This window comes from Mus musculus, chromosome 13 (assembly GCF_000001635.26).
Source record: "Mus musculus strain C57BL/6J chromosome 13, GRCm38.p6 C57BL/6J".
In the NCBI taxonomy this organism is placed as follows: domain Eukaryota; kingdom Metazoa; phylum Chordata; class Mammalia; order Rodentia; family Muridae; genus Mus; species Mus musculus.
In genome coordinates, this window is record NC_000079.6 from 19621506 (window position 1) to 19749251 (window position 127746).

At 39.9% G+C, this 127746-nt stretch overlaps 3 protein-coding genes across 9 annotated transcripts; 1 reads left to right on the plus strand and 2 right to left on the minus strand.

The window, feature by feature from the left end:
• Nucleotides 1-1669: 1669 nt before the first annotated feature.
• Nucleotides 1670-11320, plus strand: Sfrp4 (secreted frizzled-related protein 4). Its single transcript, NM_016687.3, has 6 exons — nt 1670-2372; nt 3523-3603; nt 3689-3754; nt 5601-5799; nt 8561-8624; nt 10674-11320. The coding sequence occupies exons 1-6, from the start codon at nt 1928-1930 to the stop codon at nt 10872-10874; spliced, it is 1056 nt and encodes a 351-aa protein (NP_057896.1). The 5' UTR covers nt 1670-1927; the 3' UTR covers nt 10875-11320.
• A 12252-nt stretch (nt 11321-23572) lies between these two features.
• Nme8 (NME/NM23 family member 8) lies at nt 23573-76321 on the minus strand. Of its 6 annotated transcripts, XR_001780821.2 has the most exons (18): nt 76117-76320; nt 75499-75541; nt 75364-75421; nt 75082-75188; nt 72813-72884; nt 69344-69460; nt 68670-68736; nt 67440-67513; nt 56332-56424; nt 54135-54322; nt 52894-53069; nt 39000-39144; nt 37261-37368; nt 36407-36558; nt 30682-30826; nt 29236-29474; nt 24685-24922; nt 23701-23737 (listed from the first exon to the last, which is right to left on the minus strand). XR_001780821.2 is itself a non-coding variant. In NM_181591.3 (17 exons), the coding sequence occupies exons 2-16, from the start codon at nt 75529-75531 to the stop codon at nt 29249-29251; spliced, it is 1761 nt and encodes a 586-aa protein (NP_853622.2). In that variant the 5' UTR covers nt 75532-75541; nt 76117-76255; the 3' UTR covers nt 23573-23737; nt 29236-29248. The 6 variants fall into 6 exon arrangements, 5 of the variants coding, with proteins under 5 accessions (NP_853622.2, NP_001161381.1, XP_011242655.1 ...); NM_181591.3 differs by lacking the exon at nt 24685-24922 and having other exon boundaries at nt 23573-23737; nt 76117-76255; NM_001167909.1 differs by lacking the exons at nt 24685-24922; nt 29236-29474; nt 30682-30826 and having other exon boundaries at nt 23573-23737; nt 76117-76255.
• Nucleotides 76322-105911: 29590 nt separating this feature from the next.
• On the minus strand, nt 105912-111450 carry Gpr141b (G protein-coupled receptor 141B). Of its 2 annotated transcripts, none has more exons than NM_175688.4 (2): nt 111167-111446; nt 105912-108404 (listed from the first exon to the last, which is right to left on the minus strand). In NM_175688.4, exon 2 carries the CDS (start codon nt 108373-108375, stop codon nt 107476-107478), a length of 900 nt encoding a protein of 299 aa, NP_783619.2. In that variant the 5' UTR covers nt 108376-108404; nt 111167-111446; the 3' UTR covers nt 105912-107475. The 2 variants fall into 2 exon arrangements, with proteins under 2 accessions (NP_783619.2, XP_006516755.1); XM_006516692.4 differs by having other exon boundaries at nt 105922-108404; nt 111213-111450.
• Nucleotides 111451-127746: the final 16296 nt, after the last annotated feature.

Here is a 127746-nt window from a genome sequence, read left to right on the forward strand (position 1 = left end):
TTCTTTTAGTTCTTTTCTTGTTTTCATTTAGTGTTGGGAGGAACCTAGGGTCTCATCTATACTGGGTTGGAGAAAGAGGTGGGAAGTTTTTATCCCTCTGTCTGTCTCTGTCTCTGTCCTTCTGTCTTTCTATACCCCCTCTCTTCTCATTAGAAAGTTAATCTAATGATCTTTTTTGCTCAGTGTGTGTGGTGCGGGGAGGGGGGCGGTAGACTAGGTTTGGGATTTCACTACCAGAAAAGGCATGAGGTGCCTTTTGGCCACCCCCTTCTGCTTGATATTTTCCTATGGCATTTGGCATCTTTGGGACTTGAGACCTATTCAGTAGGAAAGCAGAATGCCTTTATGGATTGCTCGGGATGAATAGGTACTTTACACAGATCTAAATAGTATCTGATCTCATAGGATCATTAATGTCTTCATAGTGTTTGTCTCTATACCTTACACAATAAGGATGACAAATGCAGTTGTGGTTTTTTTGTTTGTTTGTTTTTTGCTGTTTTTGTTTTGCACAGCTGTTTTAATCCTCAGTCAGATTCACACCTAAGCTAACTTGTGGGCCTCAGCGTTGGAGGGAGAGGCAAAAGAACTTCCTTTAACCCAGGTTTCAAGCTCAACCATACCTTTAAAGATTAACACTCAGAGAACATGTTTTCTTATTGTCAACGATGAGAGCAAGTTTACATCGGAAGTCTTGCTTTCTGATTGGCAGGCATTTGGTGTAAACTTGCAACAGTAACAGCTCTTTTCTGTGAACCAGCATTGATTTTCATGTCTCTTTCTAAAGCAAAGAAGAGGAAAGTAAACATGCACGCTCGCTTTCCAAAGCTAGTGAGTTCTTAGTCAAGTAAAATAACGGGCAATTTAGCAAAGATCACGCTGGTGGATTGGGAAAATCTTTCAGCATGCAGCATCTCAAGTTATCTTTGTTTTCTTCTGTTTTCCAGTCATGTTGGGCTCAGAAATTAGTATTTTAGAGAAAGTAGCGAATAGAGAAACTCCTCCAACACAGAGATGCTCTTGCACCCCTGGGCAGTTCCAAGTTCCTGGAGCAGTCACAAACCAAATGCCTGGTAAAAATCTGAGCCAGAACTAAGTCTAGTGGCCACAAAACAACATCAGTAGCAACAATAGCAAACTCCGCACAACTCAGGGTGGTCTAGGGAAGGCTTATATAAACTGCCAGTGCTAGTTCCAACACCTACTGTGCTAGGCTTTCCCTGATCCACACTGCCCTCATAGCTGAGGCACCTCTCTCGCCCCCTATGGGAAAGGAAAAACAAGTGTTTCGAAATGAAAGGGCAACAACAGGGTCACGTTGCTCCAGTTGCTCCAACTCTGAACTTAGGGAAACTTTAAGGCCGACTTAGCAAAGTCTCCCCTGCACAGGCTTTTATCCAGAGTCCCAAATGGCTGAAAGCAAGATGCTCCTTTTCTTGATCTGAAGAAAAAAGACTAGCTGACGAAAAAAAGGATGGACTTTGGGGGGAAATGCAGAACTATGGCCCTTGGCTGTGGAGCGGCCGAGATGATGTCATCGCTTCTGCAGGAGAGGCTGGGGGTGGAGCAGCGGAGTGGGAGCCGGCTTTGCTCTCGCCGCTGCCAAGGCTGCTGAGCCCACGTCAGGGGACGCGTCTGGATAAATAGGGTTCCACAATGGCCGTGGCCCGCTGCGCTCCGAGCTGCGGGACTCGAGACTGGAGCTTCCCGCGGGGGTCGTTGCTCTGGAGGCTGAGTGCTGGCGCTGCCAGTGCCGGTGCGCCCAGGGGTGATCGACGGCCAACCCCCCAGAACTCCTCATCAGTGCAGACTGGAGCTCCAGCAGGAAAGCTCACTCCACTGCCCCTAGGTAAAGAGATAAGGAGGTCAACGGGGCTGGAAGAAAAGGGTCCTCCCAGCAGAGACTGCAGCCCAGGAGGACAGTGCCATGCTCCGCTCCATCCTGGTGGCGTTATGCCTGTGGCTGCGCCTGGCGCTGGGAGTTCGCGGAGCGCCCTGCGAAGCTGTGCGCATCCCCATGTGCAGGCACATGCCCTGGAACATCACCCGGATGCCCAACCACCTGCACCACAGCACTCAGGAGAACGCCATCCTGGCCATCGAACAGTATGAAGAGCTAGTGGACGTGAACTGCAGCTCTGTGCTGCGCTTCTTCCTTTGTGCCATGTACGCACCCATCTGTACCCTGGAGTTCCTGCACGATCCCATCAAGCCCTGCAAGTCTGTGTGCCAGCGCGCACGTGACGACTGCGAGCCCCTCATGAAGATGTATAACCACAGCTGGCCAGAGAGCCTGGCCTGCGATGAGCTGCCGGTCTATGACCGTGGAGTTTGTATCTCTCCAGAGGCAATAGTCACTGACCTTCCAGAAGGTAAGAGAAGAGGAGGTATCAAGGAGGCCAAGAGATTCTAGGGAACAAACACACTCGCATGAGAAGCAGATGGTGTCTGCTTAGAGCCCACCAGCTCCTGTCCCAGCCTTGGGGGAGGTGAAGGGCCCAGAAGTTTATCTCTCAGGGATTTCTCAGGGGAGAGAAACAGCTCCCTGAAGGACATGGAGAATAAGGTTGTTGGAGAATAACCCATTTAAGTGTCTAATATAAGGTAAATAAAGGAAACAATAGCTTAAGCAAAGAAAGCTGGTGCTTGAGACAGTCCCAGCACGTGGTGGCTAATATGTTCTCATTCCATGCTGACCGGGAGTTCTTTCTCGAAGAGCAATAATAGCTCCGGCTTCCCACCCGGCGGCGTAAAGTTTGTAAATGTAGTCGCCCTGGTTAAACTCCACTCTGTGCCTATGTTGTGGTCACTGAGCAGAGCCCTGTGGCATGTTGGTTAATCTGATCCTGTGTCACTTCCTCCGTTATTTTCTTTTATGCTGTTTTACTGTTACTGTTGGAAGGGACACTACGAATTCATTTCTTGAAATGAAACCTGAGAACATTATTGCATTATTTTATTGAGGCTTCCCCTAAGTCAGATCATCCTCTATTTAAAGAGGCTGCGCCTAGGATATGAGTTAAAGGGGGTGGGCGTGATTTATCAACCTTGCTTTAAACGGTTCTCTTATTTGGAATACTAGAAAAAAAGTTCACATTAGACAACTGCTTCAACTTTGTTAAGCCTGGAAGTTATGCTTAGTACTGTTGACAATGCAGCTGTGGGCTGTTCCTGCACTGCAGTGGGAGGTAGCAGCGTGGAAACAGGCTGGTGGTTCTAACAGAAGACTTGGAACAGCAGTGTCAGGGTGCTCAGGGAAGGGGCGAGGAGACTGCTCCAGGTTAGTGTCATGGATGTTCATTTGCATCAGATTCTGCTTGAGTCAGCAAATTCTTGACTCAAAGACTCTTTTCCTTAGGCCTGAGTTGTAGTGAGAAAGGTAGGTAACAATCACATTATTTTTACTACGGCAATACTGTGTTGGATGTTTGTATTGGCTCGTAGCCTCCAATGGTTCCTATTCCACGTGAATGAGGAGACCCAGGCATTGACTACATCCCTGAGGCCCTGTTTGTGTTTCAGATGTGAAGTGGATAGACATCACACCAGATATGATGGTGCAAGAAAGGTCCTTTGATGCTGACTGTAAACGTCTGAGCCCTGGTGAGTTCTGTCCTCGGGCTTCCTCTGCTCTGTGCGCAGAGTGATGTCCTTTCCCCACTGCCCATGGACTTTGTGTCTCTTTCAGATCGGTGCAAGTGCAAAAAGGTGAAGCCGACCCTGGCAACATACCTGAGCAAAAACTACAGCTATGGTGAGTTTTCTGATAACAGCATTTGCTTTGGGGACTTGGCACAGCAAGGCACTGAAATCGCACGAGACTGGATATAGTAGTCAAGAAGGGGTAATGGATGGGTAATTACATGGTTTCCGGACCACTCAACAACCATAAAGTGTCTTTGCTGGGTTAATGAAAGCAAGCACAAGATAAATAATTCACATAAAAAACTGACCTCAGTGAAAACTGCTATGCACAGAGTGGTCGAGACTGCCGCTCCGTTTCTCAGGTTGTTCCCTTACAGGAAGGACAGGGCTTTGGACCAGGATTTGTTTATCTGAAGACCAGAGGATGAAGATATGACCATGTGCCTTTTTCTTCACCAACAGCTACAGATGCTTAGGCATCCTCTCTTTTACTTGAACAAACCATTTAGTACTTCCTCCAGAGGGAAAAAACAAAGCCCATGCTATTTTAAAAGTTTTGAGTACTTTTAATTCTCTATCATCATTTGGAAATACAATTCTCTTATGTTCTTTAAAGATTTGTACTTGAGATCAGAAATGATTCAATTGCTTGCACTGGCACATATGTGCACACACCCACATGACACATACATACACTATACAAACATATACTTGAAAAGAAGAAAAAACAAATCAAGTGCCTCCTTGGGCTATTTAGTATTTTATTGAATTTCTAAACTTTTAAATTTCTCCTAAAATAACAAGGACAAAAAAGTAACAGGAAAGATATATAGTTTCTTCATCAACTTGGTTTTCATATTTTAACTGATACATGATTTCAGTAGAATATTTAGATTATTTAGAAAGTAGGAGAGATATGGAGCTCTTGGGAAATAACCTGTAGTTAGGTTGTCAAACTTTAGAGTCATGAATAACCAATGTGGATAATTCAATTACAGAAAAAATCTTTTTCTTCCAAATAGGTTATTTTCCTGAAACATGTTCTATGTGGATATTACCTTACTTTGTTCTGCTTAGTGCTTCATCTGCCAGGATCCCCGATAGGTCCAACCAGAGTTTCTCTGCTACTATTATCTCTGGGGTGCCATGCTGATAATGAATTGTTCATTTGGTATGCTTTTGGCTCCTCTTCAAGCAGCTTCTTATGGTGCAATTCAAAACAGTCTTGTTTTGGGGCTGATCTACAACTCCGCTAGAAGCACTAAGTAGTAGCAAGATCCAAATTTGAAACTTAAAACTTGATCAAAGCTGGTGACCTGAGCATCCCCCTGTAATAGTACCTCATCCCTACTCCTTGGAGCTTGTATTGTCGTGCTACCTTAGTGAACTGAGGACAGCAACTTTTAGAGTCCTTGTAGTTGGAATATGTTAATATTGGGTTTCAGGCTGTCCAAATATCTAGAAATGAGCTCAGCCTGAACTATGAGAGGATTTCTGGTGATTAGATAAAAGCCAGCATTCCCTAGGGACCTGGCAGTTATGACTAATGAATTCCTCTGTAAAAAGTAATTCAAACATAGCATGGATGACTGAATGAATAGAAGCTTCACCTTGGCCTCCAAAGCTGGTAATATGCCTACCCTCCAGCCCATCAGAGGGAAAGTAGAAACAGATAAAAATGTTCACAAAATATCTGGTTGATCTATAAGCCCAATTCCAGGCCAACATTGGCCTTCTAATTACCTTTTCATTTTGTGGTGTGATTCATTAATTTGCAGACAATGTTGACAATAAGATGTTTTGTGGGCTTTCTGCCTATACTGGGACTGCTTGAACATGATCTTAATTACAGAAATAACACTTTTTTAAAAAGCTCTGGATTTGGCCCCAAAACACTGTCTCTAGTTTCTTCCAAAGTCTTCCATAACAACACTTACTTGAGTTTTTGATTGCAGTTATTCATGCCAAAATAAAAGCCGTCCAGAGGAGTGGTTGCAATGAGGTCACAACTGTGGTAGATGTAAAAGAGATCTTCAAGTCTTTGTCACCTATCCCTCGAACACAAGTCCCTCTCATCACCAATTCCTCCTGCCAGTGTCCACATATCCTGCCCCATCAAGATGTCCTAATCATGTGTTATGAGTGGCGTTCAAGGTAGGTCACAGGGAGTAGAGGAATTGCATATGAAGTGTGAATTTCACTCAGTAATCATGGTTTTAAAGAACAAAGTAATACCAGTTGTCATTTTAAAATATTTTAGTAGACGTCTCTTTTGAGATGCTGTATTTCCTAAGTATCAGTTAGTCAAAGCATAAATAATATAACCAGTTAACAAGATGAAGGAAATTTAGAAAAATATTCTAAAAGAATCTTTAAAAACTTATTTCAGAATCCATTAACTGATTGAAAATTATATCCACAAGTAGATTATTTTGAGTAAGAGGAGTTATTTTAAGTCATTGTATTAGTCTCATGGAACATTGTACACACACACTAACTTACATAGAAACTTTAAACTGGTTTCTGGATCTGATATTCCATGACTATCAAATCAAATCATTGCAAAGCAAAGTACAATTAAATAATCACACATATACCTCTAGCTGGGAGTACTGTTATACCTATATTTTCTCTTTTTTTTTCCTTATATCTCAGTACATTTTTTAGAATGAAGACATGAACTCTGCAGTTCACATCCTAGGACAGACCCCATAACTTGCTGTAAATTTCATCTAGAAAAAAAATCATGTGTTTTTGTATAACAAGCTCTCTTTCATGCTATTGACATTCATGCTTGTATGTTACTTCTTTTTTTTTTTTTGATATTTTCTTCATTTACATTTCAAATGCTATCTCGAAAGTCCCTTATACCCTCCCCTCACCCTGCTCCCCGTATGTTACTTCTTGATAAAATCCAAGACTCCTCTGTTCCTCTATGGAGAAAAGCGAATGCCATTTTTGAAAATCCTAATTTCAGAGCCTAGTTGTGTGTTCCATCAGTTGTTGCCCTCTGTTGTAGCACTGCACTATCTGAACTTTCAAGCTATTCTACTTGCAACTGGCTCAAGAGTAGACAGTGCTCTGAACTCTTGCATTCTGTTGCTGTAGCAGACCAGGGTTCATTTAGGGACATACTAGGCTATTAGTCACTAGATTCTTTCTGGGCAACTGAGTGGGTTATAGACTCATCCAGTGCAAATATTTTTCTGTTTGTCTGGGATTTATGTAAAGATTATTTTGAAAGTAATTAGAGATCTATCTTATGAGAGGCACAAAACTGGCATGAAGCTACTCTTTTTGGATCCCAGTAGTTCAAGAATAGTCATAAAGATAACCCAAAAGAAATGTTTTCCTTTTTTTAAAAATCTGAGGATTGTACCTCGTGCCTCGAGTTCAACACTTAGTTAAACTTCAGCCCTCTGCTTACTTTTTATTTTTAAGAGAATGTCCTAAGACTAACCTTGAACGCATTCTGTAGCCCAGGTAGACCCCAATCTTGTGAGCTCCCTTCCTCAGTCTCTGTTTCAAATAGCTGGAGTCACAGGCCTGCTGAAAGCAGACCCAGGAAAGGGGAGTGTGCTTGAAAACAATGAGGGCAAACGCTAGAGCACTTTACTATGAAAGACATGTGGCAAAACAATAGAATATGCATGTGGGTGTGGCAAATATATTAATTTGCAAAAACAGTCTCTTTTCTCACTGCATTATGAAACAAATTTAAAATGGACTACATAGGTGACCGTTTTAGAACCGTGGCCAGAAAGGACAATGGATGATTAGAAATCTGACCCTTGAAAGACAAAATGCTCTGTAAGCACAAAGCCAATGCACGGACGTGCAAGGGAAAATATCAGTGCACGTTGTTGCTAGATGATACTATATTATGTGCACAACAGTCACAAAAGCAGATAGAAAAGGCCATACCTCTGTAATGGATATGGTGAAAATAGAGATATTGTTCTCTCAAATTAGCATTTAATGTGCTAGGAACACAATGCAAGATGTCTGCATGAATCCACTTAGAACTTATCTTTATGTAAATAGTAAATAAACAGTAAAATTCTCCTTTGTATTCCCAAAGCTCAAATGAGCAGGAGATCCTACTTTTAATTAATATTTTAATGGTAGTGAATTAGATGAAAATGAGGCTATTTTTAAAACAATTTGTACTCTATTGAAAAACCCTGGCTTAAACTGTTTATTTATGTTTACTTTATGTGTGGGGACTGTTTTGTTATATGTATATCTGTGCATCATATGTGAATGCAGTTACCATGGAAGCCAGAAGAGGCCATTATATCCTCTGAAATGGGAGGTAACAGCTGCTGGTTGGCCTCTGTGTTGATGTTGGGAACTGAACTCAGATCCTTTTCAAGGGCAATCAGTTCTCTCAACCGCTGCACTGTCTCTCTCTGTCTCTCTGTCTCTCTCTCTGTCTCTCTGTCTCTGTCTGTCTCTCTCTCTCTCTTTCTCTCTCTCACACACACACACACACACACACACACACACACACAGCCCCTTTTGGCCCAGCATTCTACTTTCAGAACCTGTCTAAAGGAAATAATAAGCCAGTGCATACTATTCTGTGCAAGGATATTAAACACAATAAGTAGAGAGTGGAAGAGAGTGGAGAACAGCTAAGTAGATATCTACAGTTGTACTATATACTTTATTGTTTGTGTTTTTCTAATCATCCCAGAAAACAAATATAGCAATGAAAAGTAATGTATAGTATAGACTACATATACAGTGCGCTCAGAAACACATATAGGAACAAGAAAAATCCATAGGTCTTTCACAGTGGATATAGAGGTTGTAGGAATAAGAATTATTTGAAAACAAGTATGATTTTTTTCTTTATGGATGTTTTACCTTTATAATAAAAGTTTAATTGCCAAAAATTTACTTTTTTTAGGATGATGCTTCTTGAAAATTGCTTAGTTGAAAAGTGGAGAGATCAACTCAGTAGAAGGTCCATAGTAAGTATAATCAGCAACATGGTGGGAACCTGTAGCCATGAAGGTAAGAAATCCCACAGATGGGGCTTCTCCACGCTGCCTTCTCTCCAAGCTCTCACAGGCGCCATGGAGAGCATGTGCTGTTTGAATCTGCAGTTAAGAATCACACCCAAGTTACTTGGAATTGTTATCAGAAACTGTTGTTCAACTTCACAGTTGACACAGTTGGACTCAATTATAAGGCATCAGTTATTCCCAGGTTAAATTGAGCCTTTTGTTTCTTAATTGTACTACAACTTAGTAATAAGAGTGAAGAGTATAAAAATTTGGTAGTCACTGGATTAGAATCAACATATATCTGTAGGCATGGAAATATTTCTAAAACACATACCACAATTAACCTAACTAACATACTATGTTGCATTTAAAATAATATAGGGCATGTCTCTATGCAAAAGTAATTCAGTTGTGGTCAAATGTATAATTTCAGTGGTACTATCTCTGCTATATTGATGATTACATTAGAGTTAGAACATTTTCCCCACCCCAGATGAAAATCATCTGCAACTTAAAATGGTAACAGGTTTGGAATTTTTAGAGGACATTAGCTCCTCAAAATAAATTTAGACCTATTGAGGAGAATTTATACATTAGTTACATGAAAGAAATCATTCCTCCTCAGTTTTTCAGTTCGCAGGAATAAAAATACTTAGGCAAGGCAGTAGAGTATGTGAAAAATTCACTTAGGAAGAAGACAGCTGAAGATAGAGCATGCCCACAAAATAGAACTGACTTCTATGTGTTAGACCTGTGCTAAACACTCCTATCAGAGACTTGGGAGCTACCTGGCAAGTGTGTTCACTGTTGCGTGCTGTATGCCGGCCCGTGGCCTACATGAACCGGGTACAGCTGGGAGGCAGGCTGGGGCTGAAAGAGACTTAGACTGCAAGAGAAGATAATGAAGCCAAGACAAAGGTTCTGATCAAGGCCCTTGATTTTACTCAGAAACTGTGCTTATAAAGGGGGAAGGCCCATCCCCCCCCCAGCAGGTGACAGAACAATAGAGCCATCATGGTCAGAAGGCTCCACCCTAGGTTATCTCCTTCTAAGAGGCAGCAAGGTCAAAGTCTGGATCAGCCTGCTTCAAGGCTGAGGGAGGCTACAGTTGTGAGATACAATATTCTAGCAGAATTGCATTTCTGGTTCCCATTATAAAAAATATAACTGAAAAATCAGTGGAGAAATGAATTTAGCCTCTGCTCTCCACACTCCACATGTGTGTGCACATACACACCAAATACATACATACATACATACATACATACATACATACATACATACATACATAAACAAACAAATGAATACCATAACCTTTGTTCTGAAGGAAAGTTGGTTATGTGTCAGGTGACTCATTCATCAGTGTTCTGGGCACTTTAGTGGGTCACAGCAACACACTATCTGCTTCTCTGTGTCTCACAGGTTTTTTGTTTTTTGGGTTTTTTTTTGGTTATTGTTTATTTGTTTGTTTTTCTGCATTGTATCATAGTTCAAAAATATAACATAATACTATAAGACATTTTGAGGGAGAGCACTTTTATTATTTTACACGACTGCAATAATTTTATTCTTGATATTATCTTTTACTATACCTGTTAGTTAAACCTTATGGTAGGTACATATAGGCACCAAAAGCCATAGTATCTATGGAGCACACAGGTAGGAATTGAGCTCTAGAAACAGTTGGAGAACGCTGAATTTTGGCAAGAATTTTTAATGGTTCTACAGTCCTGTGAGAATAAACTCTGCATGCTCATTTTACTGCTTGTGACAACAGTGCCCAGGGTATCTGTTGTGAACGTCAAAGAACTTACTTGTGAGTGTTGAGACTTTTTTGCACACAGAGCACTTTCCAATCACTGGATGCATGACAAATGCCCAGCATAGGGAATCTACAGTAATTGCCGTGACATTACAGAAGAACTGCACTAACATGAAAGCTCACGGGTCATTTCTGGTATTAACTGAACAGCATAAAAGGGTAACATGTAACATTTACAAATTGCCTCCCAGCAGTGGGAAGAGAGGCTTCAGGAACAGCAGAGAACAATTCAGGACAAGAAGCAGATAGCCAGCCGCACCAGTCGCACCAGTCGCAGTAACCCCCCAAAGTCAAAGGGAAGGCCACCTGCTCCCAAACCTGCCAGTCCTAAGAAGAACATCAAAGCTAGAAGTGCCCCCAAAAAGTCAAACCTGAAGAAAAGCGCAAGCTAATTACTTTCTGTGATGGAGCCACCCTTACAGGATAAGGTGGTGCTGCCTGGGACAGCCTACAGAAGGCCACATACCACTTGCCTTAAGGACCCACTGTGGTTCTCTTTATAGACACTTCTTGCAGCATGTCTCGTAATGATAGCTTCAGTGTTTTGCTTTAAGCCACAGAGCCCTGTTACTTGTTGGTTTTCTGGTATGGAAAGTACAAGAGGGAAGGCTTGTGGAAGGGTACCTGAATTCACAGTTGTCTGTGTGCATACTGTGTAAGACCTCCTGTTTTAAGAGTTTGACCTAAAATGTACATTATAAAGTTCACATACTATGTCAAGCAAAACTTTTTGACAAAAAATATTGGATATCCTTTGACTTGTGTTAAGAAGTTGGTGATATATTAAATGTTATTGAAAACATGTTTTTGATAAAGGCAGGGGAAATGATACTTAAAAGATCTTCATGTGTTTGTTGTCTGCAGAAATATTTTTCTAATGAGTGGGGTTTTGAAAAGCTTAGAGCTATGGCATGTGGGAAAGGGTAATGTGTGTTTGTCAGACTTTCAATTCTGACTTTATCTAGAAACTTTGAAAATGAAGCTAACAATGACAAGTAGAGAGAGGCAGACTGTCAATCTCTGTGTTCTTGTCATCTGGCTACCACACCAACCTGGAGATGCTCCTCACCAGTTACCCATGAGCTGCCCCACAAACAGTATTCTTCTTTTCCCCTGTATGACTCAAGTACCAAGGAGACATCTTGGATAAGCCATGAAGAGAGATGGACCATTTCACTCTAGGGCATCATAGTTCTTCCAGTCATGAATTGTACAGGAGATTCTCTGTGCAAGTGCAGGTACTCAAAGCCTCCACGAAGTGTCTGTGGAGCTATGGTGGCCGGGATCCCCAAGCTGGTTCGAAATGTGCTATACCATAGGCACCATACTCACTGTTTCCATGGTACAGGGAGCAGAGGCCACTTGGCTACCCACTACCTATGGAGTTAGCAGAACAATACAAAAGCTTAAGACTTAGATTTACCATTGTCCCTGATGGTCACAGAAAAGTTGGGTGACATATCATAGTCATAGTCATCGAGACACAAACTGAGATGAACAGGACAAGAGCAAGAGAAGAAACAGTTCTATGGGGAAGTATTGAGTGCACACTAGTTGCCTCCTGAAGACTTTAGTTTTGTTTGTAGTGCAACTTCAAGCTGCTGAAGAAACTCAACAACATCAATAGAATACAAAGCAGATCCACTGACTATTAAGGAAACCCAGTTAGGTATTTCACATAGCATCTAAACTCTAGAATCTCTGGACAAGTCATGAAGAACTACTAATAGCCTATGCAACCTGTTAGCAAAAGAGGATTGATTGACAGAAAAGAGTTAGAAAGAAAATCCATCACACTTTGCGGAAAAGGAGGAAAAATACTCCTGTAAAAATATTTTAAGTGTAAAATTGTAATAAATGTTGGGGAATGACTTTATAAATTTAAGTAATATTTATGTCAAAAATTTAACTAAAATTATGTAGTGAACATTACACAAAATACTAAATAGTGATCTGGGGAGACAGATTTAGTCAGCTGAGTGCTTGCTATGTAAGCATGAAGACCTGAATTTGACCCTAGGGTCCATGAAATTTGATCCTAAGATTCATGTATAATAGCCGAGCCTGATGAGCAGTGTTTGAAATTCTAGTGTTGAGGTGGAGACAGGCAGATCTCTGAGGGAAATGGAAGTTCAAGTTCAGGCAGATAATCTAGCACCTGCAGAGGGACAAGTGGGATCATCCCATCTCTCTGACCCAGCCAGCCCACTGTCAGCTGATGGACAGCTCAATTGTTCTCAGTGGCCAGGATGAATATTTAGTAGTGGAGAAGTGGCAGTGTCTCTGTCAAAGATTGCAGGCACAGCTGTGAGGAAGCTTCCTCCCCTACTGTAAATGTAATAGTTCCTTAAGCCAAGAGGAAGCCAAGTGGAAGCCAATGCCCCTGCAGCTCCAGCCCACCTCCTGAGGAGAATCAGTTATTTGTAGAAACCAGTTTATGCTTGTATTAGTTAGGGTTTCCATTGCTGTGTGCTAGGAAGACGGTCTCAATGCTCCCCACAAAGTGACGGGCTTCCTCCAACAAAGCCACATCTCCCAATAATGCCACTCTCTGAGCCAAGAATATTCAAACCACCACAATGCTAAAAGCCCACCTGACTCCCCAAAGCATGGTAACAATATTTTAAGGTTCAAGATGCAAATCCCCTTTCCCAGTCAAACCCCTTTAACCTTTCCAATTATCTCCCCAACTCAATCACCTTCTTATTGTAAATTATGCATAAGCCAGAGATCCCTGGAATCACATACATTGGGGAAAAGAAGAAAAGCTTCAGTTGGATTTCCTAGCCAATAGATTATGTTCATCAGCATGATCCCTAAGTGAAATCAACTGTCTATAGAAGAGAATGTGCAAATGATTCAGTGACTGGCCAATCTACCTAACCATTTAGCTATTAAGATACCTCAACTTTTCTCCCTTCTAATGAATAGCCATCCACTCATAAGATTTGCACTAATGCCTGTGTCTCTTATCTACACAGAAACCCTTAATGTCTAGGAGAGTCTTCTCACCAGACATAGCTGTTTGGGATTTGGGGATTAATATTAAATGAGGTCATGAAAAATATTCGAATCTATTGGCAATGCAACACACCAAACATCTGGTGCAGATAGCTCCTGAAAGTTTATTTGGAAGTATAGACAAAGACCCAGGTATAAACTCCTGGGCCCATGCTGATTGAGAGCCATAGGGAGCAGTGGTTATGAGCCACCCCCATGCAAACACCAAGCTGGCAAGAGTTATTAGAGTCCAACTACAACTTTGATTCTTGGTTCATTGATTTCTTGAAGAGGTTTTTAGTTCTGTTTATTGATCCAAGAAGAACTTGGTCACTGATTTCAGGTAAAATTCTTTTACCATCCAGCTATAGCTTGGTAACTTTAATCTATCAAAGAAATAGAAACTGAAGACAAAACCTCTAAGCATAAAGCCACGGTGTAGCTTCCAGGATGAAGGAATTCTCTACCATTCAAGAACAAAGAGTGGCAAGGTGAGCGGTCAGGCATCTTCTCCACCATCAACATCAGTGTCTCTACCATCAATACTAGTACCTGACACAAAGGAGGAAAGAGCACAGCCTGCCAGAGCAGCACAGGGGTATGAGGAGTGTCCTTCCCTCTCTGCTGTGGAGGAGCTAGTGATGGGATGGCATTTGAGGGCCAGTCTCCCAGGTTTCACCCCAGGAACATCACAAAAGTTAAAAAACATGGTCAAGAAATCTGCTTAGCACTCAGTGTCCAGGCCAGTTCTAGAAGCAGAGAAGCCCTGCCTTAAGGCAGATTTCTTCCAACAACCAATCTGGGCATGTTTACTAGGCTCTTCCCACAACCTATTCTCAGTGGCTACATCCCTCCCACACTGGCCAAGCCTGGCCCTCACTGCCCTCATTGTCAGTCACTACTTTCGTCAGGATGCCCCCAGTGTATATACACTGTACTGTCAGGGATATTACTGTGCTCCAAAGAGAACTTTCCGGCAATAAATAATTGCTCTAATCTAACCCGCTAAAATCTGATGGGGCATAGTTCCTGTTCAAGAAGAACCTCAGAAGACATCTCCTCTCAACATACACACATGCCTAGCCAGATTGTCAAGAATGGGCCTATACCCAACACTTAAGCACTTTGATCATCCTATTGAGTTTGTGCATGGAATCCCACCAATTTTCTTCACCGTCATTGAAGGAAGAGCTAAAGTTGTTACTAGCAGTGCGGGAAGGTGGTTGGCCTCGAGAAAAGCCACAAGGAGGAAGACCTCTTAGGAGAACAATCAGTGTAAGGCTACTTTGCAATAAATAGACACTGTGTCCTTTCGGAGACCTGAAGACATCATAGCACAGTTGCCACCTAGTGGTGGCCAAAGCTGCTTCCATCATCTGGTTAGACAGCATTAGGGCCAGAATTCCCATGAAGAGTCCTCAAAATACTTGGCCAACTTCATTACAAAGTGCACTAGCCCTGGCATCCTCCTTTTACAATCCATCCCAGAATTTGGTGTGCTAATCACTTGCTATGAGAGGGCAAGTGAAGGCCACATGCTAGGTCACTATGAGACTACAAATATTATCTCTGTATTTCAGGCAGATTTTTCCCGCAATAACCCCAGGAGTTGTTTGAACAAGCAATCCATTGTGACCTGATGGAAGAGCCAGTGGCCCACTTCTGAGAATCATGTGAATCTCCAAGCTCTACTCTTCCCTTTTCTCAGAGTTAAAGTCTAATCCCAGCACAAAAGAACTCTACCCCTAGAACTTTTAGAATCCATGTCCAGAAGGAAGCTGTGGCAGTGTCGCTCTTGAGGTGAAGATCCAAGTATGGAGTTTGTCCTTAGATCACTGGGAGAAGGGAAGCACTAAAACCTGGCTATGGAGGTGGAGTGGATGCCCTGACGGGGAGGCTCTGAAAGAGGACAGCTTCCCAGCACTCAGGAGAATGAGGCAGTGGGATTATGAGTTTGAGGCTAGACTGGGCTATATGGTGAAATTCTGTCTTTAAAAACAAGTAAATACATTTCACTAGAGTGAGAAAAATGACAAGTGTGGCAAGGAGTTTTACATCTATGTTTGTTGCAAGGGAATTTATAGAAAATGGGACGTGAGTGTGTGTGTGTCTGTATGTCTGTGTGTGAACACATGTGTGAAAAAGAGGATAGTAAAGCCTTGATAACTCTGGCTGTCCTAGCAAACTGTAGAATTAAGAGGAATAAAAGTTCAAAGCCAGATCAGCCTCATAGTCAGTTTCAGTCCAGCCTGAGCTGTACAACAAGATCTTATCTTAAAACACCAAAAAATTCTCTTTTCCTCTGCCTCAGTACTATTATTCACTAACTTGTAAGAAACAAGCTGTACCCAAAGGCTACATGATCACTGAGTGACCTCTGTCTCTCCGGGAATCAAGACCTCATCCCTACACAACACCACAGAAGCAGACAGAGGCAGTAAGAAGACAGTGGCAAGCATTTAACAGTCCAGTTAGGACAGGAAGGGACTGAAGTTTCCAAATTTCCAATAAAGACAACCAAAGGAGATTCTGATTCTGATTTAGAAACCTGATGCTGGGTTGGTTTTTTTTTTTTTTTTTTTTTCTTTTTTCTTTTTTCTCAAAGGCCCAGTCAACAGACCTTACCAAATGGAGCAGGTGTGAGCCATGACTCTTGAAACACGTCTGAAATGCTTAACTTGATGCAGATCTATTCAGATAGCTGGAAAGAAGTGAACATTTAAAATCATTTTAAAAGTTATAAAAATTTATGTCCAATTCCAATGGTGAACTGGAAACAGGCAACATGGGTTTTGTCCTTCCTGGGCTGAAGGCAGAAACCTGAGGGCCAGTGACACAGAGGAAGTACAAAAGAGGACATACACGTTATTTATTTATTTATTTATTTATTTATTTATTTATTTATTTATTTATTTATTATTATTGTTGTTATTATTATTATTATTATTATTATTATTATTATTATTTTGGTTTTTCGAGACAGGGTTTCTCTGTATAACCCTGGCTGTCCTAGAACTCACTTTGTAGACCAGGGTGGCCTTGAACTCAGAAATCTGCCTGCCCCTGCCTCCCGAGTACTGGGATTAAAGGAGTGCGTCACCATGCCCAGCTAGGACATACACTTTAAAATAACTAGGTTGGTTTTATTAATTTACAACCATTTACTACATAACACTATTTTAACCAAGGAAAAGTTATCTAGTGGAAGTTCTATAGGATTGTATTGTGTAGTGACCATCCTGGTTCACACAAGTACTCGTAAGAGATTCTCACAATACTTAAATCATCTAATCCCTGGTTTTCCATCTTTGCCAACTGAACTTCCTTCTTCCTAGCAGGGGTCCTTCCAAGGAAGCTCTTGCTAAAAAACATTACCCAAGGAAGCCAGTATAAATATCACAGGGATTCTAAACACAACATGACTCCAAAGACAAGGCCACATTTCCATTCTGCAACAACTATAAGGGGACTTCAGAACGCATGAAGCATGGAAGAATGATTGGTCTTCCCGATTAAAATGTGAGAAAGCTGGAAGCTGCCTGACACTGAGGACCCAAGTAGATGTGAAAGGGGGCCTCAAACATTACCATTCCAAGAAGGAAGAGAAAAATTCTCACAAAGAGCGAGGAGCTAGTAGTTCCAGGACAGATCTGAGTCTTAGGGCAGATGTTTGCAGAGCAGTAAATAGCCCAAGATGATAGTCGCTTTGTGCTAAGAGTTGGCTCCCCAAAAATGAGGCCTAGTACTGCATTGTTACACTGCTCTTCAGTAGATCCTTGTCTCACCCAGCCATAAATGTCAATGCCCTGGATCCACTTTGAAGGCAGGAGGGAGGTGAAAAGGAAAAGTGGGAGTGGGTGCTGGTGCTAGAAAGACCTGGGAAACCAGAAGGACTCTGCAAACAAACAGCAGCCCATGGATTCAAGTTACTGAAAAACTGACAGGCAGGCAAAAGGAAGCCATGCCTGCGCTGTGCCCCTTCAAATCCTTGACCCTGACTAAAACTGAGTTCTACCTTCACCAGGCCCTCTCTGCAGGGATTCCATTCACAACACACAGTGAGACCGAGACACTTCAGCATCTCCCCATGACTCCATCAATTCTGGAGTCACCACTGTTCTTGATGCTGCATGGTCAGTAATGGTCTCTCTTGTGGCCTCTCACAGTACTGCTCTGCATGACCCCTTCAGTTCTGCAGCTCTCACATCACCAAAACTTGTATGTGTCATCAAGTTTGACTGCTGGACAGAGATGCAGTATTGACCCCCCTCTAGACCTCAGCTATGCACTGACTGACCCTGAAGAAATTCTTCCAGAAGATTTCTGCCCAGCGATGCTGGTCTCTTATTAATCACCCTGGGTTTTTCATCCTGAGCTAACCATCACAAACTGAGGTTTCCCTCCAGTGGTACTGGTCTCTTGTTAAAAACTGTTTCTCCAGCATGAGCAGATCAGAAACTGTTGGACCCACTCGAGAAACAGGAGAATGCCCCTCAATGAAGGTCAGCTTAACAGTCCTTCACATGTCAGCAGGGAGAGCAGGCTCATGCCAAAAAGGACTCTCCCACCCAGGAAGAAGGCAGAGGAGGCTTTATAAAACCACAATTAAGTCACACCAGGGTCAGGCCAGGGGACAGAGGCTTCAAAAGTTTCTGTTAACAAAGATTTGAAAAGTTCTAGTGGGCTGAAACAATTTGCTATATGTTGTAAAATAATGGGCATTTCAAAATGGTAGGTAGGCTGCATGAGAGCACTGCTCAGCAGAATGTTACTGGGCTAGGGGCCTGGGATCTGGGGGAAGGAGAGAAGAAAAGGATACAGAGGCAAGAGGGGAATATATTTCTCTTCTCTGGGTTATTCAGTTTAATGTTTTTAAATTTTATTTTTTTACTTATTTACTCACTGCCCCCTTCCCAGTCATCCCTTCCCATAGTCGTTCCCTCTCCCCTTTCCCCTTCTCCTCTGAGTGGGTAGGGGCACACATGGATATCCCTCTAACCCTGACACTTCAAGTCTATGAGATGCTGGGTGCTTCCTCTCCTACTGAGGTCAGACAAGGCAGCCCAGCTAGAAGAACATATCCCATGTACAGGCAGCATCTTTTGTGATAGCCCCCACTTCAGTTGTTCAGAACTCACATGAAGATCAAGCTGAACATCTGCTACCTATGTACAGGGAGGCCTAGGTGCAGCCTGTCTATATTCTTTTGTTGGTGATTCAGACTCTGAGAGCCCCAAGGGTCCAGGTTAGTTGACTCTATTGTTCTTCCTGTGGAGTTCCTATTCCTTTTAGGCCTGCAATCCTTCCTCCTATCCTTCCATAAGAGTCTCCAAGCTCCATCCACTGCTTAGCTGTGGATGTCTCCATCTGTGTGAGTCAGCTGCTGGGTGGAGGCTCTCAAAGGACAACATCAACTTGAATTTTTATGCAACCTACCAGTGGTGACACTGTCCACAGTAGGCTAGTCCTTTCCCCATCAGTCATTAATTAAGACAAGCCCCATAGATTTGGCTACGAGCCAACATGACAGAGTTCCCTTTTCCATTAGGGATCTCCTATTTAGATAACTCTAGCTTACTTAAAGAAACAATCAAGAATAAAATATCCTACAGTAACAGCCCAAGATGAAACAGTCTTTTCCTGTATGTGTTGCATATGAAATCTCTACAGAGTTATTTATATATTCAACTGAGCGTAGCTTGCCATCTGCTGGCAAAATACAGTAATTTTGGGGGAGCACTCATATTTTCAAAGTTCTGGATCAGCTTTCAGATAATTACAGTATACTAATTATTTAATAAGCACCTGATCACAGCCACCTAAACAGAAGCCAAAGCAGAGGCCACTGGTGCCCAATTTGATGGAGTGGAAGTGGCGATGGTGAGGTTTTGACTATGCTTGTCTCCCAGCACAATCCACAGAAAGGCACTAGATGATTTACATTTCTAAAATGTACTTGGGAATCTAGAGAGGTGATTCAGCAGTTAAGAGCATTTGCTGCTTAATACAGAAGAAATGAGTTCTGGAAGACTCACAGTGACCTGTCACGCTAGCTTCAGGGCATCTGATACCCTCTGGGAACTCACCAGGGCCTCCCTGGGAACCCATGTACATTTACATCCACACTAATAAAAATAAATATTTTATTTATTTATTTATTTTCCAGGCAAGGTTTCTCTCTGTAGTCCTGGCTGTCCTGCAGGTTACTTTATAGATCAAACAGTCTTGAATACAGAGAACCACCTGTCTGTACTTTGCAAGTGCTAGGATTAAAGGCACATGCTACCATGCCACACTTAAAAGAATCTTTTAAAATGTAAGTGATGCCTTTGGATGCAAATGTATATGACATTGAATTTTAGTTCAGGGTAATCGATATTGGCTTAATTTCATCCTTCTACATGTGAATATCCAGTTCCCAGGGCCATTTGTTGAAGATGCTTTCTTCAGTATGCATTTTTTGGCATTTTTATCAACTATCATGTAGCTGTAGTGATGTGGACTCACATTTCAGTTAAATTGATCCGTATGTCTGGATTCCAGTTCTCTTCATCGTCTTGCTTAACGAGAAATTCTGTATCTTTAAACAGATTGATTAAAGTGTTGTGCTTACAAGTTCATATTTCAAATCCTGTTCCAAAAATTTATTAACTTGTTCCATTATAAATGTTTGTGGATTATTTATCTGTTGACTCTGTATCTTATGAGTGTGAAACATTCCCTGTCAACTATATGTCTGATAGAGGGTATCTTTAATGTACAAAGAAATTACAAGGACTCAGGAAAGCAAACAACTCAATTAAAAGACAAGCTATATTTAGCCACACACGGTAGTGCACACCTTTAATCTCAGCACTTGGGAGGCTGAGGCAGGCAGATTTCTGAGTTCAAGGCTAGCCTAGTCTACAGATTGAGTTCTAGGATAGCTACACAGAGAAACTATGTCTTAGAAAAAGAATGAAAAACAAGACAAAACAAACAAGCAAACAAAGCTATAGATCAGAATATAGAGTATTCACAAGAAAAAAAAAAAAGAAGTGGCTATAAAATATTTTTAAATGTGCTCAGAATTCTTAGCTATTAGGGAAGTGCAAACTAAAACTAATTTTAGATTTCATCTCATCCTAGTCAGAGTAGCTAAGATTTAAAAAGAAATGTTAGCAAGGATTTGGAGAAAGGGGAACGTTCACTGTTGGTGGGATTCCAAACTGGTATAGTCATTCTGGAAATCAGTACGGAGATTCTCACAAAGTCAAAAGTCAATCGACATATCACCTGCCAACACTGGCGGGTTCTTCTTTCTTGTCGGTTCTTCTTGAGGCAGAGGAGGGGGAAGAGTGTAGGCAGAGGGTAAGACTTTGTCTCATGAGATATTTAGGGTTGCTCTATAATAACAAAAAGTTTACTTAGCTAAGTCTAAGCTACTATGCTACTGTAGCTGACCTGCCTGCCCTGCTTCTCTGAGGCCAGAAGCTTCTTCTCTGGCACTTAACACCTCATCCTAAAACAGCAGGAAATAAAGTAAAGGATTAATTGCTAGAGTCTTTTCCCTTTTGTCCAGATGCCTCTTGCTTGTTGGGCTAGGGGATGTTTGGAGCAATAAATTTCTATTGAACCAGGAGAAGAATAACACTCACAGAAGGAAAAACTTTTACATAAGCAAATATGCATAAACTTACAAGTTCATACACAGATTCACGCATGTGCATTTATACATTTCCATTCATACTGATTGAGCTCAGCTTGCATGCATTCTCACAATTACATATGCATACATTCTCACAATTAGATACTCACACACACACACATCCATACTAACATATGCATATGGATCAAAAGACCAAGCACCGGTGCAGAAAGAACTCATTCTGGATTTAAAAAAAAATGAGCTCAATTTTTTATTGTACAAAGAAAAAGCTTCTACCCTATTAATGCTAAATGAATTAAACCCAAGTTTTTAAAGAAACAATCTTTGTTCCCTTTAATAAGACGAAGTCTGCTTTGTTATTAAGAAAGGACCTGTTCTGTCCCATGGTAAGGAGAAGTCTGCCTGTTCCTTCTCCTCTCTGCAGCTTCTTCTTTTTTCCTCTTTCCCTATGCATTCTGCACATTGCTTTCTTAGTTTCTAACGTTACCTATAGTTTCTAAGTTATTCTAGTCTGCATTCTCCTCCAATCTTACTCTATTCTCCTGCTCTGATGTCACAATAAAGCTCTTATTCTTGGCGCCATTTCTCCCAATGCTGTGGCTATACTTCTAAGTTCTTCTTGAGTTCAGTTCTGTCTAAAAAGTGTTCTGTCTAAAATATTCTCCTCAGCTCGGTTCCTCTCTCAGCTCAGTTCTTCTTTCTCTGCTCAGTTCTTCTCTGCTCAGTTCTGACTCTTATCTTTGTGCTCAGCACTTAAACCATTTTTCAGAATACGTAATTACAGGTTAAAAAGTTCATCACAAGTTCACACATAAAATAAAATAAAATCTTAAATTGAATTAGAAGTTTACAACAGAGAATGTTTATATGAATATTCATTAGGAGTAACTATCTGGCTAGCATCCATCACCTGTCACAGCTCCATAGGTTTATAGAAGGTAGAAAATCATAACTAAGTTATTAGTGAAGTTTTGTATAGATAAACCAAGTCAATATTTTATCTTCTGTCCTAGCACCTATGATAAATTGTTAGTTCCCTCTTATGACCTTTGGTTAATTGCTTTACAATCTCTTGGAATGTGCTCTGAGTAGGAGCGAGTCTGGTTATTATCTAAGAGTAATTAACTGGTGACACATGGGAAACTGACAGAGTTCTCATTGCAGTTTTTGACTATCAGAAAAGGACCTAATAACAGTCCCACTATAAAAGAGCTTAATAATCACTGATATGATTTTAGGAATTCTTACAGAATCATTATGAAGACTTAAGAAGTCATCTATTTTTCTATATAGCATCACTAAAGGACAATACATCTTTGTAGATCTGCAGAGATCTGCTCAAAATGGGCAGGCTAATATCTAGTGATTGTTATATATGCTTAATAACAACAAGAAAAGCATATTAATAGCAGGAATCTTTCATGAAATGCATTCTCTTAGGCCTTGTGTATAAGAGTAAATCTGTCGCAAATTTATCTGAAGTAGACCATCTGAGGAAGATTACCTGGTAGTTATTAGCTTGTCCTATTATGGCTCCTGACAATCACCCAGCTATACAAATTCTTGACATATGCCCAAAGGACTCAGCATCCTATTTTACAGACACTTGCTTAGTCATGTTCACATAATTAAGAACGACTCATAAGTATCACCCAAAAGTGTCAAGCAGTGTTGCAGCACTACAGGTTTCAAGTGTGCAATCTATTACTAAGATCTGATGGAACAAGTAGGAGACCTTCCTTGCACATTTGTCAGGCATGACAAACTCTTAAGTGGATTGAGGAGGTGACATCTAGTGGTTGGGAATTGCACATGAACCTGGCTATATACTTGGGAGTTCTTGACTACAAGAAAGTGTGCTGCAGTGTCACCTGAGAGAGAAAAGATAAAATCAATGAAAACTCCCACTCTGTTCCTTTCTCTGCAGAGAGGTTCAGCATTACATTGCAGGGGGCTAGAATCATTGCGCCATCCCATAGTGAGAGTACAAAGTTAACAAGTCTCTGGAACCGGGGAGATGGTTCAGGAGTTGAGAACACTTGTTCTTGCAGATGACCTGGGTTTGGATCCCAGCACCCACACACAAACACTTAAAACTCCAGTTCCAGGGGACCCAACACCCAGCCAGCCCCAGACATGTACATGGTGTACATGCAAGGCAAAATGGTTACACACATAAAATAAACAAACCTTTTAAGATCTGAAAAATAATCAGTGTTTCTATCTATATTCCAAATTCTTGGACTTTCTGGATGGAAACTTTAGCATCAAATACATGACCAACTTGTGTCCAGTCTAACACATTTTTTCTCAAGTCTACAAGCTGCATCTACTCTGACTTCTTCCTAGCTCATGTTTCTCCTCACCTTCTGTTGTATTGTGCAGTGCACCTTTCTAGAATTTCATCTTATGTCACTGATGAAAAATAAACACCCGACTCTGTTTGGGGGTCACAGTTTTTATTGTTACCATGCATAGCCAGGCAAGTTTTCATCTCCATGTGTGTTTTCCTTGGAGTCATTTTTCTTCTTACTGTTTATAGAAAGTTGTGTCTCGTGGTTTTACGTTGATGAAAACTTCTTCATTACCTCCTTGAGCTTCTGTGAACTGAACAAAATGCACTTTATAAGTTAAACAGCAATGACAGAATTTTAGAACAGTTTGTTTTTGTTATAAGATTATAGGTCTTTTGGGACTCTTCATTTTGGTTTTCTCCCTCCCTGCTCCATCTCCACTATTCTCCCACCCTCTCCCAATTTAAACATTTCCAATCCCAGTATTACCCTCTCTGCTTGCATATTACCTATGATCTGATCTCCCATCTCTTTTAAAGCATCTCTTTCCAGTGGCTCTTTTCAACTTCTGTCATCTACAAAAACTCTAAATCTACCACAAAAAATTAGTGTTATAAAGCTGAAATTCACATATAGGAGAGAACATGCATTTGTTTTTCTCTGTCAAAATTGCCTCACTCAGTTCATCTTTTCCAGTTTTATCCATTTGTCTGAAACATTCATATTTGCTTACACCTAAGTAAAATTTTTATTGTATATACAGTATCCTTTCTCCAGTTGATGGACATCTAAGCTGATTCCATTTTCTAGCTCCTATGCATAAAGCATCAATAAACATGGGTGAGCAAGTGTCTTGGCAGTAGGATACACAGTCCTTTGGTATCTATTCGGGACTGGAATAATTGCATCTTATAGTAGTTTTACTTCTATCTTTAAAGAAATCACACTGTCCCACAGTGGATGGACCAGTTTGCATTCCCCACATCCTTGGCAGCAATTGTTAATATTTACTTTATTGATAATGTTTCAGACTGGGATGAAATGAAATTTCAAAGTAGTTTTGATCTTAAAATCCTTGAGTGTTTTAAAAAAAAAACAATTAGTCAATCGTATTTATTCTTTTGAGAGTTGTGTGTTCAAATCTGTAGCTCATTTTTATTAAGTACTTTTTTAATTGGTGTTTTGGTTTTTGAGTTTTTCGTATGCTCGAGATAGTAATTCTGTCAGATACACAATTACTAACAGTTTCCTCTTATTTACCTCTCCACTGTGGTATTCTCTGTTGTGCTAAAAGCTGTTTTATTTCATGAGGTACCATGTGCCAGTTGTTGTCTTATTTCAGGAGCATCAAGAGTCCTACAGAGAAGGTCCTTAAATCTGCCTGTACTCTAATGTGCTCTATGCCTTTTCTGCTGGATGTTTCAGTTCTAGGCCTTTGATGCACTTGTGGAGTTGGCTTTTTGTTCAAGATGAGAGACAATAATCAAGTTTCATTCACCTGCATGTTGACATACAATTTACCAAACATCATTTGTTGAAAAAGACCTTATTCCTCCAAGTGTGTATTTTTGTCAAAAAAAAAAAAAAAAGACTGCTGTGATCACTTGGTCTTAGATCTGAATCTGCCATTCAAGATATATTATATATATATATATATATTATATATATATATATATATATATATATATATATATACACACACACACACACACACACACACATATATACCATATTGTATTTGTTTTTGCCATGGGATGTAGGCATTTGTAATTAGGTTGTTGGTTGTATCTTTTGGTGTAGTTGCATCCTGCTGGACCTGAGGTGGTATGGTGACTCATTAGTTGAGACAAAATCCCTACTCCTTCACTCTATAGATGACTTTGGTTAATAATTTCATTCTAATAATGGTGGTTTTTTTGAGTTTATGAACATAGGATAACTTTCCACTTAGCTATATACTTTTTTATTTGATTTGGTGAAAGTTTACTTAGTATCAGTTTGCCAGTATTCCCTAAATGGCAGCTTCATCAACAGCAGCACAATATCTACATATTACTCCACAGCTAAAGATTACTTTTGTACTTAAACTCAAATGTGTAGTCAAGATATTTAGACTTACTTTTACTTCTGTTGGTACTTCCTGCTTAAACTAAGTGTGCAGATCAGCCACTGGTAAAAATTTACTTGGATCTCTTTTATGAGCATATACACTGTTCTGGGTAACTGCAAATGTTTTTAAATTCCCTAATATACACTAGCACTTTTGCATGTTCTAATTTCTTAAAGATTCTTTCTGTTGCTGGACGTGGTGTCGCATGTCTTTAATCCCAGCACTCGGGAGGCAGAGGCAGGTGGATTTCTGAGTTCGAGACCAGCCTGGTCTACAAAGTGAGTTCCAGGACAGCCAGGGCTACACAGAGAAACCCTGTCTCAAAAAACCAAAAAACCAAAAACAAAAACAAAAAACAAAACAAACAAACAAAAAGGATTCTTTCTGTTAACCCTTTCCTGACGTCAGTTAGTTTATTATATGTATTTTAGCTCTAGACAATTGTGGATTTCTTAGTTATTAATCAATATTTCCATGCAATACTCTCACTTTCCAGTTGACTGGTTTTCAGATTAGGTAAAAAATATATATGCAGTTCTTATGCAGACACCATGTAGTAATGTGAAAACAAACAGAATAATTTGTAAAATCTGCCCTTCTCTAGACCCAGAGACTTGGGTCTGACCTTGGTAGTGCAGCCACAAGCCTTCCAGACCACCTTGTGATGCCCTTACATTGAATCATTATTTTTCAGGATCCTACAAATCTTTACTGTCAAGATCCCTGAAAAATCTCTTTCTGACAGTTTCTGGTTATGTTCTTCTTAGGTCCCATGAGGAGGACAGACACATGTTCACCATTTTGTTGATATCACCATACAGGAATCTTCTCAAACTCCCTTGCTCCCATAACATGACTTATCATCAACTCTGGATATCATCTACCCGATGTGACCACCATAGAATGTGTAGTGCTTTCTAAACTACTTCTCTCTTTTGAATCTTCTGTCTGCTTCCTTACTCTGTAAGTTAGCTGAAACCAGAAAAGTATCTTTCCTCAGCTCTTTGCTAGGAGAGTAGTCGATTACCAAATCCCACAGGTGCAATGCAGCCCCCTAGGAATCATCTTACCATCCACTGATCCTAACCTCAGTGTTCTCACATTACCTTCCACTGATCCTAACCTCAATGTTCTCACATTAGTTTTTACTTCTGGATTATTTCACATTGATGACTGCCAAAAGATCTGCCTGAATAACTTGTGTCTCATTTCTCCCCTGTTTACTTCCTGTAAGCATCTGCTGATAGCTCAATAGCCCTATGACACAGGGTACATTCTACCTCCTGTTCTTACAGTCATAAAACCAGCCAGCGTAAGGAATTGTGCACACAGAACTCTGCAGCACACAGCAAGAACTGAAAAAAAAATCTTAAATTTATGAAAGAGACTCATAATACTACCCTAAAGCAATAATTACATAGCACAGACGGCATAGAAATACAGCATGCAACAGATATTTACATGCAAGCATCAAGAGTTTGAATGTTTATGTATGTATGTATGTATGTATGTATGTATGTGTATATATAAATATATGTGTGACTTAGAAACTTAAAACTGAATTCTCTTTCTTGCCTCTATCTGTTCTTTGGAATTCTAGCCCATATTTCCAGATATATTTTAATACTTAACTTGCCTAGCTCCTACCCATGAAACACTGAATTATACACTAAATGGCACCCTCCAAATCAGCAGTAATGCTGCCCCTGGTACAAATCAGGACAATACAGATGTTGGGAGAGAGACTCTCACCCAACAGAAGCTACACACAGAATGTGGGTCTGCTGAGATACCCCCACTCCCACCACTCACTCACTTATCATCCCAATGGATTTGCATTTGTCTACAAGTAGCTCAAGCCATATACAATGTTCACATTTCTAAAATATGAACATCCATGGGGCATGAAATCATGCCTTGATTTGTAGAACTACTTTTATATATAATAGTTTCGTTCAGTGTTTTAATGGCCAAATAGAACATGGAACAGTGTGTTGGACAGTTTTTTCAACATGATACAGGACAATGTCGTCTGAAAGGACGGAACCTCAATTAAGAAATGCTTTCATAACATGGGGCTGTAGGCAAGCCTATAAGGTATTTTCTTCATTAGCAATTGATAGGGGAGGACCCAATCATTCTATTGGAGGTGGTGCCATCTCTGAGCTGATGATGGTCTGGGTTTGATAAGAAAGCAAGTTGAGAAAGCCATGTGGAGCAACCCAGTAAACGGCACCCTTCCATGGCCTCTGCATCAGATCCTGCTCCCAGGTCCTTGCCCTGTTTGAGTTCCTGTTTTGACATCCTTCTGTATGGACTAAGATCTGGAAGTGAAAATCTAATAAGCCCTTTCCTCCCCCAGGTTGCTTTGGCCATGGTGTTTCATTATGGCAATAGTATCCCTAAGACACAGCATTCTCTTCTATCCCTGAGAGACTTTGTTGAAAGGTTAACAGAGTTTTCTCACTTTCTTAGGAGACTGTACTTCATCTTGGCCTGGCATATGGCAACATCATTCCACACATAGGTTTGTTATTGAAAAGTCCAGCCAGAGGCATACAGCAGATATATATTTTTTTAAAGATTTATTTATTTATTTATTTATTTATTTATTTATTTATTTATTTATTTATTTAATGTATGTGAGTACAGATGTCTTCAGACACACCAGAAGAGGGCATTAGATCCCATCACAGATGGTTGTGACTCACCATGTGCTTGCTGGGAATTAAACGCAGGACTTCTAGAAGAACAGTCAGAACTCTTAACCACTGACCCATTTCTCCAGCCCCAATACAGCAAACATATAAAGTCTACTTTTAAACATAAGGTGGGAAAGCAGGTTTGATAGAACATGTCACTTGTTTCCCATGTCATATCTCACATACTATAGAATGCCACTGCTATATCCTTAGTCTTATCACGGCACGCCAGTCATTGATGTGGTTCATAGACCTCAGGGATGAATGAACATGTCTAAGAACTGATTAACAAAAAGGTAGCTGTGCCTGGTACTAGATAACTGTTCAGTGCTAGCTTAGTGTTGGTTGTTGAGGAGAATCTACAACCACTAATTTACTAAATCAGCATAATTCCTAATAACAGTCTAAAAACATTTGTCTTTAAAAAATAACTGTAGTCTTAACCACTCATCAAGGAAAGTTCCTTTTGTGACAGAGAGGGGCCACTACAGAAAACCACAACAAATCAAAACCCAGAGTTGTGAGGACTGCTCCCAATACATCTACAAGACACTCTTAAACTTAAGACCCAGGAAACATTGTGAAAAAGGGAGCAGAGAATCAGGGAGTTTGCTATGAGATTCTTTCTCACATCAATTGGCTGTTCAGTGCCCAGTGATCAGCCAATAAATTAAATATATAAATATAAATATAAATATAAATATAAATATAAATATAAATATAAATATAAATATAAATATAAATATAAATATAAATATAAATATAAATATAAATAAGCAGGTTATATTTAGGACTATATGTATATATATATATATGCATGCAATAACAATTAGTAGAAAAAGAGACCATGAATTTGAAGGAGAGTGGGGGTGGGTATATGGGAGTATTTAGAGGAAGGAAAGAGACATATAAAATGTTGTAATTATATTATAATCTCAAAATTAAAATTAAGAAGGAAAACAAAATTTGTTAAAGTGGCATATATTTTATAGTACTTACTCTAGTATTTGTGCTAGTTCTCAGGATTACCCTCTGTGAACACATTACTAATGATTTCTGATGCTTCAGAAAAGTTAGACGCCCCATGGACAGCATTTCTCAAAATGTCTAGTCCATATTTGGCTCGGAGGGATTCTGGGGAGAGCAGTTTTGCTTCTTCTGGGTCTACTGGGCCAACCATTCGCCTCCATTCTGCAACAGCATTCCACTTGGTCAAAACCATGACTAGCGACATGCCCCTACAAATAGCAATTCTTTTAGAAGGAAGGTTGTTTCAAGGGCATGAGTTACACACATTGCTAAAGACAGAATGCTTCTGGTGCATACGGGGTGATTTTCCCAAATCAATATGGTCATGCGCTGTCTTTGCTTTCTCCTTTTTTTTCACAAGTTTGTGTTATTTGAGTGTTGTACTTTGACCCTTGAGAATTATGCAAATGGATTCATACTTTTACTCCCCTGGGGACTACACAAACGTTGTCATAGACGCAGACTTTTGGTTCATGTTCACCCTTCAGTCTCTAGTCCAGTGGTTCTCAACCTTGCTAATTCTGTGTCCCTTTAATACAGTTCCTCTTGGGGTGACCCTCTACCATAAAATCATTTTGTTGCTACTGTTGTTAATTGTAATTCTGCTACTATTATAAATAACATTGTAAATATCTGATAGGCAAAGTAGCTGAAACCACTACAAACCCAAAGGGGTCATGAACCATGGGTTCAAAACCACTGCCTAGTCCTTTAGAGAGTGCCTCCACTGCAGAAAGCATTTTTGCCCAGACTACCTTCATTCCCAAGATAAGATGAGTCCCAATAACTTTATTCAGTAATGAATAAAGTTCATTACTTTATTCAGTAATGAATAACAGTTGGCTGTTATAAGTTATAAAGATGTCTTACCTCAGCTCACTGCATTATCACTTGGATGACCACTAGTTGGTTAGAAGATACTTCAGTTTCCTGACCACTTTCTCTTGACCTGATTACATCTTTTTCCTTTCCCCCAAACAGTCCTCTAAATAAAAAGCCTGAAACATGAACTCTCAGTGTAACATACAGCAAATCTATCTACAACAGATTCACCTGGAGCTCTGCTTTTTTAGTGTTCATAGCACAAATTCCTGGTTCTTTCACTTCCTGTGACTAGGTCCTACGAAATTCTCTCCATTTTGCAAATAAGGAGATTTTAGCATAGTTCTGTATTGGATAATCATGAACTTTAATTCTGACAGCTGCTACATGTAGTGTAAAGAACTAAAAAAATCCAAAGAGGAAGGGAAAGGGGAAGAAATTGTAAAATAATAATAATAAACTTTAAATGTTAACAAGGCATCTTTTCATGAGTCAGATTAGATATAAAGTTGTTCAAAATAATTTGTTTCCCACAGTTTCTATAATGTACAATTACCACTCTATAGTACAAACAACTACAGTTCAGAAACTTACAAAGATAAGACTTCCAATACATTTTTATAAAAATCTTTTCCTGTTATTTTGAAATAAATTTTGTTTGCATGCTCTGGAGTCAGGTGCATTTCCTTCATCAGGGTCAGCTCAAATCCTGCCTCTTTAATGGTCTTCAGGATCTCCACTAAGAAAACAAACATTAGGTACCATTGTAGATCATTAATTTCATGTTCATGCTACATTCTAGGATATAAAAATACCAGAGGAACATAATAGTTCAACTTTCATCTTGTGGTTTATATATAGAAAAATGTGACAATTAAAAGTTCACAGCCATAAGACCTTTAGGATATTAGCATGGATGTCCCATTTTGATCAACCAAGAGGGTATGTAAAATGAGATCTGTCAGCATGCTAAGCATGAAGACGTAGTCTTATCTTTACGCCCCAGTTGCCTACAAATGTCATATGTGGTCAGTGCTAGTGGGAGAGCCAAGGCAAACATTCTTGCCTGAAGCATAGAGGTACTGTTGAGTGGCATCAATACAGGCAATCCTGTAAGACTCTAAACAACAGCCTGAATGATAAAGTCTGCATTCTCCAGACCAAGGGGGAACCAACTGAAAGATGTTACAGGATATATGAACATATTTCTAGTTAGGGTATAGCTCATCTCTTACTTCTCTTCTTTATTCCCAAACAATGAAGGTAAAGTTAGTTTGTAGAAGTAAGCGCCCATGTTTGAAAGTGATGTCTAGTTGAGTGGCAGCCAAAGTGGTGAATCAATGAAAGATTTGACAGAATAGGATATGCCCAATTCTCACCAGAAGAGAAAGGAAAGCTCCTTAAGGGAAAGCCAGACAGTACAGGAAGAGGAAAGTATAGTGGAGGAATACAGTAGAGTTCATGGAGAGCGTTGCAGAAGAGCTGAGAGGGAGGCTAGAGCATCACAGAGAGGAAGAAAGAGATAGTTTTGCCAGGACAGTTTTACAGAAACAGATTGAAGACAGAACAAGCTAGACACAAGTAAAAACAGAATGAGCAAGAGAGTGAGAAGAAGCCAGAAGATTAGAAAAGATTGCTAGATTTAGTTTGAGGTCAAGTAGAGCAATTCAGAGGCTGAGAGAAAAGTCAGATTGAATAAGTCAACTGAGAGGAGTTTGAGCCAGAACAGCAGCTAGAACATGAGCTTATTGAGCAGTAAGTCTCAGATGCTGAAAACATCTAGGCCTAGATTAGGTTGTACAGTGGACTAAGTCTAGGTTAGCAGAGAGACAGTAAGCTTCCCAGAAACCATTACAACAGAGAATAAAAGTTACCTGCTGGAAGTGGGTGCGGCTGCAGGCCCCGTGAAACCCACTTGTTTACTGCCTTGCCCGAGCATGCGCAGTGAGGCTGCATGCGTGGGCTGCCTGCCAGGCTGGACTGTTCCTCATGATCCGGACCTGTCAGCATATCTGTGAACGACCTGAGCTCGTGCCTGGAGTATGTGTGAATTCTGACTGGATGAGGTGGGGTGGAGCTAGAAGGGGGTGAGTCGGTATGAGTAGTGAAGGGAGTAGTTTTAGCCCTTGCCGTGAGGTGAGTAGAAGTAGTAGAAGAGAAGCTGTTGTAATAGGAGTTGTTTTAGCCCTTGCCATGAGTAGAAGTAGAGTAAAAGAAGCTGTTGTAATAGGAGTAGTTTAGCCCTCGCCCTAAGAAGAAGCTGCTGGGGAACTGGGGAAGAGAGCTGTAAAAGAAAAAGCCCGAAGTAAAGTTGCCGTGTGAACCCGACTTGGTGTCCGAGTCATTCTTGTCGCCGCCGCAGGCCGGAGACTGCAGAGACCCGGGACAGTTACCCTTACAGAAAGACTTGGAGGTTTCTGGCAAAGGAAAAAGGAGGGGGGACATAAATGATGTAGAGGAATTGGGAAATGGGGAAGAAAAAGAAAAAGAAATGATTTTTTCATATCAAATAAAAGTCATTCAGAGGTGCTGGGCTTTGAGGAAAGGTGAGTGAGACCTAACCTACAGAGAACCTGAAGAAGGCTGGGCCTTTCATACGAGGAAGGATAACCTGGATATATCTCCATGGGGTCCTCTAATAACAAATGTGAACAGAGTACAAAGCATACATCAGAAATGATCCAATCCTATTAATTTATTATGAGAAAATTATATTATAAAGAATAATGTGTATAGTACCTAGACCACAAGCCAAGAAACAATTCTCTTTGGAAAGTCAGGAATTATTTATTTATTTATTTATTTATTTATTTATTTATTTATTTATTTATTCACCATACATCCCAATTGCAGACCCCATCCCTCCTTAGAAATGGTGGCCTTTGTGTTAGGCATGATCAGAACAAAGTGGTGTCACAAAGCTAATAAGGAGGATATCATAGTTGCTGCTACTACTGCTGTGACAAAACACCATGATTGTAAACAACTTGGGGAGAATAGGAGTCATTTCATCTTATCCTTTGACATCACAGTTCATCTTGGAAGGAAGTTGGGGCAGAAATTCAAGAGATAGAAAATGAAGCAGAAGCTATAAAGACGTGCTTCTTAGTGGCCCTATGGCTTGCTCAGTCGAGTTTTGTATGCAACTTAGGACCATCTGCCTAGGAGTGGCATTTCCTATGGTTGGCTAGGCCCTTCCACACCAACCATCAACTGTCAATAAAGAAAATGCCTTACAGATTTGCTTACAGTCAAACCCAGTGGGGGTATTTTTCTCGATTAAGGTTCACTCTTCTTGAATGAATCTAGCTTGTGTCAAGCCGAGAAGATACAACTCAGCACAATTATCCACTTGCCAAGTGGACCCATAAATTCAATGCTAACCTTTCTGTCCCTCTCTCTCCTGCAAATTCAAACACCCTACCTTTTAAAACTCCAAGTCTTCAAAAACTCAGTCTTTAAAAAAAAATCCTAAGTCTCAATCATCGAGCCTCTCTAAAAATATCCATTCTGTCTAAAACTTTTAAGTTTCTGTAAAATCCAAAGTCTTTAAAAGTTTAAAGTCGACTGTGAGCTCCTGTTGAAATAAAGAAATGAGGTAAACACTTTCTTACTCCACGAGGGAAGAAGAATCAGGTCACAGTCACAATCGAAGCAAAGCAAAACAAAGTTAAACAGTGGGGAAATCTCGGTGCTTGATATCTAAAACCCGTTCACAATCCTCTGGGATCCACAGACATATTCCTTTAGATTTGCTGTTTGCAGCCCCAGAGCAGTCTGTCTCATAGGCTCAGGCCCACCCACTCCACACACGATACTGTCCTTAGTGGTTGTTCCACAGTACTGACATCTCTGGAACTGCTGCAACTGGGATGCACCTTTACCAATAATTTTTTCCTGTGGCCTTTCAGGGACTCTGATCTTGCAACATGGTGCCAAGCCTCAAATTCTCTCCATTACCCCTTCTATCTTCAGTCTTGTACAGCAACTGAAGCTGCACTTTTGCCAGAGGACTCTCACTGTGCCAAGCTCTTCTTCATGCCTTCAGAATCACTGGCACCAAGGAGACTCTTATTCGTTATCTTAGTCAGGGTTTTACTGCTGTGAACAGACACCATGACCAAGGTAAGTCTTATAAAGGACAACATTGATTGGGGTTGTCTTGCAGGTTCAGAGGTACAGTCCATTATCATCAAGGTGGGAGAATGACAGCATCTAGGCAGGCATGGTGCAGGCAGAGCTGAGAGTTCTACATCTCCATCTGAAGGCTGTTAGTGGACGACTGTCTTCCAGGCAGCTAGGACTAGGGTATTAAAATCCATGCCTGCAGTGACACACCTACTGCAACAAGGCCACACCTCCAAATAGTGCCATTCCCTGGGCCAAACACATTCAAACCATGACACTTTACCAAGTTCAGCTACCAACAAAGTATAGCCTTGGCCAACTCTGGACCATGGCTTCTATGTGCTGACCCTAAGGAAACACCTCCCAGAAGATTTCTCCTCAGTAATGCTGGTCTTCCTAATCACTGCTAATTTACTTGCACCAACTAACTAGCATCTATTGTTGCAATAAAGCCAAGGTTTTACCTTAGTGGGGCCGCGTTCTTGTTATAACATCTGATTTTTTAGCTATAGCTAACCATACATCACGGAGTATTAACACAAAATATCATACAAATAGCTACAGTAGGGTTGTTGCTTCTTTCTGAAACTTCGCATTATTCAACATTCTTATTTGCCAAGATACGAGTGAACAGGCCATTAAACTCTGAGCCCCTGATGGTTTCTTCAGCCCCAAGTTCAAAGGTCTGTCTACAATCCTCCCCAAGTCATGGTCAGTTTTGTCAAGTCAATAGTCTACTCTCTGGTACCAATTTCTGTTCTAGTTGGGGTTTATTTTGCTGTTATAAAATCACAATGATTGGAAATAGCTAGGAAATGAAAATGTTTATTTGATCATATGCTTCACATCACAGTCAATCATTGAAGGAAGTTAGGGCAGGAACTCACGAGGCCTGAGCTGAAGAAGAATGCCTAGAAGAACACTATTCAGTCAGTTGCTAATCCTGCCAAGGCTTGGCACCACCCACAGTGAGCTAGTCCCATGTTCCTCAATAATTAATCAATAAAATGGCTCTTTGTGCTAGAGCTGCCTTTTCTGACTTAGTTCCAGACCACCTTTCCTAGTTAGGTCCCAGAGCCCTCTTTCAGTCAAGGCTGCCTTTTATGGAAAAGTCACTTCTTCCCTTTGGCACCTGTGGTGGTTTTAATAGGTTTGGCTCCCATAGATTCATATATTTCAATGATTTGCCGTAGAGAGTGGCACTATTAGGAGATGTGGCCTTGTTGGAGGAAGTGTGTCACTGTAGGGGTGGGCTTTGAGGTCTCTTTCTATGCTCAGGCTCTGGTCTGTGTGGAATCTAGTCTCCTCCTAGCTGACCACAGAAGACAGTCTCATGGATGCCTGACTTTGGATTATAGCGTAGAACTCTCAGGTCCTTTCCCATGTCTGCCTACATGTTGCCATGCTTCCTGCTATGATGATGATGAACTAAACCTCTGAAACTGTAAGCCAGCCCCAAGTAAATGTTTGCCTTTGTAAGTGTTGCTTTGGTCATGGTGTTTCTTTGAAGGAAATAAAACCCCAAATAAGACAGCACCCCTCACCAAAGCCCTCTGCCATCTGCAAACTAACAATCCCAGTTCTAAACCATAGTCTTTGAACCCTTTTTATATGTGGACCTCCTTTGCCTGTTAGACCCATGGCTTGGGAGCCATCTTCCCTGGTCCAGTTAAACAGTCCATCAACCAGCTTCACCTGGCCTAGCTCGAGTCTCAGTTCTCCTGTAATGACCCAATCTTGACTATCATATTAGACACAGAAGCAAAGAAAAAAATCCACATGCCTAGGTTAAATCACAAAAATAACATAATTGTTAAAACAGTACATTTCCCATCAAACTCACTAGTCCTACAGGAGAACCCAGAACACAGAATTTAGAACAATCATAAGCTTTATCAAATATCTTAGTGAATCTAAAGAAGATATGGAAAAAAATACATGCCAATGAATTCCACGTAGATAAAAATAAGTGCTTGAGTAATGTGTCCAACACGTTACTACACAACCAAGTGAGCGAATGGAGAGAAGTCAGGATTTAAAGACTGAGCTTAAAAAAAGAGAAACATAAAGTAAAGATGAAATTGAAAAAAAATGAATTACCAATTAGGAAATTCAGGGGGGAACATCTCTCTGTAAAGGGAATCAAACAGAAGACAAAATGTTAGGACTTGAAAATAATGTAGATGCTTACTTCTTTCTTTGTGTGTCACATGAGGCTTGATCAATGCAAGTGTGCTCTGGGGAGGGAAGAAATGCGCTATTTCCTTCTCAGCTGCTGCTTTTGAACTGCTCCCGTAGAACTGGTTGGTAGGAAAATTCCCTGAAGCAAACTGTACACATAAACTTGGAAAAGGAAAGAGCTAAATTAAAAATTGAATGCAAAATAACAATCCAATGCAATATATCACTATTTAAGTTATCAAGAAAAAATATCAAGCAACAGCATCTATTCCTGATTGAAGTACTATACAAAAGGAAGTAATTAGCAGCTGACTGGATATACTATGCCCTTTCGGAGAGGTAGCAGATATTAGGAAGAAATGAGGTGGACAATTAAATCCCATTGTTAGTGAATATGACCAAGGGAGAACAATAAAGAACAGGGACCCCAGGAGTGAAAATTCCTGGCCAGCTATGTGACCTCACTTGGTAAGATTAAAGTACTCTGTACAGTGATGTTAATGTTGATCTTGATTTTTCTCATCCACATTTCAAAATTCCTATGATCAATTAAAGATGTTGCAGCTATGATCACAACTTTCTCTGGGTAATTTTTATTTAATTGTGGTTATGGTGGATATTTCTCCCAATAAGTAAAGTTGAGAGGGCCCAATCAAGCATCCCATATTTTCTTGCAAAGCTATGGCCATCTTCAAGCTGCCATTAGACCAGTCCTCCACAATAAATAGTCAGTTACTCCACCAGGAATAGGTGCTTTCCCAAGAAGCCATCTCAAACTGAAATTGTATTTTCTATATCTTAGAATTCAAAATAAATTAAACTGAATTCATGGAAAAGAATGGAAAGCCATAATGTAAGTGATACCTCTGTGGATGAGATGCATAAGCTTCCTCAATCGTTTTTGGCCCAATTAATGTTTTCCAATATTCCACACCATTTTCCCTCCGTAGAGCAAGGACATAAGAGTGATTACTGTTAGAAAAAAACAAAAACAGTCCTACTTAGAAGGGAGAACAAAATAATCACAGGAGATGAGATAGAGGGTGCAAGGGAATTGGGAGAGAGAGGGGGGAGAAATGGGGGAGGAGGAGAATAAGGTATGGGAGGAGACGGGGGAGATGTACAGAGGGTCAGGAAATTGAACAGAGATGTATAGCAATGAGGGATGGGAAACTAGGGGAAGCCACCAGAAAGTCCCAAATGCCAGGAAGGCAAGAGGCTCAACAGGGATCCAACAGGGATCACATTAGCTGAAATACCCAAAAAAGAGAAGAGAGAGCCGGTAGAGACCATATCCAGAGGTTGGGCATGGCCCCTGATTGAGGCATGGGGCCACCCATCTCCAAAATTTTAACCCAGAATTGTTCCTGTCTAAAGGAAATATAGAGAGAAAGAGTGAAACAGAGACTGAAGGAAAGGCCATCCGGAGACTTCCCCACCTGGAGATCCATCCCATATGCAGACAATATTGCCAATACCAAGAAGTGCTTGCTGACAGGAGCCTGATATGGCTGTCTCCTGAGAGGCTCTGCCAGAGACTGACCAATACAGATGTTGATGTTCATAGCCAACCATCAGACTGAGCACAGGGACCCCAAGGGAAGAGTTATGGGAAGGACCCTTGAGAGCTCCCAGGGACTAAGCCACCAACCAAAGAGTACACACGGAGTGATTCATAGCTCCACATTTAGCAGAGGATGGCTTTACCTAGCATCAATGGGAGGAGAGGCCCTTGGTCCTGTGAAGGCTTAATGCCTCAGTGTAGGGGAATGCCAGGGGGATGAGGTGGGAGTGGGTGGGGGCACACCCTCATATAAGCAGGGGAGGGAGATGGGATGGGGGTTTGTGGAGGGGAAACTGGGAACGGGAATGACATTTGAAATATAAATAAATAAAATAACTAATAAAAGAAAAAAGAAAAAAAAACAATGAAAGAATGTTAGAAGCTAATGACATATCAAGAACACAAGTATGTGTTGTTAAATTGACACAGCATATCAAATGATCTATAAGAAGTCCAATAATGCTATATGTCCACATCTACTCAGGAGCATAATAAGATGAGCTGAGAAGTAAGATGGGAGGAAAGGGTGGGACCTCAGTTCCTTAGAGTGATTATGTCCAGGCTGCCATACTCTGATTGGTTTATGTCACTTTGCTGTATTTTTGCCTCAGCTGCATCTGGCTTACTCCTCTAGATATCAGGCAACTTTCTAGGGTCTCATTTCTTTTTCAGGACATGTCATATGGAATGATTATTAAAGCCCTCCAAAGAGTAATCAGACTGCCCAAAGGGTCAGACAGTTCTCTGCTTGGACTTGGTGATACTGCTCACTCAGGAATGTTGCATCCTTTTTTACTGTAAACCAGTATGTGTCTATGTACAGGGAACCTGTTATTCATTCTAACAATATTTCAGAAAGGGAGAGGAACAGATATTTGAGCAGAGTATGAGGAAAGTCACAAGATTGACAAAGACATAGACCAAGAGCTTGTTTATAGAATTTATAAGTATTCCAACCTAATTTTTAAAAAATCTTAAGAAAAGATGGAAATGAGCAGACAATTACCACAACTCTTTCTAACATGGAGCACTGATTTACCTGGTCATGTGCCCTATAAGATTATCAAAATACTCTTCGTTTTCATGGATCTTGCACACTGTTCTTGCTTCTTCCTCTGATAATACGATTTGCCTCTGCATCAGTATGGTGAACCCTTCATTGTGAATAACGTTCAACACGTCATCTAAATATAAACAGTTATGACAAAGTAAGTTCCAAACTTGCAGATTTCCAGCTATGAACACAATCTGTGGCACAGTGTTGTATCTTATGTGTTTCACTCTCCTGTGGATGGGAAAATTCACACCAACAACTTCTTAGATGAATGGCACTTCTTAATATATCAATTATAATGTTGCCTCAATTTTTCTGACCACATAGTAATTACTCACAAACTCTTAAACAGGAAATAATTTCTCTTGCTGCACATACACTATATCTTTGCAGGTATATGATAGCTTGATTGGAAATGACACCCATAGGCTCATATATTTAAATGCTTGCTTCCAAGTTGGTGAAATTGTTTGTGAAGGATTAGGAGATGTGGCCATGGTGAAGGAGGTGTGTCATGAAGGTGGGTTTTGAAGTTTCAGAAGCCCATGCCATTGCTAGTTAGCTCTCCCTCTAACCTTTGGATCAGATGAAAGCTCTCAACTATTTCTCTGGCAGCATGTGTGCCTGTCTGCTGTCTTGCTTCTTGCCATGATGACCATGGACTCACCCTCTGAAACACTAAGCAAGCACTCAATTAAATACTTGCTTTTATGAGTTACCTTGGTTATTGTGTCCACAGCAAAATAAATACATACATACATCAATACATACATACATAAAACTAAGATAATTATTTAACCAATTCATGTATAAATATTTATAAATAGCAGGCTATTATTTCACTTGCTTATTTAGAAAGAAATGTTGAGTGAATATTCATAAGCATTTCTCCATTTCCTTCTCACTAGCCTGCTTCTCTCAGAAGATAAAGTGCCTTCCCTTCTTCCTGAGTATGTAAATGAACCCAGCTGTGGTATATGACTAATAAAAAATATGCTGAGATGTTTCTGAAAGAGCTTCCTAGGGAAATCTTCCTGCTCTACACTGGCTTTCTGCTTTTAAAAACAGTTAAGAACACGATGCTGGAGTCTGTAGACATCACTGGATAAGTCAAAAATACAAATCTTAACTCAGAGCCCAGTCAATGTTATGCATGGTTGGTAATTTTTTCCACCCCTCTGATTCAGAGTGTATAAACTAAGGGAAGCACACACAACAACAATCAACTACCACTCTTCTGGCACATGCAGTTTCATTAGCTGCAACAGCGAATGGATTCCCCTCAGGTTTGTTCACAAGTCAGTATAAGAAGCTATGACTGCCAATTGCCTGAGATGAAGGTGATATTTATTAGAAGACTGTAAAGTCATTGCTAAGCAAACCAAGCTGCAAATATGCAGGATAGCCAACAGGCTTTATTCTCATCTAACAATTGTTTGTTGCATTCTAGGTTAGTAGATTTATTACCTGTCCATTGTGGAAGAGATAATATATCAGATGTATTTGCTTTGACTTGATTAGAGCCTTATGCTTAATGTCAGTAAGAAAAACAAATACAGAAGTTACTATCTTTCTTACATAGAAACTAAAAATAGGAGAGAGAAGCTAGTAACAAACCAAACATGTAAAAGATCCTAAATAGATGTATCTGCACTAAAATAGCGACAACCTCAAAAAAACCTCATATTTGCTGAGGGCATGCTTTGGAGCAAATCATTTGACTCTGCCTAAAAATATAAGTTAATAAGAAATATAAAAGCATATGTTGCCTTCTGCCTGGTCCTTGCTGGTAGGGCAGACTCCTAGTTGATCTGTTACCATGAAGACTCCATATCCCAATACACCCAAGAGGACCTGCTGCACTCAGAGCAGTTGGTAAGAAACCCCCTCCATCCCAAGTCCTGGAGCTGCTGCAGGGAGCCTAGTGGACTTGGGATCCATTACCCACCAAAACCCTCACCCTCTTGAATACCACTCCCATTCCTTCTATCCCTTCCGCCTGGTCCTTGCTGCTGGGACAGACTCCTAGTTGGTCTGCCCCCATGAGGGCTTCATATCCCAAACCATCCTAGAGGATCTGCTGTACTCAGAGCAGTTGAGAAGTTCAAACCCTCTGCACTCAGAGCAGTTGAGGATCCACTGTTCTCAAAGCAGTTGAGAATCAGCTGCATTCAGCACAGCTGGACAACAGCTTGACTGTTCAACTGAAGACCCAACAGTCTGAAGGCTTCCCGGGAAATCTACTGCAGCCAGGGCAACAGATCAGTACTTTGCCCCTATGAGGAGCCCCCAGTTGGAAATCCCCACCAGTGGTCTAATACAGCCAGGGCCACAAGCCTACCAGGAGACCTGAAGCAACCCAGGGACAAAAGAAGCAGACTCCATACAGTCACCCAGATCAGCAAACATCAGGGATGTCCAGATGGCAAAAAGCCCATAAACAACAGAAGCCAAAATACATGGACATCGTCAGAACCCAGTTCTCCCACCACAGCCAGCCCTGAATACACCAACACACCTAAAAATCAGGAATCTGTCCTAAAAATCCTATCTCACGAAGATAATAGAGTCCTTTAAGGAAGACATGCATAACTCAGTGAAAAAATACAGGAAAACACATGAAGGAATTAATAAAGTGATCCAAGACCTAAAAGTGGGAGTAGAAACAATAAAGAAAACAGAAATGGAGGCAAACCTGAAAATGGAAAACCTAAGAAAGAGGTCAGGAGTTATAGATGTAAGTATTGGCAACAGAATACAGGAGATAGAAGAGAGAATCTCAGGTATAGAAGATATGATTGTTGAGATTGACACAACTGTCAAAGAAAATTCAAAACATAAAACTCCTAACCTAAAACATCCAGAAAATTCAGGACACAATGAAAAGACCGAATCTAAGAATAAACGGGATAGAGGAGAATGAAGATTCCCAGCTTAAAGAACCTGAAAATGTCTTCAACAAAATCATAGAAGAAAACTTCCAGAGCCTAAAGAAAGAGATGGACATAAAAGTACAAGAAGAGGATAGAACACCAAATAAATGGGACCAGAAAAGAAAATCTTCTTTTCACATAATTATCAAAACATTAAATGCAAAGAGCAAAGAAAGAATATTAAAAGCTGCAAGTGGCTGGGCAGAGGTGACACATGCCTTTAATACCAGCACTTGGGAGGCAGAGGCAGGCTGATTTCGGAGTTCGAGGACATCCTGGTCTACAGAGTGAGTTCCAGGACAGCCAGGGCTACACAGAGAAACCCTGTTAAAAAAAAAAAAAAAAAAAAAAGCACCAAACAAACAAAAGCTGCAAGGGAACAAGGCCAAGAAACATACAGATGTAGACCTATTAGAATTACACCAGACAATCGGGACTGTTGCTCAGTGGTAGAACAAGTACTTAGCACTCTCTCAAGGCCCTGGGTTTGATCCTTAGTGCCTCCCTCTGCCCCCCCAAAGAAAAAGAAAACCGAAGCAACAAAGAAATAATAAGCCGAGACAACAAGCCACCTTCGGGGCCAGAGGACAGGTGTCCACCCGGCCCGGGAGGCTTCTGCCTCAGGTTCCCCGGGAGCCACCTTTGTACCGGGACTCCGCAGGCGGGCAGTCTGCAGGTGAGGGTGTGGACTACAGAGGTTGGCAGCTTCTGGGACAGGCGAGAGCCACAGAGCTTCTGAGGCGGTGCCATTTTCGGCTCCAGACAACAAGCCACCTTCCTGGCCAGAGGACAGGTGTCTGCCCGGTCCGGGAGACTTCTGCCTCAGGTTCCGCGGGAGCCATCTCAGTTCCGGGACTCAGTGGCGGGCAGTCTGCACAGGTGAGAGTGTGGACTACAGAGGCTAGCAGCTTCTGGGACAGGCGAGAGCCACAGAGCTTCTGGGTCAGCGCCGTTTTCAGGCTACACACATCCGGCCACCTTCCTGGCCAGAGGACAGGTGTCCACCCAGCCTGGGAGGCCTTTGCCTCAGGATCTGCGGAAGCCATCTTGGTTTCAGGACTCCGAAGAAAGTAGTCTACACAGGTGAGAGTGTGGACTACTGAAACAACGGCTTCTGTGACAGGCCAAAGCAACACAGCTTCTGGGAAATATCCTGTTTTAGGCCTTCATCTTCGGACAGGAGGAGGTCCAAACGCAAGATAACTGTGCACCTTCCCTGAAAGAGGAGAGCTTGCCTGCAGAGACTGCTCTGACCACTGAAACTCAGAGGAGAGAGCTAGTCTCCCAGATCTGCTGATAGAGGGTAACAAAATCACCAGAGGAACAATCTCTAAACAGAGACAACTATAACAACTAATGCCAGAGATTACCAGATGGCAAAAGGTAAATGTGAGAATCTTACTAACAGAAAACAGGACCACTCACCATCATCAGAACCCAGCATTCCCACTTCGCCCAGTCCAGGGCACCCCAACACACCCAAAAAGCTAGACCTGGATTTAAAAGCATATCTCATGATGATGGTAGAGGACACCAAGAAGGACTTAAATAACTCACTTAAAGAAATACAGGAGAACACTGCTAAACAGGTAGAAGACATTAAAAAGGAAGCACAAAAATCCCTTAAAGAATTGCAGGAAAACACAACCAAACAGGTGATGGAATTGAATAAAACCATCCAAGACCTAAAAAGGGAAGTAGGCACAATAAAGAAAATCCAAAGTGAGGCAACGCTGGATATAGAAACCCTAGGAAAGAAATCTGGAACCATAGATGCGAGCATCAGCAATAGAATACAAGAGATGGAAGAGAGAATCTCAGGTGCAGAAGATTTCATAGAGAACATCGGCACAACAATCAAAGAAAATGGAAAATGCAAAAAGATCCTAACTCAAAACATCCAGGAAATCCAGGACACAATGAGAAGACCAAACCTATGAATAATAGGAGTGGATGATAATGAAGATTTTCAACTCAAAGGACCAGCAAATATTTTCAACAAAATTATAGAATAAACTTCCCAAATCTAAAGAAAGAGATGCCCATGAACATACAAGAAGCCTACAGAACTCCAAATAGACTGGACCAGAAAAGTAATTCCTCCCAACACATAATAATCAGAAAAACAAATGCACTAAATAAAGATAGAATACTAAAAGCAGTAAGGGAAAAAGGTCAAGTAACATATAAAGGCAAGCCTATCAGAATTACACCAGATTTTTCACCAGAGACTATGAAAGCCAGAAGAGCCTGGACAGATGTTATACAGACACTAAGAGAACACAAATTCCAGCCCAGGCTACTATACCCAGCCAAACTCTCAATTACCATAAATGGAGAAACCAAAGTATTCCACGACAAAACCAAATTCACACATTATCTTTCCACGAATCCAACCCTTCAAAGGATAATAACAGAAAAGAAGCAATACAAGGACGGAAATCACGCCCTAGAACAACCAAGAAAGTAATCACTCAACAAACCAAACAGAAGACAGCCACAAGAACAGAATGCCAACTCTAACAACAAAAATAAAAGGAAGCAACAATTACTTTTCCTTAATATCTCTTAATATCAATGGACTCAATTCCCCAATAAAAAGACATAGACTAACAGACTGGCTACACAAACAGGACCCAACATTCTGCTGCTTACAGGAAACCCATCTCAAGGAAAAAGACAGACACTACCTCAGAGTGAAAGGCTGGAAAACAATTTTCCAAGCAAATGGTCTGAAGAAACAAGCTGGAGTAGCCATTCTAATATCGAAAAAAATCAACTTCCAACTGAAAGTTATCAAAAAAGATAAGGAGGGACACTTCATACTCATCAAAGGTAAAATCCTCCAAGAGGAACTCTCAATCCTGAATATCTATGCTCCAAATGCAAGGGCGGCCACATTCATTAAAGAAACTTTAGTAAAGCTCAAAGCACACATTGCACCTCACACAATAATAGTGGAAGACTTCAACACACCACTTTCACCAATGGACAGATCATGGAAACAGAAACTAAACAGGGACACAGTGAACGAACAGAAGTTATGAAACAAATGGACCTGACAGATATCTACAGAACATTTTATCCTAAAACAAAAGGATATACCTTCTTCTCAGCACCTCATGGTACCTTCTCCAAAATTGACCACATAATTGGACACAAAACAAGCCTCAACATATACAAAAATATTGAAATTGTCCCATGCATCCTATCAGATCACATGGATTAAGGCTGATCTTCAATAACAAAATAAATAATAGGAAGCTAACATTCACACGGAAACTGAACAACACTCTTCTCAATGATACCTTGGTCAAGGAAGGAATAAAGAAAGAAATTAAAGACTTTTTAGAGTTTAATGAAAATGAAGCCACAACATACCCAAACTTATGGGACACAATGAAACATTTCTAAGAGGAAAACTCATAGCTCTGAGTGCCTCCAAAAAGAAAGTAGAGAGAGCACACATTAGCAGCTTGACAACACACCTAAAAGCTCTAGAAAAAAGGAAGCAAATTCACCCAAGAGGAGCAGATGGCAGGAAATAATCAAACTCAGGGGTGAAATCAACCAAGTGGAAACAAGAAGAACTATTCAAAGAATCAAACAATCGAGGAGCTGGTTCTTTGAGAAAATCAGCAAGATAGATAAACCCTTAGCCAGACTCACTAGAGGGCACAGGGAAAGCATCCTAATTAACAAAATCAGGAATGAAAAGGGAGACATAACAACATGAAGAGACTTGAAGTTCTTATCATACAGATCTTTCACTTCCTTAGTTAGAATCACACCAAGGTATTTTATATTGTCTGTGACCATTGTGATGAGTGTTGTTTCTCTAATTTCTTTTTCAGCCTGTTTATCCTTTGTGTAGAGAAAGGCCACTGATTTGTTTGAGTTAATTTTATATCCAGCTACTTCACTGAAGTTGTTTATCGGGTTTAGGAGTTCCCTGGTAGAATTTTTGGTTCACTTATATATACTATCATAGCATCTGCAAATAGTGATATTTTGACTTCTTCCTTTCCAATTTGTATTCCCTTGATCTCCTTTTTTTGTCAAATTGCTCTTGCTTGGAATTCAAGTACTGTATTGAATAGGTAGGGAGACAGTGGTTAGCCTTGTCTAGTTCCTGATTTTAGTGGGATTGCTTCAAGTTTCTCTCCATTTAGTTTGATGTTGGCTACTGGTTTGCTATATATTGCTTTTATTATGTTTAGGTTTGGGCCTTGAATTCCTGATCTTTCCAAGACTTTTATCATGAAGGGGTGTTGGATTTTGTCAAATGCTTTCTCAGCGTCTAATGAGATGATCATGTGGTTTTTGTCTTTGAGTTCATTTATATAGTGGATTACATTGATGGATTTCCATATATTGAACCATCTCTGTATCCCTAGGATAAAGCCTACTGGATCATGATGGATGATCGTTTTGATGTGTTCTTGAATTCAGTTTGCAAGAATTTTATTGAGTAATTTTGCATCAATATTCATAAGGTAAATTGGTCTGAAGCTGTTTTTCTTTGTTGGGTCATAGTGGATGCTCACAGTCATCCATTGGACAGAGCACAGGATTCACAGTGAAAGAGCTAGAGAAAATACCCAAGGAGCTGAAGGGGTTTGCAGCCCTATAGGAGGAACAACAATATGAATTAACCAGTACCCCCAGAGCTCTCTGGGATTAAACCGCCAACCAAAGAAAACACATGGCAGGACTAGTGTCTCTAGCTGCATATGTAGCTATGTAGCAAAGGATTGCCTAGTCGGTCATCAGAGGGAGGAGAGGCCGTTGGTGGTTCTATGCCCCAGTATAGGGAAATGCCAGGGCCAGGAAGCAGGAATGGGTGGGTTGGGGAGCAGGGTTTGGGGGAAGGGGATAGGTGATCTTCAGAGAGGAAACTAGGAAAGAGGATAACATTTGAAATGTAAATAAATCAAATATGTAATAAAAAACAGAAAACAGAAGCAAACAAGCAACAACAACAACAAAAGTTAGAAGCTAGCTTAGAGCCTTCCTCAGTAAAAAGCAAACAGCTTTAAACTATATAAATGTTTCCATGTCTTAATTAAATCTCAGGCTGGATCCCACAAAAGCCCCACAATAAATTATGCATACACGCTCACAGTTAAATTAAAATGAGGCACTTAAAAATCATGCAGATTCTAAAAGAAAGCAAGGAAGAGGAAAGAGACGATTCTAAATTGATAATGACATTTAATTTGAAGGTCATAAGTACAGCAATTAAAAGACAGATGTTCAGACTCAATTTGCTTTTAAGACTATATACTCTGTGCTAATTACTGGTAGAGGGACCAAATGATAATACAAATGATTGACAAGCTTTGGTGGGAAATGTAGAGAATGAGCTCTGATTTCTCTGAGGAAATAGAGGTGATGAAAATGAACGACAAGAAATGCTTTTATCGTTTACATTACTGTGTTTGTCCCCTACCACAGTCAGCCTGAGTGGACTCTTCTCAAGATCCCCAGCTATGTCACTCTCCTCCATATATGACATAGCCAGTGGTGCCTCTGAATCAGAGCACAGTGGTCACCAACACAAGGCCCTCAAAAGCCTAGTCTACTAATATCCCCCTGGGGAGCAGAGAAGTCTAATAATGCTCAGGAGGCCCATGACATTCATATCATATATGAGATAACTCTCCTAAAAGGTTCTATTATAAGTAGTCAAGAAATTCTGGGAGGATACCCTCTCTTGGTATAACATATGGGTTGCCTATTCTATAATGAATGCTAATGAAAGCCACTGATGTACCAAGTTAGACTTGGATATAAGCACTTATTCTGTCTGCAATTGCTCTATCAAGGACTAAGGGAAACAGAATGCTTAGGAGAAGTCTTTCAGTAGTAGTGAATACTTGAGACCTTTGTATCATTCCCTACATGCGTACACATAAGAGATTAGAAAATACTAATTATAGAGTAGAGCCATTGTATTAGGAGAGACAGAGTCTAACTCTGTAGCCCATGATAACCTTGAACTCATGATAATCTTCCTGCCTTGGGTTCCAAAGTACTGCTATTTCTAGAATTAGCTACCACACCCAGCTAAAATAAAGCAATGTTTAATAACTTATTACCAGTGGTATAAATGTTATTTGTAAGTGCTGTATCTCTGAATATGTTTGTGCACAGTGCTCACTGGAACATTCCTGCTGATATCTGAGATGGCCACAGGAAGACTAGACCGCAGGCGGTACAGGAAAACTGAATACATCAAATTATTCTCAAGGGAAAATCAATCATTTTGAAATACACCCAGAAAATATTACAAGACAGGTTTTTACAGGAAACCAATTTATCATAGACTTACCCAATCTAGGGAAAGGCTGGCCAAATAACTGTAGCCCACTCTCTCCTCCCTTTACTACATAAATGAAAGGTTATGTCTAAGAAAAACTTAAGCTGGGCGTGGTGGCATGCCTTTAATCCCAGCACTCGGGAGGCAGAGGCAGGCGGATTTCTGAGTTCGAGGCCAGCCTGGTCTACAGAGTGAGTTCCAGGACAGCCAGGGCTACACAGAGAAACCCGGTCTCGAAAAACCAAAAAAAAAAAAAACACAAACAAACAAAACAAAAACAAAAACAAAAAACAAAAACAAAAACAAAAACAAAAACAAAAACAAAACAAAACAAAAACTTAGAGTTGTTCTGTTCATGGACTCAGGCTCAACAGAACATTCTCTCTCTCTCTTTCTCTCTCTCTCTCTTTTTTTGATAAGAGTAAAGGTAACTTTACTCAAGCATTATGAAATATTATTTATACATCAAAATGGACATATTATTTATATAATGGATTTAACAAAATCCAAAACAGGTTTATATGATCTTAATTTAGCAATATAGCAAATATACTTAGCTATCTTCTTGAACTATTTAACATTTGGACTTTCTAGAATTTTATTTTAATTTTTAAAAATTTATTATTTGAGAATTTTTATGTTCATAGCAGCGTTATTTGTTTTTTTATTAGATATTTTCTTTATTTTCATTTCAAATGCTAGTCCCTTGCCTAGTTTCCTCTATAAAATTCTCCTATTCCCTCCCCACTCCCCCTGCTCCCCAACCCACCCACTCCCCCTTCCTGGCCCTGGCATTCCCCCACACTGGGGCATAGAATCTTCAAAAGACCAAGGGCTCTCCTCCCATCCTCTGCTACATATGCAGCTAGAGACAAGAATCCCACTATGTGTTTTCTTTGATTGGTGGTTTAGTCCCAGGGAGCTCTGGTTAGTTCATATTGTTGTTCCACCTATAGGGTTGCAGACCTCTTCAGCTCCTTGGGTACTTTCTCTAGCTCCTTCATTAGGGACCCTATGATCTGTTCAATGGATTGTTGTGAGCATCCACTTCTGTGTTAGACAGGCACTGGCAGAGCCTCTCAGGAGACAGCTATATCAGGCTCCTGTCAGCAAAATCTTGTTGGCATCTGCAATAGAGTCTGGGTTTGGTGGTGTTTGGTGGTTGTTTATGGGATGGATCTCCAGGTGGGGCAGTCTCTTCCTTCCATCTCTGCTCCGAACTTTGTCTCTGTACGTTCGTTTTCATTGGAAGGCAATCAAATGAGTCTTCTTCCAGAAGAGCATAAATAGAAGGCCCCTGCATGCACTAGCTTCCAGGTGAGAAATACAGACATAAACGCCACTTAAAGAGTTTTTAGGGAAACCTAACTAAACTAAACCTAGCTAACTAAAGTAAAGAAAAGCTGAAGTACCCGTTGCATGAACAAGTATTAAACACAGCCCAGCGCCTGACCACATCAACAAAACCACAGCTAAAACCCTGACTGCCTCACTTCCTACTAGTGATTTGGTCTGGCTTTTACTAAGAGTAAAGAAAATCAAAGTAATTGAGAAAAGAGGTGGGGAAATATAAAGAGAAAAAGAATAGGCATATGAGGTAAACTAATTACACACACACACACACACACACACACACACACACACACACACATACACACACACACTCAACTTGAAAGTATCAAAGGATCGCCAGAATTAGTACCTTTGCCACAAGCAAAGATGAATCAGTGAATAGATGATGCATTAATAAAAACTCCCCAAACTGAAACATGAGAAAAATGAAGAAACTGAAGATAATGTATAAGAACTCTTGAATAGTTATAAAGTGAAACAAACCCATAATGGCAGTATCAAAAGAAAAAAAAAGAAAGAACTGGGGGCCTGGGGGAGAAAATTATAATAGCTGAAAATTATTTAATTAATTATTGCAAGTTGGAGAAAACAGAATATGATAAATTTCAAAATATTTACACCTGTGCATACTGTCTTCAAACTGTAGAAAAACAAACATAACAAGAAAATCTCAAGGAAAGGTCCAAAATAACTTACCTACAGATTAGGATAAGACCTACACCATTGTTCCCTGGGACACTGTGCCAGCAAGAAAGGAGAGACTAAAGTTCTGAAAATCATACTCCTACCTAGAATCCTGAATCTGGTGGAATTCAAAAGGCATCAAAAGTAAAGAACAAATAAAGATACTCTCTGACAACACCAAGAGGACATGTCTCATCAGTAGATCAGACTTGGTTAGAATGTTTGAAGAATTCTTTCAGGATGAAGGAAAACAAAACAATGTCTTAGAAATGTAAGTACATCTACATTGTGAAGGAGAAGGTGTGAGAGAGTAAAGTGATGGTGTAGTAACAACATACATAAGATCCCTTTTCATGTTCTCAACTTAGTGTCAGTATTTAGCATAGTGCACTTATGCTGGAGACATGAATTTGCTGATGGAAGTGGTAGGCTGAACATACTGGGAAATGCCTGATATCTGAACTACCCATCAAATGTATAGTATTATCTCAAGACTTGAGAGTGGCTTGGCAGGTAAGGGCATTTGCTGCTCATACATAGGACCAGGGTTCAGTTCCCAGCATGCTGGGTCATAATTGTCTGTAACTCCAGAAGGTCTGAGGCCCTCTTCTGGCCTTCATTGGCACCAGGCATACAGGTTGTGCACAAACAGACATGGCAGCAAAATTCTCATATACACAAATTACAAATAAATTTAAATTAAAAAAATGAGCACAGTATTATTTCGAAGTGGACATAGAGACTTCAGACTTTAGAGTAGTCACTAGAATGTGCTTGTCAGAGAATATTTGAAATGTACACTGGTCAGTTTGAGTTTCTGTGAGAGCACACCCGTGATTGGATGGATTTAACAGCAGAAATGTGTTCTCTTATAGGTTTCGAAGCTCTTAAAGAAGTGCAAGATACAGATGCTAGAACATTTGATGTTTCCAAGGTCTCCCTTTTTGGTTTAGGGATTTGTATACGTCTCCTACGGACTTGTGGTCATACCTCCTATGGTCAGTCCTGTGGGGTGGGGTGGGGAGGAGCAACTAGTCGTGTCTCATCATATCAGAACAGTGTTGTCTGTAGAGAGTCATGACATTGGTTCCCATGGAGACTGACCTTTTTGGTCTTACTTAACATGAACAATTTTCTTAAAGACCCTGTTACCATACACACTCCAACTTTGAGGTGAGAAGTATTAATTAGCTTCTCACAATATGCTAAAAGAAGAAAAAAATCTTTAAATTCTCATTTAAAGTAAAAGAAGACAGAAAAAGAGGCATAAAAAGCTAAGAAAAATTTTGACACCCAAAACAGATGATTATAAAAGAAAGTACAAACACTAAAAAAAGTTAAAAAATTAATCTGCCATATTGTCAAATACAGAAAAATATGTAATTGCTGTAGACAAAGAATAAATTGTTTACAAAGTGACAACACTAATTTACAATAAGACAGACTTACTCCCCAGCAGTGCAAAATAAAATAAAAATATAAGCATCAACAGCAAAATCCATTTGCCTTAAGCCACGAAATACATGGACATTTCCTTAACCTGCAAAAACACATCAATAGTTACCCTTGCACCTAATGTTATAGAAACTGAACCTTTTGCTTAAGATATGGTATGTCACTACTGTACAGCATCAGCTCAGCATCACATGGACATTCCTGCTTGTCTGAGGAGAAACACCGAAAGAAATCGAGGCACACAGATGGAAAATGAGAGTTTGTGTATCTTCCAAGGCAGATGACATGCACTAGCAATGATTCTCAGTCCTGTTCAGGGAATTTGGCAATCAATGTCTAGAGATATAGAAGGTTGTTATAGTTTAGTTTGGGAGGGATCCTCCTGATAGCTAGAGGGCAAGAATAAGCATTTGGAGTCTAGCATGTGATGAGCTACCCACCCTATACCCCACAAAAGAAATTTACCTATCCCAAATACACTTCGAGCTAGCATTACAGTACAGTGTTCTATAATGATATATGTGATATTGTGTCAAAATTCCCATGCAAGTGCAATGATGTTTTCAGCTGAATAAATGCACAATCAATAAATGAATGAATGAATGAATGAATGAATGAATGATGCTATGTAGAACCTCCATTCTCACTCTGGAGAATTTTCTCTGGTGTGTGATGATGGGATGGGGTTTTAAATGACCAGCATTTAAGGATGGGGCTTGGGGCTATAATTCAGTGTCAGTGTGCTTACCTACAAGTGAGACCCTGGGCACTGTTCCCAGTACTGAAAAACAAACAACCATATAAAAATATTGCGAGTACCAATATGTTTGCTTTCCCATCTTCTTCTGATTTTTATAAATTAAATAGACCCTGTACCAAATCTTATTCAAGCCACACTAGTGATCTGACTTTCCTAGAGCTCTGTGCCAAGGCACTGCAGACATGCGATAGTTGCCCAGTCTCCTTGTGTCCTCTAAGGCATTGACAGTGTTGAAATAGACTCCAGCAAAGTCACGGCTTAGACAATGCCTTGTGAATTCTTCATCTAAAGATTCCTTATATTATTGAGAAAGTGATGAATCAATATTCAGATCCTACCCTCCAAATTCTTATCCTCTTCTTCTCTTCCTACCTTTCTCTTCCTCACAGATGTCTGGATGCAGTAATGCTAGCGTCGTTTGTACATTCGTGCTTTTCATAGTTTTAAAATCAGGGAATAATATGTCAATGAGCTTAGAGACCTTAACCGCATCGTCCTCGACATCGCAGTAATCAGACATATGCTGTCGGTCCATATACTCTTGCAAACTGTTAAAACCCAAAGTGTAATCTAAGATTATTATGAGCTAAAGGTGTAAGAAGCTATGTCTGAAGTTTTTATGTTAATGAATGACTTAGAATTTAATAACATAATACAATGCTTCTTTCTGCCCACACTTCACTCTGAATGTAATTTCCACTGTTCCCAAAGCCCTTTGGCATCCACTGAATTCCTTTTTGTTTTGCTCTATCCTGCTTTAAAACTTGAAACTAAATGACATCATAACCTGGCACAGAAGGAGAATGCTTAAGTAGCATGCAGAAGACTCTGGGTTCTGGGCCCAGCAATACAACAGCAAAACAAAGCTAAAAGTTATCTGCTACCTAAAAAAATAAATAAATAAAAATTTAAAAAAATGCAGTAACCAGAAACCACAAGAAAATCCCACAGTTTATATGGAAAGGGGAAATTTCTTGGGCACCCCAGTCAGACAGTGCAATAGCACTGGGACACGGAGCAGCAGCCAACCCAGCCACAAGGCCTTCAGGCTCGAATATCAAAACCACTTCTTCCTCACCAAACTCCTTCAGGTGTGTCCTGAAAGAATTTTGTATCAAACTCTGGCTCTTAGTCTTTAACTGAGTAAAAGTCACAAACAGTATCACAAACAGCCAACATTCTGAAAACTGCTTGCTCCTTTTGAAATATTTAAAAATGGATGACTAAAATATTGATTTATTTTGTCACCATCAATTTTATACCAGTAAATGTCTGAAGCAAAACAGAGAGCCTAGGAGACAAAAGGAAATGGTTGGAGTAGGAGAATGGACAGGGCTGGCTGAGGCAATGCATGGCTCTGATATCCCTAAGCCTGAGAGAATGAGGCCAGATTGGGTGCCAGGCTTAGAAAAGTAAGCAAGGAAGTTATGCCGTTTCTAACTTTCTTGTCACAAACATTCAAGGAAACCCCCCACTTTCTGAATATATAATATTCTAGGTTGGCCAAAAGGAAACTTGTACCTATAGAAAAACATTAGGTTTTGAGACATCTGAGCATCATATGTCATCACTTAGTAACACATTCTAGATGATAAAGGGCTTGTCTTAGCTACCTGTCCCGTTTCTTCTTTATCATCACAGGTGCAAACCTAACGTGAGGCTCTTCCAAAACGCCAGGTTCTTCTTCTGTATCAGTCTGCGGGAGAGTTTCTTCCTGAATAACCTCGGAGTCTTCTTGAGATACAATGAGCACACAGCTGAGGCCATTTGTCATAGAAACGACAAACTCTTCAAAGTCAGGCTACAAAAGAAAATGAGAAACTTTCCCTCAGGCTCCCGATGCAATTGCATTTCAACAGCAGCCGCTGTGAAAGACCAAAACAAACAACAAAAAACAGTGAAATCTCCCCTTTTGTAGTCATCAGCACATGTTATGCTGTCCTTATAAACCTTCTCCTTCCAGGGACATTTTTGCACAGTAGACATATACATCCAGGAGAAAATTATTTTAAATACAGTGTAGCACAATTACTGCTGATAGCTCCTTAGCTAAAAGGGGGAATTTGGGCCCTCCTCCCATCTCCATGCTCAAACTTTGTATGGCTTCAGCTTCAGCAGGTCTTATGCCTGGTGTCACAATCAAACTTAACGACTTTTCTTTTCCTTTTCTTTTTCTCTTTTCTTCTTGCTTTTTTTCTTTTTTTTTTTCTTTTATTTTATTTGTCTTTTTAAAAGGGACACAAAACGGGGTGGGTGGGGAAGCTGGGGCAAATCTGGAAGGAGTTAGGAGAAAGGAAGGAAATGATTAAAACATATTGTACAAAATCCTCAAAGAACTAACACACATGACACACAGAGAAAGGAGAGCCAGAGAGAGCCAGAAACAGAGACAGACACAGACGGAGAGATTTTGATGCTCAATATCGAAGTTTTTAATTCAGTAATTGTCACAGTTGGATCTGATGTCTCCCAGTGGCCATATACTAAAGGCTTGGTCACCACCATGTGACTGTTACCGAAAGCAACGAAGCACTTAGGCAGAAGGCTGTACAACCACTGGGTATTACCTTGAAGCAGTTTTAGGACCCTGGCATTTCCTCTCGACCACTTTTTGTTTTCTCATTTCAGGAAGTAAGCAGCTTTAGTTAACCATGATCTCCTGAATATGATGTTCTGTCTCAACACAGACATCAAGGTTATGGCTCAGGCCACTATGGATGTCTCAGATCCTGAACCAAAACACAACTCTCCTCCCTTTCCGGTGACTTTGTCTGGTTTATTTGAACACACGGAGAGAAATCTGACAAACAAAACAATTTCTGGTAACTTGCCTAGGGTGGCAATTCATAAAAGTACACACATATTGGTGACACAATTGGCAAAATTTTACACACACACACACACACACACACACACACACACACGGAAACTTGGATAACTAGAGCAGTAGATCAGTTTAAAAGTGCTGACTAGTAGAACTTTCCTTATGGGTAACATACTCTGAACTCCCTAACAATATTCCTGGATATGGCTATTGAGGACCTGAAATGTGCATATTATACATAAGACTCCAATTTTTAAATGTCATTTAGTTTGAATGAATTTAAATTCAAATATATATTTACTGCTCGTCATATTGAAAGAGTGTTTTTTGAAGATAGGTCTCCTGATTTCCAAGTCACACACCCACTTCAAAATGTTTTTTGAAACATTATACCATGTTCCTCCAAGGAAAAAAAACCTTGCTGGATTACAGCCTCAGAGAAATGATTCAGATAAAGAGTGGCTTACAGAATTCCTGCATACCAGATGCAATTACATGCATATTTCCTCGATATCTGTACTTTTAAAACTTCAAAGATTTCACAATATTTTTTATTAGAGTAGACTGACTCAAAATTTGAAATGCTAAAATAAGGAAAGGAAAATAAAAGCACAATTCCAAAAACCATATATATGTATGTATAAACATACATACATATATGCTAAGGCTGAAAATTGATAGGAGAAGACTGGCTAATCACTTCCAGTCTTCAACAAAACAAACCATTGAAATCTTGCAGAATGTTTGTTTCCACTTGTTTCCACTGAAGATGTCCCCAGAGATACCATCTTGGGCATCATCAATTTGTGGACATCTTCAAGACACCAAAATTTATTCAATTGGCTAGAATTACCAGTTTTCTACTTTATAATAGAAATATAAACTTATTCCAATCATTGTAGTTCAGTGTGTGTGTGTGTGTGTGTGTGTGTGTGTGTGTGTGTGTGTGTAAATATATACACAGTGTATTTTTAAAAGCTTCTTACCTGGTCTGCTATATGAGTGTAGAATTCCCTCACTACCTCTTCAGGGAGAATCAGGTTTTCTTGTATTTCTATAACAAATCCTTCTTTGGCTATCTTCAATTCAGGTCAGATCAGAAGCAAACATGACAAAAGAAAACATGTAAAAGAAAATTAGAGCTATTTTCATAAGAACTCACTGAACTACCTAGATTTTAATATTTTCAGGTAAAGGCCACAAGAAAATCCACATGGTTTAAAGTGGCTCAGAAATGCATAAAGACTATCCTTTGATACTCTCTAGATATCCATATTTTTAAAATTTCAAAGATTTCACAACATTTTTATTAGAGTGGACTGCCTCAAAATTTGAAATGCTAACATAAAAGAATGAGGAAAATAAAAGTACAATTCCAAAACCCTATGTATATTCATGTATATAAATATATTAAAGCATATATACACTTTCTGAATTATCCATAAGATAGACATTTAAAATAACTTCTTAACTATGCTCAAATTTAGTTTAGCTTCTTTTGTTCCCATGTTTCTATTTTTGAAGGCTAACTCAAATGAAACCATAGATTCCATACTACGTTGTCTTCAGGAAATACACCTCACCACTAAAGACATCTAAAGAATAAGACTCAAATGATGAGAAATGATCTATCAAGCAAACAGAAACTGGAAACAACTTGACATAGCAATCTAGATATCTGGTAAGGTATATGCCAAACCAAAATTAGTCAGAATAGATTTCTTAAAGACACTATGTATCTAAGATGGCCACCAATACATATGTATATATATATAATATATGTGTGTGTGTGTGTGTGTGTGTGTGTGTGTGTGTATCAAATGCTCAGCCACAAATATTATGGAACACACACTAATGGAGTTCAAAGGTATGATAGTAACTTCAACACTCCACTCTCAATTTCAGATTCCTCATCCAAACTGAAAATTAACAATGTAACCTCAAAGTAAACATATATGTAACAGACAGATAAAGAATTTTCCATTTGAAGATACAAAACACATTATTTTCAGCAGTACAGGGAATTGTATCTAAATAGAACACATCCTAGGCTGTAAATCAAGACTTATCAAACATTAAAAATGAAACTCTCTGTATTTTACCTGATTATGGTCCTACTAAAATAAAAACCCATAACATAAAAACTACATAATTTCATTGAGATTAAACAATACACCCTTGAATGCTAGTGAGTCACTGAAAGAACCTAACAGGGAATTTAAACGTCTCTGGAAACTAATGATGAAAGCAAAATGTACCAACTCCTTTGGGATATAGCTAGGACAGGCGTTGGAGGAAGTTTTGTAGCTATGAATTCGTGCATGACAAGTACCTGATGCAGGGAGGAAAAGAAGTACCTGAGAATTCTCAAGAAAATAACTCATAGTTGCACCTCAAGCAGAATCTTAATGTTAGTAAGAAATAATAAGGATCAGGTTAGGTATTAAAGACTAAAACAACAAAATATAGAATCAATCAAACAAAGATTCAGTTCTTCGATAAAGTAAGATGGGGAAATATCTTGTGAAAATAATTAAGAGAAAGAAGACCTAAAGTAGTAAATAAGAGATGGTGATGGGGGAATTTAATACAGAGAAGGATAAGTAAGTACTTTGAAAATTTATGTTTCAAAAAGGGGGAATTCTAGAAGAAATTATTAACCTTCTATGTATGTGTGGTGGTTTGAATATGCTTGGTCCAGGGAGTGGCACTATTAGGAGGAGTGGCCTTTGAGAGGAAGTGTGTCACTGTGGGGGAAGGCTTGGCAAAACTCTGCCTAGTTGCCTGGAAACTAGTCTTTTGCTTGCCTTTTGAACAAAATATAGAACTCGTAGCTCCTCCAGCCCCATGGTTCCTGCCTTGATGATAATGACTGACCCTCTAAACCTGTAAGCCAGCCCCAATTAAATGTTATACTTATAAGAGTTGCCTTGGTCATGGTGTCTCTTCACAGCAATGGAAACCCTAACTAAGACAGTATGTATTACATGCAAAACTTCAATCAAGAAGACACAAACAACTTAGATGGAGCTATAAGTCAGTAAGGTTGAAGCAGGAATACACAAACCTCTCAAAAATACAAGTTCACATCCAGATGAATTCACTGTTACATTCTGCCAAACCTTTAAAGAAGAGCAAATATTAATGTTTCTCAAACTATTCCATAAAATAGAAAAGGAAGGAGTTATTAGTAAATAACTCCTGAAGCCTGCATCACCCTGATAGCAAAGCAGGATACGGATACCACACTGAAACAAGCCGATAGAGCAATTTCCCCAGTGAACATAAGCAAAAGATGCTCCATCAAAGTCTTCAAACAGAATTCAAAAGTATTTTATGAAAACGTACATCATGATCAAGTTGATTTCACTGGAGGATACAAGTTTTATTTTATGGACACAAATCTAGAAGTGTAATTTAGCACATAAATAGAAGACAAGCTACACATGATCACTTCCATCAGAGCAGAGAAAGTTTAGACAAAGTGGAAAATCCTTTAGTAAGAAAAGCCCTGAAGAAACTGAAGATCGAAGGAGCACACCCAAGCATAAGGATGAGCCTACAGCCAACAGTATGCCGGCCACAGAGAGAGTAAAAATCACCTCTTAAACTCTGCAATGATACAAGGATATCCATTACCTCTCCTCTGTGGTGCTTGCCATCTACGGCTAGAAATCTTACATAAAGAAGACACATGAAAGAAACAGAAGGGATACAAATAGGGAGGAAGCCATGTAAATAGCAAGACCCTGTGACCTTAAACAACCTTGTGTACTCTACCAGAAAATTAAGAGCTGACAAATTTCATCGAAGACATAGTGTGCAAAGTCAACATAAAAATCAGCAGTGTTGCTCTACACTGATGACAAACCTGCCAAGAAACCAGGGGAAACATTGTTGGTATCACCTTTCTTTACTTCGTATGAAGGCTTGTCTCTGTGTTTTGTACTGTTAATTCTGTACTGACAGAGAGTGTAGTGCTGGTAGGATTTTGATATTGTTATTTCTATGGCCCATGGCCGGGTCTTCTTTTTTTTTTTTTTTTTTTTTTTTTTTTGACCGCACTAAAGAAATATGTGTTTATTACACTATGCTTTTAACATTGTTTTTCTGTGTGACAAATCTACTTATAAAAGTATACTATAAACAGTATATTGGCATAGCATCTGAAGCCATGTATACTTCATGTTTACTGCATCAGTTGAGTATAGCTAAAGGCCACATTTATTTGGCTGACACTTTCTTTTCTTTTTTTTTTTTAATTAGGTATTTTCCTCGTTTACATTTTCAATGCTATCCCAAAGGTCCCCCATACCCACCCCCCCCCCAATCCCCTACCCACCCACTGCCCCTTTTTGGCCCTGGTGTTCCCCTGTACTGGGGAATATAAAGTTTGCAAGTCCAATGGGCCTCTCTTTGCAGTGATGACCGACTAGGCCATCTTTTGATACATATGCAGCTAAAGACAAGAGCTCCCGGGTACTGGTTAGTTCATATTGTTGTTCCACCTATAGGGTTGCAGTTCCCTTTAGCTCCTTGGGTAATTTCTCTAGCTCCTCCATAAGGGGCCGTGTGACCCATCCAATAGCTGACTGTGATCATCCACTTCTGTGTTTGCTAGGCCCCGGCATAGTCTCACAAGAGAGAGCTATATCTGGGTCCTTTCAGCAAAATCTTGCTAGTGTATGCAATGATGTCAGCATTTGGAAGCTGATTATGGGATGGATCCCTGCATATGGCAATCACTAGATGGTCCATCCTTTCGTCACAGCTCCAAATTTTGTCTCTGTAACTCCTTCTATGGGTATTTTGTTCCCATTTCTAAGAAAGGGTAGAGTGTCCACACTTTGGTCTTCGTTCTTCTTGAATTTCATGCGTTTGGCAAGTTGTATCTTATATCTTGGGTATCCTAAGTTACTGGGCTAATATCTACTTATCAGTGAGTACATATTGTGCGAGTTCCTTTGTGATTGGGTTACTTCACTCAGGATGATACCCTCCAGGTCCATCCATTTGCCTAGGAATTTCATAAATTCATTTTTTTAATAGCTGAGTAGTATTCCATTGTGTAAATGTACCACATTTTCTGTATCCATTCCTCTGTTGAGGGGCATCTGGGTTCTTTCCAGCTTCTGGCTATTATAAATAAGGCTGCTATGAACATAGTGGAGCATGTGTTCTTCTTACCGGTTGGGACATCTTCTGGATATATGCCCAGGAGAGGTATTGCAGGATCCTCCGGTAGTACTATTTCCAATTTTCTGAGGAACCGCCAGACTGATTTCCAGAGTGGTTGTACAAGCTTGCAATCCCACCAACAATGGAGGAGTGTTCCCCTTTCTCCACATCCTCGCCAGCATCTGCTGTCACCTGAGTTTTTGATCTTAGCCATTCTGACTGGAGTGAAGTGGAATCTCAGTGTTGTTTTGATTTGCATTTCCCTGATGATTAAGGATGTTGAACATTTTTTCAGGTGCTTCTCTGCCATTCGGTATTCCTCAGGTGAGAATTCTTTGTTCAGCTCTGAGCCCCATTTTTTAATGGGGTTATTTGATTTTCTGGAGTCCACCTTCTTGAGTTCTTTATATATATTGGATATTAGTCCCCTATCCGATTTGGGATAGGTAAAGATCCTTTCCCAATATGTTGGTGGCCTTTTTATCTTATTGACGGTGTCTTTTGCTTTGCAGAAGCTTTGCAATTTTATGAGGTCCCATTTATCGATTCTTGATCTTACAGCACAAGCCATTGCTGTTCTATTCAGGAATTTTCCCCCTGTACCCATATCTTCAAGGCTTTTCCCTACTTTCTCCTCTATAAGTTTCAGTGTCTCTGGTTTTATGTGGAGTTCCTTAATCCACTTAGATTTGACCTTAGTACAAGGAGATAGAAATGGATCAATTCGCATTCTTCTACATGATAACAGCCAGTTGTGCCAGCACCATTTGTTGAAAATGCTGTCTTTTTTTCCACTGGATGGTTTTAGCTCCCTTGTCAAAGATCAAGTGACCATAGGTGTGTGGATTCATCTCTGGGTCTTCAATTCTGTTCCATTGGTCTACTTGTCTGTCACTATACCAGTACCATGCAGTTTTGATCACAATTGCTCTGTAGTACGCCTGCCTAAGCCAATTCAGAGATGTATTAGAGGCCGTCTTGCTGCTCATTGGTTGTAATAAAGAGCTAATGGCAAAGTAGCTTGGGCAGGAAGTACTTGTGAGACTTCAGGGCAGAGGAGAGTGGTGCATGGCAGGCAAGCAGACATGAGAGATTTGCAACAAACACAGAAGGGAAGAGAGAGCCAAGTGGAGCAGAGAGGTAAAAAGCTAGCCACGTAGCAAAAAAATTAAGATATGTTTAGACGAACTAGCTGAGAGTCAGCCCCAGTGAAAGGCCTAAAACTTTATATAAAAGTCTCTGTGTCATATTGAACCAAGGTGGGATCCATGAACGTCCCACAATATTTGGCACACCAAAGTATGGCATAAATCCAAGTTTAGGCACTTGATTCAGGCATTAGGCCAAAAATTCCAGACAAGGGAGACAAAGGAGAGGCCCCAGATAGAGGAGCAATTGTTGGATGGTTTCCTAGAGACCTCACACTGACTGTGAAGCAACTTTACCCACAGCTGCCAGCAAGCTAGCTGCAGTAGGGTTCTGTCTCCCGGCATGTCGCAGTATGCTGCCTGCAGAAGAGCTGGCTGCTGCTTTCCAGAGCCAAAGGTGGCCAGCGGGGACCTGAAATCAGATCTAGATAGCATAAGCAAGGAGCACCTTTCTGAAACTCAGAGCGACTCCAGCAAATGCTAGCAGACCTCTGAACTGGTAATGTGTGCACAAATGTGCAGTTAGCAAAGGAGAGCATTTAGAGATACTTAGATATGGAAATAAATACTAAGTTTAAAAGAAGCAAAAGAAAAAGTAGGTAGAATCGTTTTGATTCTGAAGAAAGGAAAGAAATGGACTATAAACAGTCCAAGAAAATATTTAATAACAAGGTGAAGTCTCTGAAGAAAGGAGAGAGCTACAGAGATTAAACAAGAAAATATGTTTGTGTTAAAAATATGGAAAACACTAAGGCACTTTGGACCTCATATAATTTTGTTTTGACTCTCAGCCTGGAAATGATTATAACTTGTTCAATAATAGTTATAGTTTTCTATATCCTCTCTAAGGTGGAAATAAAGCAGACTCTGACGAGGAAAAGACTAAGAGATGGAATGCTAGATTAAAGGTAATAGAACAAAAATTATAGAATCCAGTTTTCTCATAGGTCAGAAAAATCCAATCTACAGCCTACACCACCACCTTGTGGCATGATTGCAGATAGCAGTCTAGGCCCATTAGAAAGCCTACAATGATTTTTCTAGTTACAGTAAGAAAATAGCTCCAGATGAGATAAAGCCACAAGGCTATGAAGGATTTAGGTAGAAGCCTATAATAGTGCTATATCTAAAAGATTTAAAGAAGCAACAATGGCCTATGGCATGCATTCTCCATATGTGAAGCAGATACTTAATAATTGGGCCACGCAAGCCATATAATTCCAAAAGATCAGACAGATTTAATGTCAGCAATCTAAAAGCTAGCCCTCAACTACAATGACTAACATGGTGGAAAGATGAGGCTTCAGCTACTGAGAAATGTAATTGGACTAGAGGCATTAATATTGTCAAGGATCAGGTGCTAGGTGAAGGTCAATATGCTGAATTAAGAGTGCAGAGTATGTTTAATGATATCACTTGGAGCAATGTCATATAGTAGCTTTAAGTGCTTGGGACACAGTTGAACAATAGGGAAAACAATATGCATCATTTACAAAGATATTCCAAGGTTCAGACGAACCTTTTACTGACTTTTTACAAAGATTAAATTCATCTGTAAGTAGAGCAATACAATATCCAAATACTACAGAAACTTTACTGGAATTTTTAGCTTTTGAGAATTCTAGCTCTGAGTGTAAAAAAAAGCTGAAAATTATACCCTAAAGGGCCAGATTTTTACCTATTTATGAATGGGTTAAAAGTACTGTAAATGTTGGATCCAATACTTACAATTCAGTTATGATTGGACAGGTAGAGGGTATGAGAGCTCAGGGTGTCCAGTGCTTTGGCTATGGGAGACCAGATTGTTTGCTAAAGGACTGTAGACAAACACTTCTTCTTTTTTTTAATATTTATTTATTTATTATATGTAAGTACACTGTAGCTGTCTTCAGACACTCCAGAAGAAGGCATCAGATTTCCTTACTGATGGTTGTGAGCCACCATGTGGTTGCTGGGATTTGAACTAAAGACCTTTGGAAGAGCAGTCGGCACTTTTAACTGCTGAGCCATCTCACCTTAAACTAAACACTAAACACTAAACACTTCTTAAAGATACAATTTTCTATAGTGCAAATTCAGGGAGAAAGCTTCCTGGGATATGTAAAAGATATGGAAGGAGTAGACCTCCTTCTAGAGGTTTACAAGGCAACTCTTTATTGTTGGAAATCTTCCTAAGGGATTTTGTTCAGGCCCTGACAAAAAAATAACATAAGCCACTAGTTAATTCCATGTTGACCAAGGAGAGACTGTGCTAGAAAGCAACTAGAAAAAATAATGCCTGACAAGACAAGCAGCATTTAACAGAGATAGAGCAGTTCTGACAGACAGAACAAGAAATTCCAAAGATTCCAGAAAGCTGGTATGTTGAGAAATTACTATAAATTATCAGAGACCAAAGTTGAATTTACAATTAGATGAAATTGAGATGGAAGGTCTAGTGAATACTAAAACAGATATAATAATAATTCCACAAGTTTCTTGGAATCCAACTCTCAAAAGGTATCTACACAGCTCCTATTGATTGAGACAGTGACTCAGGAAAAACAACTGTCTAACATGGATTAAATGTACAAGACCAGAAGGTCAGATAGGAAGGTCGAGGCCATATGTGGTAGACATGGCCATGAATGCTTAGAGGAGCATCTATTGCAGCAGTGGGAAACACAGATTAGCATTCCTCCAACTTCAGGGATAAGCCATCCAATAGGAGATGATCTTAATGACGGTTTTGAATAATATTATCAAAACCAGTTACAGACCATCCAGACTGTCCACCGCAGAAGGTGGCTCTCCGAATTTATATGGAAGGCCACTGCTGACAGAGTACCAACTACTTTACCATTAAAATGGTTATCTAACAAGCTTGTGTGGGTATATTCCTTAAATGTTACAGGCTCTAGAATATCTGGTTGAAGAGAAGCTGGAGGCTCAACATATAGAAGAGTCTAGCAGTCTTTGGAGTTCTCTTATATTTGTCATTGAAAAGAAATCTGGAAGATTGAGAATGCTGATAGATCTCAGAGCAACCAATAAAGCAATTTGGCCTGTGGGTTTCTTACCACCTAGAGCCCCTTAATTCTTTTTTACCTATGGCCTATTATAGTAATTGATTTAAACATTGCCTTTCCTCAATATCCATTATGAAATAAGGCAAAGATTTGTTTTCACTGTGCCATATTTAATCATGAAAAATAAACTAAGAGATACCAATGTAGGGTCTTCAGGAATGTTAAAGAGTCCCTTCTGTTGTTAATATTTTGTACAACAGCTCTTAGAAACAATTTTTAAACAGTTTTCTTAATCTATAAATTATCACTATATGGGTGATATCTTACTGGCCCATTCAGATGCAGATACCTTAAAAAATTGTTTGACAACGTTCAGAAAACTTTGCCCTGCTGGTTATTACAAATTGTTCTTGAAAAAATACCAAGAGATTTTATTAATTATCTGGGATATGAACTAGATTTACAGAAAAGTCATTGATGAATTAAATCATCCTTTAGACTTTAAGGACGTGTTTGTCTCAGAATGGAAGTCAGGATGTGTTGAGGAGAAGAACGTTTTATTTTGACAGGAATCAAAAAGATAGAAATTCCTTCAGAGTTAATTAAGATTAGATTTGACCATGGAAGAAATCCTGAAAATCTTGGCTGATGATGTGGAAGAAGAGACCAAGAAGAACAATAGAACAGTGACACAAATGCTGTTCCCCTTACATGGGGACAGCTCAGAGGCCAGCTGAGATGTGAATGCTTCAGGATCAGTCAACAAATCTGTTCTGGTTTCCCGCTCCTCATAGACTATCATTGTATGGCCTCCTGTCACATGGCATGGATAGAGATGTACATTCCAGCTTGGTTATTCAGACCTCGTAGACTTATAGAGCCTGACAGATGCCTTTCACCCTCTCAGACACAGAGCAGAGAATCATCACTAGCTGATTTGTGCACACCGCACATTCCATACATGTGTTAATATAAAAACATCCTTACAATATTCATTTTAAAACTTTGTGTGTTCACCGAAGACCCAGACCAGACATCAATGAAGACAAAACAAGTAGCCCGGGTGGTCCAGCTTTACAGATTGCCTCAATTGCTGTTTCCTCGAAAATTGCATCCAGGACACCTTCAAAGTGGCTAGCCCCAGGTGGTACCACCTCATAGACTGCTTCAGCCAGGACTTCACCTAAGCCCTGCATTTTCCGAGTCCAAGATGATCTCACAGAGCCTAGATATTCCAGGACTTGGTCAGTGTCCCAATTTTTTTAGGATCCCTGAAAGTTACTTTTCCATCCAAGACAGTAAGAATCAGTTTAAGAGCCATGATGTACCCATTCTTGAGTGGTGGAGTGGGTGTGTTTGGTTGTATAATGGGCTGTGGATAGTTGTTATTTAGGGGGAGTTGGTTACAAGTTGTTATTAGTCTTGGTCAGGGACAAACAAAGTAAAGGAGATGAGCTTCAGGGATTTCTTTGTCTCCTTGTCTGTCTCCCCTCTATCCTTTGTCTCCTATCTAGATGGATGAAAGAATAAGAAGTGGGGATAAGAAGGTTGATTATTGTATTCCCTTGATAGGAAAAACAAGGGTGGGCTATTGTAATTACTTTCAGACTAGAAAGCAGTAAGTCTCAAATATTTTACATTCGCGTTGATTTTTACATATTGATAGAAATTTAAGGTTATATTAACTATATAATATACTGTATGTATGACTCAACTTGTACTGACACAGAGTGCAGTGCTGGCAGGATTTTGGTCTTGTGTCTATGGCCCATCACCAGGTTTTCTGTTTGGTAAGTAATTGTCCTTCCTCACGTTCCTAAGGCAGTCTAGAGATGTAGCAGAGATGATTTCATTTCTGAATAGTTGCAATAAGGAACTGACAGGCAAGAGCTTTGGGCAGGAAGTAGGGGGCAGAGAGAGTGGCACGGGTGAGGCAAGAAGACAGAAGAGATTGGAAGCAGATCCAGAAGGGAATGGAGACCAACGGAGATCAGAGAGGTAGAGAGCTAGCCACATGGTGGAAAAGCTAAGATAATTCTAGATAAGCTATCTGAGTGTCTGCCCCAGTGAAAGGCCTAAAATATCAAACTATAAAAGTCGCCTTGTCTTATTGATCTGCTGGTGGGATGCACAAAAGCTCTGCAATACCTTATTGCATTATTACTAAAAGAAAATTAGAAAGGAAACCCAACCAAACAGGAGAAACAATATCAGTACAATGTACTCTTTAAGATACCAAACAGAGATACTGGAAAAAAGGCAGTAGTCACTAATTATATCCTATAGTTATCACGGGGTTTTCTGTTTTGTAAATAATTGTATTATAATTTTACTATATAATGCATATTATAATCTCTCTCTCTCTCGTGTGTGTGTGTGTGTGTGTGTGTGTGTGTGTGTGTGTGTGTGTGTGTGTGTGTGTGTGTGTGTTGGGTCGAAAAGAAAGCACTGAATTAATTTTTAAACTATCATGTATTGAAGAGTACCATGGACAAGGCAAAGAAGCTTATGTGTGTTTACAGCAACATTGTACTACTAATAGCTAAACAAAAAGAACATTTATAACATCTAAAATCCTGACAATTTCTGCAGGGTGATGGCAGTAAAGAAATTAATACAAGGAAGATACAGGAATAGATGGGATCTTTGTAAGACAGAATAATCAAACTCCTTTAGCGAGAACTGGGAGTAGCAATTCAGTTCTATTTTATCCTATTATTTTGTAATAAATTTAAACAACCTTTGATAAATATTACTTACTTTTTCCCTAACTTCTATATTTTTTCTCATGAGTACAGCATCAGGTTTGATAATTGCCATATTGTAAACTTCCGCTAAGAGAAAATCAAAAAATTATTATTATTATTGTTGTTGTTGTTGTTCAGATATAGGATAATGAAAGGTCTAGTAATAGATATATGAATTGGTAATGTCTGGGCTTTAAGGACACACACACACACACATATATATATATACATATAGGTATGTAGTTTTGAAATAATTCTCACACATTAGAATTCCACCCGGGGTTCCCACCATTCAGCATTAACAATGACTGAAGCTTCAGCTATGCACTGTGCAAATACAAATGACGAACCAACAGAGTTACTATCTAAGAAGTACTCTCTTAGCACAGACTTCTTGTGTCTTGGTTACCTCTCCTGTTACTGTGATAAAAGACCAGACAGAAGCAACTTCCAGCAAAAAGGGTTTGTTTTGCCTCACAGATCAAGCAAACCGGCTCTCATGGTGGGGAAGTCAAGGTGGCATGCGGTCACATCACACTACAGTTGAGAGGCACAGTGTGAGGAATGAACACGGACGCTCAGCTACTGGTACCCTCTTAGGCACTTCAGGGTCCGCATTACCTACAAGTGATCTTCCCTCCTCGGAAGAAAATGTTAAAGAACCCGATCAAGGGAATCCTGCACGGGCACTTCTGCCCTGGGTGATTCTAGATTCTGTCAAATTGACAGTTAACACTAACTGTCACATCAGATCACAGGGTGTAAGTAACTCTTTTCCTTTACTGTCCCTTAGGAAGTAAAGATATGTGCATATGTGCTCAAGAGTATAGTACAAGCATATGAATACATGCACACAGTAGAACAGATACACACACAAACACATAGAGAATCCAGTAAAGGCATGGAATTTTCAACTGAGATGTAAGTAGAAGCTACTTAATTCAGAGGAGAAATTAACTTTAACAAAGTTAGGAGGTGATGAACTAGAAACTAGCTGCCCAGATCAGTTGCAGGAGATAGGAGCACAACCCTGGGTAAGCTTTGAAGGGTCTTTATCCAGAAGATGAGGCAAGAGAAACAAACAAACAAAAAAAAGGTGCCATGTCTTGCAGTGTCTGAGCCATTGTGAATTGGAACAGCCCTGTACTGACTACACTGATAAAGCAGCTCTTTGTTGCTATGGTAGTGTAGTGAAGGAGTGTGTGCAGATACAGTAGCTCGACTCTGTTACATTGTTACTTACCAGCACTTTCATACTGTACTTCCCCATATTCTTCATCGATTGCATCTACTAGTGGAATTTCAACATACTGTGAAAGAGAAAGGAAAGTAAAACAGTTACTTTAGTGTAACAGTAGAAGAGTGTCTAGAAACGTTGTTTCTAGTAAACAAAAGGCAGGGGGATAGAGTGTAAAACACAAAGACCCCTTTGTTTTATATTGGCCCATGCATCCAGCACCTTGCTAGTTAGAGAATGTTACACTTCACAAGAAGCGAAGGCTCTTGTGTCAGAGGATGAAGCCCCATTCTGTGATACTACTGGGAGGTTGTGGAAAATGTTAAAGTAAACCCTAAGTGGAACAATATAGTTCACTTAGGACACGGCCCTGAAAGATCTCTTCCTCTCCTCTTTCTTTTTCACTTCTTGGCCCTCCGTGAGTTAAGCAACTTGGTCTTCTACAAACTGCCTGCCATGGTGCGCTAGCTTGCTACAGCCCTAGAGCATCAGGAAGGGAAGGAAGACCATGAAATGCCACCAGTAGTCGGAACCCAATCTTCTTTAAGAGCTGACTATGTTGGGTATTTTATCACAGTGACATAAAGTGCCCTAGCACATAGAGCTAGAGAAAATACCTTGCGAGAATATAAAATACAGTGCATTTAAGACATTATACTAGCCATTCACAGGAATATTACCTGAGGACGATCCATTTCACCTGCTACAATTTTCCTCTCTTCATCTATCAAGGTAATGACTTTTCTATTGATAAGTGGAGCATTTGCACCCTGAATCTTTGCAATGATTTTACCATTCTACAAGAGGAAGTATAAAGAAAGTTTCATTTTCATAGTTAGTGATTATCATTCACCTCGAACTAAGTTGCCTCTCCTTGCTCCCACCTCCCATCAGGTTATACAGCTTCTATAATCAGCCATTTGAAAGTAGTACTGGTGGGAATGTTGAGTGCTAATCCCAGCAACTAGAGTTCCACACTTTGTCTTCTACATAGGTCACGGGTGTGTCTCCATAATCTTGCACCCCAGGTTTGACTTCACCCCATCACCTACAGCACATTACCACCCTACAGGACTGGTCACCTGTAACCACCAATCAGAAGTGCCTGCCTCATCCATGCTTTAAATGTGAGGGACTCCAGACAGGACCTTTAATTTGCTCTAATGATGTTCTGGATTCCTTTCTGTTGGTTGTGATAAAACACACTGATCAAAGACAATTTTGAGAGACAATGGTTTATCTGGACTATACTTCACTATCATAATCCATCACTGAGGGGGATCAGGGCAGGAACTTGAAGTAGAACCCATAGCAGAACACTGCTAGTTGGCTTGTACTCAAACTTTCTTATAAAGCCTAGGACACATGCCTAAGGATGGTGCCACCTACAGGGGACTGCACCCTTCTACACTAATTATTAATCATGACAAGAACTCAAATATGTCCACAGTCAATGAGATTTAGGTAATTCCTCAATTAAGACTCTCCTGGTAGATGACTATGTTAGCTCAGACTGACAGTAAAAACTAAGACGGATGCCACATTTTTTTTTTCCCGAGACAGGGTTTCTCTGTACAGTCCTGGCTGTCCTGGAACTCACTTTGTAGACCAGGCTGGCCTCAAACTCAGAAATCCACCTGCCTCTGCCTCCCAAGTGCTGGGATTAAAGATGTGTGCCACCACCCACCGCTGGGCTCGGATGCCACATCTTTTTGTCTATCTTTCACCTTGTATGTATGAAACATCAGTTTATGGACATGGACCAGGCCTGATGGCCTGGAATGAGAATCCCGGTATCTAACCCTATTAAATAACAAACAAAACACCCAAAGACCCACAAAAGTACAGAGAGGCATGGCATAGCAACTACAGTTAAGAGTTAACAGTTAAGAGAAGCTGAGAACACTCAAAATCTCTACAAGACCGTGTCCAATCAGGGAGATCAGCGGAGGTATTACTTTATATCAGGAAGCGTTTCATACTTTAAGATATGGAAGATTAATAAGAGAACAAGAAGGGGGAATGAAAAAAAAGAAAATATATTATGCAGAAAGGTAACAGACTGCAAGGGTGCAGGACCTCAAGGAGACAGGGCAAGTGAGGAAATACTCTGGGAAACTGGGTCTGAATCCAAAATTTATGGTCTTGACACTCAGAGAATTCTAAGTGAAGGCTCCCCTCCTTGTTTCACTGGAATGCATACTGTACCAATGATGTTCTTCTTCTTCTTCTTCTTCTTCTTCTTCTTCTTCTTCTTCTTCTTCTTCTTCTTCTTCTTCTTCTTCTTCTTCTTCTTCTTCTTCTTCTCCTTCTTCTTCTTCTTCTTCTTTAAAGATTTATATTAGTGTGTGTGTGTGTGTGTCTGCCTGTCATTTGTCTGTCTGTCTATGTGCATCCATGCACATGTGCACATACATTCAGTCAGCCTGGAGCTGAATTTACAGGTGGTTGTGAAACATTGCAGTGATTGACATGGGCTTAACTGCTGAGCCATGCCTCTAGCCTCCCAATTAAGTTGTGAAGGTTATTTTTCTGCTTTCTGGGAAGGACTGCAGGGAGCAAGAGAAGATTCTATCTGAAATTCAGTTGTAGGTCTAAGTTCTATACCAGCCTGATATGATAATTCTCTTGAGAAGAGCTGCTCCCACTGACACTTGCTGGAATGAAGTTTTGTCGGCTAGAAATGCTGACTAATAAAAAGAGGTTGATATGTAAGTGTTTAAGTAAATGAGTAATCTGGTGGAGGGCAGCTTTGTGGCTAGGGAATATTCTTACATAAGTGGTCATCAATGTGGTATGTTCAGAGAAAGATGTCTGAGGCGTGAACATGGGGCTTAATAGATGGAGGTATGTTGGAAGGAAAGATCTTTGATGGAAAGGAGAATAAAGCATTCACAAGCCAGGGCAGAGTGGAGTGTCTGAAACCCCGATAGGGACAGCAAGACTTTGGAAGTCAGACTTTGCACCACTTGCTGAACTGTGCGGTTATGAGCAGGATTCACACTAAGATGTGAAATGACAGGACTGAGGTGGGAGAAAAGAAAAAGTAATCAGATGTAATGGATTCTGACTAACGAAGGAAGGTGAAGCAATAGACTACGAATGAGAGGAAGGAAGAGAGAGAAAGAGATTGATTTTGCTCAGGAATCTGACAAAAATCTGAAAAACATAACATAACAAAAACAAAAACAAAAAAAAACCCCAACTAAAAAAACAAAATCCTCCACCTTCAGGCTGCAGGCAGGTTTCAAACGAGGCAATTTTTTCCTCTGTATGGCTTCTTATTCTGTTTCTTTAAACTACATGCAGGCTAGGTGGCATCAAACTGCCACTTTCTACAAAGACCATACTTCTTTAAAAGATGAAAATTCTATACATCAAACAGTATAATTCAACATAATGCAAGAATATGATACATTTTTACTCAACTAACTCAGTAATTCATTTCCTGAAATAGTTGAAAGTGTATTATTTAATAGAATTGAGAGCTTATACACAGAGATGTTATTAATAATTATTTCTACAAATAATTATTTCTTCAAAAGACATGTACCCTGTACCGGAAGGTTGACAGAGTGGCATCTGCTTCCATTGAAGTCTCTATTGACTACTACATGGTTGCGTACTTAACTATAGACTGGTTTTAAAAAATACATGTTTTACTATGTTGTTTCCTTACTGTTACAGTTGTGCGCCTGTTATAAAATATATGCAAAATATAGGCAAGTATAAAGAATGAAAAAGATGGCTCCTCCAGCCCAGGTAGAAACCAATGATATCAGCTCCAGGAATAAACTCTCTACACTATTTCTGAACATTTGTGAACATGCAGATGGAAGCAAAAGGTGACTAGGCAGACACCTCTGCACAAACCCATGAATGCTTAGAGGCAATTCTCCCCTGCAGCTCTTCTGAGAACAGCCCTTCGTGCTGTTAAATGCGGTCTTATTTGGCTTTTTTTTTTTTCTAATCAGCTTTGTGTGCAATAGTTTTAACAAGCTCCTGGGAGGTGAAATATTAAATTTATTATTAGACAAATAGAGATAAGGCAAACACTGTGTAATTACTACCACCAGCAAACAACTCCATGATAATTCTCAGTGCTCCTTCATGTGAATCAGATAATGAGATGATAAATGCTATACTTACAAGACTAAAGAGAAACACGGGCTCACATTTATCTCTAAATGGCTGGAGAGTCACAATGTTGTCAGCTTCAGCCTGGAGGATATTGCAAACATTTTATACAATAATAAGAAAGCAATGTCCGCGCCATTCTGTATGCTATGTTCAAACGATATAGAAGCATGCACAAGTTTTCTGGGGACTGCAACATTTCTGGGGTTGCGATAGTTGTATGCAGGTCAAACAGCATGCATTAGCAACTCAAGCCCTGTGCTATTTGGAGCCAGCTGTAACTATCAGTGTTCTCCTTTACAAAAGTGCTCTCCTGGCCCTTGGGCCTGTGAAGGCTGTATTCCCCAGTGTAGGGGAATGCCAGGACCAGGAAGTGGGAGTGGGTGGGTTGGTGAGTGGGGGAGGGTGTGGGGATAGGGGTTTTTGGAGGGGAAACCAGGAAAGAGGATAACATTTGAAATGTAAATAAAGAAAATATCTAATAAAAATATTTAAAATTTAAAAAACCAAAAAAACAAAAGCAAAAGTGTCTCCTTAGTCAAACCCACCTCTGTTGCTACGTTCCTCACTTTCTGGTCTTGCCATCACTCCTCTATTTCAGCCCACGTGGTCTTGATCTAAAGGATGTCTGTTGCTCCCTCCTGACAGGTCACTGTCCATCACAGGACAGAATGTCTCTTTCAATACTGTGCTACAGGCAGTGGGGCTGTCTCACTAGCTTTGTTAGGAAAGCAATGATTTTCCAACTACATGTAACTCCAGCTCCAAGGTTTCTGACACCTCTGTCTTTTTGGGACACTTGCATGTGTGTACACACACACACACACACACACACACACACACAGAGAGAGAGAGAGAGAGAGAGAGAGAGAGAGAGAAACACAGACAGACAGGCATAGACACACAGAGAGACATACACACACCCACACAGACATACATACACTCACAGAAACACACACAGAGATGCACATGTATTCAGACTAACACATGCACATAATTTAAAAATATAAAGAAAGAATTACAGGATGTTTCTGCAGAAGGGGAGGACTAGTCGACAGGTAAGGTCAGGAAGAAAACTGTGCAAGGGTCCTTTAGATGACAGGGAAGGCCTGCACCTAAAAGATCCCATGGGTGGAGGTTTTGTGTCTGACTCATGGACTACGTAGTTTAAAAACCTAGAGTAAAAATGCACATACCAGTTATCTCTTTCTGCTGTTTGCAGCTAGCTCACTCAGGTATGCATCTATCTAGGAGAAATGTATTCTCTATCTGTTCAATATGGATCATGTAAAATAAATCTTAAAAATTATTATTTTATAACTTTTTAATATTTAAAGCATATCTTAATATTAAATGAATAATTATTAATCAATAATTGAACTCTAATAAAAAATTAGATTCACATAGCTAAATTGTCTCAAACAGTAGATTCCACAATAATTTAATTTAGTAGCATCAGTTTTATAATTTTTAAAATTTGTGTGTATAAGAAGCCAAGAAAGGAGAGAGAGAGACTGACAAACCCATAGACCGACAGACAGACCGACAGACAGAGAAAAGGAAAGACTCTTTCTTGGCTTCCTTCAGTTGAGTCCCAGGGACCAAACTTACATCATCATGCCTGCCAGCAAGTGCCTTTGTCCACTGAACTAGCCCAACAGCCCTCAATTTTCAAATTTAAATTAATTAAAATTGAAAATGCATTTCTACAGTGGCTCTGGATAGCTCTCAAGTGTTCTGTTTGTGCATAAAGCCATATTGGACAGAAAGATTCTAACCAAATGTTAACTGGATATAGACTGAACTATAAATTATATCTGGCTATAGATTGAATAATCAGTACAACTGAGTCAAGTGCATTTGACGGTGAGATTTAATCCCTTGTCACTTTTGATAACTAACAGCTAAAAGAGAAATTACTTACTTTGAAACATGTGTGCATAGATAGGTGCCCAGGGTTCTACTCTGTGTCACCCAGGAAACAGTCCCTGATAATCTTAACTCAGGGACACATATTGACCATGCCATGTGACAATGTCAACAGATGTCCATTACTATACTTTTCTGAGGTTTCAGTCATGATGAGTTATCTCAGCATCCTGGGAATTTGATGAAACTCATACTAATTCTCAAACCTAGTAGAACTAAGCAAATAGTTAAGACTATGGAGCCAACATTGTTTAGAGTAGAGACTGGCAGGTTCCTTAAACTAATAAAATACTTGAAGTACAAGGAGATCTTTAAACACAGCAAACACATTGAACAAAACCAAAAACCTTACAACGACGAAGTGAAGAATCTCATCTTCGTTCAGTTCATTTTTTAGTTTTCTGAATAAACTTTGCACGGCTTTGCAAGGTCCACACCAGGCTTGGTAAACATCAATCACTGGGAAATAGTAACATTTGTCAAAAGGCAGAGTCAAAGAATCTGGAGGCTGTCGCATTCCCATCCCAGGTGAAGGACCCAGGGAGGAAGGCAGGAAGGCAGCTTTGAAACAGGGAGTTGAATTCTGCAAGGTATGGAAACAAACCTGAACACTGACAGCAGAGAGCCCCCGTACCTGTTAAGCCTTTGTTCAGCAACATCTCATCCCACAAGTTCTGACTATTGACGACTGACTGCAAAAAGCAAAATATGGTAAGAGGTGGCAAGTGTCATTGCACCAGAAGAAGACCTGCTGGCACGATAGACCCACCTGTAGCTGGACTTCACGCTTTTTGCTTGCCATTTGTCGACTTCTGCATGGAATAGGAAAAGAAATACAAACTGTGGAATTTGAGCAATCTTCTCTTTGTATACCCAAACCACATCTTAAAGTACTGTCCAATTCCCTTTAGAAAATACTGGCCTGCTCAGACTAGCCTCTAGAGAAGAGTCAGCGTCACAGGCAAACTACTGCTGGGCAGGGATTCTTTCAACAAACCAAAGCAATGCCAGAATGTTGCAGGCTTTTTTTTTTTTTTTTTTTTGAAGTCATACTGTGTGTGTGTTAATAATGTGGTGGTTTCCTATGCCTTTAGCAGAACATGTTAATTGGTAAACATACCTTTTAGATATGCTCACTCCAGTATTATTGAGTTTTTAGGAGAAAATCACTACTGTTCTCTGGAGCAGAACACAAATATTCCATGGGTGATAACATCAAGGATGCATAGAAAAAAAATAGCTCCTAAGACTGCATCCCAACAAAGTTGCTATACACCATAATGAAATGGGCCCTTTCTGTTAGACTGGGACCTTTATAGATAATTTAAATGGTCTCCCTTGCTGGGGTCTATGGCCCTTGATAGAATGAATTCCTGAAATTCAGTACCTGGACCGCTGGGTCAGGCCCGGGCTGAAGGTGGCAGGGCTCCTGCTGTGCCTTCTTCCCCAGCAGGTCCAGTCAAAGGGAGGGATGAGGTATGCCTAGCATCACCCCCTGGAAGATGAAGGGCAAGGACGCCAACGTTCAGCCCTCGAGGCCCGGCCGGCCCTTCCCTCCCTGTGGTGGAGGCTCGAGGATCCTGCTCACAGCAGGTAGAACTGGACACCAAGCCCAAGCAAGAGCAGTAGGCGCCTAAAATTCCTCCCCGACTCCTGCTGTATTGCTCTGGAAAGAAAGTTTCTACTTCCTCAAGATCCCTCCCTCTGCTGCCTCCTACCAAGTTGCAGTCTCTAAGACTGTACAGGGTCGCCACCCCTCCCCCATCAACATACCCAAGTCCACCTCAGCATTTCAAGTTCCCAGGGATTCTCTCCCAGAGAGCGGACCTGGAAGTCTCTCTCCTAGGCTTTGGATCCTGTGTGATCAGCCACGCCTTACAATAAACATACAAATCCCTCAAATTGGAGTAGAAACAGTCCTTCCTCCCTGCTGAGATGACGGTCCACCTTTGTTAATCTACTCTGATGCTCTCCGTCTTTCTCCAGTTCCAAGTTTGGCCTTGTATCTCTCTCTCTCTCTCTCTCTCTCTCTCTCTCTCTCTCTCTCTCTCTCTCTCTCTCTCTCTCTCCCTCCCTCTCTCCCTCCCTCCCTCCCTCCCTCCCTCCCTCCCTCCCTCCCTCCCTCCCTCCCTCTCTCTCCTCTCTCTCTCTCTCTCTCTCTCTCTCTCTCTCTCTCTCTCTCTCTCCCTCTCTCTCTCTCTCTCTCTCTCTCTCTCTCTCTCTCTCTCTCTCTCTCTCTCTCTCTCTCTCTGTTGTTTCCTCTTGAGATAAAACCTGAGCATGATGTCAAAGGATAGAAAAAGTGCCATGGAGCGCAGAGCTCAGCCGAGCGCTGTCCACATAAGCATCGAGCCTAGGCTGGATCTTGGTGTAATAAAAATCAGATTATCAATTATTGTGCCAACTGGAGTGAGTCTTCTGACAAAACTTTCACAGACGTTCATGGACCCCTCGTTCCTAAAACACTAAAACGGCCAGAGCTTTGAGAATTTTGTTTGCTATTGCTATTTAACTCATTCAACAAAATCGCAATCTTTCCGTCCTAGTGTATTCTTCCTGAAGTCTGTATATGAATTTTTCACATTGGCATATTTATAAAAACATTTTGTTTCTTGTCTCTTCTAGTTAACTATCACACTTAGAAACATTTAATTGCAGATTCACAGAATGTCCACAAGGTGGCAGTATGCACTTCTGAAGCAGTCCAGGAGGAAATCTCTCAAAATCCCTGACCACATGTTGCCTGAAGTACACTGAAGATCACCGGGCAACCTGGGACAAGATACAGAAGAGCTCTGGGTTCCTTCACTCGGGCTTTGCATTGATTATCCTGTTGCTGATCTCTGTAATAACACGTTACCAGTTGGAGGATGAAAGGCATTCTATCAGTTCACTTACCCAGTGATGCTGAGCCCCAGGGTCCCAGGATTTTTTTAGTTTGCTTGCTTGCTGGAGAGTCTCAGTATGTATCTCACATTAGCCTCTCTGCAGTACAGTCTTTTTGTATCATTTCAACCTTCAAAATATGCAATATACCACACACTCCATGTTTAAATATGTTATTGTATATACTGATTTATTTAGAAATGCTTTCTTCTACTGGATTCAACGGCTCTTACCTCACCAGTCTGCTGGGCACTACATATTATTTAGGCAGGAATCGCCAAACACACTTTTGTGATCACAATTTCTAAAAACTCACCATCAATTAAAGTTGCTAACAGTGACCCGTACTGGGTGTACTTGAAAAGCAACTATGTTCCCTTGTCTCATGACCAGGGAATCAAAGTTTTTTAAGATGGTTTCCAGAACCCTGGGGAGACAGGAGTTACTAACTTAAATAAGTTGAGGATGTATTTCTGAATGGGAAAAGGTTATTCTGAATCTAGGCCATTTTTGCTATTGCTCAGAAGTGCAGAGAACTTCTCATCTTACACTTGTGGAAACGGAGACCCCCAAACTGACAAGAAAATAGCCCAAGTAACAGAAATTTTGTTTGAAAGATTTACTGCTTTTTCTTACACGGGACCAAGTATGTCTTCACTCACATGTCAACTTCTGCCTGGGGAGAGACGCTGCTGAGGAGCGCAGCGCTGGCCTTCCCTCAGAGGCGACGTCACAGCCTTTAGGTTTTCCTTATTGTTAATTTGGTAAAGGATCCAGTGTGTGTGTGTGTGTGTGTTTTAACCTTCCTGTATGGGAGTTTTGCCTGCATATATATCTATACACCAAAAGCACATACCCTCAGAAGCCAGAAGCCCATGAACCTGGAGCTATGCATGATCCTTAGCGACCGTGTAGGTGTTGAAAATCAAACCCAGGCCCTCTGGAAGAGTAGCTGTGCTTTTGACCACTGAGCTGTCTCTGCAGCACATGTCCAATACTTCTTGGTCACACTGGGGTCTAAGAAATTCTAGTTTTGCAGACCACCCGACAGCTGACCAGGTAAGAATGTTTATTTTCTCCATCTGTTCGTATTGTCATGCTCCCTCCACATTTTCTCCTTTTTTTAAAAAATCCCCCTGGGAAGCAGAAGGCAGGAAAGACAAACCTTCAGCACTCTCAGCCACTGAGATGGGGTAATTTGCTTGGAAGGTCAACATTTTTTTTTTACTCAAGTAGACTAGTTCATGTGTAGAGGAAAAATGCATTCCCAAGAGAGCAAATCCAAATTAAAAAAAAAAAAAGTCATTTTGGTGCTCAATATATCCTTCCCCCTTCACACATATAGAATAAAATAAAAATATTATTGTATGTTTCAGAATACCACTTTTCTGCCTATAACAGGAAAGCCAAATAAAAATGATTTGAAGTGTAGTAGTTTCTTTTTCTCAGGATAAAAGAAGTGTGGATGTAGACAGCTTAAGAAAGATGGCCCACACCGAAAGCATCATCAAAATCCAGCTCATGCAGTTTCTCTTCCTTTTTGGGCTCTCCTGGTCTCAGTGGCTTTATCTCTGATTAATTATTAAAACATGCAAATTAAATATGGTGTTGTGGGGCCTGGGGTAGGTATTGGCAACAGTTGATGAGGAAATGGAGGCTCAGCAAAGGCTTTCTGAAGGAAGCCATTGGGTGTTTCAGTGTCTCCTGGGAGCCTGGCATTCACATTCCCCTGAAGAGGACATGAATGTACTGCAGAGAACGAGAATGGTCCATCTCTTCACTGGGAGGCCCCGCTCTGTCAGCTCAGGATGCTGCACAGGGTGTGGGAAGGTGGTCCAGGGTGGGGCCAGGTCATCAGTGTACTCATCTGCAAGCAGGTAGGAGTTCCTGTGAGGGAGCTGGAATAAACTCTAATAGAAATGAAACCAGTGAAGAATTACATAACATTACGGTGATGTCATGACTTCTGCAGTTTAAAAATCTACTCTGGCTAGGAACCAGAGAATGTGTTGAAAGAGATAGGGGAGAGATGAAGACTCTGCAGCCAGGGAAGCCACAATGGCTGGTGTGAGGTAGGTAACCTGGAGAAGTAGAGGAAAACATGAGTGCCAGCAGAGGCTAGGGAGCACTTGATAACAGAGAGTCCTGTTGTATTCCCAAGTTGCTGGGATGCCAGGGTGCCATTCCAAGCCCAGACTGCTGCAATAAAGCAAGCTCCTGGAATTTTGCCTTTGTTCCCTGAAGCATATAAAATTATGTTTATATATTGTAGTTTATTAAACATACAAAAAGATTATTGTTGTGTTAGAAAGCGGCTTGTATCTGGACAGGTCACATCAGGCCATCACAGCTCCACGAGAAGAGTTTTTTTGGGGGGGTGGGCAGGGAAGAGAAGGAGGAAAGAAGGAGGCAAAGAAGGGCGAGGGGTTGGGGTCTCTGCCGTTTATTCCAGTCATGACATAACACGCACACCAACACGCACAAGCGAGGCTCACAGGTGAGGGGCATGCCGGGAATGTGTGGCAGTTGCCATGGCAACAAATGCATGCGGCTTCTTGTCGCTTAGGGATGACATCATTGCTGGATTCGGAGACTGTAAACAGCTTCTGATGCCAATTATGTTTTAAAAAACAACGTGGATCAGTTAATTTGAGATGCCCCCTTGTCAATAAATGGTAATGTTTTCTTGTAATATTAATGCTCTGGGCATAGTAACCAGTCACTTTCTGATTGGATCTAAGTTTCAACCCATGAAATAGAACCTATACATGACACTATTAAAAGAGCCAAATACCTGTGGCTAGATAACTCTAGGGAAAAAGTCATTACTATGATTATGCTAAATAATTAATGTATTAAAATGACTCTTAATGACTGACTGCTATACCCATAAATGACCAGAGCATCTTTCAACCTTTCTCAGAAAAGGTTTTCCTTGCAGTAAATGGCAGTTGACTCAGAGAGCCTCAACTGGTTGATATACAGAGTAAGGGGAATGCTCAGACCTAAATAGGACATTCGTATCCTCTAGGTTCATAGGTCTATGTAGAAGAGGCAGACATTTTGTAAGAACTAGAGGCGGTCAGTACCATCAAAGAAATGGTGCTTTCCATCAATAAGACAGCTGCCATGTGAACTCACAATAATTGTAACAGCATGTACAAGACCTGAACAAGCTTCAGCCAGACAAAATCTTAATTAGCATGGGAATTGGGGAGAGGTGGGCAAGAAATCCCATCAGCAGCTGAGGATCTGGTATTTTGGAGTTTCTGGGTGAGGAGAGTAAATTTTCTTTAATGCTGTGACCCCCTGATAGGCTGACCACACACCACAGCTGGCCACACTCCCGATACTAACTAGGCAACAGAGTTGAGACAGGAGGAGAGGGGCAGGGAGAGGAAAGGGAAGACGAAGAGGAGGAGGAAGAAGAAGAAGAGGAAGAGGAAGAGAGGAGGAGGAAGAGGAGAAAAGTCATTTCCAAGTCAGGTGGAAAGGGATGGGAGGGTAGAAGCGAAGATAGTGGAAACTGTGAAGGAGTTAGATGGTAGAAGTTTTCAGAATACATTGTACAGAATGCTCAAAGAATTAATAAAATTATTGGGGGGAAAGCTGAGCACAAAGGAGTAGGCACAGGTCAACAGAACAGAATAAAGCATCTAGAATTCTTTTAAAACCTAATGATCATTGGGAGCATTGAAACAATCATACAGACGGCCCTTGCAGAATTGCCCAAACCTTCCATTTGGTGGGGGAAGGGCAGGGAGAAATACAGTAAGTTTACTTACGCATGCAAAGATTAAATAAATGCATCACTGGGCCAGGTTGTAAGGTTGTAATCGGATGAAATGAGTTAAATACTGCATCTTTTCTGATTTTCAAGTTCAAAATTCTTGTGGCTTTCTTAAAATTTTAATAATTTCATTTTTGTACAGAGATGTGTTTTTATTTCTTATATCCAGGGTTTACAAAGTATAATATTATTAATTTGATAAACAATGTGATTGATTGCTTATTTTTAAAATATTGGCTTAATCTTTGTGCGACTTATTTCATTGCTAGAAATACTTCTCCACCAGTGAATGTGGTCTTAAAAAGAAAGGAGGAAAGGGTGTCTGCGTTTACTCTGTGACAACACAGAAGACATTTGATTTAGTATCATCAGGAAATTGTCCTGTGTTCTTTCTGTAGTCTAGATTTCAGTTGCTTTCTCTACCCAATTAATCAGGGTGCTTTATAGCTAGGAAATCATGGAGTCCGGGGCTGGAAATCAGAACATTTTCAGAAAATTTTCAAGAGGATTAAAAAACTTTTTTTTAAATATAATGAATTTTAAAATATTCATTTGTTGTGTTTGCTAGCACTCGTGTGCGTGCACAGCAGTGCTGCGGTTCATGAGCTGGGAAGTTGGTCAGAGGACAACCTGAAGGATTTGGGTTTCTCCTGCCACTCTGTGCTACTATTCCAAAGATCAAACTCAAGTCAGACATAGTGACAAATACCTTCACTCACCCAGACATCTCATCAGCCTGAATGTTTAGCGTTGAAAAATAATAATCTAAGTTTGAGATTGTTTTTAAATTGACTCAATCCCTCTTCAGCTGCTGGAGAAGAATAACACACACACACACACACACACACACACACACACACACACACACACACACACACTTATTTTCTAGAGTTTGAGATCTTGCTAGACCAATATTAAGGTGCTAGCAGTGGGTTAGGGACATTGTTGTGGTAACCTCATGTGGTTGATAAAGGAGATCTCTCCTGCAATCACAAGGCCACAGGCCCGCAGGGGAAAGGGCCGAATGAGAAACAACAGGAGTCTATTCACCAACGGTGGAGCCCTCAGAACTAATTACCTTTCAATGCTGCCACACTGGGGGTGGAGTTTCAGTCCAATACATGGAGCTTGAAAGGATATATTGAAACCACAGCATACCTACGGCCTGTTTTCATTATTAGTCATGATGGACTAATACCAAAAATATTCTGCAATACTGAGTCTGTGATTTGTTTAAAGGGGGCAAACAAATTTGTTATCATGACTTGGGTGTGATCATATTTAATTTAGTTAGAATATCGATCACATGGTTTTGCTGGAACCAAGGATGACGAAGGCTTGGGAGCAAGGTGCGCAATTGGGGCAAGTCTGTGTGACAATCTCCTGACAAGAGATACTCAAGAGATGTTGAACTTCTTCAAAGCTTTGCACACATGTAGTGTTGGAGGAGCTTCAGATGAGTATGTTTTCTGTTATCCAGAAATGATAGGACAAAGACCATTACTTACGATAAATATGCAAGAGTGGTGATAATGTCTCAAGTTTCAGATAAGTAAGATTAATGATAGCATCTAAATTTTTATCATATTTATGTGTATGGGTGTTTATCTGCATGCATGTCTGTACACCACATGCAGTCTTAGTGCCCAGCTAGGCCAGAAGGTGTTGAATATCATTAAAATGCAGTGACATATGTTGGTGGGCATCCATGTGGATGTTGGGTATTGTCGTCCTATAGAAGAACAGCCAGGGCTATTAACCTGAACCTTTTCTCCAGCCACCTAACTTTGTTTCTTTAACTTTGGAGGCTGGTTTATGTGCCCAGAGAATTAGAAGGAAGCAGCTTTACAAAACTGAAAACATCCAGGCTGAAGCTGCAGACTTGCAAGCAATTGGCATGGCCTGGGAGGACAGGGAAAGGCACAGTGAAGTGAAATGTGAAATTGGAGGACTGAGGGCACTCAGGCAAGTAACCAGGAACACCAATATCTAGTGACGGATAGAGTCCATGAAAATTATGAAAGAAGACTACAAACATCATCAGAGCCAGCAAGAGGAGCAGAAAGGAATGATGTCACAGTCAAACAAAGACACAGGATAAGGAAGAAAACTTCAGGAATGCTCCAGGCTTAAGTGTAGTCAGGTACAGCAAGCAAGGGGAGACCCATGCAGCCTGAACAAAATGGTTACAGTGTTGATGTGTGCACAGCTGAGTCACACAAGAAAGCTGCCCAGGGAGTGAATGTAAAGGCAGGAAATAGAACCAGAATGGACAGTGCTTTCTAGAGTCTAAAGAGTGATGGAGGGAGGGAGAGAAGAATCCATCACCAAGGAGAGGAGGTGGTAGAGGGGTTGTCTAGATATTAATAAGATGGCATCAATTTGACCATTTGAATGCTGAGTTAGCAGTCATTGAAGGCAAGGTTGCTGAGCTAGGAGACCAGAGAGGAGAGGGCATAGATGGAGGAACAGCCTCAGATGAGAGGAAGAATCTTTCTTCCAGCAAGATGCAAAACAGTAACAAGCAAAACCCAGTCTCTCTACTATCTACCTTATCCATTGTAATTATTTCTACTATATTTGTGCAAAATTTTCTATAAAAGACACCTTGATAGATCCTTGTGGTAGACAAATTCTACCTACAAAAACAAAATCTGTCTATAAAGGCTATATCGTATCCAATCTATAATCCCATTTATTTATTTTTTTTTTCCTCCAATTTTTTTTTCCCATTTTTTATTAGGTATTTAACTCATTTACATTTCCAATGCTATACCAAAAGTCCCCCATATCCACCCACCCCCACTCCCCTGCCCACCCACTCCCCCTTTTTGGCCCTGGTATTCCCCTGTACTGGGGCATATAAAGTTTGCAAGTCCAATGGGCCTCTCTTTCCAGTGATGGCCGACTAGGCCATCTTTTGATATATATGCAGCTAGAGTCAAGAGCTCCGGGGTACTGGTTAGCTCATAATGTTGTTCCACCTATAGGGTTGCAGATCCCTTTAGCTCCTTGGCTACTTTCTCTAGCTCCTCCATTGGGAGCCCTATGATCCATCCATTAGCTGACTGTGAGCATCCACTTCTGTGTTTGCTGGGCCCCGGCATAGTCTCACAAGAGACAGCTACATCTGCGTCCTTTCAATAAAATCTTGCTAGTGTATGCAATGGTGTCAGCGTTTGGATGCTGATTATGGGGTGGATCCCTGGATATGGCAGTCTCTACATGGTCCATCCTTTCATCTCAGCTCCAAACTCCGTCTCTGTAACTCCTTCCATGGGTGTTTTGTTCCCAAATCTAAGGAGGGGCATAGTGTCCACACTTCAGTCTTCATTCTCCTTGAGTTTCATGTGTTTAGCAAATTATATCTTATATCTTGGGTATCCTAGGTTTGGGGCTAATATCCACTTATCAGTGAATACATATTGTGTGAGTTTCTTTGTGAATGTGTTACCTCACTCAGGATGATGCCCTCCAGGTCCATCCATTTGGCTAGGAATTTCATAAATTAAGACAAAAAGACCACCAACAGATTGGGAAAGGATCTTTACCTATCCTAAATCAGATAGGGGACTAATATCCAACATATATAAAGAACTCAAGAAGGTGGACTTCAGAAAATCAAATAACCCCATTAAAAAATGGGGCTCAGAACTGAACAAAGAATTCTCACCTGAGGAATACCGAATGGCAGAGAAGCACTTGAAAAAATGTTCAACATCCTTAATCATCAGGGAAATGCAAATCAAAACAACCCTGAGATTCCACCTCACACCAGTCAGAATGGCTAAGATCAAAAATTCAGGTGACAGCAGATGCTGGCGAGGATGTGGAGAAAGAGGAACACTCCTCCATTGTTGGTGGGAGTGCAGGCTTGTACAACCACTCTGGAAATCAGTCTGGCGGTTCCTCAGAAAACTGGACATAGTACTACCGGAGGATCCAGCAATACCTCTCCTGGGCATATATCCAGAAGATGCCCCAACAGGTAAGAAGGACACATGCTCCACTATGTTCATAGCAGCCTTATTTATAATAGCCAGAAGCTGGAAAGAACCTAGATGCCCCTCAACAGAGGAATGGATACAGAAAATGTGGTACATCTACACAATGGAGTACTACTCAGCTATTAAAAAGAATGAATTAATCCCATTTATTTAAAATTACTTTAAAATGCAAGATAAATTTAAAAAGAATAAGGCATCCACATTATGCTCATATAAATACGAAATAAAAATAATGTTGTAGGTGCAATTGTTAGTCAACATAATTTCAGACACCAATGGATACAGCTCAGTGTGACTGCTAATTCATAATTTCCTCCTCTCACAGTATCCCTATGTGTATATATTTATATAGTCTCTGCTGTATATGTTTTGTATAATTTGCATACACACATGATTTATCAGGTGAATTCACTAATGTTTATGTCATTTGAGTAAAAACACAAATATTACTGTTAGAAAGTAACCTGCCAAGCTTTGCTCCAGTAGAAGTTAAGATGCCTTGTGGGGTGGGAGGTTGCTTTCTTGTTTTCATAGAGAACAATGCTAACCAATCAGTCAACTTCCATGCATTTAAGGTTGCTTTTTGCTAACTTTCTGAGTGTGGACATGTTTCCTATGAGGTCTCCGTGAGGCCACATGGACTGGCAGTGGGTGTCTCTATCAGCTTGGTCAAATTTCCTTACCTCCCATCCTACCAATATTTTTGCTTCAGATTATAATGCTGGTGGCTTCTGTGAAGGTTAACTGCTTGAAATGTACAGTCCTCAGCTTATGGTGAATATTCAGTAATTATTATCAATTTCTGTGCAGAGATATTACTTTAAACTACCTTTCTTAGTTTTTCTGTTTGCAATTATATGTATTTTTAAAACTTGCAAGAGCATCATTTCACAAAGGATTTTATACCAACCAGTAAAAATAGAATAGAGGTAAGGAGTGAGGCAGAGGGAGAGGACTGCGGGATGTTTGTTCAGAGGACGGCTGCTGCAAATGTCCTGTTACATTGAGTCACTGGCCAGTAAAAGAGACAACATTTGACTACAGCATTTGATTTTAGGTCATCTTAACACCATTATGTCATCTGAGACAAATTGCTCTTTCCACAGAATAAAAAAGGTCATGCATACCCGTGACACATTGTTCTGTATTAAATTGTTTTGATTCTCACAAAGATAGCGTAACACAGTCGGATTTGGTCTCTGGACAAATATACTAGAAACAATGATGAAAACTAAGGGTTTTAAGACATTAAATGGGCATAAGTGAAGAAGGGTGATGATCAACAGTAGATAGCTACAAAATTAGATGAGCCTTTCATCCCTTCACTCTTCCCCCTAAAGTCCTCTCCTTGTCCTCCTCCCTGTGCCCTCCTCCCCCTGCACTTCTCCCATTGCACCCCTCCCCCTACACTCCTTCCCCGCACTTCTCCCCGTGCACTCCTCCCTGTACTCCTCCCCCTGAACTCATTCCCTCTGCACTCCTCCCTTTCCACTTCTCCCTTCAGTCCTCCCTACTCCAGTCCCACATTTAGGTAGGTTCCAGCAAGTTGGGGAAAGGAGAATCCAGAAGCGCAGTAGGAACTCCATTCACTGTGCACAGAGAGCTGGAAGTGCTGCATGCTCCCACCAGGCACACTGAAGTACTTAACTTAGTGGGTGTGGGGTGGAGTACTCAAATACCACTGGCTGAGCACTTGACAATTAATCGTCCGAGATGGAACACTGCTGTGAACGTGCTTAACAAACCTTAGACACAACACGGAAAAGGACCAAACTACATCCCAGAAAAAAAGAAAAACACAAAACAGTCAATATCTGACCAGGTAGAAATTCCACGAAATGCAACTGAATTAGAAATGACAGATTTGGGGATGGAGAGAGGGCTCAACAATTAAGAGCAGTTACAGTTCTACCAGAGGACAGGAGTTCAGCTCTGATATCAGGAGGTTCACGAATGTCTGGAACTCTAGCTCCTATGAGATCTGACATTTGCTTCTGGCCTTCATGAGCATCCACAATACCCATATTCCCATATTCCCATATTCCCATATTCACACACACACACACACACACACACACACACACACACACACACACACACACCTTTAAAAAATGACACATGACTGAATCAGAAGGAAAGGACGATCATGAGAACAACAGTTAATTAGGAGAAGCTGACCCAGAAGTGACATCAGCCTGAGACTCGTTGGATAAGATCATTTCTATAATTTGGATCTTAAATGTCTCCCCAACTTATATGAGCCCTTGACCTCCAACCAGTGCCATCAAGAGGTGGAGGAACCTTTAAAAGGTAAGGTCTACCAGAAGGCTGTCAGGTTAATGGCATGTACTGAATGTTGTCAGTCTGCTGAAGATAACACCATCCCTTGAATAGGATAGTGGACTCCAGCCTCTTAGCATCCCCTTCATATTCCTAGCCAAATAGATTGTAAGATGTACATTGGATTTGAGAACATGCAGAACTGGATGTGTGTGTGTCATGACTTCACTTTCTTCATTGAGTTCTTTAGATGAAAACGGCCTGGAATCTGAACTTTACATATAGTAGTTAAGTTACTTATTGGTATTTATTAGGCTTCAGAAGGAAAATAAAGGGGAAGAAAGGAAGGAAAGCAAATTGCTCCTGAGAAAGTCTTTCTAAAAACAAGAAGATGGTAAAGGGAAATCTTTAAGACCATGTAGTAAGATAACAAGACAGGAGACCGAGCCCCTACAACATATCCCATCCCAACTGCAAGAGCCACAAAAAGAGTTCATACAGCATTCTGAGGTAATATTTCTTGTGTTCTTTCATATTCGGTGAGTTACTCACTCATATCTAAATTATCCAGTATTTTGGCATCACTCTTTTGCTGCACAACCAAAGAAATTGTGCAATTAATTTCTGTACTCGGTCTCTGGTAATTCTGTACCTGAATTCTGTACAAAAATTTCCTGAATTTTATAACTTCTCAGATAGCATATGTTTGAAGTTCTAGACTTCATAGAATTGTCATTTTGTGTCAGTTCTTGCTGTATCTCCACCCCCAATTACCCCCCCCCCAATTGCATTTATTTCCCTAAAGTAACAATAGCCTCAGGTTTTGTAACTTTAAAATGTCCAGCTATGGACATAACCTTCATCCCACAAGAATATCCCATGAGAAAACACATATGTAATTGGCCTCAATTTTTAGAATCTAAAATTCAGATGTACTGCCCAGAGACATGTTGATAGCTTAATCTGAAACAGCCCTACTCTCTCTAGCCTTTGACCTAACCTCTGAATCCCCAGATGTCAACAAAGATGGTACTACAGAGGGTCCTATTTATCTTTATAGGTTATTTTTTATTTCATGTATTTATTTATAATAAAATAAGATGTATTTTATTATATTCATGTGTGTATGTCTATATACTATTTATATTCCTTGTCCCTTTGGAGGCCAGACAGTGTCAGGTGGCTTAAAATTGGAGTTACAGGTGGTTGCGAGCCAGAATGTGGATACCTGCAGTCAAATAGAGTCCTCTGGAAGAACAGTGATGACTCATCTCTCTAGCATTATTTACCTGTCTTTTCTTATTACTAAAATTATTTCTTTGAAAAAAATTTTGTAGAAAATTCTGCCTCAAATTTTAACTAAACATAATATCTACAGAGGCCTCTTTCCTTCAAAATGAGCAACTAGATTTTAATATCTGGATTTTGAATGAAATTGTAATTTACAATGTGGTCAATATGCCTTGTCTATCAAATATATTACCTGTGACATTTGCTTTCAGCTGTCCCTCTGAACACTGTGTAAACAAAACGAAACATCTTTGTGTGTGGTAGGAGACAGCATCATTCATGAGGTCATACTTTGGTCATTGCCCCAGGTTCACTTTGTAAAACAGTAAGACTGTTGTGTTTTTTTAAATGCCTCTGCAAAGTCCAGTAATAATAAGGAGGGAATCATGTCAAGGCACAGAACAGAGAAAACTTAAATGTAAAGGTAGGAGCTTGGGGGACGCTAGACTGTCCTAGGTATGGACTAGGAACACAGATGTAAATTACTCCAAATTCCATGTTCCAACTCAGTAACAATCTTGTGGAATTTTGTAGTAATAAGTAATAAATGAAAGTAGACTGTAAGTGTATTGTGGAAACATAAATTGATGGGCTGATGCCAAGTGGGGAAGCTTTAGTTATAGATTCCAAACACTACCTGATGAGACTGTTAGCTTTTTGGTTGGTGATAACTAGGCCTTTTTAAGATTAATACGTTCTATTAGCTTTTATATGTTAGTCTGTTGGTCAATATGCCTAACTACGTCCAACACAGAATTGGGCAAGAAATGGCTATTTAGGGTCTAAAGATAAATTGTAATTAGGCTTTGGGTGTACAACATTCCAACCCCCCACAGTAACCAAATTTCTAATCAGTTAATTGATTATGAGGAAGGTTCAGTTGAAGGTGTAATTACTTTAGTTCACAGAGGCAGGAAAAAACAAGTGAACAACAAACAAAACTAAGGGGAAATGTAGGCATAGATGAACAAAGAAAGAAAAATTAAACCAAGCAGAATTTATTTATTTATTTATTTCCTTTTTTCTTTTTACTTAGCTATTTGCAGCCAACCATCACACTGAGCATAGGGATCCGAATGGGGGAGCTAGTGGAAGGACTGAAAGAGTTGAAGGGGTTTGCAATACTATAGGAGGAACAACAATATCAATCAACCAGACCTCCCCCACCCCCAATAACTCCCACGGACTAAACCACCAACCAAAGAATACACACGAAGAGACCCATGACTCCAGCTGCATATGTAACAGAGGATGGACTAGTAGGTCATCAGTGGGAGGGGAGGCCCTTGGTCCTGTGAAGGCTTGATCCACTTGCACTTAAGTTTTGTACAAGGTGACAAATATAGATCTATTTTTGCTTTCCTACATACCAACTGCCAGTTAGACCAACACCATTTATTGAAGATACTTTCTTTTTTCCATTGTATATTTTTGGAGTCTTTGTCAAAAATCAAATCTCCATAAGTGTGTGGTTTTATTTCTGGGTCTTCAATTTTATTCCATTGATCAACCTGTCTGTCTCTGTACCAATACTATGCAGCTTTTATCACGACTGCTCTGTAGTATAGTTTGAGGTCAGGATGTTGATTCCCTCAGAAGTTCTTTTATTGTTAAGAATTGTTTTCACTATTCTGGGTTTTTTGCCTTTCCAGATGAATTTGAGAATTGCTGTTTTCATGTCTTTGAAGAACTGTGTTGGGATTTTGATGTGGATTGCATTGAATCTATAGATTGCCTTTGGTAGGATGGCCATTTTTACTATGTTAATCCTACCAATCCATGAGCATGGGAGATCTCTCCATTTTCTGAGGTCTTCTTCAATTTCTTTCTTGAGAGACTTTAAGTTCATGTCATACAGATCTTTCACTATTTGGTTACAGTTACTCCAAGATATTTCAAAACATAAAACACTCCTAACCCAAAACATCCAGGTGCCACAGACCCTCTGGGTCCCTGAATCTGTGTAGAACGGGTTCTCTTAAGCAGATGGGCAAAGAGTAGGATGGAGTGACAGAGAGACAAACACACAAGAGTGGTGTTGGATCTGAATGTAATTTTCTAGTCGATCCTCAGACTTTTTATAATACAGAGTAAATTGCAAATCATAACAGAATAAGGCACATTGAATTTTTCCAGGTGTAAAAGGAGTGACTTCAAAAGGAACCAGATAAATGTTTAACACTAGAGATTAGCACAGATGCAAGGGGAGTGACTTCAAAGGGAATTTGTAGGGACCAGATAAATGTTTACATTAGAGATTAGCACCTTCTGCCAGGCAAGAGTTTTACACTTAGTGTTAATAGCACCAGGGTTGTTAACTCTTGACACACCTCAAGAATAATGTAGTGTCACTGACCCCAAAATTCTCTAGGCCTTGTTAAATTATCTATGTCTGGAGACTTTCCATTTATCAGTATAGTATACTAATTTGCTCTTGGCATGGGATGTAGTCTGTAATATGAATTTCTATCTCAGTGAGAATTTTAGACTCTTTCTGCAGACAACTGAATTAATGGCTAGTGCTTTATTGTTTTATGGTAGTGCTTAATTAGTTACTGAATAGGTTAAACTCCTTGCTGCTAACTGGAATCTAAGAACACTGGGAAAAGGCTTTAGCTATGTTAGAATACAATCTTAAAAGGCATTTACAATAAGGTAATACTAAATATTGAGCACGTGGATCCATACACTAGACTAATGCGGGAATGGAAAAATTAATTTTATGGTTTATATAGATTAGGGAGAAAATGCCAGGCCCCCGGGAAGGGAGTTTCCTTGAAACTCTTTGCTTCATGAACCAGCTTCCCAGCTTTCGCTTTGTCAAGCTGACTCCACCAGAGTGCCGTGACATCCAGGAAATCCAGAATACAATGAAAAGATCAAATTTAAGAATAAGAGGAATAGAAGAGAGTGATTTTGTCATCAACAAAATCATAGAAGAAAACTTCCCCAACCTAAAGAAAGAGATGGCCATAAATGTTCAAGAAGCCTAAAGAACACCAAATAGGTTGGATTAGAAAAGAAAAGCCTCTGGTCACATAATAATCAAAACACTAGATGCACAAAATAAAGAAAGAATGCTAAAAACTGTAAGGGGAAAAGAAGAAGTAACATATAAAGGCAAACCTATGAGAATTACACCAGACTTCTCAATATAGACTCTAAAAGACAGAAAAGCCTGGACATAGGTCATGTAGACACTAAGACAACACAAATGCCACCACAGGCTACTATACACCAAAATTCCCAATCATCATAGATGGAGAAACTAAAATATTACAGGACAAAATCAAACCTAAACAATATCTACCTGCCAATTCAGCCCTACAGAGGAATCTAGAATAAAAACTTCAACACAAAGAGGGTACCTACACCAAAGAAAAAAATAAGATATTAATCACATCATAAAAAACCAAAAGAAGAGAATCATATTCACATAATTCCACCTACAACAAACATAACAAAAACTAAAAATGATCTGTCTTTAATATCTTTCAATATCAATGGACTAAATTCCCCCAATAAAAAGATATAAGCAATAAAAAGACTGGATATGCAAGCAGGATCCAGCATTTTGCTGCATACAAGAAACACACCAGAATAAAAAAGACAGATACAACCCAAAGTAAAAGGCTAGAAAAAAGTGTTCTAAGCAAATGGTCCCAAGAAACAAGTGGCAGTTGCCATTCTAATATCCACTAAAATAGACTTTAACCTGCAAGTTATCAAATAAGACGGAGAAGGACACTTCATATCCATCAAAGGAAAAATCCACCAAGAGAAAGAATCAATTTTGAACATCTATGCCCCAAACTCAAGGGCACCCACATTCATTTACTAAAGCTCAAAACACACATCAAATCTCACACAATAATAGTGAAAGACTTCAACACCCCACTTTCACTAATGGACAGGTCATTGAAACAGAAACTAAACAGAGACACCGTGAAACTAAGAGAGGTTATGAACCAAATGGATTGAAGAGATGTATACAGAACATTTAACCCTAAATCAAAAGAATATACCTTCCTCTCAACACCTCATGGTACCTTCTCTAAAACTATATAATTGGTCACAAAACAAACCTCAACTAATGAAAAAAAGTTTGCAATAATTCCATGCATCCTATCAGATCACCACAGACTAAGGCTAGACTTAATAACAAGAAAAATGAAACAAAACAAAAAACCCAAACACCAATGGAAATTGAACAACTCTTTACTCCATTGTAATTTGGCCAGGGAAGAAAGAAAGAAAGAAGTTAAAGACTTCCTGGAATTCAATGAAAATGATGACATGGCATACGCAAACTTATGGGACACAATGAAAGCAGTGGTAAGAGGAAAACCCATATCTCTGAGTGCCTTCATAAAGAAATTGGAGAGACCCTACATGAGCAGATTAACAGCACATCAGAAAGCTCTAGGGGAAAAAGAAGCAAGTACACTTAAGAGGAGAAGGCAGGCAATAGTCAAACTCAGCGCAGAAATAAACCAAACAGAAACAAAGAGATCAAAGAATCAACAACACCAAAGCCTGGTTATTTGAGAAAATCAACAAGAGAGATAAACTGCAGATAGTAAAACTATCTAAAAGGCACAGAGACAGTATCCAAATTAACAAAATCAGAAATGAAAAGGGAGACAACAGAAACTTAGGAAATTCAAAAAAAAATCATCAATCTTACTACAAAAGCCTATTCTCAACAAGACTGGGAAATCTAGATGAAATGGATGATTTCATAGACAGATACCACATACCAAAGTTAAATCAAGAGCAGGTAAACTATCTAAACAGTGCCATATGCCCTAAGGAAATAGAAGACATCATTAAAAACCTTCCAGCCAAAAAAACCCCAGGGCCAGATACGTTTAATATAGAACTCTACTAGATCTTCAAAGAAGAGCTAATACCAATAATCCTCAAATTATTCCATAAAATATAAACAAAAGGAACACTAACCAATTCATTCTTTGAGGCCACAATTATGCTCATACCTAAACCACAAAAAGATCCTACAAAGAAAGAGAACTTCAGACCAATTTCCCTTATGAATGTCAATGCAAAAATACTCAATAAAATTCTTGCAATCTGAAGTCCAAAAGACATCAAAACCAACATTCAGCATGATCAAGTAGGCTCCATCCAAAGGATGCAGGGTTTGTTCAATATATGAAAATCCATTTACGTAATCCACTATATAAGCAAACTCAAAGAAAAAAATCACATGATCATCTCATTAGATGCTGAAAAAACATTTGACAAAATGCAACATCCCTTCATGTTAAAAGTATTGGAAAGATCAGGAATTCAAGGCCCACACCTTAACATAATAAAAACAATATACAGCAAACCAACAGCCAATATCAAATTAAATGGAGAGATACCTGAAGTAATCCCACTAAAATCAGGGACAAGTCAAGGCTGCCCACTCTCTCCTTATCTATTCAATATAGTATTCAAAGTTCTAGCTAGAGCAATAAGACAACAAAAAGAGATCAATTGGATACAAGTTGGCAAAGAAGTCAAGGTATCACTATTTGCAGATGATATGAGAGTATACATGAGCAAACCCCAAAATTCTACTTCTAGGAACTTCTAGAGCTGATAAGCAACTGCAGCAAAGTGGCTGGATATACAATTAACTCAAACAAATCAGTAGCTTTCCTTTATAAAATGATAAATGGAATGAAAAAAATAGAGAAGCAACACCCTTCACAATAGTTCTAAGCCCAATTTTTAAAAGCCCAAAATTCCAAAGTAGAATTGAAAATGTCTCTGATTGCTTATTATGGCTGAAGCAAAAATTTGGAATGCATCTTAACAGACAGACATTCTAGAACAATTTGACTAACAAATAAAGAGCCATAGCCCATATCTAACACATATATTAACTCTAAATAGATCACAGACCAAAACATAAAACACAAAAATAGATCCTCGAAGGTGAGCATGAGAGAGAAGGGATGAATATATGTGAGGGTAAGAGGTAAATGGGGCCACTATCTCCCTCAAGGTTTCTGTCAACTGGAAATGGCTCCAGACAAATTTTTGATGAAACAAATAGGGTTTCTATGGAATAACTATCCCCATGTCTCATGGATGATGTCCTGTAACTGCTCTCCTTCCAGGCTTGTCATTAGCAGCACTGCAGCTGCCTCTCCACTGAGTAGGTCATCATCGGCCCTGATATCCCATCCCCCAGTCCCTTCTGAAACCTTCAGGGGCAACATTTAAATATCTGCTACTTCCAAATTCATCTGGGCTAACTGGCGAAGTCAGATGCTTTCTCTATCACAACCTTCCATCAAGATATTTCCTTAAGCTGAGAACAGTTGTTGTCTTAAGAGGAAAGATACTCATAGAGAATAGTATCACTGCTACAAGCCTTCTAGAATGAAGGGATTCATAGTAAACCATCCTGCATCTTTATCATTTGACTATTACCAAGCAATCCCACTAAATGTATTTCCTCATAGTTTATATTCTCATGCTAGTGATATAGCATTAACAGAACCCCTGGGTTCTGACAGCCTTGCAAGTTGGTCTGGCTATCTATACTCAGTAGATCAATGAGAGAAAAGCATAAAAGGGAAACATATTCAATGAAGCCACATGAGGATGAGAAAATAGAGGTTGGATGACTCCTAGTTTGCTGTCATGGCCATGAAATAGTCTGAGGTTTAAACAGGAACAAGAGGTGTGCACAACTTTGCAGTCCTGTTCACAGTGTGCTCCTGTTCACCACTGACCTAATACTGCCTTGGTTCCAAACTCTCCTGCAGGGTGACCTGACATGTTGTCAGAACTGTGTGAAATCCTCATTTAGAGAGACAGGTTTCTCCTCTGGCTGGCACAGATTTCAGTTTCTCCTTTCCCTCAGCCTGAGGTTCCTGGATAAGTTCCAATTCCTAGAAGACTATTGTGTCAATAGTCAGGCAGTTGAAAGAAGGGACACAAGGGTCTTTCTCTGGAATGTCTTTTTTCTGCTTTGCTACTCCCTTGGCATAGCAACACATCATTATCTTGCATCCTCCCATGGTCCTTGCAACAGCAATGTGGTGTGGCATCGTATGTGGTGCGTGTTGGATCTTTGCATGTTTTCCTATTGCAGTTTCTCTCCTTTTAAACCTATGTTAGCTTTCTGTTTGATGAAGTCAGTGGAGAATTCTTAGGGAAATAGAAACTCTAAAACCACTTTCAAGATATATTCACATTTGAAATGGTAAATGCAGTAAGTTTTCTCCTAAAAATAGATTTTTTTGTTATTTTAAGTGTGTGTGTGTGTGTGTGTGTGTGTATGTATGTGCGCGTGCGTGTGCACGCACATGTAAGTGGGTGGTACCTGTGTCTGAGTGTAGAGGCATCTAATCTGCGAGCCATCTGACATCTATACTGAGAACCAAACTCAGGTCCTCTGCAAGAGCAGTACTTGCTTTTAACCCCCAACCAGTCTCTAGAGCCCAGCAGAACATCTTCTTAGCTTTCTTCAAATCCAAAGTTAAAGAATATTTCTGAAGTGTAATTTAAAGGAACCCTTTATAAAAAGTAGCAGTGTAAGGAGGGAATTGGCACGCATTTCATGAACTAAGATATGTGGACATAGTTAGTATTAAAACAGAAGCTTGCAAAGATGAACTTAAATGGATTATAAAATGTATGCATATTTTTATAGTAAAATGCTTGCAGAAAGAAAGATTTTCCTCATTCCCTGTGTTTTCAAACTGAGACAGGAGTGAGGACATATTGGAGAGAACAGTGCTCTGGAGTATACACCAGAGTTAAAGCCATATAGTCCTGTACTCCAGGGCAAGGGGAAGAAGCAAGTGAGGCCTCTTCAAAGGAGGCATAAAAGAATATGTTATCTTTCATCTAGTTCCAAGAATTCATAACCAGAGAAAATTCAGCTCTTCTCCCAGTCCTCTTACTTGTTTAAATATAGTGGCATTTGCAAAGCCTTACGTCCAGGAGAAAGGGAAGATCATGTGCAGATGGAGAGGGTAGCAACTGCTTTCTATCCCTTCTGTCTTACGACATAGGTGTAAGCTCTGCAGAATTTGAGTCTGCTTCTTTAGAAGAAGCAAAATATAGGTTGCATTAGCAGTGTGACTTAGATGAACTTGATGCTGCTCTTTCTAGAGATGTGAGTCTGGACGAGGAAATCACCAAGGTGATTTGTCCTGAGATTAGCACCATCGGATCTGAAAAGACTCGATAAGACACGGTGGTAAAAGAATCCAAAGACAGCCAGGCTGCCAGTAGGAGAAGTTTTCTGAAAACGATGTAGGCAGCGTTACGATAATGACGAAGAAGGAAAGAAGATTTCTCAGTCCTCCTACTCCCACTAGATGGCACGTCCTGACAGTGGTCAAATCAAAAAAGATGCCAGCTAGCCAAAGAACCCCTGAGACAGGCATGGAGTCCGGCCTATTGATCACAGCAAGGCAAGACAAAAATAGTGCATGCAGGAAAGGAACAACAGTTATGGTCAGAAGACTCAAAATCAGAACTATTCAAGCACACTCATCAACAGACTGGCTGATATTCTGCCCATGGGATGAAGGTCAAAAGCTAATGACTCTGCAAAACAAGCTTATGAGACTCCCGGGCCCAAAGAGAACGGCTTTGGAGCTCAGCCAAGGAGTTTGGAAGAGGAAAAAGTTCCCATGCTCCTGTGGTAAATCAGAAGCTGTGGTTACTGCGATCGCTGCCTCACACAACTTTTCTTCTGATAGTTCCCCATTCTCACGCCAAGTCCTTCTGTGTTCCCCTCAAGAACTCCTCTCAAATTTGTGACCTTTTATAACTACCATATTTACAAACACACACACACACACACACACACACACACACACACACACACACATATAGAAGAGGGGTGTATGTATGTCTATATTGTGTGTGTCTCTGTGTATGTATGTCTCTAGTGTGTGTGTGTGTGAATCTATAGCTGACTGAGTCCAATTAGTGCTGCTTATATGTACATGTTTAGGATTTCCCATGTAGGGTTAGAAAACTTGCCAGGGGGTTAAACCTGGAGAAAACAAATTCTCTCTACCTTGTCAGCAATTGACTTCCTATAGTTCTTTGTCTATGAATGGGACCTTGTAGAATTCCCCACACATCCAAATTAGCATGTTTTAATTGGTGTGGTCATGAAGCATGTCATGTGCAAACAATAATACAATTGAAATAATAACATTGAAAATTTGTAGACACAGCATTCTGTCTTGTCCAAAAGACATTAGGTCCCAGCAATCATCCTGCTTTTGGAGTCTTTCCATCCCTGATGTTTTCTGATCTGTAAGTGTACAGGTTATTTCATAGATGTACCAGTTAGAACTTTTATTCATTTATTCTCTGTATTCTGATCAGTTGTAGGTCTTTGTGGTAGTTCCCATCTATTGAAAAATAAATTTCTTTAATGAGGGGTGAGAGCCACACTTTGCTATTTGTATTTACAATATAACTGATATAATTAATAATAATCATTAATTATGAAATGACAGTAGTAGATTCTCCCTTAGCATCTGTGATCCCTCCAACACCAGATTCTTGGCTATGGTAGGTTAGAGTAGTCTTAGGCATGAGTTTCTGCCTGTTGAGAAGGACTAAAGACCAATTAGACAGCTGTTGGTTACCCACAATACAAGGTGCCATTGTTGTGCCTCTAAGAATACAATGGGCTGGTCCTTATTTTGGTTCAGAGGCTTTTCTGCTAGTCATGGCTATTTATTATATTTTCCTCCTTAACAGCTTGCTTAAAAGCTTCCACTGCTACAATAGTCCCCAGGAAAGGGGCATCTAGGTCAGTACTAGTTTGATTCCTCCAAGTCCTGTGTCCGAGGCATGTGGTATCTTCAACAACAGGGTTTTACTTTCAAGTTTGTGAGGCAACCAAGGGCAATAGTAACATGCTGTGTTGCTTTAGAAGTCTCCTGGAACCCCTCTGACCAATCATCCTAAAGAAGGTGTCCCTCACCTGACAGTCTTCCTGCTTTACTTTAGGCAGTCAATGGAGATGGGGGTGAATATCATGTCCCTATGTGGGAAAGTTCCATTTAAATTACACACACACGATGCATTATTAAAATTTTTTATGCACATAGATGTGTGTATGTATGCCTGCATGTATGTCTGAATATCACTGTGAACCTGGTGTCTTCAGAAATAACAGAGAAGCAAGATAATGTGTCTTTCAATATCCTGTAACTGAAGTTATAGATAGTTAAATCAGGATGGGGGTGCTGAGAATAGAACATGGGTCCTCTGGCAAAGCAGCCAGTGCTTTTAACTGCTAGCCCTTTGGCCGTATTTTATATATGTATATGTATATATATATATATATATATATATATATATATATATATATATATATATTTCAAGTAAGCCTATAAAATGTTACCCAGTGGCTTTTTCAAACATTCTTCGTGTTATTTATTAGTCCTCCTTCTTCTTCTTCAATGTTACCCTCCCTCTTCTTGATCCTCTACTGTCTCCTCTGTCCCCACATTCCCTCTTCACAGCACTTGTATCTTTCTGTGCCCCATTCAAGAGCCCTTCCTCACCTCATCTAGCCCACAGTCCCTTCCTTACTTCTGTGTTTACTCTGTTACACATTTAAATCTCAAGATTCAGAGTTAGGATCTACAAACAAGAGAGTGTGACCTTTTTCTTTCTGGGTCTGAGTCAGCTCATTCAGTGTATATTTTCCTTAACTGACCATTTCATGATTTCATTTTTTCCTTACAGTTGACTAGAACTCCACAGAATGTGTACCACATTTTCTTTATCTGCACACCAGCTGACTGATGTCGATGCTTCTTCCATTTTGTGTCTATTTTGAGTATAATGGCCATCTGTCTGGCCAAACGATTATCTTAATACTAGGGCACTTTAATATTTTAACTTTTTTTGATGTTATCCATCTACCCCTACCCCCTTCCAATTTCCTCTAGTGTTCCTCACCCAACTCTCTTGCAACTTCATGTCCCCTTGCTTGTTGTTGCTATAAATAATAATGCAATGATTTCAGTTAGTGATGCCCATATTTGTATAAGGACAGATGATCCAATAGGATGTGAGCAATCTAATAGCAACCATATCTCTAGAGGAGAGTGACTCTTCCTCCTTTGGCAGCCATCAACTTCCAAGCCAGTCAAGAATGGAGCCTTGAAAGCTCACATCCCATACTGGAATTCTGACTGTCTTCATCTTGTGCAGATTTTGTTCAGGTCACAATAGTTGTTGTGAGTCAATGTGTGTAGTAGTTGTGTCATGTCCATAATAAGACAATATTTCACAGGTCCTCTCCATGGCCACAGTTCTTACATTCTCCTTTCCCCTACTTTTGAGGTGTTCCATGAGCCTTGGATAGAGGAATGTTGGTAAAGATGCCCTGATCCACAGCTGAGCACTCACTACTTATATATGAAAGGCTGACAAGTTTTAAGTTTGCCCTACTTGCTGCAAAAATAAAACTTCTCTCATCAAAATCTATGAATATAAACAAAAACTAGAAGGCAACTTGACAGTATGATTATTTATCAATTCTAGATTCCTCTAGAACCTATGATTTCTATAGTCACTGGCTTCTTTACCAGTACAGTATCAGGTGTTAAATCCTCTGTGGAGCCAGGCTCACAGACACGCATGAGAACACCTGGAAGTGCTTTCCCACATTTCCTTCAGTGATGGAATGTGATGTGTCAGGGTAAGCCAAATAGACCCTTGCCTCTCCTAGTTGTTTTTGTCAACGTTCTATACACTTTACTAGAACTAAGTAGCATACAAAGAGTAAATGTTATCATAGTAAACTTATAGAGCCTTTGTGATGTGCTGCCCACTGCTTTTTGTACCATGTATAAGCATGCCATTTTTATCTCAGTTATCTGACATTATTTATTTGCACAATGTTGGGGGAGGGGACAGCAAGCACCCTCCCAAAAAAACAAAAACAAAAATTTCTGTAGAGAAAGTTTGTTGAGCCTATATCTAGATGATCTCTTGATGATTGCACCGATGCTTTACATATTGCACATGAGCTGTATTTGAGACTCAAAGATGGTGTGATGGTTTGTAGATGCTTGACACAGGCAGTCACTATTAGATGTGGCCCTTATAGGAGTAGGTGTGTCACTGTGGGCATGGGCTTTAAGACCCTCATTCTAGCTGTCTGGAAGTCAGTATTCTGCTAGCAGCCTTCAGATGAAGATGTAGAACTCTCAGCTCCTCCTGCACCATGCCTGCCTGGAAGCTACCATGCTCTCATCTTGATGATAATGGACTGAACCTCTGAATCTGTGACCCAGCTCCAGTGAAATGCTGTCCTTATAAAAGTTGCCTTGGTCACAGTGTCTGTGCACAGCAGTAAAATCCTAAGTAAGACACATGGCTACTGAGTCAGGTTATGCTATATGAATTAAACATATAGACTTTCAAGACTTTAATATAAGTGAATAAAAGATTATAAAGTAGCTCATGGATAATCTTATGTTGATTATCTCTCCAAGTAAAAGTATTTTTATCAAGTGAATTAATAAAATGTTATGCCTTCATTTTTGAATACTATTTATGATTATACTTCATTATGTAAAACAATTTTCAAATTCGAATTATTTTGATCTTGTTCCTCCCCTTCCCCAAGTACTTCAGGATTGCCTCCCCCATTCCTACCCTGCCAACTTTAAGTTCTTTCTCAAAATAACACACAAAATCCCAATATTACAATACCCACCCTCCAAACCAAGAAAACAAAATAAAACCACATTCAAAAAGAAAAACACACAAACATACAAAACCCAGAAAACTGTAACCAAATAAATGCACACACACACACACACACACAAATTCTGTAGTCCAATTATATGTTGGTCACCTAGTCATGTGTGAAGCCTTTCCTGGAGTGGTTGATATACTCAGTATCACTCTATTGGAGAAAACTGATCTTACCTCTTCCAGCAGGTATAAGTGACAATTCAATTGTTAACCTTTACCGTAGTATCGAGGTTTTCACTCATTCACTAATTCATCTATCCATCCATCCATCCATCCATCCATTAGTTCATTCATTCATTTTTAAAAGTATAACAAAATAAAATACAGTAAGTTGAAACAAAAAGTATTATGCTGTAGTTGGACAAAACAAAACAACAGAAGGAAAAGAGGCCAAGAGAAGGCCCACTTGTTTTCACACTCCAGAGTCCCCCAAAAATGCTAAATTCAAAGTCATAATATGTACACAGGGAGTCTGGTGCTGATCAATGAAGTCCCTATGCATGCTACCTCAGTCTCTGTGAGTTGCTGTGAGCTTTTCTCTTGTTGATTTAGAGGGCATGGTTTTTGGGGTCCCCATTTAGTCCTTAAGCTACTTTTTTCTTCCTACTCGGGGTTTCCCAAGCTCTGAGGGGAGAGATTTGATGGAGACATTCCATTTAGGGCTGAGTATTCCAAGATCTCTTATTCTCTACATAAAGCCTGACTGTGAGTCTCTATATTTGTTCCCATATACTGCAAAAGGAAGCTTCTCCACTGATAGCTGGACTAGTCTATGAGGATAGCAGAATGTCGTTAGGAGTCATTTTACCACTGCATATTTTAGACTTGTAGTATTTAGTTTGACTGTAGGTCTTTGAGCTATCTACAGGTAGCTGAACTTCTCAGGTAGCTCGGAACTTCTCAAGTTTGAGGTCACCAAAGCTGTGTTGAGTCTGAGTTCCATCTGATGGAGTAGGTCTTAAGTCAAATCAGTTATTGGTTGTTTTCACAAGCTTTGTCCCACCATTGCCCTGGCATATTTACAGGCTATATATACATCTGTTTAAATAAAGGGTTTATATCCGGCTTGGTGTTTATGTTTCTCTTTTCAGACTGTGAAGCATCCTGTACTAAAGGCACTAAAAAATAGGGCTGAGGGCTCTATGTAGGCACCAACAAGACATTCATTTTTAAGAAATTGTGTGGATATTATCTTCAGCAATGAAGCCTTGCTGTCAGTTTCTGAAGAGCAACCTAAAAGTTTTGGCAACAACCTGTGTTGTTTGAGGATCCCCATGAGGCTCCATTTGGGTAACAACTCAATTAGATGCACGGCATCAAAATTTTAAGATATATATGTGGTAATTATCAGTTGCTGTATAACAAATTATTCAAGAATCAAATGTTTTATTGTCTCTCACAATTATATTTATTTTGTAAGTTTTCCAGTCAGTGGTATCCAGTTATAGTAACACAAAACAGACTTAAACAGAAGTAACAGATGGTATAACTGATAGTGATTCAGAAACCATATATGAAGATCTAATAGTTCACACTTGGCATGACTAAGAATTTTTATCCAATCTCCAATTGTTCCTTTTGCAAATATTTCCAAACTACCATGGCCTATTTTCACGTACTGTCATACGTTTACACCTCTGTTTCTGATGCAGTAACAGGTATACTTCTTATCCTCTTGGAGACTAGAAAAAGATGTGTTTATTATTATCAGAAACTAGTAAAGAAGAGAATAGCAAGTGGGTTATAAAACTCAGAGTACCATACCAGAATAACAGTGGCTTAACTGATTCGTTCCGTCTCAGCATCTCTCATGAAGCCACAGTGAGAGCTCAATAGGCAGTTATTTTACGGTTGAATGGGAAAGAATTCACAAGCAATTCCTCACAGGACTGCTGAGAAGTCTCAGTTCTCTGTCATATGGACTTTCCATAGGCCTATATCATGACATGGATTTCTCCAGAAAAAAAAGAATCAGTCCAGATGACAAAGATGGAAACCATAGTCTCTTCACGAACTATCATGGGAAGTGACATCTCTTTGTAATGTCTACTTGATTTGCAACTCAGTGGAGGAGGAGGAGGAAGAGCTTGTGTCATGATGTGACTATTTGCAGGCAGCAGTCATTATCAATCCTCTTAGAGGCTCTGTATCATATTCAAAGCAGCCATGAAGTTAACACACTAGTCTGTGTGTTACTGACTACGTCAATCAATCTTTTGTAACAAAATTATAAAACATTTGGGCTATAATACTTTGAAGTATAATTGATAAGTATAGTATTAATAATGACAAATTTTATGGACAATATAAGTATTTATTTAAATTGTGTTTAATAGGAAAGCATGAAATAAACATTGAGTAATAAGATTTCAAGTCACTAAAGTAGACTTCTACATGAGTTAGCATTCTGTGGAATTTTAGCTCTTATATTAATATTATTTTTGCATCAGTGTGACCAATACCCAATAAAATACGGGAGAAAAAATGTTTATTTTGACTCTCAAGTTCAAATAATTCTCCATGGTCTCTTGGCTTAATGCACTTGGCACGAACACCTGGGGGCAGTAGCTTACAGGAAGGATATGTCTTTTTTTCTTGGTAAACAAAAAGACAAAATTAAGGTGGGAGGCAGAGGGGAGAAAGAGGTTCTTCATCCTTAAGAAACTGAATCCAGAAACTTCTTTTCTCTAGATTGATCTGACTGCCCCAAGTTTCCAGAATTTCACTGAGCAGAGACCAAGACATAAGCTCCTGAGGGGAACACTTCATATCTAAACCATGTTTTCCCTGCCCCTAAGTCTTTTGCACTGTCCCAGTAGAGGTTATATTCTGCTCATCTTCAAGAGCTGATGAGATGGGTGGATGATTAAAGGCACTTGATGTCAGGCCTGACAACCTGAGTTAGATCCCTGGAACCCAAAGAGTGTGTAAGGAGGGCACTGATTTCTATATGCGGCATATGTATACACACACACACACACACACACACACTGAATTAATCAATTAACACAATCTTTAAAAATCCTAAGTTAAACATCTAATGTCTCTTCTGAGACTTAAACTTCTAGCTGTGTCTGTCAATTTTTTTTTGTTGTTGTTGTTATATGCTTGAAGGTACATTGGCGTGGAGTAAATAATTCACTCCAAAATAAAGGGGATGATAGCAAGTAAAACTAAATCCCAGCAGAACAAGCACTAAATTCTATATTCCATTTCATGCACCTAGAGCACATGGTAGCATGATCTAATCTCCAAAGGATTGAACAATCCTTTGCCCATGGCCTTATTAGAGAAACCCACATAGACTGTTATGATTTTCTCACTTACTTTCTAGTTTTGTGGTGTGTGTTTGTGTTTGTGTGTGTGTGTGTGTGTGTGTGTGTGTGTGTGTGTGTGTGTGTGTGTGTAGATACTAAGTCATCTTTTCAGTCCTTTTACAGTTATGGCCAGGCTAGTCTGACTTTGCACTTGTGATCCTCTTGCCTCTGGACTCTTCAACATATCCTCCTAGAATGTAGCATCATATCTAACCACAAACCATCTCTCTTGTCTTACTCTTTGTCTAGTTTTTCTAGACAGACATTTAAATTTCCTGGGCTATTCAATATCCTGAGGTCTTCATAGGAACTTAGACTTGACTTTGAAGCATCTTGAGTTAGTTTCTTGTAGTAATCTGACCTGTTACAAATTGACCAGACTCCCAGAACCTCTTTTGTACTCTTGGTAGAAGTCTCATTGCCCTATAGATGTCTTTTCTGGAGGCTTGCAAACTATTCATTATAAAATGGCTAAAAGCATCTGGAAAAAAGCCATGGCATTGCATGAATGCTTTACTTTCTGACATTTCATTCACCAACTTTTCTAGTCCATCATATTTAAACAGTCTGACACATAATTTCCAGATATAGACAAAATGTAGGCTTTGTCATAACTAGGATATATGGCACTAGGTACAATTCCCAGGGAGTTTCTAGTCTCATTCTAAACTTCATAAGGCTGTTCATAAAAGTCAATATCTCTATCAATATTTGGTCTTCCCAGCTCCCATTAGAACATTCACTAAATACTGCATTTTAGAACCTTTCTAGCCTGTATTTCCTAATTCTTCCAAATCATAAACCAGTTTCAAAGCTTCAAGAAATAACAATGAGTCATTTTTATCAATCATTTTATAATATTATAACCAAATTACTAACAGAGCAAGTTAATGAAGGATTTTTTTATATCAGTTAGATTTTATGCACTTGAGTAAAATATCAGTGTAGAAGGGGTGTAGCAAAGAGCTGCCTTCCTCTATGGGAAACAAGAAGCAGAAAATGAGAGAGGAAGAACCATTGACCTACCTCCTCTTGGGTAGGTCTTGCTTCCTAAAATTTCTAGAACATCAACACAAGGACCAAACTTTCAATACCTTGTTAGGGTATACTCCATTCCAAGCCATTATAACACTGTCTTAAAATTGTATTGTATAAGATGTCCCTGAAGTATGGGAGCAAAGAACTAACTCTCAGTCCTACATCCCATTGGTATCATCCCATTTCTTTATTTTGGAGTGTTTAGTACCTTTTCACAGGGCCATGGAGAGGATTGCAAATATTTGACCCAAAGTTCAATGATCATTAAGTACAGTTAGTTCTCCACCGTCTGTTGTTAGCTCTCCACATAACTTCAAAATTCATTTGTATTAACTATGCTACTAATCACCAGAGAATTGTCTGATTGTTGAATTAATTAGATACATTCTTCAAGGATGCACTATTATAATCAAAGAATAAGTACATGTCGATTTCTATATGATATAAACAGAATCCAAGTTAGTTATCTTGATTATTTTTGTTGAGTGTGACAGAATGAGTACTGCTTTTAATTATATGATGGTTCTTGAAAGCATAGGGTGTCCTGAAAAATTATAAAAGGAGCTATATGGCCTCAAGGTTTGTGGCCAAAGAGTTTGTTGGCAAGCTCAGCCCAGGTCCAGTTTTTTGTTGTTGTTGTTGTTGTTGGTGGTGGTGGTGGTGGTAGCAAGGTGGGGGGTTGGTTTGGTTTGGTCATATTTTTTGTCATTTCCAATGTCTTTTACTGTTTTGTACTGAAGGTAGATCAGGAGGTAACCTCTGGCTTCCAAGTCCTTTCTGTGCCTTCAACAGGATGGAGCATGTAGATGCCCAGTCTCTTGGAAGAGTTTCTTCTAACTTTCTTGACATCTCTGCTCAAAGTAATACTCTACTCCCAATGCAATTATTGGCAGGAAATCTTAATTTTAATAGCTTAAGGCTATTTTAGAGCCTCATTTATAACTATAGGTTATCTAAATTTTGGTGGATAAGAATGGAGGGGGGAGCAAACATATTCAGAGGAAAACATGGTTGGCTAGAAGCCTCAGGAGTATGGGGAGAACTCACAGGTATGCGTGGTTGAAGTGAATACTGAATGAAACGCAAAGAGGAAGGAATAGTGTGTTTGGTACAGCTAAGAAACCCAACATATTCTGGGATACATTTGGGGCCTACAAGCATTCTCAAAGGAAAAGTAGATGACTAGGGTTGATTAAGTTTTTGAAAGAAAACAATTGTGGCTAAGAGAAATAAAAAAGTCTGATGTTCGGGAGCAGAGAGCTTCAAAATTTTAAATACAATAATAGCACTCCATCCATTCAACTGAAGTATTTTTCATCATGATGGCCTATAAACCAATCACAGAAAGAGCACGGGAAGGTCTAATGGATGACACCACCTATGAAACATAACATATCCAGGCAGCAGAAAGCTGTTAAAGCAACACAGATTTCATTGTACAGAATTAACTTAGAATTTTCTTGCTCTGGAAAATTTTGAATAAAATATACCCTGAATGCATGGTGGGGTATAAAGCAGACAACTATGACCAACAGGAAGAAAAAACTCTTGATTTGAGCTCTGTACTCTTGATGGGCCCACATATCAGGCCAATAGGCTTTTATCAAATGAAGAATGACAGCCATCTGTATCAGAAAGAGGAGCAGAACTGTTGTCATCATAATAACAATTATAGAATAGTTTATGATGATGATGTCCCTGGAGTTGAGAGATTTATGAAACTCAAAGCACCGCTGTTGCTCTGTATAACTTGGATCTGTGCCATATTGTAAAAAAAATATTGGTAAAAAGATGAAGCTTCCTGTCACCCAAATAATAATACTTAGAGCCACGGCATGGAACTTTTGTAACTGTTGCATTTGCAGTTTCTTAAAATAGATGAGCAGCCGAAGGGTAACAATGGCCACATAAAAAATGAAGGTAAGGTACATATGACCATATATGACGCCACTAACCATTCGGCAGGTAAAAGACCCAAGCTTCCAGACTGCTGAGAGATAGTAACTGAGGCGGAATGGCAGACTAATCAGGAGAAGGGAGTGCAACACAATGATATTAATGATGATAGTGGCAATCATTGATTGGCAATTCCTCTTGAACATCATGTGTGACATCATAACTGTTCCAACGGTGCCTCCAAAGAAGACCACACTATAGGCTGTTGTCAGAATTGCTCTGCAGTGAGCATCACAGACTTGCTCTGCCATAGGCATCACCACACTTGAGCCATTTGACACGAGGTCTACATCCATCACATCCATGGTTGATCGTGGAGAAATTAGACCACAAACTGTCAAATCAAAAGTTTTACAAAGTTATGATTGACATACTGAAACAATGCACTCATGTATAGATATTGAACTTTTCAATCCTTGAGGACTCTTTCAAAATCTTGAAATCACACAAAAGAAGTACTGTTGTAAATTCTGCCCAGTAATTCTAACATCCTGAAGACAAGAGTGAATAAAGTTAAATAACGGAGTTGGGTGGGTTTGAATGTAAAGTGCAGAGCTGTGCTCTTATATTTTCTATAGACAGATATGCTCATGTATACGTATCAGGACAAATGGGATATCATGAGAGAGAATGTCTAGATTTGCAATCAGATGCAAAACAGTGACAAACTTTCAATCATTGAACTAAATCATGTGTGTTGTACGTGTATGTTCACACTGTGTTCATGTACACTCATCCACGTGCCCCCTATGGTCAGTTAGCAAAAGGTTATCTTCTTCAATCGCTCTACATTTTGATTTTTGAGACAGAGTTTCTCATGGCTCCTGGAATCTGCAGACCCATCTCCCATCTCCCAGTGTTGGGATTATGGACAAATTGATTATTTGTCCATAATCAATTTGTCCATGCCTAGTCCTTATGTGGGCCCCGGGGACCCAGACTCATGTCCTTTTGCTTACACTGAGCCGCTACCAAGCAATAAATAGTATGTAAAGGCAACATATTCATGATAGAGAAATTAACCAAATTTAAGTGAAGCTGGAATAAGTAGAACCCAGTGCACATTCAGATAAGATTTATAAATATGACCCTCAAGTTTCAGACAAACAGACATTTAACAATGCAGAGAAAACCCAGACAAATCATGTTACTCTCACAAGAAAGTGTGTTAGGTGACCTTGAGATTTTTCTTTTTTTTCTTTTTTTTTTTTTTTCTGAGAGCAGGTTTTGAGCAATGAGTTCCCTAGCACAAGCCTATCTCTAGAGCTCTTTCTGCTGAAACCTGGATCCTTTCCCACACTGGCGTGGTCAGTTTTGGTAAAATGGTCTTGGAGAATGGTTTGCTTGGTTGTTATTTCAGTTTTCCAAGTGTGAGTTTGAGGGGCAGATTGTCCCCTGAGCAGGAAGACTGAGGTGGCTGGCGGCTGTCCAGCAAATACAGGCAGTGCAGTTCTGTATTTAGAGGCTGAGTAGAGACATGGGCCACTGCAGTTTCAAGAACTTCCTCTGGAAAGGAGGAAAGCTGTGCTGGCAGCAGTGAATGCTTATGTAAACATTCAGTGAACTAGTTTGCTTCAGATGATATTAAAAATATCATGATTTTAAAATATTAAACCATAAGAGGCAGCTTTAGCTCTTGACCTTTAAGTGTCATGATAATTAGGATGTTTAAAATTGTTATTACACAAATATATATTTGATAAATATCTATCTTAAACAATAACAATTTCTCAAGACCTCTTTCCTAACATTATGAGACTCGGGCCTTGACAGCTCCAGCTTCTTGCGTGGTTCTGTAGCTTTTGTCCTCTTGTGCCGCTTACCCACCTCACAAGAGGCACAGTAGAATTATTTGTGTTTCAGTGAGAAGCCATTGCATGGCAAGTTTAAAGATTCTTAAGTTTTTCTGCAAATACAACCATTTTCTTGAAAAGAATAGCTGTTTTCTTTTAAAGAAATTCAGTTGATTATAGCATAGTCACTGCCCTCAGTAAGATTTTATGTTAACTTAAAGACATTATGACTTCGATAACAATCTAAACGTTTATAGTCAAAACAAACATTTTAATGTAGTACATACATTTATCATATATAATATTTGCCTGCTTTTATGTGACACTATATTTTTATACGATATTAACATCCACAAGTTAAACACAATTTAGAGTTTAGATTTTGGTCTTTTTCAAATCTAAGTATGTGACTTAAGATCGAAACTAATTTAAAGTAGTTTTGAAATTTATATGAATTTCGAATTTTATTTGAAACTAACTGGGCCTAGATTATGGCACATTTCCATGGCTTAACTGGGTCCCTCCTGAGGCAGAGGAGAACGTTTGGAGAAAGACAAGTAGCTCTGCTGTTAAGCCACTGCTTTAACAATGGAACAGGTAATTAAACTTCACTCTAGCTATAAAAAAAACATTGAATGATGCCTCTTTTCAAGAACTAACTTGGATTGCATACATATAAAAAATTGAAATCATGACATTTGACATTTGCAGGAAAAGACTCAGAAAGACATAACCAGCAAGTAGATCCTAGACACAAAATAATCTATGTACATACATACACCTATGTGTTGGCATGTAGATCTGTGTGCATGCTAAGACTGGAAATTGGGAAAAGAGAGCATGACAGAAAAGAAAGAGATCTTAAAAGAAAGGAAAAAAATAGTATTCCATTTTTAAAGGAGGATGATTTGAGGCATGGGAGATAGCCAGACAGGTGAGCAGAAGAGACAGTGTAGGAGAGCAAGGGAGGGGATGGCTATGAACAATATAATGCTGCACGTGTATGAAAATGTAACAAAACAGAACGTTGTGTGCTTGCTTTTAAAACTAGTAAACTGATAAATAAAAGAACCTAACAGATTTTCTGACTTCTCAGACCAGCCTACACCGCCTTTTGTTATTTCTCAGAACTTCCTGCATTTTCTCTCAAAACTTTACCTAGTGACCACAACCTCATTTCTAACCTTATCCTTCAAAAGCCTATTATGAATTCTGGGTATTTCTTCACTCATTAAAACCAAGCACCAAAAGTTCTAGAGACACTGCCCTCCAAGACACAAATGCAGCCATCCAAAGTACTTGCCTGCTCCTTCTAGTTGTGATCGATCCTGGTGGAAAACTTAACGTACCGTGGTCATCTGTTGTTCTACATCAAAGCAGGCAGTAAACGCAGTTGCTGAAACCAGAACTATCCTAGCCCAACCGTCAACACAGTCATGAGTGGGGTCATGAGTGGAGGGACAAGTTCAAGCCTTGCACTGAGGGCTCAAGAAGCCCATCAGCCAAGATGCAGAGTCCTGATAAGTTAAGCCTGTGAGCTCAAACGGACATTGTCTCCACAGTGGGGCAGATTCAAAACAGAGATTTTCGTTTTCACTCCCAACGACTTATTAGCAAAGTTAAAATGTAAACCGCAGAGGGATTTTTCCAGAGCTGTTTCTCATCCTTCTTTTTGGTACCACCCCAAATGTTCTGTACTCAGAATAAGAACAGAATAGGGAAATACTTTCTGGACAGCTTTCTCTCTGTTGAAGTCTCCTCGAATTCCATGGTTTACGGGCAACCTTCTCCCAAACAAGCTGCTGTTTGGAAATGCGATTCTTTTGGAGTTCCGCCCTCTGCTAATGTAGCTTCTACAGAGGGTTGGCTTCTCCCAAAGGCCCCATCTTCTTTCACGAGCAGTCTCACCCCCTGTCCTGACCTTGGCTGTCCTAAGACATTGAAACATACTGTGAAAGAAGTGTAAACTTAGCACCACAGAAAGATAAAAGGGACCGATACACCTTCAATGGTTGTAGACACACACCTGCCTTGAATCATACCAAGATTCAGCTACAGAAACTAAAATAATGGAAATGTTATTGTCTAGCAACCTCATTATGGCCTACATTTGAGCATCGGTGAGACTATTTTCAAATTGCTTTTGAAAAGATAAGCATCACCTGTACCTGTGCTGATACTCAATTGTCCAACAGTGCTTATCACTTTGAAGACGTAAAGGAACCGAATCTACTTGTAACAGACCCATTTGCTTAATCGTTTGAATAAAACTTAAACAAAAGACAAAATTTTGGCTCTTACTAAGAAATAGAAATTTTTTTTTATCAGCTCAACTCAGCTAGAGAAAGGAAAATAACTATCCACAGAAACAGTTTTCAACCAATTATAAGCATCTCCATTTTTAAGTCAAACTAATTCATAAAACATAAAATCTGGGTCACAGCTTAGATGTAGATGTATTAATCTGACAATCTTTATTTTTTTTCCAAATAAAGTGTGTTCCTGGAATCTGTATGCAAAAGTATGTTCCCATAGAAACGGTGTTATGTTTAGAGGTTTGCTCGTATGAGGAAGAAAAACTGGGAAATAGGTTAGTTGCAACCAACAGCAGAGAATAAAAATAAAGCAACTGTAATGAAAACTGTGCGCTGTGCACTGTGCAGCTATTGTTCACACCGATGGCCTGGACGTCTGCTAAAGGCGTGAATGTTCTGTCAGGGCAAGAGGAACGCAGCGGTCCCCACATCGTCTCCACTCACAATCAGATGCAGCCTCTTCTCCAGGCAGACATGACAATTCTTTAATGAGAAACAACCAATCCCTAGCAAAACAGCCTAAAACAGTGATTTACTTCAGGATAATACAATCTTTTTCTTTAACCAGAACTCAGAGCTGAGGACATTATCACTGCAGGACCAACTAGGGTCAGAAACCATGTCATCCCTACTCCACCAGGAAGCACATGGGGTTTTCTATTAGAGGAACAGTTTATTTATTTTCTACTGTATTTTTTAAAATTGAATTAGCTTACATTCACTACACAAAAGGGATGCTTTTGTGACATCTAAATACATGTATATTATATATTTTTTCTTGGCTTTCTTTCAAGATTCACTCTTCTGTTGTTTTTTCTTTCCTTTCGATGTCTCCTCCCTCTCCTCAAACAGTCCCTACTGTTACTACGCATGTGTGTGTGTGTGTGTGTGTGTGTGTGTGTGTGTGTGTGTGCATGCACACAGGCTATGTGCCAGGGAAGACACAATACACAATATTTGCCTTTCTGAATACATTTTATTTCTCTCAACATGATGATTCCGAATCCCATTTATTTCCTGAAATTGCCACGACTATTACCAAGACACTACTGTGGATATGCTGTACTTTCTTTATCATGCATCTGTTCGTAGGCATGCAGGCTGATTCAGCCTCCTGCAGTGGTGAACACTGCCGCTAGAAACAAGGCTGTGCATGTGTCTCTGTAGCATGATGCCTCAGATTCCTTACAGTGTGTGCTCTGAGTGGTAGGTCTGGATCACATAGTTGTTCTGTTTTTAGCTTTTTGAGAGACATCTACATGAATTCCATGGTGGCAGCTCTAGTATCTAAGGTTCTTTTCCCCTCGGCATCCCTCCGAGCCCTTACCACTGTTTGTTTTCTTGAGGAATATGGAAAGTTTGAGATACTCTCTAAAACGTTAGTTTTAGAATGGAATTAAACATTCATATAGAAAGACTTTAATAATTAAAATAATTAAATTTAATAATTTAATTTTTAAATCTCAGAGAATCAAAAGGCTTCTTTTTAAAACTTATTTATTTTTATTCACATGTGTCTGGTTATATATGCTAATGTGGGTACAAGAACATGTGGCAGTTAGAGGAGAAGGTTGAATCCCCCGAAGCTGGCTTTTCAGGCAATTATAAGCCATCCTGCTAGGAAGTACATCCTTTTAATCACTGAGCCATTTTTCCGGGCCTCAAAAGCGGTCTATATATTCTATCCACATCTTATTTTATTTTTTATTTTTTTATTATGTATTTTTCTCAATTACATTTCCAATGCTATCCCAAAAGTCTCCCCTCCTCCCCCACTCCCCTACCCACCCATTCCCATTTTTTGGCCCTGGCGTTCCCCTGTACTGGGGCATATAAAGTTTGCCTGTCCAATGGGCACCTCTTTCCAGTGATGGCCGACTAGTATTATAAGCTGACGTTTGACAAGGACATTAATCGTTAGCCTGCCATTTTTCAGAAGTCGATATGCCTTCATCAGGTATAAACAGGAAGCAAATGTTTCTAAGGGGCTACTTGTACCCTTCTATGGAAGATGTCTTTTGACATGGCTCTTAAGGGCGTGTCTCTGCTCCTGAAAGAAGGGAATGAAAATTGCCCACCATCATTATAGATGCTATAGTACTGTTCGGAAATGTCCTTGGGCAACTGGTAAGAAAACCAGAAACTGCTCACTCTTCAAACATATTTACCTCCTTATGTTGTGGAATCCTGGGAAATGCCATCTGATCATAACTGCCCAGAGACTAGGTTACCCTGAGCACTGGATGTGGTGTAGGGGACTTCAAGAGCTCTCCATGCTGGCATGTGTGCTCTTGGTTTCTCTTCCCTTCCTTCTTTCTAAGGGTGTGTGCATGCTCAATCCACCTCATGAGCACATAGGCAGAACACATTTCCTACTATAAAAAAGTTGAGATTTGGAATGGGAAAAATAAATACAAGTTGCTCCTCTTCTCTCTGTCGGAGGCCCACTGTCCTTCCGACCCCTTCTCCCCAGAAACACGCCCAGATCAGAGCTCTTTAGTATCCCTAGAGTCAACCAAAGTTTTTTTTTTTTTTTTTTTTTTTAAGATTATTCTCTGGCTGATTTTCTAGCATATAGAGCTTCAATTAATAAAACCACAGCTGACACACAGAAGTCTTTGGTAGCTGAGAGTTACAGATATTCATCTTTAAACATGTGCACATGCCCAGTCTCATGAGCAGATTTCAGGTCCAGGTGGAAACTCTTTGAGAAAAATTTTCTGTACCAAACATGCATACATTGGGTTGAAATTATTCTCTAAAACATACCTCTTGAGGTAGCACTTATAGTGTACTACATATTGAATAGGTGGAAATAAGATAGTGATGTGGTAATGCTACTGTATTTTGTATAACAGGCAAGAGACAAGAGAATCATCCATTTTGACATCATAGAATTCTATCAGGAACAAATCTTCCATGAATTTTGCAGGATCGCTGATTATCTTTTTCTGGCCAAGTGTTCTTTACAACTGAAAAGAAAACAAATATATCTTTACACTTTTATTTCTGTGTATGTATATGTGAATATGTGTGGTATATGTATGTATGATATGAAGGCATATATATATGTGAGCACAGGTACCACAGAAGTCAAAGGGCAGCCTCTGGTGATGGTCCTCAATTTCCACATTGTTTGAGACAGGGTCTTTGCTACTGTTGTTAGCCACTGTGCATGCCAGGCCAGTTGGCATCCTCGTGCCTCCACCTCCCATCTCAGTTAGCATACGTTCTGGTGATGCAGACTCAGTTCTTCACATTTGCGTGGCAAGTGCTTTACCCACTGAACCTTCATCTCAGTGTAAGAAACGAACCCAAGTAGGGTAAGAGGCAGATTTGAGATAAGACCTGAAGAACAACTCTGTTGAAAGAAAGAAATCAGACCTTAATTCACAGGACACTGTGTCATCCCTGATTTCTCTGCCCCCAGAGGACACTCAGGTCTTCTGGATTGTGCCCTTGGCACCTGCCTCTCTGCTTGGCGTGGTGTTAGGCTGTGCTTTGTCATTCTGGTTTCAGTATGGTTACTTCCACAGGATCCTGGATTGCATGTTGGGAGGGTACTTGCCTCTGTCACACTTCCCTGTTCAATTTCGTCATGCATGATCTCCACCTGCAGTTTTATGATCAGTAGTTTACTTCTCTTCCACTGAACACTCTGCACCCCACTCTCATCTCTCTAGGGGCTCAGCCTCTGGCATTCTAAAGTGGGACTCAGTGTCAAAGCTTTAAGAATTAGGAATGGCTGGTTTATCTACAGCTCTCTTAAAGACACATTTCCCAGGAGCTCCAACATCTGCTCACTGTTGCTTCTCAGTGCTTAGATGAGCGGCTAGCATAGACTTCCTACATTAATTCGATAAGTTAAATGAATGCTTCTGAGAGTAGATATGGCCTAATCTCTTTTGTTGATGAGTTAAAAATTCCCCACTAAATCCTTACAACTTTTCTGGGCTAGAACTGAAAGTGAGAGCTGCCATCGGTCTAGAAGAGGTTCTATCATAACAAGGTTCCTCACTTTTTCTTATATTATTATTTTGTGAATGTTTTCCCAGACAATATAGTTTGATCATGATGGCCCCTCCTCTAACTTTTCTTTGATTTTTCCCCACATTCCTACCCACCCAGCTTTATGTTCTTAAATTCCTCACTTTCCAGGAAGGAGCTGAGACAGAGAGGCAACTGGAGTCTAGGCTGTACAGAGGACCTGCATCAGGGGCTTGAAAGTCCATCTTTCTTTCTTAACTCACTCACAATGTTGCCCAAGATAACAGTCTCAAAGCCAGCATAGCAGATGGTCACTCCATAGTCCAAAAGATCTTTTCTGTCTTGTCTCCTAACATTTGGGAAGCAGTCCAGAGCATGAACATTTTCAGTGAATAATGAGGAAGCATTGTGTTCAACAGAGACTTTTATTATTATTATTTTTAATTTCAGATCCTTAAATTCTATGTGAGAATCATCTATGTGCCTTAGAGCGCCAGTTTGAGAAAAAGCAAATCACCTCTTAAAGTTACCATATGCTGTGTTTACTCTGTGTTGATTCTACTTCTTTATGAAAGGAAGATATTATTTCCTCAGAGAAGAGCATGGGAGAGAAATGAACAGTTCAGCTAACACATGAGATGTAGCTCTGATCAAAAGATTAAACCCAACACTTTCCTGAGATGCCAAAGATCTTGAGATCTTGCTATCTAGAGAGATTCAATTGAGATATGATTCACAATGTTTCTCATTAATGTGGCAAAGGAGACTTGGGGGAAAGTCTCAAAGTCTTTTTCAGGGTATACTAATATTCAGACGTGTCTAAGATATAAACGCGCATCACTGTAGTGCTTTCAAAAAAAATCAATCTCCAAAATCAACATTTCTCAGCATTTATTGTGCTTATGAATCAACTGGGATCTTATTAACATGAAAACTCAGCAGTTCTGGGTCCTGAGTCCCTGCATCTCTAACTCTTACCCAAGAAATATACAGAATATGTACTGCTCCATGAAGTACACCTTATGCAGTAAGAGAGTGCATACAATAATCATTGGCACATATATCTATTTTAAACAATCAAGTAAAATATAATAATTCACTTACTTCATCACTCCAGCCACATTTGAAGTGTTCTCTCAAGAAAAGTTTGATTGAATACATTTACCTAAGAATGCACAATTTTAAGATGTATTTATTTTTATTTTCCACATATCAGTGTTTTCCCTGAGTATGTGCACCATGTTCATCTGGTGCCTATGACAGCCAGAAGAGGACATTGGATCTACTAAAGTCACAGATGGTGGTGAATACCTTTGTGGGTGCTAGGAATCAAACCTAGGTCTTCTGCAAGAGCAATGAGTGGTCTTGAGTACTGAGTTATCTCTTCAGCTTCCAACGCATGGAGCAATTTGCAAATTCATCTGGAATAACAAAAAACCTAGGATAGCAAAAAGTCTTCTCAAGGATAAAAGAACCTCTGGTGGAATCACCATGCCTGACCTAAAGCTTTACTACAGAGCAATTGTGATAAAAACTGCATGGTACTGGTATAGAGACAGACAAGTAGACCAATGGAATAGAATTGAAGACCCAGAAATGAACCCACACACCTATGGTCACTTGATCTTCAACAAGGGAGCTAAAACCATCCAGTGGAAGAAAGACAGCATTTTCAACAATTGGTGCTGGCACAACTGGTTGTTATCGTGTAGAAGAATGCGAATCAATCCATACTTATCTCCTTGTACTAAGGTCAAATCTAAGTGGATCAAGGAACTTCACATAAAACCAGAGACACTGAAACTTATAGAGGAGAAAGTGGGGAAAAGCCTTGAAGATATGGGCACAGGGGAAAAATTCCTGAACAGAACAGCAATGGCTTGTACTGTAAGATCGAGAATTGACAAATGGGACCTAATGAAACTCCAAAGTTTCTGCAAGGCAAAAGACACCGTCAATAAGACAAAAAGACCACCAATAGATTGGGAAAGGATCTTTACCTATCCTAAATCAGATAGGGGACTAATATCCAACATATATAAAGAACTCAAGAAGGTGGACTTCAGAAAATCAAATAACCCCATTACTAAATAATTCCTAGTCTCGGTGACTTCCTGCCATATTCTTTGTAGCAATGAAGATCTTAAGAGAATCAACAAAGCATCCAGAGAATGAGGAGTCTCAATATGGATGCAGTCAACATAGAGCATTGTTGATAACATAACACAAACGTTAGCTCAAAATTGTTCACTCATGATAGGGGTGTGCTCAGATCAAAAGCATCTTTGTAGCTATAAAATATATGGGCTTACACAAGGGATTTTAGGATGGAAACTTTTGCTTATTCATATGATCAAATTCAAACATGTTTGTCTTATGCTGTCTTATATAACCCATAGGGATTAGTGTGGACTGTCCAATCAAAATGAGCCCTATGATGGTGACCTATTTTTTACATTGATAGTTCAAAGAACTCAAAGAAATACTCTTATCCATTAAGAATTCCATCTCCAATCCTGCATGTCCTGAGATTTCAGAGAAATCTCACAGTTCCTTCTGTCTAAGTAGAAAAATAATTACTGTGTCTTGATTACAACAAAGACCACAGAACTCTGTTCTGTTTTTCAGGCTTCAATTAGAATGAAGAATAATTTCACTAATCACATTTAACTCAAAATGTCACAAGTCTCTTTAAAAATAAACCTCCTTTTCAGGGAAAACCCAGCCCTATGGGATTCTGCCAGTCCAAAGTGGACACCTTGTTCAGAGTGTTAAAAGCTATTTTTAATTAAGTGCACAAGCCAATCTCCTTCAAAGGAAATGAAACTTCTCAAAAAATCACTTTATTTGTCCTCTTATTAGTAAATGTAAAGGCACTGAATAGCTTACAGACCTTGGTGATAAGCAGGGTGGATCACATTGTCCAAGGGCTGGAGTGTGAAAGGCCACTCTGGGATGCTGGCATAGTCACAGGGAGACAGGATTTAATTTCCCTGGGGGCAATGTGCTGCCTCACATCCTCTTAGAACATTGCCTTGTATATAGCTCCAAATTCCTTCCAGACCATTACAGCACTGTGTTATACAATGGACAGTTTGACATGCCGTTTGAATTGTACTCTTGAGGAAAAGGGACAGCTGACATTTGGGCTCAGATAGGTATTGTGTGACTTTGCACAAAACACAGAATCTTTGAACCCTCTTATTTTAAAGGCAGTAGTATATAATCTTCTTTCCTGTGCTAAGAAGATTTTTTTCAGAAGAGGAAACATGCAACTGACAGGAGCAACAAACTTGTCATGGTTTCCTAAGATGATAATGTGCTATCACCCTAGCTCGTTCTCTGAGCCTTCCTTCACTCTACAGCTAATGGCTTTTTGGGGATTTTTGCTTGTTTGTTTGTTTTTGAATTAAGAAATGTCCACATGCCCCATGACAAAACAATAGTTCCATAAGGTCCTTTGGGGTGCCATGGCTTAGTTTGGCTCAAAAGTAGGCCAGAGAGAGATTGGGGGTGGGGTGGGGGAGCAGAGCCTAAGGAAATGGATTCCATGATGGAAATGCCTCAGGAGCTGCTCTCTGGGGTGCCATATAGGTACAAAGTAGGCAGTTTCGAAGAGTGACAGAACCGGGAGGCTGGATGTGGGAGGCTGATGGAAGAAGGTGGAAACAAGAGGGTGGGTGTAGGGAGGCAAACAGAGGCAATGGTGCCTTCATTCTCACACCAAGGAGGTAAAGACAGGCAGAGGGTTAAGCAACACTTCAGAGCTTTGACCCAAGTTAGTCACTTGCATGACGCCCTTCCTTATCACCCGTGAGGACCACTTTTGATTAGATCCTCTTACTATAATGCCAGAAGATCTCTTCTTCAGAGGCCTCATCCTTCCAGGCTTCAGGGTACCACACAAAAGGGACACCAACAAGAAGAAGCTGAAGTTCTATACTCCAGAGCAAAGCAGAAAAGGAGTGACAGGTTGGTAAACAAAAACCATTAAATTGGAAGCTAGCAGGATGTGTTTATATCGCACATATCCTACCTTAGATCCACTCTGATTATAACATGGGAATTATGGTACCAGGTGCGGACCTAAGTGACAGAAAAAAACATGGGAAAGTCTAGGCTATGGGAATATATCGTGGAGACCTTACCTCAGCTAGTGTTTATAATCAAGAGCTGTCTCCATGTAATAAGACAACTACAAATACAAATAAGATCTTTATGTTCTTCATAACCAGATGGGACAGCTTCAGGTAGGTCACCCCAGAGCACACAAGGATGGCAGAACTCAGGGCTGCTTTCCCTGGGGTCCTTTCTCACTTGTGCTTTTAAGACCGAGAAGTAAGAGGAAGAGGAGGAGCAGGAAGAAGAGGAGAAAATGGAGCTAGAGAGCTAGCTTGGGAGGTAGCTGAGCGTGCTTACTGTTCTTTCAGAGGACTCACAGTCTGTCAGTCCGTCCAGTCTGTCCATTTCCAGCACCAACCTGGCAGCTCACCACTTTCTCTAGCTTCAGTTCTAGGGAAATCAGATCCTCTCTTCTAGCCCCTCTGAGTACTAAACACTTAGGTGGTGCTCAACAACATGAAGGCACATGTTCATCCATGAAAAAAAAAATGAATAAATAACCCTTTAAGAAAGAAGACAAAGGAGCGTGGTGGCACACACCTTTAATCCCAGCACTTGGGAAACAGAGATCTATATATGCATAAACTTTATATAGTATTTCTACATTTAGTATGCAAATTGCCACCCATACATCATTGCCTATATCACTGCTCCCATTCTCATCCAAACTTAGACAAGCATTATAATCTCCCCCAAACAAACCATCAAGGCAAATATCACCTTTCTAGTCTTCTCAAAATGAACTTTGAGTTATCAGCTATTGTCAGAACCAACATTAATTATTATCAAGATCATCATCACTCTGAATTATCTTGGTTTCCATTCTGTTCCTTCCTACAAATGTTAAACCTCATACTGAGCAATGGCTCTGGGTTATAAGAGACAAAGATGAGTATTTGTTGGTATCTTAGGTAGCTGATGCAATCACCAAGTCTTGGAAAAGTGTGAGAAGTATCACGTTTCCTGGCATGCTGATTTAACTCGGGATATGTGGACTTCTCTGCTTTTCTACATTTCGGTTTTGTGTACCTGGAGATGTTATTAATTTTGAATTTTAATCAAATTCACTGAGAGAGAAAGACTGTCTAATTAAAATGCCCTCAACGTTTCTGTTAAAATTATTAAAGCAAGAGCATACTTTAGTAAGAGCCAGGGGACTTTTCAGATTAATGCTCTATTGAACTAACTCAAAAAGTCAAAAATGAGTGATTACAATATCTTGAAAAATTACAGGAATTCTCCAGGAAAATGGTTTACCCCTGTGAAAGAATGATCTTAAGATCTTCCATAAAGAGACAGAAAATTTTATTAGTAGAAACAGCTTCCCAAAGGAACCTAAACATCATAGTTTTATCTTAATAAGTGCAACAATGTTAGCTGAAGGATAATTCATAAATATATTCAGATAACAATATTCATTGCTGGTACTTACAGCTCACCCATCTAAACTCTTCTACTGTCTCATCTTGGAAAAGCAGGCATTTAGTACTTCTGCCTGCCCCACTCATTCTCCATACACATAGACCTTCTTTAAACCTATCCAGCCTGCCAGGCGGTGGTGGCATATGCCTTTAATCCCAGCACTTGGGAGGCAGAGGCAGGCAGATTTCTGAGTTCGAGGCCAGCCTGGTCTACAGAGTGAGTTCCAGGACATCTATGGCTACACAGAGAAACCCTGCCAGGAAAAAAAATCATAGCAGCCTTATTTATAATAGCCAGAAGCTGGAAGGAACCCAGATGCCCCTCAACAGAGGAATGGATACAGAAAATGTGGTACATCTACACAATGGAGTACTACTCAGCTATTAAAAAGAATGAATTTATGAAATTCCTAGCCAAATGGATGGACCTGGAGGGCATCATCCTGAGTGAGGTAACACATTCACAAAGGAACTCACACAATATGTACTCACTGATAAGTGGATATTAGCCCAAAACCTAGGATATCCAAGATATAAGATACAATTTCCTAAACACATGAAACTCAAGAAAAATGAAGACTGAAGTGTGGACACTATGCCCCTCCTTAGAAGTGGGAGCAAAACACCCTTGGAAGGAGGTACAGAGACAAAGTTTGGAGCTGAGATAAAAAGATGGACCATGTAGAGACTGCCATATCTGGGGATCCATCCCATAATCAGCTTCCAAATGCTGACACCATTGCATATACTAGCAAGATTATGCTGAAAGGACCCTGATATAGCTGTCTCTTGTCAGAGTATGCCTGGGCCTAGCAAACATAGAAGTGGATGCTCACAGTCGGCTATTGGATGGATCACATGGCCCCCAATGAAGGAGCTAGAGAAAGTACCCAAGAAGCTAAAGGGATCTGCAACCCTATAGGTGGAACAACATTATGAACTAACCAGTACCCTGGAGCTCTTGACTCTAGCTGCATATGTATCAAAAGATGGCCTAGGCGGCCATCACTGGAAAGAGAGGCCCATTGGACACGCAAACTTTATATGCCCCAGTACAGGGGAACGCCAGGGCCAAAAAAGGGGAGTGGGTGGGTAGGGGAGTGGGGGTGGGTGGCTATGGAGGACTTTTGGTATAGCATTGGAAATGTAAATGAGCTAAATACCTAATTAAAAAATGGAAAAAAAAAAGACACAATCAATAGAGCTTGAAATTAAATAACTCAGATGATACAAGAAAAAAGAGGACCTAAAAACAAGAGCTTCTAATAACTATAAAGCACGTATTTCAGTGAAAGAAACTGTGCATTTTGTCATTGCTTTCTTTGAGGCTAAGATGAAGACGCATCGTTAACCACCAGATTTGTAAACTGATATCATCAAAAACATTGACAAATCCTACAGTGGAGCTGGGTGTCTAAAAATCAATGGAACTAGGCCAAAGACCTGATGAGTGGTGAGACACTAATCACAGAAGGCACACAGTGTTTTGGAAACTTTTGTAGTGCAACACTTCTGGAGAAAGCCAGGCAGCGACCCAACACTGAGTGAATGGAGTAGTTGCAGGTCATGCCTTACGCCAGCATTCTTATACAGATGTTGAAATTCAAATCCGTGTGTGTGTGTGTGTGTGTGTGTGTGTGTGTGTGTGTGTGTGAAATAATGATCCAGGAATTTGTTAATAAGCACTGGAAATTATGAACAAATGGAGGTGCTGGCACAACATTCATAATTTTGTGGTTTCATATTTGAGAGCATCACTTTTACTTTAGAAGAAAAAGCCACGTTGATCCCTTGGAGCTGTGTTTTATGTTTAAGGATATAAAAAGTTTGTATTTCTTCAAGGCATCACAGTAGAGCAATCCATTTGCCTCATGCATTATTGCTGTTGGGTGATTTTTGTTTAACTTAATTAATCTGAAACAAATGTGTGAAGATTGTATTTCCAGTAACTGCTACTTGCCAAACTAGATTCTGTTCTGGATTCGCCTTCCTTCTGTGAACCCCCACCCCCACATCTAGCACATTCTTACCATTGCAGGCCTTTTAAAGAGCATTCAAACATTCCACGCCAATTGGAACAAACTGTACTCTGACAGGCAAGATATTCTTAATCTTTTAATATTGACAAGAAGCAGACTTTATTTCTAAAAATGAAATATATCACAAGTCAATTATTCCAACGCCGTTCAGCATATGTTCAGTCTTTGAATGTTTACAATGATATTCAATCTCAAATAAAAATCTTTCTTTCTTTTAACATCGGCAGATTTTCTGAAGCACGTAACTGCTGGGATAATGTTGCCAACAGCAACAACAGCCTTGGGCTCTTTTTATCTCCACGGAATTCTAAGATTGGGCACCAAGGGTATCAAGGTCAAAGTCTTCTTTTCTAACTGACTGACATTGTCAACAAAATTATCTACCTGTGGTTCTTGCCACAGCCACCATCTCACAGGTTATATAATTATAATTTCATAATTAGTATTTATTTGTATTTCTCAGTCTCCTCAGTAGATAAATGGAACTCTCACTATGGACAAGCACCTCTCGCTTGCAGATTCCTATGCTACTTAGACTAAGTTCACTGTCATTAGGGAGAACAGGTTTGTATACAAAGACTAAACAGCTCCCCTACCCTAGAGTCATCCAAGATGCATGGAGCTGTCTACTCAACAGAGCACTATTAATAACCATAAACAAGAGGCCCGGAGCCTAGGGAGTTTTCTATAGTCCCCCTGGCTCCTGACACTGATGACTGGCTAACAGCTTCCTGCTTTGATAAGAAGTTGCTAAGAAGCCACTGAGAAGTATGCCAACAGGGACAAAAGGCAGCTAGTATTGAATCATGTGAACTCCTCAAATGATGAAGGAAAGCACTATGAAAAGAATTCTTTGTGGCAGAACAAAATAGTGGGCAGGATTGGATAGTTCTTAACGACTCATAAAATTCAAAATATGTGCTTCTTGTAGACTAGGAAGTTAAACCCCAAATTATAAGGTGTAGTTTATATAAAATTTGAGATGGTGAAAGAAAGCAATGTTATAGCATATCATACAAACACATAAAATGTAAGATTTTTATGATGGTTTGAAAATGAAGAGGAAGACAATTCAGAACATGTATCTGACTCTTTTCTGATTTGAACTGATAAAGCCAAGGAAACAGAAGCATGGTTAGGAGCGGGCGGGTCCAAAAGACAAGCACAGGAAGTGGAACATGAGGAAGTCCACATGCTTGCTGTAGGAATTGAAAATGAACCACTCTCCCAGATGTTTAATGCATCATCCTTGACAAGAAATGTGGATTTGCCAGCAATTTGCCTCCTAAAGATTTCTAGTTGGAGGTAGAATTCCTTATGCTGGAGAAGACCCTGGTGTTGAAGAAGCAATGTTTCTAGGGTGATTTCTTCTAAGATCAAGAGGAAAATGATCCAAAAATATCTTCATTGGCATATAAATATACACAACAAATTACCTGCCTGCAGACCTTGTAACTATATTTTCCATCAAAATCCAACAGATATTAATCTCCCCACCTTCCATTCCAACCCTTCATTTTTCTTCTGTACACTATAAAAGAGCATTGCTAAATATTTTTCTAGTTATTTTTATTTTACTGATGAATGTTCCATGTTAATGATACTTTTCTCTGTCTTTACAGTGTATAACATGTTCATTCAGATATAAGACTGTTATTGTTTACTTGCCTTATTCTCAGGGAAACCTTGGTAATGAGGCTATAGTCTTTGAGGTGATGTACTCTGGGTACTTTTTGGTGATGTCTATGTTTTAACTTTCTTCATGTGCTTAATTCTTGCATGTGAAAGTTCCTACTATGCATATCCAACTTCCTAATTACTAACAATTAACCTAGAAAACCATATAACTTCTACTTGACCCATTGCCTGTTTTGGTTGTGAGGTCCATTGCTAAGAAGAATGCTCTTTGTGATTTGTAGAAAGGAAATGGAGAGATCAAGGGGTATGGCAGACAATTGGGTTGCCATGAAACCTGTGTTTTGTGTAAAGAACTAGACACCATGCAAGACTTTCTTGCCTTTCCTAAACTCTAGCCTCTATGAGCCTTCAAAAGATGGGCAGACCTGAAGAAATGCTGCTGGGAGATAGGTGTAGATGTTGGTGTTTACCCTTGATACTTAAAGCAGTGTTTTTCTGAGAATAAAAAAAGGCAATCTTGACTTCTCTAAACTTTAAGTGACATTTTTCTTTATCCAGGAATGATTCTCAAATGACTAATCAAATGGGAAATGGTCATACCTTTCTACTAACACCATGCCTTCTGTAAGAGAAATAGTTTAGATTGAAAAGAGGGGAGAGAAAGAAAGAAAGAAAGAAAGAAAGAAAGAAAGAAAGAAAGAAAGAAAGAAAGAAAGAAAGAAAGAAAGACAGGAAAGGAGAGAGAGAGAGGGAGGGAGGGAGGGAGGAAAGGAAAGGAAAGGAAAGGAAAGGAAAGGAAAGGAAAGGAAAGGAAAGGAAAGGAAAGGAAAGGAAAGGAAAGGAAAGGAAAGGAGGAAGGGAAGGAAGGGAAGGGAAGGGAAGGGAAGGGAAGGGAAGGGAAGGGAAGGGAAGGGAAGGGAAGGGAAGGGAAGGGAAGGGAAGGGAAGGGAAGGGAAGGGAAGGGAAGGGAAGGGAAGGGAAGGGAAGGGAAGGGGGAAGAGAAGGAAGAAAGAGGAAGGAAGAAAGAGGAAGGAAAAGATTTGTCATTGCTAATAACATAAAATATTAAAATTTACCTAAAGCAAACAATATTCCCCAACAACTTTTACCTTTGTCCAAAGCCTCTTTCTTGTGTGTTCCTCTTGCTGTCTTCACCATCTGCCTTTCTCATGCCTTCATGTTTGCCCATAACTGCTAAACAAGACTCCCCAAGACCTGAAGCCCTCAGCTTGTTTTTCTCCATAAAGGGTCTTATTTTCCCAAATAGATGCTGCTGCTTCTCAGATCCCCCTGCTGTCAGATATGCATAAGCCCCTTGCAGGGTGAGCTTTCTTGGTATCAACTATCAAAGCAGTGCAGTATCACTATTGCCTTTGGCCTTTGAATTCTCCTCACTGGCTGCTTATATTAATGTTCAATGAGCTCCTTTGACAAGGAGGAGTTCTTTGTTCAACAGTGCCAATGGGCAGGATGATCTTGTTCTAGACCTTGTCTTCATCTTATTAGAAGTAAGCAGAAATTATCCAGTCTAAGATGATGGCACCACAAATGTTTCTCTCACTGACTTAGACCCCAAAGCTGATGACCGAGTAGAGTTCCTGACACTTATATCGTGACTGGTATACAAATTTAATGGCAGATTCTTGGAGGAGAAGTTTGGAAGGCATATGCATTTTCTATGCTTGATTCTCCCAACACACAATTCATCCCACAAGTGAACAGAGTGGCTTTCACTCCAATTCAGTGGTCCTTATATAAGAAAGTTGAGAACACCTATTAACTACAACAACTCTTAATGGCTGCCAGAAGCACTCCTTCTACTTCTACCTACATCTCAACCACTGCCTCGTCTTTGGGTCTAAACTCTGTTGGACACTGTCTGCAAACCATTTTGACAGTGATGATACTCAGAGAAATGTCTTTTAGTTATCAATGAAGAAAGCAGAGACAAAGATGTTATTCTCATCTTCCTAATAAATCATATTTAATGGACAGAAGGAATGGGGGAGTTTATTGATGTGAGGGGAGTATTCCTAAGGTATTAGCATATTTTTCCAGGTTCCTAACTTTTACACAGATAGACCTCACTTTATAGCTGGTTCTGTTCATGCTAGGTCAGTGGTTTTTAACTCCTAGACCCAAACAAGCCTAGATTTGTATCACAATATTAAATAACACTTTCCCAGTCTGAAATGAAGTTTGATGATAATGACTTTCATAGCTTTCCTGTGATAACATACATAAGTATAAGAAAAATATGTATATTAATGTGGACTAACTAGAGAGACAAAATGAGGTAATCTGATATTGGCATCTCTATATAATTCCTACCTGAACACAACAGCTAAAATTATCACTTGT

Excerpts from the sequence above, each read along its gene's own strand:
- Sfrp4 (NM_016687.3), top strand. The coding sequence starts at position 1,928 with ATGCTCCGCTCCATCCTGGTGGCGTTATGCCTGTGGCTGCGCCTGGCG. Across the intron at positions 5,800-8,560 it reads TGTTATGAGTGGCGTTCAAG|GATGATGCTTCTTGAAAATT; the intron begins GTAGGTCACAGG and ends TACTTTTTTTAG. Across the intron at positions 8,625-10,673 it reads AACTCAGTAGAAGGTCCATA|CAGTGGGAAGAGAGGCTTCA; the intron begins GTAAGTATAATC and ends ATTGCCTCCCAG.
- Nme8 (NM_181591.3), bottom strand. The coding sequence starts at position 75,531 with ATGGCAAGCAAAAAGCGTGAAGTCCAGCTACAG. Across the intron at positions 53,070-54,134 it reads ATAAAGAAGAAACGGGACAG|TTTGCAAGAGTATATGGACC; the intron begins GTAGCTAAGACA and ends GGGTTTTAACAG. Across the intron at positions 36,559-37,260 it reads TATGCATCTCATCCACAGAG|TTTATGTGTACAGTTTGCTT; the intron begins GTATCACTTACA and ends TCCTTTTCCAAG.
- Gpr141b (NM_175688.4), bottom strand. The coding sequence starts at position 108,375 with ATGGATGTGATGGATGTAGACCTCGTGTCAAATGGCTCAAGTGTGGTG.